Source organism: Triticum aestivum, chromosome 2A (genome assembly GCF_018294505.1).
Source record: "Triticum aestivum cultivar Chinese Spring chromosome 2A, IWGSC CS RefSeq v2.1, whole genome shotgun sequence".
NCBI lineage: Eukaryota > Viridiplantae > Streptophyta > Magnoliopsida > Poales > Poaceae > Triticum > Triticum aestivum.
The window spans coordinates 482,948,579-483,092,757 of NC_057797.1; positions in this window are offsets into that span (position 1 = coordinate 482,948,579).

Genomic DNA, 144,179 nt, shown 5'->3' on the forward strand with positions numbered 1-144,179 from the left:
TAAAATACTAAGCCACGATGAGTCCGGATGCTTAAACGTACTCGGATTTTATATACTTACGAGTTGACCAGGGGCTGGGCCCTGGGATCCCATGCCAGGCCACTGTCGGTGGCGGCAGTGGACTCCTCTGGAAGAGAAGCCCTTCCCCTTTTGGGCAGTTCGACCTCCAAGGGTGCGGAGGCCGTCCTCTTCCTCCTTCCCCCCGCAGGGGATTCATCTTCCTCCTCCTTTTTATCCTCTTCGGAGGCGGAACGGCATCAGAGCCTTCAGGTATTGTGTCCGAAGTGCCATGATGATGAAGGCCGCCCCGGGTCTTTTTGGCCTCCTTTTCGGCCGTCTTCTTCGGCACCTTGTAGGGCGCCGGGACCAGCATCTTTGTCAGAAGTGGGATGGCCGGGTCTTCGGGCAACAGGGCCGGACAATGGATCCGCTTCGCCTTCTTCACCCAGCTCTGGGGGAGTTGAATAAACATGCGTTAAGCGCTTCCTTTGGGTCATGCGGATAGAAAAGTTTGATAAACTCACTGAACTTGCAGGGCGGGACAGTTGGTACCCGCGGTCTTCGGTGGAGCCTGGCCATGATTTGCTGGACTTGAAAAGCACCTTCCAAATGTCCTCGTGCGAGGAGCCGAAGAACCTTCGCAAATTTTGGTGCCTGGCCGGATCGAAATCCCATAGATTGCAAGTCCGGTGTTGACAAGGCAGTATCCGGCAGACTAACATCACCTGGACTACGTTGACAAGTTCAATGTTCTTATCTCCCATATCTTTAACGCGTGTCTAAAGCACCGGCAGTTCATCGGACGAGGACCAGTCCAAGCCTTTCTTGACCCAGGATGTAAGCCACAGAGGGGCGCCGGATCGAAACTCGGGAGAGGCGGCCCATTCCTTCCGCACGGCTCAGTGATGTAAAACCACTGTTGTTGCCACTCCTTAACAGAATCATTAAAGGTTCCTGTTGGCCATACGACGTTGGGCATCTTGCTCACCATAGCGCCCCCGCACTCGGCGTGCTCGCCGCCCACCACCTTGGGATTCACATTAAAAACCTTCAGCCATAAACCGAAGTGCGGCGAAATACGGAGAAAAGCCTCGCACACGACAATGAATGTCGATATGTTGAGGAAGGAATTGGGGGACATATCATGAAGATCGATCCCATAATAATACATGATGCCATGGACGAACGGGTGGAGGGGAACCCTAGCCCGCAGACAAAGTGAGGGAGGAATACAACCCTCTCGTGGGGTTCCAGAGTTGGGACGATTTGTCCCGTCGTAGGGAGACGGTGGCTGATTTTCTTGACCAGATACCCGGCCTCCCGAAGCTTTTTGATATCCTTCTCTCGGATGGTAGAGGACATCCATTTGCCTCCTGCTCTGGATCCGGACATCTTTGGAAGACCTTTTGTGGGTAGAGAAGGTGAACGCTTGGGCGCTGGAGCCTGAGCAGAATGGAATGAATCGGGAAGAGGGCATGGGTGAAAAGAGTGAGTCCTAATCCCTTTATAAGGGCGGAAGAGGCGATGCGCCTCCCCACTCGCCTGGTAAAACCTCTTATTCCCCCAAGCGCCGTAATTGATGGCACAGTTGGGTTACCCGCATCCGTATTGATGAGAATCCCATGATAAGGGGACACGATCTCTGCTTCGACAAGACGTGCCAAGGAAACCACCTCCCGATGTGTGCAGTAGCTGGTTGAGAAAAATGGTTCGATTAATGACCGGGCCGTGGCGTGATGTCATGCCGTCAAACGTGTCAGCAGATTAGATTTGTGGAAATATTATTTTCTCTCTACGGTGGTATGTGGAACTTGTTTTGCAGAGCTGGACACTATCCTTGTGTTCAAAATCTTCTATGGAATATTCAGAGGAGGAACCGGCCTTGCAATGTCAAAGACAAAACTGCGTGCCGGACTCATCGTCATTGAAGCCTGGTTCAGGGGCTACTGAGGGAGTCCTAGATTAGGGGGTCTCCGGACAGCCGGACTGTTGGACTATGAAGATACAAGATTGAAGACTTCGTACCGTGTCTGGATGGGACTTTCCTTGGCGTAGAAGGCAAGCTTGGCAATACAGATATGTAGATCTCCTCCCTTGTAACCGACTCTGTGTAACCCTAGCCCCCTCCGTTGTCTATATAAACCAGAGGGTTTAGTCCGTAGGACAACAACAATCATACCATAGGCTAGCTTCTGGGGTTTAGCCTCTACAATCTCGTGGTAGATCAACTCTTGTAATACTCATATCATCAAGATCAATCAAGCAGGACGTAGGGTTTTACCTCCATCGAGAGGGCCCGAATCTGGGTAAACATCGTGTCCCCTGCCTCCTGTTACCATCCGCCTTAGACGCAAAGTTCGGGACCCCCTACCCGAGATCCACCGGTTTTGACACCGACAGCTGGTGTCTAATGTAAGGGTGCGGGGGCGCAAGTTCGCCGTGGAAGTAGTGCTTAGATGGCTATCTTAGAGTTGCGTGGGTTGAAGGTACTACCGCCGCTAGATCTCGATGACAGCGAGTCTTTGTGGATTGGCCCGGGGGCGGCGCAACCACGGCAGTGCGGTGGGGCGGGGAGCGGGGTTTTGGTCGGGGCCACGGATGGCGGAGGCAGGCTGCTCTGCCAGTGGTTGCTGGCTCTTCGAGGAAGATTCCGAACAGTGTCAGCCGGGAGGCGTAAGACGGCCATCAAGCCATTCGGCGTAGATCGGACAGTACCAAAATAAAATAAAATCGTCTGACCCCAATTTAGTCTTCAGTCAACAAACATGTGACCACTCTCGTACCTTGCTGTTGATATCTTAGGGTATTCTTCAGATCAGAGAGATGTGTTGTTCTTAACATTATGCATTTTCTGCATCTTCGGCCACACCGACTTCCGACTCACCGCAGCTAGTCCAACAATGGAAGCATGCACCAGAAGGGAGCTATAGTCCTCACTCAACAGTTCCCTGCATCGAATGCGCGTGCACGACATGGACATCCACAACAACTGCAGGACCATCGACAAGTCAGCACATGATGCTCACTCCTATGGATGGCGGCCAGATAGGTTGTACCCTCATCTTACTTGTGTGCAACATTTATGGCTTTGTTATTCATCTAAGCATTGAAAATAGATTATCACATTTCACTGTATATTCATGCTGATCTCGTACGGGTCTTGTTCAGGAGTTAACGTTGTTCCATAGTTCAGCTAAGAGACTTGTTCTTTAGGTAACAATGTTCCATAGTTATCATCCATCAGCCAATGCTATCCCACAGGCTGGTGATTATAGTATTATACCACTTCTAGTATAATTTATGTTGTTCCTTAATACTTTTGTGTGCCATCTAGTTAATCTCGAGTACAAATGATACATATTCTGTAGCTTTCACCTATGTTCTCCCTTTAGTTTTTGAGACATGTTGCTACTACTTAACCCCAGTCCTACTATTTATGTCGTCTCCTACATGCACTCATTACATAAATCTAACTACTAGTTGTCTTCCATGCATGTCAGATATAATTGCACACACTGATTTATCCACAAGAACCTCACAGAGCAATGTAACGGCCAACACACTTGACATCAATGATAGCCAATATGATGGAACATGTAAAGGAAGTTCTTCACAAGACTTGCAGAAAGATGATGAATCCTATTCACCCCATAAGGTCCTTGCTCTAACTTGGCTCTTGATATGGGTACAACATGCATATAATGTCCTGTAGTGCATCTACTCTGTTGCAATGCCTTGTGCTTCGCCTGCTGATCATGCATGTAAATATGGCATGCTTTCCTATTTTCAGTACCTATTCCATTAATGATAACATGTTTTCAAATTCAAGTACTGTCATTCTACTCTATCGCAATGCCATCTGCTTAGTTTGGACATCATGCGCTTAATATCTTATGAATTGTTATTCATCAGTATGTAGTTCATGTGTCTACCATACCATGTTCTATTTTTTACATTGAAGTGTTGTTCTAGTGGTCTCTTGCAATGCCATCTTAGTTTCCCAATCATACACGCATATGTTGCCTTAGTGTTTTTCTGCAATGTATTCCGCTAGCATACAATTTTACATTCAAGTAGTGTTTTTTACACTGTTGTCCCGTCGTATCCCTAGCTCTTACATCATACTCCCTCCGTCCGGATTACATGTCGGAGAAATGGATAAAACTGGATGTATCTAGAACTAAAATACGCCTAGACCCATCCATTTATTTCTGGATGGAGGGAATACATGTCAATATGTCATGCCTTTCTATTCTTCAGTACCTATTCCATCTCTGTTGTAGCATGTTTTATAATTGAAGCACCATTCTTCTATATAAGGAATGCAAGGGGGAAACGACTATGTTAGAATCTGAAGGGTTACAAACCAGGTCTTTGCAAAAGATCCAAACGCCAGGAGATAATAAACCAACTCCAGTTTTCGTAGATACTGCTCCAGCACAGAGAAACTCGTCTCCCACTGATAATAAGCAGATTCTAGTGGCCAAAGAACTAGTCCGCTCCAGTCCAGCAAAAATATGTCAACTCCTTTCTAAGAAGCGTGTGCGTATCCTCGCATCATGAAATTTTATAGCATTCTGATCATATTTTCTACATGTTTCTTACCCATCTCTCTTTTAGAAAATAACATTAAAGGATAGAAGACTTTCTGTACTGGGATCGTATTCGAGGAAAGTATCTTGCGGGAATTCTCTATGCTCCAATGCTGATGTAAGTACTTGTTGTATATCCCTATATTTTTACATCAACATGTATTTTGTTAATCGGTGTGAATCCAACCTTAATCTAATCTAAATCCAGTTGTAGCAAAATGTTAACGGTGACAATGTTGATTTTTGTAAGGAAAACTGCCTGGTAGTTTTGCATACTGAGCTGCATGAGTGTACTATCTCATATCATGCACATTACTGAATTGTAGTGCCGCTCTGGCAGCCCATTCATTCATTGTGTCAATGTTGCTTTCGTATTACCTCGCCTGGCTGATGATAGATGTGCCATATTGTGTTAACTAGATGATACCCCGCGCGTTGCTGCGACATTCATAGTGCAAGCCGACTGGATATTAATAAATATAATTCAAACATAATATCAATAATGGAATTACATGTAGATATACATTAGCATACCTTATAAGGTCTAATTTTACATAACATTAAAATGACTTACAAAGTTACAATTAGAGGCAAAAGGTGTACAGGTAGAATGTTCTTATTCGGAAAAAATAAAGCATTAAACTCTTATGGCACAAATACATGTGTATATTTCATGTCCAACTACTTATGCTGATCCACTAAATAATAGATAAACCAATATGTTGACACAATCGTCAGTCATTACAACCCGCTAAATAGTAATGGAGACAAAGCCTTTCGATCTGGTTTTGCTTCAGTAGCTTCACGATACATCACGCTATATCTTAGCCAAGTAACATGAATATGAAATAACAGGCGAATAAATGATATCTACGTATAGAACATCGATCGGTCATTGGGAATGACAAAAGGTAGTTAAAATCTCACATTTCTATCAAACTATCAGAAAAAACCAAAATTGGGTCAGAATGTCTGCTTTCAGCAAAATGTACCAACTTGCCAACTTGGTTGCTTGCTAAGAACATGTAGCTTCTCATGACCACATGACATGACTGTAAGTTGATTTAGCAGTATTGTCTGACTCCATGGATACCAAGAACATGTAGCTTCTTTCACCTACATCTTCACAATCAAATATCTTAGACCTCCCCTAAAGTGCATGTATAAAACAACCTATTATCTAAGAGAAATTACTTTACTGTGAAACAACTAAGAAAATGTGGATGCAAATACTAAGCAAGCAAGTAAGAGAGGTACCGATTATATAACCGGATCTTACTCAGGCATAGGGAAACTATGTGTACATTCCAACAAAGATGTGCACTAGAGAGGACACTACTCACCAATGAACCTGTTAACCAAAGTAGACTGAAACAATAGAGTTGCAGGAGAAAAATAAGATTAGTATGTAATACTACATGTGGAAATCTAATCAGTGTAGAATGCCTTGACATGACTATCTGCATAACAAATAAGCGATATTCATGATAATATACATAAGTTGGCGAACATAATTCTATGTTAAGATATATCTAGCAATCAGCTGACTTCCCTCTGTATAGTTTGTTGAAATGATGCAGAATTTGCCACTAACAAACTGCCATGTGCAGGAATAAAAAAGGCGACCTCAAGTCTAATAGATCTGTAGGAATAAAAATAGCCACCTCAAGTCTAAATTAGTTCTGCAAGAATCTTATAAAGTACATGTTTTGACTCAATCTAGTTAGGATTCAGATTTGAGTGCATGTGTTAGCTTAGTCCAAATAATGTTCCAATTTGGGTGTGCATTCACTTGAGCCAATAGAACTTAAGAGTAAGATGCTAAGGGAATGCAACAATTCTTTCTGCATGGTTCCATAAAAGTGGATGTATTCAGTCATTTGTGAACAAACCCATGAGACATGACATAAGTATTAACAACTCATCTACAGTTTATTGTGGCAGTAAAGCAGCAAGGCATTAGCAAGGGATTGTAATTAGGGGAAATCTGGACTAACCTCATGAGAGAACTGTAGGAGGCACAGGCGGAAAGCGAGGGCTCCAGATTCGTCCCATCCATCTTCATTGCGCTACCAGTAGGCGACCTACCAGCATGTTGACTGCAACTTACGAATCAAGATTCCATCTCATGTTGGAGACAAATATCATAGAGTAAATAGAGAAAACCAAAAGTATGGCTCACTGATGCGGTTCAGATTTCAATCAGGGCACAAGAGAGAGGAAAAACGAAGGTAAAGCAGCAGCACCGCAGCTGGTTCGACGACGGTATAGAGCACGAGATCGATTCCCACCATCAATGAAACTGCAGTTTGAGAGAGCCTAGAGATTGAAAGCACAAGTGCTGCCCGGGTGATTTTGGTAATTAATGTCAACATATCTCTTGTTGGACTAATACTTTCATCTAGCATATTTCAGATAAGTCCAACAGTGGAGTGGCATGGACTAGAGGATGTGGGACCCCTTCAAGATGATGAAGACAAATGAATTGGCTCAAGCTCAAAGCTCAGGTCTCTACATTTTTCATTTTAGTGATCCAAGATCACATTGAGTCCATAGGAAAGCCAATACTATTAAGAGGGGATGAGGTGTTGCTTAATGGCTTGCTTGCTCAAAATGCTTAGTGATATGCTCCAAAGCCCTCAACCACTTTCTCATATCCACATTTGTCCCAAACCAAAAGTCAAACTCTGCCCCACCAAAACTTTCTATCCGGCGCCACCGAGTTCTCTTGTCATAGCCATTGCCAGAAACCCTAATCAATTTTGTCTCACCGATGGGATCTCGGTCTCACCGAGATGGGCTTGTGAACTCTCTGTTGCCTATTGCATTAATTTCGGTCTCACTAAAACATGACATTGGTCCCACCGAGTTTGCTTGGCCAACTCTTTGTTTAGCTTATTACCAAAATCGGTCCCACCGAATTTGCGTAATCGGTCCAACCGAGATGAGGCTTTACCCTAACCCTAGCACATCGGTCCCACCGAGTTGATCAAGTCGGTCCCACTGAAAACCCTAACGGTCACATTATGAACTAAATCGGTCTGACCGAGTTGTATGATTCGTTCCCACCGACTTTGGTGATTTGTGTGTAACGGTTAGATTTTGTGTGGAGGCTATATATACCCCTCCACCCACTCTTCATTCGTGGAGAGAGCCATCAGAACATGCCTACACTTCCAACATACATTTTCTGAGAGAGAACCACCTACACTTGTGTTGAGGTCAAGATACTTCATTCCAACCACATAAATATTGATCTCTAGCCTTCCCCGAGTTGCTTTCCACTCAAATCATGTTTCCACCAAATCCTATCCTATGAGAGAGAGTTGAGTGTTGGGGAGGCTATCATTTGAAGCACAAGAGCAAGGAGTTCATCATCAACACACCATTTGTTACCTCTTGGAGAGTGGTGTCTCCTAGATTGGTTAGGTGTCACTTGGGAGCCTCCATCAAGATTGTGGAGTTGAACCAAGGAGTTTGTACGGGCAAGGAGATCGCCTACTTCGTGAAGATCTACCCTAGTGAGGCAAGTCCTTCATGGGCGATGGCCATGGTGGGATAGACAAGGTTTCTTCTTCGTGGACCCTTCATGGGTGGAGCCCTCCGTGGACTCGCGCAGCCATTACCCTTCGTGGGTTGAAGTATCCATCAACATGGATGTACGATAGCACCACCTATTGGGACCACGCCAAAAATCTCTAGGTCTCCAATTGCGTTTGCACACTCCAATCCCATCCCTTTACATTCTTGCAACTTGCATGATTTACTTTCTGCTGCTCATATACTCTTGTCATGCTTGCTTGATATGTATTGTGAATGTTCAAACTTGTGCCAAAACTCCACTTCAACTTAAAGAAATTAAAAACTGCAACTTTTGTTGCTAAGAGTCTATTTACCTCCCTCTAGACACCTCTTCTCGATCCTACAATTTGTATCAGAGCATTGGTCTCCATTGCTTTGGTTTAAACACCTTCGGAGGAAGATGGATGAGTCTACGTTGGGGAGTCTTAGACGTAGAGTGCCTATTCTTGATGGAGAGTATTTTCATGAGGGAAAAATGAGATGCTTGAGATCTTCAATGAATATCATTTGACCAAGTACATTACTACTCCTTGTGCTCGCATTGTTGATCCTTTAAATCCTACCCTTGATGAGTCTATTGACATGATCCGTAATCTTAGAACGGTCAATTTAATCACTAGAGGTTTGCCTAGAAACTTACTTGCTAGCTTGCCTACTTTTGATTGTGCCTACACCTTATGGAGATTTCTTGAGGAACGATTCCCAAATTATTCCTTGAAAATTCTAGATGAGATTCTTCATAAGTCTATTGCCTTGAGTAAGATGAGTTCTAATGATCCCAAGTTTGGTGATTGCTTATTTGAGCTTACTAATCTTACGAGTGCAAAAGGAGATGTTCGAATTATTAGCAATATCATTTCCGAAGTCATTAGAATCCATAGAGATGAACATTGTTACAGCCATACTTCTAATGAATTACCCTCTCTAGGAGTTGATCCTTCACATGACGATGTTGAACATGGATACTATGATGAGGATGATGATAATGACTATGATCTTGATGATGCGATGAGACACTTTGGTCTTATGGCTAATCTTCGCGGCTACATGGCTGGAGGAAAGGAATGGGTCCTTGATAGTGGATGTACTGATCATATGACCGGAGACAAAGATATGTTTCGTGAGCTTGCTGAAAACAACGACCCTCGAAAGTATGTCACTTTTGGTGATAACTCAAAGGGTAAGGTGGTTGGCCATGGTAAGGTGGCCATCTCACATGATAGCTCCATACAAAATGTTATGCTCGTTGATTCTCTTGGCTACAATTTACTTTCCGTATCTAGACTTGCTGACTTTGGTTTCAATGTCCTATTTACTGAAGTAGATTGCCAAGTGTTTCGTAGAGATAACCATAAAATGGATTTACCGGTATACGTAGAGGTGATCTTTACATTGTTGATTTCACTAAAAAGGCTCAACCTAGAACTTGCTTAATTGCTAAATCTTCTAAAGGCTAGTTGTGGCATAGAAGGCTAGGTCATGTGGGCATGCGAAACCTTGATAAGCTTATTAAAGGTGATCATATCCTTGGAGTAAAAGATGTTATATTTGACAAAGATAGACTTTGTAGTGCTTGTCAAGCAGGAAAACAAGTTGGAGGAAGTCACCCCGTGAAGAACATTATGACCACGAGAAGACCGCTCGAGCTACTTCATATGGATCTTTTTGGTCCCAATGCCTATAAAAGTCTCGATGGTAACTCATTCGGTCTAGTTATAGTTTATGATTTTTCAAGATTTACGTGGTTGTTCTTTCTTGATGATAAATCACAGGTCCAAAAGATTTTCAAGAACTTTGCTAGGAAGTCCCAAAATCAAGTTGAAGTGAAGATTAAGAAGGTTCGCAGCGACAACGGAATGGAGTTCAAGAACGCAAATGTGGATACCTTTCTTGACGAAGAAGGGATCTCACAGGAGTTATCGGCTACGTACACGCCTCAACAAAATGGAGTTGTTGAGAGGAAGAATCGAACTCTTATTGAAATGGCTAGAACGATGCTTGATGAGTACAAGACTCCAAAACACTTTTGGGCAGAAGCGGTTGAGACAGCTTGTCATGCAACAAATCACTTGTATCTTCACAAGCTACTCAGCAAGAGGGCATACGAGCTCCTCACCGTTAATAAACTCCAAGTTGGATACTTTCGAGTATTTGGCTCAAAGTGCTACATTCTTGATAAGCATCATCGTTCTAAATTTGCTCCTAAATCTCATGAAGGTTTCCTACTTGGTTATGGCTCAAATTCTCACACTTGCCGGGTCTACAACAATTTCACCCGAAAGGTTGAAGAGACGATAGATGTGAAGTTTGATGAATCTAACGGCTCGCAAGTAGAGCAATTGCCAATTGATGTAGGAGACAAAGACCCTTCGGAAGCAATTCAAGACTTGTCTATTGGCAAGATTCGTCCAACAGTGGTGAAGGAGAGTACCTCGTCCGTCCAAGTGGAAGCTTCCACCTCACGACAAGGTGAACCAAGAGTTGACTTGGAAGCATCCATGAGTGGGATACACCAAGATGAAGAAAACGAGGACGTACACCAAGATGAACCTCATCAACCTCCTTCTCCACCACGACAAGATAACGACAACGTCAACAATGAAGAAGGCCAAGAAGAAGAAGAACAAGATGAAGAAGATGTTCCACCCCGACCCAAGCAAAAGCTTCCATGACTTCGAGCAAGAGTCGCCAAAGACCATCCCGTCAAGCAAATCTACAATGATATCCAAACCGGGAGAATCACTCGCTCTAAAACTCGTTTGGCTAACTTTTGTGAACATTATTCTTTCATCTCTAGCATTGAACCTATGAAGGTTGAAGAAGCATTGGAAGATCCGGATTGGATAAATGCCATGCATGAAGAGCTACACAACTTTGAGAGAAATCAAGTGTGGACATTGGTCGAGAAGCCCGACAACAACCACAACATCATCGGTACCAAATGGGTGTTTCGCAACAAGCAAGATGAAGATGGTCAAGTCGTCCGCAACAAAGCTCGTATAGTCGCCCAAGGCTACACTCAAGTCGAAGGTATGGATCACGGTGAGACATATGCCCCCGTTGCTAGACTTGAGTCCATCCGCATATTACTTGCCTATGCTAATCACCATGATATCACTTTATACCAATTGGACATTAAAAGTGCTTTTCTAAACGGTGAAATTGAGGAGGAAGTTTATGTTAAACAACCTCACGGTTTTGTCAATCCTAAGAAACCCGATCATGTTTACAAACTTCACAAAGCCCTTTATGGTCTTAAACAAGCTCCTAGAGCGTGGTATAAATGCTTGACCAAGTTCCTTATTGAAAAAGGCTTTTAAATTGGAAAAATAGATTCTACTCTTTTTACTAAAAGGGTCAATGGTGAGTTATTTGTATGCCAAATTTATGTTGATGATATCATATTTGGCTCAACTAACCCTCATTTTAGTGAGAAGTTTGGAAAGCTAATGTCGTAGAAGTTTGAGATGTCTATGATGAGTGAACTCAAGTTCTTTCTTGGTTTGCAAATCAAGCAAACTAAGGAAGGCACCTTTGTCTCTCAAACAAAGTACACCAAGGACTTATTGAAGAAGTTCAACATGCAAGAAAGCAAAGGTATGAAAACTCCCATGCCTACTAGTGGACATCTTGACTTGACTAAGGATAGTGAACCGGTTGATCAAAAAGTTTGCCGCTCTATCATCGGTTCATTGTTATATCTATGTGCCTCTTGTCCCGATATTATGCTAAGTGTGTGCATGTGTGCACGATATCAAGCGGCCCCCAAAGAATGTCATCTTAAGGCTATGAAAAGGATTGTGAGATACTTAATACATACACCAAATTTTGGCATTTGGTATCCTAAGATGTCATCTTTTGATCTTGTTGGCTATTCCGACTCGGACTATGCCGGAGACAAGGTTGATAGAAAGTCCACTTCGGGTACTTGTCAATTTCTTGGTAGATATCTTGTGTCTTGGTCTTCCAAGAAACAAAACTCGATATCCTTATCCACTGCTGAAGCGAAATACATTGCCGCTGGTTCATGTTGTGCTCAATTACTTTGGATGACCCAAACTCTTAAAGATTATGGGATCAATGTGAAACATGTTCCATTGCTTTGTGACAATGAGAGTGCTATTAAGATTGCTCACAATCCCATGCAACATTCTCGAACTAAGCATATTGAAGTTTGTCATCATTTCATTCGAGATCATGTTGCTAAATGGGACATTTATCTTAAGCATGTTCGTACCGATAAGCAATTGGCGGATATATTTACCAAACCTCTTGATGAGAAACTCTTTTGCCATTTGAGAGGTGAATTGAACATCATTGATGCTTCAAACTTGGAGTAGGAACTCCATTTGGATACATGCAAGGCATGAATCTATGACAAATCCTTGATATTTCTCTTCTGATGATATTCATATGTCTTGGATATATTTGCACCCTTGCATGTTATCTAACCCTTGTAGGTACTGGGATGAATCTAAATCTATGAGATAGCAACCCACTCACATCTTGAGCGATCTCTACATCACCAAGTCTCTACAATACGGTGGTTGATGACAAGGAAGCACGAAACCCTTCAACATATCCTTTGACAAATTATATGTATCAAATTTCATGATTGTCATTTTGGATACACAAGTGCTCTTCCTTGCAAAACTAACCCATGTAGGTAGATGAACTCAACTCCAAGTAGTGCTCCCAACCATTCTTGTTCTACATCAACCTTGAGCACCCCATGCAAGTTCAACTACATGAGCAAGATCAACACCACCACCCAAGGTATGTCATTCCATCTTAGAGAAGCTTTACCTCAAGACATAGGTCAAAGCAACTCAACAAGATGTGAATACATCAAATGCTTAAACAAAAAATGGTAACCCCATTTTGAGCTTAAACGATGAGTATGACTTACGATCAAGTGTTCTTACTTGACTCATCAGTCAATATACTTTGTCACCACCCAATTCTAGATGAAGTTCTCTAGTGTTTCCTTGAGTTTTTGCAAACTTCATCTAGATTTTATTTTCTTTGTTTTATTCTGCATTCCCTACATCCAATTCCTTGCAAATCCTTGTGAGATCTTTCTTTTCTATTGAGTTGAGGTGACAAGTGTTTTCTTTGTGATAAACTCAGTCACACCGATTTGTTGTTTTTGTTCCAACCGAACTCTTTCGGTGCAACCGGAACACACCACTCGGTGCAACCGATTTCACTACAGGAAAGACAACTTGCCACTTGTTCCTGCATTCTTTTTTCTCCAGCTCCACTCAGTGATTCTTGTCCTCTACCATCATCACATTCGACTTGCTGCTTTGCTTTGTGACTCAAGGACCAAACCCATTTGTAACAAACATCCAAAAGAGCCCTTCTTGGAAATTGATGTCAAAGGGGGAGAGAGAGATCACATCAACGCTTAATCATTTCTATAGGGGGAGAGAGAATACTCAGGGGGAGAGAGTTCTTCAATGAGAAAGAAGTATCACATCAAAGACCCCGTATGCTTGGTGTTCAAGAGGAGATAAGTTACATGTCTTTAAGAGGGGAAAGACATGTTCATATTTGATTGTTTGCATTTGCTCTTTTTTTCTTTTGTTGCTCTGATTTTCTGTTCCCTATCTTCTCCCAGTATCCCAAGCAAGATTTAGGGGGAGCAAGTCATCTAAGGGAAGGAAATCCTTGAATTCATTGCATATCTTTACCTTTGGGGACATGTCTATATCCAATAGAGTACTTAGTACTCACTCTCTACATGTCATCCCAGTCTTGGTACTCTTGTAGTTTCTTTGTTTACTCTGGCTAGTAGATGTATATGTGTTATCTAACCTTGTTTACTCAGGTTAATTCCTCCTAATCCAACTCAAGACCACAAGGTAAGTATATGCATCACACTCATGTGCATGAGGACTTCTTGCTGATGTACATATTGTTTGCAAGAAAGACTCATGAGCATGTAGGTACATTTCCTATATTTACATCTTTTGTTCTGATGCATAGAGCCAAGATACATGTAACACATTGCTTACTCTATCATGCTATGCATTCACATGTTCTTATATTACATATTTACATGATTGCATACATATAGGGGGAGCCTATGCATGTTACATGTATTTCCAAAGCTTTACTTGTTATTCTCCATATCTTTATCTAAAGCTTTGATGTATGTTGTCATCAATTACCAAAAAGGGGGACATTGAAAGCACAAGTGCTCCCCGGTGATTTTGGTAATTAATGTCAACATATCTCTTGTTGGACTAATACTTTCATCTAGCATATTCCAGATAAGTCCAACAGTGGAGTGGCATGGACTAGAGGATGTGGGACCCCTTCAAGATGATGAAGACAAATGATTGGCTCAAGCTCAAAGCTCAGGACTCTACATTTTTCATTTTAGTGATCCAAGATCACATTGAGTCCATAGGAAAGCCAATACTATTAAGAGGGGATGAGGTGTTGCTTAATGGCTTGCTTGCTCAAAGTGCTTAGTGATATGCTCCAAAGCCCTCAACCACTTTCTCATAACCACATTTCTACCAAACCAAAAGTCAAACTCGGCCCCACCGAAACTTTCTATCTGGCGCCACCGAGTTCTCTTGTCATAGCCACTACCAGAAACCCTAATCAATTCGGTCTCACTGATGGGATCTCGGTCTCACCGAGATGGGCTTGCAAACTCTCTGTTGCCTATTGCATTAATTTCGGTCTCACCGAAACATGACATCGGTCCCACTGAGTTTGCTTGGACAACTCTTTGTTTAGATTATTACCAAAATCGGTCCCACTAAATTTGTGTAATCGGTCCAACCGAGATGAGGCTTTACCCTAACCCTAGCACATCGGTCCCACCGAGTTGATCAAGTCGGTCCCACCGAAAACCCTAACAGTCACATTATGGACTAAATCGGTCCAACCGAGTTGTATGATTCGGTCCCACCGAGTTTGGTGATTTGTGTGTAACGGTTAGATTTTGTGTGGAGGCTATATATACCCCTCCACCCTCTCTTCATTCATGGAGAGAGCCATCAGAACATGCCTACACTTCCAACATACATTTTCTGAGAGAGAACCACCTACACTTGTCTTGAGGTCAAGATACTTCATTCCAACCACATAAATCTTGATCTCTAGCCTTCCCCAAGTTGCTTTCCACTCAAATCATGTTTTCACCAAATCCTATCCTATGAGAGAGAGTTGAGTGTTGGGGAGACTATCATTTGAAGCACAAGAGCAAGGAGTTCATCATCAATACACCATTTGTACCTCTTGGAGAGTGGTGTCTCCTAGATTGGTTAAGTGTCACTTGGGAGCCTCCGTCAAGACTGTGGAGTTGAACCAAGGAGTTTGTACGGGCAAGGAGATCGCCTACTTCATGAAGATCTACCCTAGTGAGGCAAGTCCTTCGTGGGCGATGGCCATGGTGGGATAGACAAGGTTGCTTCTTCATGGACCCTTCGTGGGTGGAGCCCTCCGTGGACTCGCGCAACCGTTACCCTTTGTGGGTTGAAGTCTCCATCAACGTGGATGTACGATAACACCACCTATCGGAACCATGCCAAAAATCTCCGTGTTTCCAATTGCATTTGCACACTCCAATCCCATCCCTTTGCATTCTTGCAACTTGCATGATTTACTTTCCGCTGCTCATATACTCTTGTCATGCTTGCTTGATATGTATTGTGAATGTTCAAACTTGCGCCAAAACTCCACTTCAACTTAAAGAAATTAAAAACTGCAACTTTTCTTGCTAAGAGTCTATTCACCCCCCCCCCCCTCTAGACACCTCTTCTCGATCCTAAGAGATCCACCGGATGCGCCGTGGACCAGCGACCATGATAGAGGGCGCACGCATAGATCTTTTCCTATGTGTCTCACTGTATACTATTGTAGAGGAAAACGGTGAAGACTGATCCTTTATTTAAGGAGAGAATATGGGGAGGAGGATGAAACGGAAAGCATGGTTGTGGTGGGGCCAGGATGGCTGTTCTTCTTCTTAGCATGACATTTGGGCATTTTTCCTGCTACGAGTTAAGACCATTGGGCTTTGTGGTAACTTAAGTCTTAAAACATAGCGAGGAAATCTGTGAAATGGGAAATAATTGATGATGTGGCAGGAGTCTGCATGTTGAGATAGGATTAGATTCATGTGAACGCTGACGTGGCATCAAGCTGATGTGGATAGTTTGCATGTTGAGAGAATTGGTAGTAGTGGGGATCAACTTCTTAAGAATGTAAGATCTAGTGTAGGCTAGTGTTGTCTGGTTGCCCAAACATTCGTTGTGTCAATGTTGCTTTCCTATTATCTGACCTGGCCAATGATAGCAATGCTAGTGTGTTAATTTGGTACAGGCTGCTGAAGATAAGAAGAGAAACTCTGAAAACAGCAAGGCAATCCCATTGTTTCTTTCCAATAAATCTAGGCTGGGTAATATGGCAATAACGCATGATTAATCTGTTCGGTTCCCCTCCTAATTTATGTTATGATGCAGTGGTCGAGACACTCTCCACTATAAATAATACAAGCCTACCAAAATCGCCATATGAATCTATTCAGTTTCCTCTGTCTCGAATGCAACGGAAAAAATGTATGTTTGTGAACCAATTAATGGCTGAAGCAATGATGGAAATGGTGGAGGAATCAGAGCTGCACATTCGTGCGCAACAACAACTGATCAATGTCTCCAGAGACAGTGTAGCAAAGCAGCAAGAACTTGCCCACATGCTTATGGGCGTCATCCGCACTGAGGTTGCATATTGTGACGTTGTAGATCATTAGGTTCTGTTCATTTATTTGCACTGGCATCAATCTTTGATTTCCCAGTGGATGTAATTTCCTGTAATATATGCTGGATGTGCAACATTTTTCCCTGTATGCCGTACCATTGCTTGATCGGTTTTGGTCATGTGCATAATTGCTCATCGTAATGGGCTCAAATTATCTAATTGGGCCTAAAGACATGTACGAACTTTAGTAGGCCCATTAAGTTAATGGGACTTTACCAGGCCGAAAGTTAATGGTCGGCCCTCTTACCTCCTGGGTCGTTAACAGGCCGACATCGAAGCGGGCAACATGTGGGCCCATTTGATTTCACGGGCCGTTAACAGACCGTTACTAAGGTCGGGCTACATATGGCCCAACTATACCGTGGGCCTTTAGCAGGCCGAAAGAGACAACGGGCTCGTACTGGACCATGAAGAGCATGGGCTGCTAAGAGGCCGAAAGTCAGTTCATACTGTAAATGGCCTAACTGTGTTGTGGGCTTTTAGCAGGCCGAAAGAGAAACCGGGCTGATATTGAACCATGAAGAGCATGGGTCGTTAAAAGGCCAAAACTCAGGTCCGACTACAAATGGCCCAAATCATTTATGGGTCGTCAACAGGCTGAAAGACACATTGGGCCGGGAATTGGCCCGACACTTAAATGGGTCGCTAAAAGGCCAAAACTAAGACCCGACTACAAATGGCCCAACTCATTTATGGGCCGTCAACAGGCTGAAAGACACACCGGGCTAGAAATTGGCCCAACACTTAAATGGGTTGCCAAAAGGCCAGAAGATGTACATCCTGAAAATTGGCCCATCCCTTGAATGGGCGGTTAACAGGCCGAAATCACATCAGGCCGATATTGAGCCCAAATATATAGCGGGCTGTTAACGGGCTCGAACTAACGATGGGCTGCAATGGTGTCAAATCTTTAACGGGTCGTTGACGAGCCGAATTGGCACATCTCGTATGGGCCGTGGGCTTAAATGGACCTAACACAAGTAGGCCTTATATGGGTCGGCCTGCTAATTTTTACTTGGCTGACCTTTTTCACTAGAATGGGCCACTGTTGGGTCGTGCCACGTGTCGACCTATCATAGGCGTCTCCTGTCCAATGAATGGATGGCATCTGTCCCAACGGTGAGCCAACACGTGTTTCCTCCGGCCAATGAGAATTTTACACATGGAAAATCTTCATTGGGCCGGGTTGTGAGCAGGTTATCGGATCCAAAACCGGACCCGATAGCTTAATGACGTTCCGTTACGATGGATGCCATGTGTCGGTCACCCTTGATGAAAGCACTTCCATGACGATAAATCGCGCGTCATGGAAGTGGACACTTCCGTGATGATAATTTTGGTAATGCCATGGAACACTTCTACGACAGCACATGTATGACTATGTTGATTCTGTCATAAAATCGTCACGGATGTACATGCATGACAAAAAACGTGACCTACTATGACAAACACGTATCATCACGGAAGTGTATTTTTTTGTAGTGTGGAGAGCGCCGGGATGATGAAGATGGCCACCGGTGATGGATTCCCCCCTCCGACAGGGTGCCGGAACGGGTCAAGATTGGTTTTCGGTGGCTACGGAGGCTTGCGGTGGCGGAACTCCCAATCTAGGTTATTTTCTGGAAGTTTGGGGATATATAAGAGGCGTTGGCGTCGGGAACAAGTCAGGGGGTCCACGAGGCGTCCACGAGGTAGGGGGCGCGCCCAGGGGGGTAGGCGCTCCCCCACCCTCGTGGTGGCCTCGAGACTCTTCTAGTCCATCTCCGATGCTCCGTGGTCTTCTTCTGGTCCAAAAATGATCGCCGTAAATTTTCAGGTCAATTGCACTCCGTTTGATATTTCTTTTCTGCGATATTCAGAAAGAAGAAAAAAAACTGGCACTAGGCTCTAGGTTAATAGGTTAGTCCCAAAAATCATATAAAATAGCATATAACTGCATATAAAACATCCAAGATTGATAATATAATAGCATGGAACAATAAAAAAATATAGATACATTAGAGACGTATCAAGCATCCCCAAGCTTAATTCCTTCTCGTCCTCGAGTAGGTAAATGATAAAAAAACAGAATTTTTGATGTGGAATGCTACCTAACATAATTTTCAATGTAATTTTATTTATTGTGGCATGAATGTTTAGATCCGAAAGATTCAAGACAAAAGTTTAATATTGACATGAAAATAATAACACTTCAAGCATACTAACCAAGCAATTATGTCTTCTCAAAATAACATAGCCAAAGAAAGATCATCCCTACAAAATCATATAGTTTGGCCATGCTTCATTTTCGTCACACAAAATGGTCTCATCACGCACAACCCCGATGTCAAGCCAAGCAATTGTTTCATACTTTAGTATTCTCAAACTCTTTCAACGTTCACGCAATATATGAGCGCGAGCCATGGACATAGCACTATGGGTGGAATAGAATATGATGATGGAGGTTGTGTGGAGAAGACAAAAAAGGATAAAGTCTCACATCGACGTGGCTAATCAACAAGCTATGGAGATGCCCATCAATTGATGTCAATGTAAGGAGTAGGGATTGCCATGCAACGGATGCACTATAGCTATAAATGTATGAAAGCTCAACAAAAGAAACTAAGTGGGTGTGCATCCAACTTGCTTGCTCACGAAGATCTAGGGCATTTTGAGGAAGCTCATCATAGGAATATACAAGCCAAGTTCTATAATGAAAAATTCCCACTGGTATATGAAAGTTACAAAATAGGAGACTCTCTATTATGAAGATCATGGTGCTACTTTGAAGCACAAGTGTGGAAAAAGGATAGTAAGATTGTCCCTTCTCTCTTTTTCTCTTTTTTGGTGGGCTTCTTTGGCCTCTTTTATTTTTTTCGTCCAGAGTCTCATCCCTACCTATGGGGGAATCATAGTCTCCATCATCCTTTCCTCACATGGGACAATGCTCTAATAATGAAGATCATCACACTTTTATTTACTTACAACAGAAGAATTACAACTCCATACTGAGAATGAAATATGACTCTATGTGAATGCCTCCGACAGTGTACCGGGATGTACAATGGATCAAGAGTGACATGTATGAAAAGTTATGAATGGTGGCCATGCCACAAATACGATGTTAACTACATGATCATGCAAAGGAATATGACTATGATGAATGGTGTCATAATAAACGGAACGGTGGAAAGTTGCATGGAAATATATCTCGGAATGGCTATGGAAATGCCATAATAGATAGATATGGTGGATGTTTTGAGGAAGGTAAATTATGGGTTTATGGTACCGACGAAAGTTGTGCGACACAAGAGAGGATAGCAATGGTGGAAGGGTGAGAGTGCGTATAATTCATGGACTCAACATTAGTCATAAAGAACTCACATACTTATTGCAAAAATCTACAAGTCATCAAAACCAAGCACTACACGCATGCTCCTAGGGTGATGGATTGGTAGGAAAAGACCATCGCTCGTCCCCGGCCGCCACTCATAAGGAAGGTAGTCAAAGAAACACCTGATGCTTCAAATTTGTCACACAACGGTTACCATATGTGCATGCTACGGGACTTGCAAACCTCAACACAAGTATTTCTCAATTTCACAATTACTCAACTAGCACGACTCTAATATCACCATCTTCATATCTCAAAACAATCATCAAGTATCAAACTTCTCATAGTATTCAATGCACTCTATATGAAAGTTTTTATTATACCCATCTTGAATGCCCATCATATTAGGACTAATTTTATAACCAAAGAAAATTACCATGCTGTTCTAAAAGACTGTCAAAATAATATAAATGAAGCATGAGAGTTCAACAATTTCTATAAAATAAAACCACCACCGTGCTCTAGAAAGATATAAGTGAAGCACTAGAGCAAAATTATCTAGCTCAAAAGATATAAGTGAAGCACATAGAGTATTCTAATAAATTCCGATTCATGTGTGTCTCTCCCAAAAGGTGTGTACAGCAAGGATGATTGTGGTAAACTAAAAATCAAAGACTCAAATCATACAAGACGCTCCAAGAAAAACACATGTCATGTGGTGAATAAAAATATAGCCTCAAGTAAAGTTACCGATAGACGAAGACGAAAGAGGGGATGCCTTCCGGGGCATCCCCAAGCTTAGGATTTTGGTTGTCCTTGAATTTTACATTGGGGCGCCTTGGTCCTCCCCAAGCTTAGGCTCTTGCCACTTCTTGTTCCAAAATCCATCAAATCTTTACCCAAAAATTTGAAAACTTCACAACACAAAACTTAACAGAAAATCTCATGAGCTCCGTTAGTATAAGAAAATAAATCACCACTCAGGTACTATTGTGAACTCATTCTAAATTCATATTGGTGTAATATCTACTATATTCCAACTTCTCTATGGTTCATACCCTCCGATACTACTCATAGATTCATCAAAATAGGCAAACAACACAATGAAAACAGAATCTGTCAAAAACAGAACAGTCTAAAGTAATCTAGAGATTTTGAATACTTTTGTAACTCCAAAAATTCTGAAGAATTAGGAAGACCAGGAAAATTTGTATATTTATCTACTCCAGTTGGAATTGGTATTTTATCGCTCTCTGGTAAAAAATTAAAATTATTTTCGTGAGTGCATACTTGCTGATTTTATCAGCACGATCAAACAACAATCACCCAAGAAGATCCTAAAGGATTTACCTGGCACAAACACTAATTAAAACATAAAAATTACAATCATAACATAAGCTAGATGAATTATTTATTACTAAACAGGAACAAAAAGCAAAGAACAAAAATACAATTGGGTTGCCTCCCAACAAGCGCTATCGTTTAACGCCCCTAGCTAGGCATGATGATTTCAATATGCTCACATAAAAGGTAAGAATTGGAACATAAAGAGAGCATCATGAAGAATATGACTAGCACATTTAAGTCTAACCCACTTCCTATGCATAGGGATTTTGTGAGCAAACAATTTATGGGAACAAGAATCAACTAGCATAGGGAAGCAAAGCAAGCATAACTTCAAAACTTTGAGCACATAGAGAGGAAACTTGGTATTATTGCAATTCCTACAAGAATATATTCCTACCTCATAATAATTTTCAGTAGCATCATGAATGAATTAAACAATATAACTATCACATAAAGCATTCTTTTCATGAGCCACAAGCATAGAATTTTTATTACTTTCCACATAAGTAAAATTCTTCTCATTCGGAATAGTGCGAGTATCATAAGAAACATGAATACTATAAATTGTTTCCACATTAAAAGAGTAATGTTCAGAAAAAGGGTAATCATAATCATGACAACTTTTGTAAATATAATCATCACTACTTTTTATAACATAAGTATCATCACAATAATCATCATAAGTAGCAACTTTGTTCTCATCATAATCAATTGAAACCTCTTCCAAGATAGTGGAATCATTACTAAATAAAGTCATGACCTCTCCAAATCCACTTTCATAATTATCACAATAAGATTCAACACCCTCCAAAATAGTGGGATCATTACTTCCTAAAGTTGACACTGTTCCAAACCCACTTTCATCAATATAATCATCATAAATAGGAGGCATGCTATCATCGTAATATATTTTCTCATCAAAACTCAAGGGACTAAAAATATCATCTTCATCAAACATAGCATCCCCAAGATTATGGCTTTGCATATCATTAGCATCATGGATATTCAAGGAATTCATACTAATAACATTGCAAGCATGCTCATCATTCAAAGATCTAGTGCCAAACATTCTAATGCATTCTTCTTCTAGCACTTGAGCACAATTTTCCTTTCCATCATTTTCACGAAAGATATTAAAAAGATGATGCATATGAGGGACCCTCAATTCCATTTTTTGTAGTTTTCTTTTATATACTAAACTAGTGATAAAACAAGAAACTAAAAGATTCGATTGCAAGATCTAAAGATATACCTTCAAGCACTAACCTCCCTGGCAACAACGCCAGAAAATAGCTTGATGTCTACTACACAACCTTCTTCTTGTAGACATTGTTGGGCCTCCAAGTGCAGAGGTTTGTAGGACAGTAGCAAATTTCCCTCAAGTGGATGACCTAAGGTTTATCAATCCGTGGGTGGCGTAGGATGAAGATGGTCTCTCTCAAACAACCTTGCAACCAAATAACAAAGAGTCTCTTGTGTCCCCAACACACCTAATACAATGGTAAATTGTATAAGCGCACTATTTCGGCGAAGAGATGGTGATACAAGTGCAATATGGATGGTAGATATAGGTTTTTGTAATCTGAAAATATAAAAATAGCAAGGTAACTAATGATAAAAGTGAGCACAAATGGTATTGCAATGCTTCGAAACAAGGCCTAGGGTTCATACTTTCACTAGTGCAAGTTCTCTCAACAATAATAACATAATTGGATCATATAACTACCCCTCAACATGCAATAAAGAGTCACTCCAAAGTCACTAATAGCAGAGAACAAACGAAGAGATTATTGTAGGGTACAAAACCACCTCAAAGTTATCCTTTTTGATAGATCTATTCAAGAGTCCGTAGTAAAATAACACGAAGCTATTCTTTCCGTTCGATCTATCCTATAGTTTGTACTAGAATAACACCTTAAGACACAAATCAACCAAAACTCTAATGTCACCTAGATACTCCAATGTCACCTCAAGTATCCGTGGGTATGATTATACGATATGCATCACACAATCTCAGATTCATCTATTTAACGAACAGAAAGAACTTCAAAGAGTGCCCCAAAGTTTCTACCGGAGAGTCAAGATGAAAATGTGTGCCACCCCCTATGCATAAGTTCACGAGGTCACAGAACTCACAAGTTGATCACCAAAACATACATCAAGTGGATCACGTGAATATCCCATTATCACCACAAATAAGCACATGCAAGACATACATCAAGTGTTCACAAATCCTTAAAGACTCAATTCGATAAGATAACTTCAAAGGGAAAACTCAGTTCATCACAAGGAGATAGAGGGGGAGAAACATCATAAGATCCAACTATAATAGCAAAGCTCGCGGTATGTCAAGATCGTGCCAAATCAAGAACACGGGAGAGAGAGATAGATCAAACACATAGCTACTGGTACATACCCTCAGCCCTGAGGGTGAACTACTCCCTCCTCGTCATGGAGAGCGCGGGGATGATGAACATGGACACCGGTGATGGATTCCCCCCTCTGGCAGGGTGCCGGAACAGGTCTAGATTGGTTTTCGGTGGCTACGGAGGCTTGCGGCGGCGGAACTCCTGATCTAGGTTATTTTCTGGAAGTTTGGGGATATGTAAGAGGCATTGGCGTTGGGAACAAGTTAGGGGGTCCATGAGGCGGCCACGAGGTAGGGGGCACGCCCTGGGGCGTAGGGCGCGCCCCCACCCTCGTGGTGGCCTCGGGACTCTTCTAGTCCATCTTCGATGCTCCGTGGGCTTCTTCTGGTCCAAAAATGATCACCGTAAATTTTCAGGTCAATTGGACTTCGTTTGATATTCCTTTTCTGTGATACTCAAAAACAAGGAAAAAAACGGAAACTGGCACTGGGCTCTAGGTTAGTAGGTTAGTCCCAAAAATCATATAAAATAGCATATAAATGCATATAAAATATCCAAGATTGATAATATAATAGCATGGAACAATAAAAAATTATAGATACGTTGGAGACGTATCAGTACAGACCCTGGGTGGGGACACGCGCCCAGTGCCTCAGGCGAGTCGGGCCCTCCCTGTCGGAGGTGCATCGCGTCTACAGAACGAGCCTATACAGTCGGTGCAGCTGGATCGGGTGGTACCCATAGTGGGGTTGGCAATGGAGGATGATTCGGGAAGGGCTGCTGCTGAGGATCACGAGGACAGGTTGTTGGTGGTGGGGCTTGTGAGGGGCAATCCCAAGGCCGGGTGTGGGGGACCGAATGCAGCGCAGGAGATCGCTGGTAGGCTGGAGGAAAGCCATTTGGTTGTGGGGTCTATGCGCAGCAATCATGAGGTAGAAAGTGGGGGCCCGGCAGCCACGCAGGAGACAGCTGCAAGGCCACTTGCGGGGCTTGGCCCAGTTGGCTCGAGCCAGGTGGCGGATGGCCCTGAGCCAGTCGTGGTCGCGCGGTAGCTGAGTGGCCACTCGGAAGAGTTGGATGGAGCCCACACAGAAGGCGCGCTACTCGCGATGGATGCCCAGCCTACAGTGCATCTGCAGTCGGCCCCACTTATGATTGGGGCTAGTTCTCCTGCATGCGAGGAAGTGCTAATTGAGGATGACTCTCCTACATATGAGGAACCACTGATTACGCGACAAGTGGCGGCTGTTCAGGGAGTGAATGGGGAGCAGGGCAATCTGCATGATGAGTTGGGCATGCAAAGCTAGTTCCAGGCATGCATGAGTGGAATGACTCCCCAGGAGGCAGTGGCTTATGGGAAGCTCAAGTGGTTTTGCAACGAGCTCGTGCGCAAGCTGGCACCACCACTTCTAGTGGAGGTGCATTCCACCCTAAGGCCGGAGGCTGAGCCTTTTACACCGCGCCACATGACGAGGGGTTCTAAGCGAGCTTCAGTTAGCAAGTCATGTAAAGCTACCCAGGCAGAGAATGTGCTCATGAGGGCGCTTGGGATTGTCCCGGAGGACTTGGAAGGCAATGATGAAAACATTGCTGAGTTGGCCGAGATCTTCGAGTCGCCATTGAGGGAGCAGCACATCCGGGTGATTGCAGCCCTGTTTGGCAAGGAGGTGCCGCCGGTGAGTGACATGGTGACCGGTGTGTCAGTTGTGTTGGGGGCGCACTAGTACGCGTCGGTGCTATACAAACGGTTTTTAACCCCTTTCCGCGACGGCATTTGTAACCGTCGCCAAGTGAGTGTGGGCGATAGGGGGGTCCTTCCCACACGACTCAGATATCGTCGGGGATAGGCCCTCCTGGGACACAGGATGGGGTCATGTGCGATCGGGCGAGGCATCGAAACCCAATCATTTCTGTTCGTATGTACATCCCACACGGTGAATCCTAGAAAAACATTTCCGTCCGTATGTATATCACACACAATCAATCCAAGGAATACATTTCCATTCTTATGTACATCCCACATAGTCAATACAGGGAAGACGTTTTCGTTCATACGTACATCCCACACAGTTTTATGTATACGCTCGTGTGTGAAAGGTGTAACTATCACACATGCTCTGCCTTGGTTAACTGTTTGGCTTTATGAACTACATCACACATGATTTGATGTAGAAAACTGTGTGGCATTGGGCTATCCATCACAAGCGCCTTTACTACCAGAACCGTTTGCAAAGTTCCATGACCGTCTGTTCTCTTTTTATTTTTGCCGGTAATTTATTATTCAAATTGGAAATTTTGAAATATGAAACGTGCAATTCAAATTCTCAGCATAATAGTTCAACAACGAATCCATCAATAAAATTGCCAGTACAATATGTTCAGTAATTACAATATTAGGGAACAATTAACTATGATGAACCACAATATTTAAAGGTGGTAAAGGTGGAGAGACAAGTGTAAATCATTTTGACTTCCGACGGTGTTGAAGAAGCAGAATGCCCATAATGTGCCTTCCCGCATGCCATAGGCACGAACCACTTTTGTCCAACCCCTTGTGACGATCGCCCGTCCATCCCTCACCGCCTTCAGGAAGACTTCTAGAGCATTATCATGGTAGCATGAATTATATACTTTAACCTTAGTTGTGTCCACTCCGGTCATGTAGTTTGCAAGGTAATCATTAGTAAATAGCTTTGGAAACCACTGAAAAGAGGAAAATATATCAGATACTAAGGTCTAATAGAGTAACTTGTTGTGGGCAGGGGGAAAAGGCAACACATTACTTACCATCCTAAAGTTCACTGTTATCTTCGACAAAGTGTAAATAAAGAGCTTAATTTCAATCACCCGTTTCTTTCGCCTAACAATTTTTCTTAGTTTCCTCACTTGACGCTTGTTCATGAATATCTCATTGTCCCATATGCAAAAGGAATCAAAGCATGGATCAGTACCGCTCATATATGTACCTACAAGCAACTTGTAAATGTTAGAAGCTAAACTGAGATTGCACAAATGATGTAAAATACAACTACCTATGTTCCTAAGTACAAGTTTTTTTTTGAGATTTCAATATGAACTACATACGGATGTACATAGAATTATATATATAGTTTAGATTAGAATCTAGATTCACTCATTTTGCTCCTTATGTAGTCTATATTGGAATCTCTAAAAATACTTATATTTAGGAATAGATGGTGTATAAGACATGGGATGCAGCTAACCTCGACGACAAACAACAACATCACCCATTGTAGCCCTGTGTAAATACATGGAAAGCCAATGTTAACTACAACAGGGTTAACATTCATCAAAAATAGCAAATGGTAATAAAACGACAGCATCTGTAGTGATATCTTCATTGCAAAAGAGTAGCATGGTAGCAAAGGGATGAATAAAAAAATGGATACAACTATTAATTGCAATAGGCTTAACAACATCCTAATTCATGTTTTGTAAGTTTGTAGCCATTGAAATACAACTCTTTAAAAATGGATACAACTGTTAATTGCAACAGGCTTAATGGCCGTTGAAACCGATACTGATAAAAATGCAATTGGCAGAGTTAAACATCATAGGGCAGGTGCTGCCAGAGCAGATAATGGCCCAGTTGTATATAAAAAGGTAGGGAAAATAGCTAAAATGTGTTAGGCAAGTTTACTACAACATGCTTAATACATCGACCGTACAAAACATAGCCATTAATTGCAACTGGTATTGGTAAGATTGAACTGGTGAGTACATACTTGGTAAGTCCTGAGAGGTAGTTGCTGGTGAGGGAGTCCTGGACTAAGGGGTCCTCGAGCGTCCGGCCTGTTATCCATGAGCCGAACTGATGGGATGTGAAGACATGAAGGCCGAAGACCGTACCCGTGTCCGGATTGGACTCTACTTGGCGTGGAGGGAAATCTTGGCGACCGACTATGAAGATTCCTTCTTATGTAACCGACTCTATGTAAACCCTAGATCCTCCCGGTGTCTATATAAACCGGAGGAGTTAGTCTGGAAAGGATATACTCATTACCATAGTCATACAGGCTAGGCTTCTAGGGTTTAGCCATTGCGATCTCGAGGTAGATCAACTCTTGTAACGCTCATATTCATCAAGATCAATCAAGCGGGACGTAGGGTATTACCTCCATAGAGAGGGCCCGAACCTGGGTAAACGTCGTGTCCCCCGTCTCCTGTTACCATCGATCCTAGACGCATAGTTCGGGACCCCCTACCCGAGATCCACCGGTTTTGACACCGACATTGGTGCTTTCATTGAGAGTTCCACTGTGCCGTCGACGAAAGGCTCGATGGCTCGCTTTGTCCTTAAAGACAACATCACCTCTGGGGGAGCTTTGGCCCCAGGCCAAACCCTTCGGCTGGGCGGCTTTACTATGATCGCCCGTTCGGCCGTTGAGCCAACGATGACCTCTCGGGCCATCGAAACCCCCCCTTCACATTAACTCCGAGCACTCCAAGCAGATGGATCCGATAGAGTTTTCGTCTTTGAACGAACTCCTAGATCGCATCGTCGCTTTGGGAATCACCACAGACTACGATCGGATCGGGCCTAAAACCGATCAAGGAGAAATCAAGGCCCCACCGGTCACCCACCAGATTGCAGTGGTCGTGGAGTAGGACGGCGAGTCTTCTTCTATATAAAAAATGGACTATGTTCGGATCGTCGTTGAGGAAGAGCCGGATACTCACCCGCGAAAGGATGCGACCAGCCCTCCAAACATAGCATCGGACGGCGGTCCTAAACAATCAGAAGATATTCCGGAACCCGGACTGTTAGGCCCGGAAGGTCATCAGACTTCGAATAATCGGTCAGGTCGGGGTTCGGATTTAATTCCACCCACCCACCCGGACATAGACGCTCTCATAAGCATAAAACAACAGTCTCAGGAAACGGTCCACCACTTCTGGGCTAGATTCCTCCTTGTCAAGGACAAGGTACAAGATTGCCGTGACAAGGACGCAATATCAGCGTTCTGCAACAATTGCGCAGACGAAGGAATCCTCAACGCCATCAATCGCTGCCGCATACTGAAATTCATTGACTTAGAAACCATCGTACAAAAGTACAGCATGATGGAGAGCGCCTGGAAAACTCAGGCAGCTCGCTGGGAACCATCGGTCCCAACTCAACTCCCCCTACAGGCGAAAAGGGCGCACCCTCGTGGCATGCCCAGTCCAATAGTCAAGAAACACAAAACCGCTATGCGGCACGACACCGTTCTGGAGGGGTGGCTCGATGGCCCATGAAAAATACATACAACACCAGATACCGTGGCAACCCACAGCCTTAGAGCCTGTTGGATACTACGACAGGTAGCCAAGAGCGGCGAGGACATCCTTATCAAGGATGACCCAGAATGGCATCCCCTAGAAGACGATAACTCAAGAGTATTGACGGTCTTTGAGACATTCGCTTCAACCAACAAGCGCAAAAGGGCCCTTCGCGAGCTCGCCGAAGTCTGCCAAGTTGCTACAATAAACCCCTGGAACGACACGGCTATAACATCCAACGCCGATGACGAACCAAAGTACAAAACAGTACGAGCGTCAGCCGCGTTAGTCCTCAGTCCCATCGTGGATGGGTTTCGACTTACTATGGTCATCATGGACGGCGGCAGCGGACTAAACCTCATTTATGAGGACACACATAAAATGGAAATATACAAGAGCCGCATCAAGCAAAGTAACTCAACCTTTCGAGGAATTATTCCCAGTCGGGAGGCATAGTGCACGGGCAAAATCACACTTGACGTAGTATTCGGCACGCCGGAGAACTATCGGTCCAAACAAATAACTTTCCAAGTGGCCCCTTTCAGCAGCGGATATCACGCCCTTTTGGGGCGGGATGCTTTTACACGCTTCCAGGCCATACCCCATTACAGGTATATGAAGCTCAAAATGCCCGAACCAAACGGTATAATCACTCTCGTCAGTGATCCGGACATAACACTCCATGCTGAAAACAAAACCACATCCCTGGCTCTGGAGGCGCTATCCGAAGCCCTCGCGGCCGAAGAATTAACCGCACTACGCTCCATGGTGGACAGGGACGGCATGATCCTCGACAAACACCCTAAATCCACCTCCTTCAAACCAGTAGAAGAAATAGTCAAATTCCAGGTCCACCCAACGGACCCCAAGAAGACAACATCTATCGGAGCTCAACTGAACCCAATAGTTGACACCGCACTATGAGAATTCCTGCGGAAAACTGGGACATATTCGCCTGGCACCCTTCAGATATGTCGGGATACCACGCGAGTGTCACATCCCTAGTTCTGGCCTGACCTATGCTAGCTTCCATGTGTGCATCATGTTTAAATTCAAACGAAATTTGAATTGAGGAATTTTCAAAAGCCTCAGAAAACCTCTAAAAGTAACCAACATTTAAATCTCATCAAATGAGTCCAAGAAAATGTTCCTGTTATCCCGTAAAAATATTGGCATGAGGTAAAGTGCAAACCAATATTTTTGGAGTGACTGAAACATTTATTTTGGGCCTTTGAGTTAATTCAATAACTATTTGCATTGGATATATATATTATATATAAATAATATATGTCCAATAATTACTGGAACATTTTATGTGGTTTGGTATATTTTAACTCTAGCCACATAACTATTTTCAGGATTTTATAAAATGGTTTAGTATTTTACTAAACTAAAACAACACAGAACAAAATAGATAAATAAAAACAGAAATAGAAAGAGAGAAGGACTACCTGGCGCTCACCTGGTAGCCCACCTGGCCCAGCAGCACGGCCCAGCCCATCTCCACCTCCCCCCCTGTCGCCTTCCTCCTCGCGCCAGTAGGCACAGGCGCGTGGCCGACGCACGCCGGCGCACGCCCCGGCCACCTCCTGCTTGCCGCTCCACCTCGACACCCCGGACGCCTCCATGCGTGCCACGCCACCCCCCTGGAACTCCCTCACTCTCCCGAACTCTCAGTTCAGTTCCTACTACTTCCGTATGTTAATTATTGATCTCGGAACCTTGATATTGTGCTTCTGAGTGGTTATGCCACCATTTTGTAGTATGTCTCAAATCTTTTCTGAGCATTTACAGCCGTTATGCTGTCCGAGTCATCCCAGGTCTCTAAACAGTCTGATGCATTTGCAAATCCTTTCCTTCTGTCTCCGATGTCCCTTTTGGTCGGAATAAGCACACTAATCGGTAGGTTGAGGTACTTTGTTACCTCGGCGTAGATGTTGGAGCTATTATTATGACCTTAGGTGTTTAGGAAGTCACCTAGTAATCTAGCAACGTTTTGTGTTCCCAGTGTGAGATTCTGGCCTTTATTCTCGAAAGCATTCCGTGATGCTACTTAGTAGTAGGTATTCTATTCCTGGGTTTTGAACCCGAGATTCACTCTACTTACTTCATGTTGATAGTGTTGCTAGTTCCTTTAGTATATTAGTAACCTTTGCGATAGTCCTCGAGGTCCGTGGTATATCGTTCTTCCAAATACCATGAACCATTATGGCAGAAGTTTGTTGGATCAAAAGATCACAACAGGCCCTCTATGAGTTCTCCATGCTATATTGTGACTCTGCCAGCTCAACCTTTCTGCATGGGTTATCCGGAAGAATTATGTTGAACTTTGTTCGGCATACCAACCCATGTATCCACAACCCAGAAAGTTATATGTTCCTTGGAGTTGTCCCTTTTTAGTTGTCTACTGACCTTCGTCTATCAGTTGATAGTCAAGAGTATGCGTGCGTTCGTTTATCGATGCCTATTACTCTTGTGGTCCGTCAAGCCATTCTATCGCGGAATGACTAGGAGAAACAAACTCCAGTACCTCTTCCATATCCAGGATTGGGTCAAAGAAGTTGTGCTCCGCAGAACAAATTGCTAACCCAGCTTTTGCTCTGTTCTACCTTGGAGTATTACATATTTTATATCGAGATTGTTATAGGAATTGCACACCATCCTATGCACTCTTGGTACAATGATACTTCTTGCCATCATTGTTCATTCCTCGGTTCCTGTGTTATTGTAACCGGAATGCCGACAAATGAATCATGGCGTGTGAAATCAATACTCCTAGCAACCTTGTTGCTTGGTAGTTAAAGGATAATAATTTCATTCTTAGCATTTTGGTTAGTGAATCATCATTCTAAGATTGATCGTGCTACCTAGTCCATTCTCCTGGTTCACTCCTCGATCGATGAGTTAGGACTATTTCAAATCCTTGCCCTACTGATCATATCGTCTTGCCCTGGAAAGCAAGATTGTTCTCAAGCTTAGTAACATACCGGTGGTTCGTGATTTTCCGAAGATCTTCTCGGAAGTATTACCAGGTTGTCACCTGACCGCTGTGTTGAGCTTGTGATCAAGTTGGGTTCTTGTGAACCACCCTCTCTCCAAGATCGGTGTTAGATATCCCTGAGCTAGTTGGTTAAGCTAGACAACAACTTGGAGAGTTGGAAGATAAAATCTTGCCTGACTTAGTTCGTTCCAAAGGGATATTCTTGTGTAGTGTGTGTTGAAGAAAGATGATATCTTCATCGATTGGTCCCTGTGATCAGTTGTTGGACCTATTGTCTTATCAATCCTTTGATTTGAGTGTGGGCCATCGTCAAGTCAAATCAGTACCAACGATGCTCGTAATGTTGTCTTACTCGTGGTTTTTCCTCGAGCATACACCGTTATATTCCTGGGTCTGACCAATGCTATCACCGTGTTCACTTAACTATGTAATTCCTTTTAAAAGGAAACCTAGATGAATTGTTGTTGAGCCCATTGACAACATCCTTATCTCCTCCATGATTTTGTTGAACATTAAGCTAGTGTTGGAAACTTTTGAAAGCATTTCTTCATGCTAGCTCATGAAGCATGTCGGTTGTAAGGAGTGACTTCCTCTTATACACGTGCATTTGGTGAAAGTTGCCGCCGTGAATTTGAGAAAGTTAGTTTTGCTTCCTCTGGAATCATCCCAAATCAGTCATGCATACGTGCAAAGTATTCTGTGGTTCGGAGACTTGCAACCTCCATTCCATAGGTGTCCCGAGCACACCAAGCCACTGATTGATTTGTTCAAGGAGAAGGAGTTCCTTCATAAGAGCTAATCCGGACTTATGTAGGGATTTCGATACCCTCGTTGATGGTTCCCCCTCCTGAACTCGGTAGTGTTTTATTATAAGACTACTTTGTGGTCATGCTTGTCTTGGACAACGTGTTCACATGTTTGTAGTAGAACCAGCTCATGTTTTGGAGCTTGCTATCGTAGTTCATCTCCCGAGAATCCCGCAACGTCATCTCGTCGATTTGTGTTGCAAACTTCCATTTTTCTTCCTAGACTCGATGAGTCTGGAATATCCTGACACCAACCAGATCTGAATCTCAGGCAGATATGATGGTTGGAATATTTCCCAAGAATTATAATATTGGTCGCGCGATAACCGGTAAAGTGAATGTCGTGGCCAACACACCCAGCCGGAAGACCTGTTATTATAATATCTTGATTGATGAAGTTGGCCACCTCCCCATAGGGATTTCGTAGGGTTTACTCCCTAGTTGCCCCTATGGATTTTTGTGTTCCCGAAGTCCGACCTTTTACTTGATGTTTTAGATATCAAACCATATCTATGAATGGGTTTCACTAGCACATCAAGGAGAACATTAGAAGCGGAGTGCTAAATGTCTCTCGGTCGATCATCCAGATTTTATTTCCTTGGCCCCGCGAAGGGTGAAATCTGAGAAGGTGTTATCTTCCTTTGCATCTGCATCATCCATCATCATTCATCGTGGTAGCAAGTTGTGTTGCCAGGATCCTTGACAAGGATATTGGTAAAACCTTGATGAATGTGGAAATGCTCAAGTTCTTGAGAGCACGCACAAGTGCTACGTGTTATCATCGGCACTAACTGGGTTTGCTCTCAGTTTCCTCGGCAATGCTATGACCTATTCAAACAGTGAATGCACTCTCTGTTGTTGGGTTCTTCCCCAGTTACCAGAATCATTCCCAGTATTTGCATTTTGTTCCCAGCTTGCACCGCCAATGTGCCATTCTACCATGGGTCTCTTCCATTTCCGGTGGTAAGAAAATTCATCCATTATGTTGTCTTCAACAAGGTAATCCACATCATCCAAGTCCGAGTATGCCATTCTACCAACCCCCTCCAAACGATCGCTCGAGAATTGTCTTAGGCTGGTTTAAAGAGTTTCAATGATCTTTGAATCAAAGGTAATTCTTTTTGCCACTTACGGGGATATATCTACGAGTCACCTTCCCTAAGGTGCATCGTTATGGTATCATGGCAATTCAACTCCTCGCTACATTGACAACCGATTACCACCTTAAGCGTGAAGTTGTTGTCTACCTAGTGAACCCTCGTCATCTATCTCACTCCATTTCTTCAGATCTGTGATTCGTCTCTCAGCTCAAGAGATGTTGCTATGTCTCATCCCGAGAGTTACTCCTGAGTTGTTCGACCTCCGAGAAGAACGATTCTTTTAGGGTTTTTCCTTTCCTCTCGTTGTCCTGTTGGCTGGAGTTCTCAGAACAAGACGTCGAGACGATGATGGTGAACGAATCAATGTTCATTTGAAGTGCAACTGGATCGTGAAGATTGTACTAGTTGCGTTCCCCCTTCACCTTACCCTATGCTTGAATCTCGGGACGAGATTTTTGTTTAGTGGGGGTGAGTTGTCACATCCCTAGTTCTGGCCTGACCTATGCTAGCTTCCATGTGTGCATCATGTTTAAATTCAAACGAAATTTGAATTGAGGAATTTTCAAAAGCCTCAGAAAACCTCTAAAAGTAACCAACATTTAAATCTCATCAAATGAGTCCAAGAAAATGTTCCTGTTATCCCGTAAAAATATTGGCATGAGGTAAAGTGCAAACCAATATTTTTGGAGTGACTGAAACATTTATTTTGGGCCTTTGAGTTAATTCAATAACTATTTGCATTGGATATATATATTATATATAAATAATATATGTCCAATAATTACTGGAACATTTTATGTGGTTTGGTATATTTTAACTCTAGCCACATAACTATTTTCAGGATTTTATAAAATGGTTTAGTATTTTACTAAACTAAAACAACACAGAACAAAATAGATAAATAAAAACAGAAATAGAAAGAGAGAAGGACTACCTGGCGCTCACCTGGTAGCCCACCTGGCCCAGCAGCACGGCCCAGCCCATCTCCACCTCCCCCCCTGTCGCCTTCCTCCTCGCGCCAGTAGGCACAGGCGCGTGGCCGACGCACGCCGGCGCACGCCCCAGCCACCTCCTGCTTGCCGCTCCACCTCGACACCCCGGACGCCTCCATGCGTGCCACGCCACCCCCCTGGAACTCCCTCACTCTCCCGAACTCTCCCCCCTCCTCTGCTTCCTCTCTCCCTCACTCGCCCGAACGGACCCGTCGCCACCGACGCGTTCGCCGCGGCCACAACCACCGCCTCACCTCCCCGACGCCTCCCAAAGCTCCGCCGGTCCTCCCTCTTCCTCCTCACCAAGACGGAAGGCGCCGGAAGCCCTGGATGGGGCCAGCTTTGCCGTTCCCCTCCTCGGCCACCGCGGATCGCCGCCATCAAATTCGTCCCCGTCCGGCCTCCCTCAAGTTCGCCGTCCACCTCTACAGGGTCTACGTGAGCTCTCCGTCCGTTTCCCCCTCTCTGTTTCGTCGTTCGCGCGCCGTAGCTAGGTTATCCACCAAGACGGAAACCCCATCGCCGCCGGCCATGGCGCCGCCGTGGCCAGGGCCACCGCAGCCCGCACCTGAGCACGTCACCGTGCTCGGTGAACCCCCAGGAGCACGTAGCCCTCCTCATTTACTCCTCTAGTGCGCCGTAGCTTCGCCACCGTTCGCGCCCGAACTCCGGCCACCGCTGAAGTGCTCGCCGCCGTCGTCTCCGGCCACCCCGCGGCCCCTCGTGCAGCCAGCTAGGTGCGGTCGTGTACGGGCTACCTTCTGGTGGCCTTCGCGCGTCCAGCCGCCGCCCGTAGTGCAACCCCGGTGAACATCCGCCGCGTTTCGGGTCGCCGCCGGCCGAATTCCGGTGGCCAGTGACGTGGCGCTATCATTAGCCACTAATGACGCACTAACCAACCCCCTAGGCCACTGACTGTGGGCCCCACCCCTGGTCAAACCCCAGTCAGCGCTGGGTTTGACCGGGATTAGGTCCTATGTCACTGACGTGTGGACCCCACACGTCAGGTTTGACCCGAGCCAGCCCAGTTGACTCTGCTGACGTCACAGTGACGTGGTGCTGACGCTAGAAATCATTTTCTGGATTTATTATTATTCAGAAAATTCCAGAAAATTGTATAAACTTCTAAAATTCATAGAAATTCAACCGTAACTCCAAATTAAATAAATTATATATGAAAAATTATCAGAAAAATTCAAGGAATCCATCTGTACCATTTTCATGCATGTTAGAACAACTTATAGCTGCTGTTTAGCAAATCAATTAAAATGGCATTTGAATAATCACATATGGAGTTTGAATTTGAATCTTGTATTCAAACCAACTTCATTTAATCTGTTGCTAGTTGCATTAGCTCAAAACACATTCATATTGCCATGTCATGAGCATGCATCATATTGTGCATTGCATTGATTGTATTTCTTCTTTGTTGCCGGTATCTGTTCCCTCCCGATAGACGATGTTCCGACGTTGTGATCGTTGACACTGATGAAGACTCAATGTTATCTTCAGAAGTGCCAGGCAAGCAAAACCCCATTTTTCATTCCGATAAAATCCCACTCTCTCGCTCCTGCTCTCTTACTGCATTAGGACAACATCGATTCAACTGTTATTTGCTGCGGTAGTTGAACCCCTTTATCCTTTGCATGACCTGTCATTGCCACAGTAAATAGATGAAACCCACTAGCATGAGTAGGAGTTGTTTGAGCCCTGTTGTGCCTACTCATCCATGCTTGTTTGTCATGCCTGCTACTGCTTAGAGTTGAGTCAGGTCTGATTCATCGGGGATGAATCAGAGGTGTGTGAACATGTCCTACTGTGTGTGAGCTAAGTGTGTGAACACGATTTGGTAAAGGTAGCGGTGAGAGGCCATGTAGGAGTACATGGTGGGTTGTCTCATTGCAGCCGTCCTCAGGAACTGAGTTCTGTGTTTGTGATCCATGATTCAGTTACTACCACGCATTGGGCCCGAAACCAATGGACCCTCTCGGCTTCTTAATCACCCTTGTCCTCTGTCCAGGAGTTGCAAGTAGTTTCTGGTGTTTGTAGTATGCTGGAGGCCGTGCGCAGCGCTGACCGTAGGGGTGGGCTGTGATGCGGTAGGCACGTGGCCGGGTAAACCGGGCGCCCGTTTGGTGTCACGAAACCCTGTTCACATCGTTTGGGGCTGTGAGCGAAACTCCGGCCGGATCTCCTCATGGATGGAACCCGAATAGGCGATAAACCTGGACTAGAGACTTGAGTGTTTAGGCAGGCCGTGGCCGACACCCACGTTGGGCTTCCGCTTGAAGGTTGCCGAGTACATGTCGTGTAAACGGCGGTAAGTGGTGAGAGCGTGTGTGAAGAAGTACACCCCTGCAGGGTTAATATGATCTATTCGAATAGTCGTGTCCGCGGAAAAGGACTTCTGGGTTGCTTATATCAGTTCATAGACAAGTGAAAGTGGATACTCTAAAATACGCAAGATAAGCGTGAGTGCTATGGATGGCGTTCTCGTAGGGAGACGGGAGCGGATCCATAGTGGTGTATTGATATGGTGAATATGTGGACTCGTGTGCGCCACCTCAAAAGAGTTACATTGCAGTCGTAGTTCAGGATAGCCACCGAGTCAAAGCTGGCTTGCTGCAGTTAAACCCCACCATCCCCTTGTTGATAATGATGCATATGTAGTTAGTTCTGATGTAAGTCTTGCTGGGTACAATTGTACTCACGTTTGCCTATTTTATGTTTTTGCAGAGAGACTTCGGTCTCACTAGTAGTTCCACGTGGACTTCGACGTTTAGTTTGTTACCTCAGCTACGATCTTGTGCCCTCGGCAGGATCTGGTAGATAGTCAGGCTTCTCAGCCTTTTTCATTTATAGATGTCTGTACTCAGACATGATAGCTTCCGCTTGTGCTTTGACTTGTATGCTCTGATTGTTGGGTCATGAGACCCATGTTTGTAATATCTCGCTCCTCGGAGCCTATTGATTAAAATACTTGAGTTGTAGAGTCATGTTGTGATGCCATGTTGTATTTGCACATATCGAGCATATTGTGTGTATGTTATTGAAATGCTTGGTATGTGTGGGATCTGACAACCTAGTTGTTTATCCTTGGTAGCCTCTCTTACCGGGAAATGTCTCCTAGTGTTTCCACCGAGCCATGGTAGCTTGCTACTGCTCCGGAACACTTAGGCTGGCCGGCATGTGTCCTTCTTCGTTCCTGTGTCTGTCCCTTCGGGGAAATGTCATGCGATGGATACCGGAGTCCTGTTAGCCCGCTACAGCCCCGTTCACCGGAGTCCTGCTAGCCCAGTGCTACAGCCTGGATTCACTCGCTGATGACCGACACGTTCGATGCTGGGTCATGGATGCCTGTCCCTGTAAGTTTGTGCCACTTTGGGTTTACGACTAGCCATGTCAGCCCGGACTCCTTATCATATGGATGCTAGCGACACTGTCATATACGTGTGCCAAAAGGCGTAAACGGTCCCGGGCAAGGGTAAGGCGACACCCGTGGGAATACCGTGCGTGAGGCCGCAAAGTGATATGAGGTGTTACATGCTAGATCGATGTGGCATTGAGTCGGGGTCCTGACAGCGAGCTAGCCGAACATAGCCTCAATATATTAAAGGAGTTTAAACCGGTTAAGCAAACAATGCGGGGCTTTTCTGAACCCAAGTGACAAGCCATGGGGGAGGAGCTGGCCAAACTCATCGAGGCTGGATTCATTAGAGAAATCAAACATCTGGACTGGCTGGCAAACCTGGTGATGGTACCAAACAAGGACAAATCCTGGCGCCTGTGCGTCGATTTCAAAGACCTCAACAAGGCTTGCCCTAAGTGTAACGCCCCGAGACCGTTACGCCAGGTGTCTTCCAGTTATTCGCTGTTGTTGCATTGTCATTTGTTTGTGTGTCATGCATTTCATATCATGTCATCACGTGCATCTCATTTGCATACGTGTTCGTCTCATGCATCTGAGCATTTTCTCCGTTGTCCATTTTGCAATCTGGCGCTCCTACGTCCTCCAGCGCCCCCTTTTGCCTCTTTTCGTGAGCGGGTGTTAAACGTTCTCAGATTGGACCGAGATTTTCCAAGCGGCCTTGGTGAACTACTGGTAGACCACCTGTCATGTTTCATGCCATTTGGAGTTCATTTGATACTCCAACGGTTGACCGGGTAACAATAAAGGCCTCATGTGTGTTGCAGCCCAAAACCCCTCCAAAGTGGCCCAAAACCCATCCAAAACCCCTCCATCCTCTCGGTCGTTCGATCACGATCGTGTGGCCGAAAACCGCACCTCATTTGGACTCTCCTAGCTCCCTCTACCTATATATAGGTGCTCCCCTTCGAAATTCGCGGATGAAACCCTAGCCTTCCTCTTCCTCGCGCCGCAGACATGTCCACCCGGCGACCGGACGTGTCCGCCCTCGCCCTCCCCCAATCTGAAGCCGCCACCTGTTCTCCGCCGCCGTCCCCGCGCCGCCGGCCTGCGAAGCCCATCGCGGGCCCGCACGGGCCCGAGCCGCTCGTCGCCGAATCCCGCTCGCTCGCTGGCCTCGCCCCCTCACTCTGGATCGGGGAGGCCGATTCCCCGCTCGGCCTTGCCGCCACCCTGCACTGGCCGGCCACCGGAGCCCCACCGTCAGCGACCTCTTAGGCCAGATCGCTGCCCTGCCTCATCTTCTCTTCCTTCCCTTTCTCTCTCTTTGTCTTCTCATCTGATCTCTCTCCCCGCAGGAATCCCGCCAGGGTGCCGTACCACACCGCCAGCCCGATCCGCCGCTGGGAGGGCGGATCTGCCCGTACCCGCCATCCCTGACCTCCACCCTCGCCGGCCCTGCCGTACTACGCCGCCGCCGCCATGACCTTGCTCGGGAGCGAGCAGAGGAGCCGCTCGCTCCCCGTGCCCGTTGACCGCACCCCACTTTGGGTCGTGGCCCAGCAGCGCCCGGCCCGCCTTGTTGCTTTCCTTCCTAGGACAAGCCCATGGTGAGCCTTGCCTTATCTAGCGCCCTGTGCATCATTTAGTTATCTAGCGCTTACATCTTTTTTCTGGAAAACTGCTAAGTCCCAGATCTGTGACATTTTATAGCCCTGTTCATCATGCCATAACTTCATGCCCGTAGCTCCATTTTGCATGCATGATATATCAAATTGTTCACCAGGATGTCCTCTTCATTTCATTCCATTGTGCCATGCTTGTTTGAGTCCATCTTGATGCCCTAAATGTCGTTGCAAGAGTGCTATAAAATGTTAGTTCCTGATTCTTATCAGATTATGAGCATTTGTCATTTTTGCCATGATTATCGTGTGCCTCCTATGAACTTGAGCCCTACATGTGTTTTGGGCTATGCCATGCCATCTTTACAGGGGTGTATGCCATGAATTTTGTGATCAATATGGTGACTAGCACAAGCATGCAAAGTAGCTCTCATGATGTTGCTGATTTCAGGGACTTAGAATTTTTCTAAGTCATTTCCCTGATGTTATTTTTATGCCATGTATTCATGTTGCTACAGATTTATCCATGCCTCTTTTGAGCATGTTCAGTAAGGATGATTTTGAGATATTGTTATGTTCTATCAATCCGTGTCTTCGTTTGCAATTATGGAGTACCCTAGCATGACTCAATCTTGCTCTACTTTTGCTATAAAATGTTCCTGGCAGATTGTTTACGTGTTAATCAATTTTGCCAAGGTTGTTGTAGTTGATCCATGCATGCTATGAGTTGGTCCTTGCCATGGTTAGCTACTTGATCATGTCTTCTTGCTGGGTGTATGCTTAGTTTGTCATGCAATGCCTTGTGATGAGTGCATCGAGCTCGCAACCATGCCTACGTAACTCTGTTTATGCCGTGTCCAGTTTTCTGCTAAGTCTGAATCTGTTAACAAAACTTGCTATGTTTACATGGGTGCCATCATATTTTCTGATCCTTTTTGGCTTATGGTCATTAAGGGACTTTTGTTATATGCTTTGAGTAGTTTCATTCCATGCCTTGCTTTGCCATGATATGTTCCTGTAGCATGTTGTTATCTTGCTCTAAACATTGCTTCATGATGTTAAATCCTGACATGTTATTTTCACTAAGTCTGTGAACCTGATATCTTTTGCACTTTTGCCATGCTTGTTTGAACCTGCTATTGTGTGTTTTAGCCGTAGCTCAGTGTTCATATTTTGTCAAGCATCTTGAGTAGATCACTGCCATGTGCTTTGTTGCTACGTTGGAGTGCAGTAGCTTAGTTTCTTGTTGCATTCTAGATGGCATCGTGCTATTAATCGCAGAATTGTGTCATTATTGTTTTGCTTGCCATTTGCAAACCGTGCATCCAATTCCGGTGATCTTTATATCGATTTCGACCGAAATCATCTCATCTTTCCAGCGGCACACTTGGTTTGCCAAGTTGAGGCCTGGTTCAACCTTTTCCTTCCGGAGCTTGCATATGCATTGCATATCACATCCCGCATATCATACCATGTTTTGCATCATGTTGCTTGCACATTGCACCGTGGTTGATTGTGGTTTCCTTTTCTTGTGTTCTTGCCTTGGGTAGAGCTGGGAGACGAGTTCGTGTTTGAGGAACCCATTGAGTATGCTTACGAGGATCAAGCTTTCTCAACTCTGAGAACTTTGCAGGCAAGATGACCATACCCTCGAAATCACTTCTATCTTTGCTTGCTAGTTGCTCGCTCTATTGCTATGCCGCGATACCTACCACTTTCTATAACATGCCTCCCATATTGCCATGTCAAACCTCTAACCCACCTTGTCCTAGCAAACTGTTGTTTGGCTATGTTACCGCTTTGCTCAGCCCCTCTTATAGCGTTCCTAGTTGCAGGTGAAGTTTGGAGTTTGTTCCATGTTGGAACATGGATATTTTGTTGGGATATCACAATATCTCTTACTGTAATTAATGCACCTATATACTTGGTAAAGGGTGGAAGGCTCGGCCTTATGCCTGGTGTTTTGTTCCACTCTTGCCGCCCTAGTTTCCGTCATACCGGTGTTATGTTCCTTGATTTTGCATTCCTTACGCGGTTGTGTTATAATGGGAACCCCTTGACAGATCGCTTTGAATGAAACTCCTCCAGCAAGGCCCAACCTTGGTTTTACCATTTGCCACCTAGCCTTTTTCCCTTGGGTTCTGCAGACTCAAGGGTCATCTTTATTTTAACCCCGCGGGCCAGTGCTTGTCTAAGTGTTGGTCTGAACCTGTTAGCAGCCGGTGGCCACCAGGGGCAACTCTGGGCTGGCCTACCAGAATCTTGGACAATCCGGTGTTGCCCTGAGAACGAGATATGTGAAGCTCCTATCAGGATGTCGGTGCATCGGGCGGCTTTGCTGGTCTTGTTTTACCATTGTCGAAATGTCTTGTAACCGGGATTCCGAGTCTGATCGGGTCTTCCTGGGAGAAGGAATATCCTTCGTTGACTGTGAGAGCTTGTGATGGGCTAAGTTGGGACACCCCTGCAGGGTTGTGAACTTTCGAAAGCCATGCCCGCGGCTATGGGCAGATGGGAATTTGTTAATGTCCGGTTGTAGAGAACTTGACACTTAACTTAATTAAAATGCATCAACCGCGTGTGTAGCCGTGATGGTATCTTCTCGACGGAGTCCGGGAAGTCAACACGGTTTTGGAGTTATGTTTGAACGTAAGTAGTTTCAGGATCACTTCTTGATCACTTCTAGTTTGCGACTGTGCTTTGCTTCTCTTCTCGCTCTCATTTGCGTAAGTTAGCCACCATATATGCTAGTCCTTGCTGCACCTCCACCTCACTACCCTTTTCCTACCCATAAGCTTAAATAGTCTTGATCGCAAGGGTGTGAGATTGCTGAGTCCCCGTGACTCACAAATTCCTTCAAACACCAGTTTGCAGGTGCCGATGATACCGTGCAGGTGATACGTCTCCAACGTATCTATAATTTTTGATTGTTCCATGCTATATTATCTACTGTTTTAGACATTATTGGGCTTTATTATCCACTTTTATATTATTTTTGGGACTGACCTATTAACCGGAGGCCCAACCTAGAATTGCTATTTTTTGCCTGTTTTAGGATTTCGAAGAAAAGGAATATCAAACGGAGTCCAAACAGAATGATAACTTCGGAAACGTGATTTTCTCATCAGATAAGATCCAGGAGACTTGGACCCTCCGTCAAGAAAGCCATGAGGCAGCCACGAGGGTGGAGGGTGCGCCCCCTGCCTCGTGGGCCCCTCGAAGCTCCACCGACGTACTTCTTCCTCCTATATATATCCACGTACCCCCAAACGATTGGGGACGGATCCAAAAACCTAATTCCACCGCCGCAACTTTCTGTATCCACGAGATCCCATCTTGGGGCCTGTTCCGGAGCTCCGCCGGAGGGGGCATCGATCATGGAGGGCTTCTACATCATCATCCAAGCCTCTCCGATGAAGTGTGAGTAGTTTACTTCAGACCTACGGGTCCATAGTTAGTAGCTAGATGGCTTCTTCTCTCTTTTTGGATCTCAATACAATGTTCTCCCCCTCTCTCGTGGAGATCTATTCGATGTAATCTTCTTTTTTGCGGTGTGTTTGTTGAGACCGATGAATTGTCGGTTTATGATCAAGTCTATCTATGAATAATATTTGAATCTTCTCTGAATTCTTTTATGTATGATTGGTTATCTTTGCAAGTCTCTTCGAATTATCAGTTTGGTTTGGCCTACTAGATTGGTTTTTCTTGCCATGGGAGAAGTGCTTAGCTTTGGGTTCGATCTTGCGGTGTCCTTTACCAGTGACATAAGGGGCAGCAAGGCACGTATTCTATCGTTGCCATCGAGGATAACAAGATGGTTTTTTTATCATATTGCATGAAACTATCCCTCTACACCATGTCATCTTGCTTAAGGCGTTACTCTGTTTTTAACTTAATACTCTAGATGCATGCTGGATAGCGGTCGATGAGTGGAGTAATAGTAGTAGATGTAGAATCGTTTCGGTCTACTTGTCTCGGACGTGATGCCTATATACATGATCATACCTAGATATTCTCATAACTATGCTCAATTCTGTCAATTTCTCAACAGTAATTTGTTCACTCACCGTAGAATACTTATGCTCTTGAGAGAAGCCACTAGTGAAACCTATGGCCCCCGGGTCTCTTTCTCATCATATCAATCTCCATCACTTTATTATTGCTTTTCTTTTACTTTGCTTTTACTTTTTACTTTGCATCTCTATACCAAAAATATTATTTATCATCTCTACTAGATTTCACTTTCATAAATGACCGTGAAGGGATTGACAACCCCTAAGCGCGTTGGTTGCGTTGAGCTATTGTTTTTGTGTAGGTACGAGGGACTTGTGCGTGGCCTCCTATTGGATTGATACCTTGGTTCTCAAAAACTGAGGGAAATACTTAGGCTACTTTGCTGCATCATCCTCTCCTCTTCGAGGAAATCCAACGCAGTGCTCAAGAGGTAGCAAGAAGAATTTCTGGCGCCGTTGCCGGGGAGTCTGCGCAAAAGTCAACATACCAAGTACCCATCACAATCCCTATCTCCCGCATTACATTATTTGCCATTTGCCTCTCGTTTTCCTCTCCCCCAATTCACCCTTGCCGTTTTATTCGCCCTCTCTCTCTACCCTCCCTCTCTATTTGCCTCTTTTTGCCCGTTTTCTTTTTGTTTGCTCGTGTGTTGGATTGCTTGTTTGTCGCGATGGCTCAAGATAATACTAAATTGTGTGACTTCACCAATACCAACAAAATGATTTCCTTAGCACTCCGATTGCTCCTCTTATCGATGCTGAATCTTGTGAAATTAATACTGCTTTGCTGAATCTTGTCATGAAAGATCCGTTTTCCGGCCTTCCTAGTGAAGATGCCGTTACCCATCTTAATAGCTTTGTTGATTTGTGTGACATGCAAAAGAAGAAAGATGTCGATAATGATATTGTTAATTTGAAGCCATTTCCTTTTTCGCTTAGAGATCATGCTAAAGCTTGGTTTTCATCTTTGCCTAAAAATAGTATTGATTCATGGAACAAGTGCAAAGATGCTATTATCTCTAAGTATTTTCCTCCCGCTAAGATCATCTCTCTTAGAAACGATATTATGCATTTTAAGCAACTTGATCATGAACATGTTGCACAAGCTTGCGAGAGAATGAAATTAGTGATACGTAATTGCCCTACTCATGGTTTAAATTTGTGGATGGTTGTTCAGAATTTTTATGCCGGATTGAATTTTGCTTCAAGAAATCTTTTAGATTCGGCCGCGGGAGGCACTTTCATGGAAATCACTTTAGGATATGCTACTAAACTCCTAGATAATATTATGGTTAATTATTCTCAATGGCACACTGAAAGATCTACTAATAAAAAGGTGCGTGCGATAGAAGAAATTAATGTTTTGAGTGGAAAGATGGATGAACTTATGAAATTATTTGCTAATAAGAGTGTTTCTTCTGATCCTAATGATATGCCTTTGTCTACTTTGATTGAGAATAATAATGAATCTATGGATGTGAATTTTGTTGGTAGGAACAATTTTGGTAACAACGCGTATAGAGGAAATTTCAATCCTAGGACTTATCCTAGTAATCCCTCTAATAATTATGGTAATTCCTACAACAATTCTTATGGAAATTATAATAAGATGCCCTCTGATTTTGAATCTAATATTAAAGAATTTATTTCTTCGCAAAAGAATTTTAATGCTATGATTGAAGAAAAATTGCTTAAGATTGATGATTTGGCTAGGAACGTTGATACAATTACTCTTGATGTTGATTCTTTGGAACTTAGATCTATTCCACCTAAGCATGATATCAATGAGTCTCTCAAAGCCATGAGAATTTCCATTGACGAGTGCAAAGAAAGAACCGCTAGGATGCGTGCTAAGAAAGATGCCTTTATAAAAGCGTGTTCTTCTAGTTCCTATGAGAATAATGATGAAGATATAAAAGTTATTGATGTGTCCCCTATTAAATCTTTGTTTTGCAATATGAATCTTGATAATGATGGGACTGAATATGATCCACCTTTACCTAGAAGGCGTTCTAATAATTCTGAATCTTTTGATCTTGATGCTAAATTTGATAAAAGTGGGATTGAAGAAATTAAAACCCTAGATGTTGCTAAACCCACTATATTGGATTTCAAGGAATTTAACTATGAAAATTGCTCTTTGATTGATTGTATTTCCTTGTTGCAATCCGTGCTAAAATCTCCTCATGCTTATAGTCAAAATAAAGCATTTACTAAACATATTGTTGATGCCTTGATGCAATCTTATGAAGAAAAACTTGAATTGGAAGTTTCTATCCCTAGAAAACTTTATGATGAGTGGGAACCAACTATTAAAATTAAAATTAAAGATCATGAGTTTTATGCTTTGTGTGATTTGGGAGCTAGTGTCTCTACTATTCCCAAAACTTTGTGTGATTTGCTAGATTTCCGTAATTTTGATGATTGCTCTCTAAACTTGCATCTTGCGGATTCCACTATTAAGAAACCTATGGGAAGAATTAATGATGTTCTTATTGTTGCAAGTAGGAATTATGTGCCCATAGATTTTATTGTTCTTGATATAGATTGCAATCCTTCTTGCCCTATTATTCTCGGTAGACCTTTCCTTAGAACGGTTGGTGCAATTATTGATATGAAGGAAGGGAATATTAGATTTCAATTTCCATTAAAAAAAGGGCATGGAACACTTCCCTAGAAAGAAAATAAAATTACCATATGAATCTATCATGAGAGCCACTTATGGATTGCCAACCAAAGATGGCAATACCTAGATCTATTCTTGCTTGTTATGCCTAGCTAGGGGCGTTAAACGATAGCGCTTGTTGGGAGGCAACCCAATTTTATTTTTATTCCTTGCTTTTTGCTCCTGTTTAGTAATAAATAAATGATTTATCCTCTGTTTTGGTTGTGTTTTTTGTGTTTAATTAGTGTTTGTGCCAAGTAGAACCGTTGGGAAGACTTGGGGAAAGTCTTGTTGAATTTTCTGTAAAAAACAGAAACTTTAGCGCTCATGAGAACTGCTGTCATTTTTATTTGGAGAGCGCTATTTAGTTAATTATTTTTGCAGATGATTAATAGATAAATTCCTCACGTCCAGAAATTTATTTTAGAATTTTTGGGGTTCCTGATCTTGCGCTAGCTACAGATTACTACAGACTGTTCTGTTTTTGACAGATTCTGTTTTTTCGTGTGTTGTTTGCTTATTTTGATGAATCTATGGCTAGTAAAATAGTTTATAATCCATAGAGAAGTTCGAATACAGTAGGTATAACACCCATATAAATAAACAATGAGTTCATTACATTACCTTGAAGTGGTCTTTTGTTTTCTTTCGCTAACGGAGCTCACGAGTTTTCTACTTTAAGTTTTGTGTTGTGAAGTTTTCAAGTTTTGGGTAAAGATTTGATGGACTATGGAACAAGGAGTGGCAAGAGCCTAAGCTTGGGGATGCCCATGGCACCCCCAAGATAATATAAGGACACCTAAAAGCCAAAGCTTGGGGATGCCCCGGAAGGCATCCCCACTTTCGTCTACTTCTATCGATAACTTTAATTGGAGCTATATTTTTATTCACCACATGATATATGTTTTGCTTGGAGCGTCTTTTGTGATTTGAGTCTTTGCTTGCTATTTTAACACAATCATCCTTTCTGTACACACCTTTTGAGAGAGCCATACATAATTTGGAATTTGATAGAATACTCCATGTGCTTCACTTATATCTTTTGAGCTTTATAATTTTGCTCTAGTGCTTCACTTATATCTTTTAGAGTACGGTGGTGGATTTGTTTTATAGAAACTATTGATCTCTCATGCTTCACTTAGATTATTTTGAGAGTCTTAATAGCATGGTAATTTGCTTAAAATCCTAATATGCTTGGTATGCAAGATTAATAATAAAACTTTCGTATGAGTGTATTGAATACTAAGAAAAGTTTGATGCTTGATGATTGTTTTGAGATATGGAGGTAATAATATCAAAGTCATGCTAGTTGAGTAGTTGTAAAATTGAGAAATACTTGTGTTGAGGTTTGCAAGTCCTGTAGCATGCACGTATGGTAAACGTTATGCAACAAATTTGAAACATGAGGTGTTATTTGATTGTCTTCCTTATGAGTGGCGGTCGGGGACGAGCGATGGTCTTTTCCTACCAATCTATCCCCCTAGGAGCATGCGCGTAGTGCCGAGGTTTTTGATGACTTGTAGATTTTTGCAATAAGTATGTGAGTTCTTTATGACTAATGTTGAGTCCATGGATTATACGCACTCTCACCCTTCCTTTCTTGCTAGCCTCTATGGTACCGTGCATTGCCCTTTCTCACATTGAGAGTTGGCACAAACTTCGCCGGTGCATCCAAACCCCGTGATAGTAGTTGCAGATGCGATCTCCCGAACACTATCCGACGGCAGAGTTACGTCGTGCTCGTCGTGACTGTGCGGCGCACCTGACACGGGCTCGAATCCGTCGAAGATCAAGTCTCCGCGGACGTCGGCAGTGTAGTTTAAGTTTCCGAATCTGACCTGGTGGCCAGAGGCGTAGCTCTCGATCTGCTCTAGATGGCCAAGCGAATTGGCCCGCAGTGCGAAGCCGCCGAATACAAAGATCTGTCCGGGGAGGGAAACCTCACCCTGGACCGCATCGCTACCGATGATCGAAGGAGTCATCAAGCCTTATGGTGACGACATAGTGGAACTCTCAATGAAAGCACCAATGTCAGTGTCAAACCCGGCGGATCTAGGGTAGGGGGTGCCGAACTGTGCGTCTAAGGTGGATGGTAATAGGAAGCAGGGGACATGATGTTTTACCCAAGTTCGGGCACTCTTAATGGAGGTAATACCCTACGTCCTGCTTGATTGTTCTTGATGATATGAGTATTACAAGAGTTGATCTACCACGAGATCTAAGAGGCTAAACCCTAGAAGCTAGCCTATGGTATGATTGTCTGTTGTCCTACGGACGAAACCCTCCGGTTTATATAGACACCGGAGGGGGCTAGGGTTACACAAGGTCGGTTACAAGGGAGGAAATCTACATATCCGTATTGCCTAGCTTGCCTTCCACGCCAAGGAGAGTCCCATCCGGACATGGGACGAAGTCTTCAATCTTGTATCTTCATAGTCCAACAGTCCGACCAAAGGATATAGTCCGGCTGTCCGGAGACCCCCTAATCCAGGACTCCCTCACCCACAGTCAATTGACGAAGCTGCAGACGCAGGGATTTCCTCCCCCCGCAGATCTAATTTCTGTTCGAGCGGGGCTAGATTCCTTCGATGGTGAGACTCGGGCAGAGGACTTCCCCAATCCGTTTGGGGGAGAGCGAGTATGTTTCGTTCCCTACCTGCTAAGGGGCGTTGGGTTTCCATTCATCCGTTCCTTCGAGGGCTCTTGGAATACTATGGCCTCCAGCTGCACAACTTCACCCCTGCCTCCATTCTGCACATTGCGGGTTACGTTGCTTTATGCGAACTATTCCTGGGTATCGAGGCTTATTTCGAGCTGTGGAGGAAGTTGTTCTGTCTTGTCCTGCATAATCACGAGGGGTCAATATTTGAAGTGGGCGGAGCCGAAGTATGGCGTATCGCCGATACCGGATATCTGCCCGGCACACCAAGGAAGGCATCCGAAGAATGGCCTTCCAAATGGTTCTATATTGAGGACGTCGCGCTCCCTGACCTAGTTCGAAAGAGTCTTATTGAATTTGCGAGCGTTCCGCTAAAGAAACACCATAGTTGGCGTCCCCGGAGTCTTGAAGAGGATGACAGCGCAGAAGTTTGCCAACTTATGAGCAAGATAAAGATGCTCGCTCAGTCCGGACTCGCAATAATCGGGGTAATGGCGACCTCCATAGTGCGAGGGGTTCAGCCGCTACAATACGGAGGGCTGCCCATGTGGCACTACAATGGAGAGGATGACCCTCCCGCTATGGCCGGAAGGGTCCGGATACCCCCGTCGCTCTGGACAAAATATTGGCCAAGCTGTTTAAAGGGGAGGAAGAGGAGTTTCTTCGCATTAAGCACAGAGATGGGTATTCATTGTATGATCCTCCCGGTTGGGTAAGCTTCGACCCCTCTATTCCACTCATTCCCCTTCTGGATTACTTTTGATAAATTTCAAGTCTGTTTGTTATGACAGCACTGGCGGAAAGTCATCGAAGGACTTCATAGTCCTACCCCACAGCCGGAGATCCACAACCAGGAGCTAGATCCTGGGTTTGAAGAGGATCCGGATATATTCATGGCGCTTGCGGGGGAGTGTTTTACCAGACAAGCTATGACGGCACAGAAGTGGCCATCACCACCGACTACCCTGGCCTTCTTCCTGCTTCACATGTAAATAATTAAGAAACACTTTCTCTAAAAGAGTGCTCTTATTCTGCCTCACCCACCGCACTGTATCGTGCTTCACAGGGGAGACGTTCGGCGATTTCGAAGAGATCGGCTCCCGCGTCGGGCAAGCCTTCAAAGAGGAAGGCGGGTGAAGACACAGTCAGGCCTTCAACGAGGAGGTACGGATAAACATGCTTTTCAGCAGTCGCATCCGACTGTGACTCGTGTGTTTGTTTGGTTACAGGAAAAAGGTTCGTCGAATTGTGTCCGGGGATTTGGTCGGTGGTGTTCCCAACAATTTAGATCCAATCGGGGAGACTGGGGCTGGTGCAGGAACAACGTCGGACTGCCCTTCGGTCGAGGGTTGGGAAAATATGTCCGTCACCAACTCAGAGGTAGAGAGTTCCATGAACCATCGGCGTTGCAGGGCTGTCTTGCGAGACCCCAAGTACTCGGAGGAGGCTTTTAATGCCTTTAGCTCGGGCGACGCATACATCCGAGCTGCTCGAGATGGGCTTAGAAGAGCCACGAAGCAATATCTAACAAATGTGCAGGTAAGTTTTCTTTGTCAAAAAAGGATAACCATATGCCTGTAGCCCCCGAGACTAAAAGCAGTTGGCACAACTAATTTAAGGATCGTTGTACGACCAGGTCCTTATAGAGAAGAATTGCTTGCTAGCCCAGGAGCTGGAGCAGCACCGGGCGCAGCTAAATGCTGCTACTGCCGAACTGGAAAACGTCAAGAAGTCATCTTCTGGTAGTGTTCCCCTCTACCGAGGAACAATAATTATATACCAACTGTGCTAATTCTGCTGGTGATCGCATAATAGGGTCGTCTGATCAACTTGAAGAGAAGTTGAAGATCGTCCAAGAGGGAGAAAAAGAGGCGAAAAGGCAACACGTCGCAGGCGAGCATGTGTTGACCCGCGTCAGGGACGAGAAAAACAAGCTATAGGATTCCAACACTACCTTGGGTGAAGAATTGAAAGATGTTCGAGCCCAGCTAGTTGATTTCGTGAAGGAGAGCAAGAAGCTGGGGGGCGGCATATTCAGTATGTGTTTGAACTATTTTTAAAGTAGTTCAGAGATAAATGGGACTTATATAGTCATGTTTGCAGGTATATTGACAGGCCGTCCTGAAGAGGAGGTGTCTGGATCATCGAGTGATCTGCTGCAAAGACTGTCTCAAGTGCACGAGCATGCCCGGCTGGCCATGCGGAGTGTTGCCAAGGCTTTATGGCCATCCACCTCCCCTCTAGGAAGTATGGAGGAGCTTGTAGAGCTGTTAAAGGGAGCGCGGTGGCGTACCCGACTATGAAAGATATCGGCCTGCCGAGAGGGTGCGTGAGAGGCCCGGGCCATGGTGAAAACACGATATACCAAGCTGGATCCAAATCACATGGCCCGGGTTGGACCATTAGGGTCAAATGGGGAAGAAATTCTCGTTAGTTTAGTGTATGACCAAGTAGAGGTGGCCGCAAAATATTCCCAACGGGATTGTTAGTTAGACTGCCTGTTGGAAGGTGTAGAGGAAGAGGTGTTCGAGTCCAAGTGAGTGTGTACTTTCCTCATCTAGCTGAATTGTATATCATTTGTCATGGCAGACTTTTTTGCTTCAATCTCCGGACCCGAAGGTGCGGAGTGTTTCCGAATACTGTCGCGGCTGAATAGGCCGGGGTATGCCTAGAAAACTAGGCGTAGGGGTCATAGTTGCTTGAACAGACAAGTTGTATCCGGCTAGCTATGTTATATTACATTGATATCGTAAGAAACATCTTCCAGAGAGAATAGTTCCGTTAAGGTTTCCTTTCCATGGGTGTGCATGTATTTAATGCACATATCCGAATTGTGATGTGAGCATCACAACTTGTATAACTCCTGGGGTGCACAATGGAGTGAGTCTCAAAAACATCTTTAATTCACCGACCGAATATTCCCTTAAGAACGCTAGCTTTCGGCTTCACCCAGTCTGAGGTACACATCCGGATGACCCGGCAGTAACAATCGCAAAGGTGCTCCCTTTATGCCCTAGTCGAACTAACGGGAACGTAGGGCATAAGCACAGGAGCCAGGCAACCCAGCTTGGCCAAAACTTAAGTCATATCGATGCATATAGTGGCAAAGAAAAGGTACATATGGAAAAACTCATATGTGAGGATCTTGATGCTCAAGGAATGAAAAGAAACTCTGTCCAAGAAGCCCCCAGGTACCAGTGGCGTACATATTTAAAGATATATGTGTCAATGGTGTGCGGTCTAGCCGTACCAAAGTTTTAAAGCGAGAAAGAAGAAAGTAATTGGAAAAGAGAGAAAAAATAATGGAAACTACAGGGGAGGAGGAAACGAACAAGGGGTTTGGCGCTAGGCATAGAATCTTCAGAGTCTGGCCGCGTTCCAGGGGTTCGGCTCGAGGCGATTGTCTGATGCATCGCAAAGATGGTATGCTCCTCCGGTGAGAACTTCATCAATTATGAAGGGACCCTCCCATTTGGGCTTGAGTTTGTCCTTTTTCTTCTCCGGGAGGCGTAGAACGAGTTCGCCAACGTTGTAAGTCTTGGCCCGTACTTCTCTGCTTTGATATCTTCGAGCCTATTGTTGGTAAAATGCTGAACGGGCTTTTGTGACATCGCGTTCCTCCTCCAGGGCATCTAGGATGTCCTGCCGATCAAGCTCGGCTTCTCTCTCTTCGTACATACGCACTCGAGGTTTGTCGTGAATAATATCACAGGGCAATACAGCCTCTGCACCATACACCATGAAGAAAGATGTGTATCCGGTAGTACGGTTGGGCGTGGTCCGCAGCCCCCAGAGTACGGAGTCGAGCTGCTCAACACAATGCTTGTCTGATTCTTTCAAAGACCGCACTAGTCCGGGCTTGATGCCGCTCATAATAAGATCGTTGGCTCGTTCGACTAGACCATTGGTTTGTGGGTGGTAGACGGAGGTGTAATCGAGTTTAATACCCAGATTAGTACACCAGGATTTTACCTCGTCGGCTATGAAATTGGAGCCGTTGTCAGTGATGATGTTGTGTGGGACACCATAACGGTGCACAACACCGGATATGAAGTATATCATCGGGCCGGACTCAGCCGTTTTGACCGGCTTAGCCTCTATCTACTTAGTGAATTTGTCCACCATAACCAGTAGATATTTTTTCCTATGGATTCCCCCTTTAAGGGATCCAACCATATCGAGTCCCCAGACCGCAAAAGGCCAAGTGATGGGGATTGTTTGTAAGGCGGTGGGGGGCATATGGCTTTGATTGGCAAAGAGTTGGCATCCGACACAATGTTGGACAAGGTCCTATGCATCTGCTCGGGCCGTCGGCCAATAAAACCCTGTACGGAAGGCCTTGCTAACAAGGGCCCGAGCTGCAGCATGGTGATCGCCGAGTCCGGCATGAATTTCAGCCAAGAGCTGCCGCCCCTCTTCCTCGGATATACATCGTTGAAGGACTCCGATGGTGCTTTTATTGTAGAGCTCTCCATCATGAACCTTGTAGGCCTTTGAACGCCGGACAATGCAGCGGGCCTCATTCTGGTCCTCAGGAAGCTCTTTCCTATTGAGGTAGGACAGGAAGGGTTCGGTCCATGGGGCAATGACTGCCATGATGAGATGCGCCGATGATGTTATTTCGGTGGCTAAGCCCTCGACGACGTCGGTGTTTCCGGGATTTGGGATTATGTTTGGTTCCGGGCTAGTATTGTCGTTTTCCCCCTGCCACACCACGGATGGCTTAAAGAGCCTTTCCAGGAAGATACTAGGTGGGACAGGGTCGCGCTAAGCGCCGATACGAGCAAGAACATCCACCGCTTGATTACTTTCTTGAGCCACATCATGGAACTCGAGCCCCTTGAACCGGGCCGACATTTTTATGACCGCGTTACGATACGCTGCCATCTTCGGATCTTTAGCGTCGAAATCTCCATTTATTTGAGATATTGCAAGGTTGGAGTCCCCACGTACTTCTAGGCATTGTATGCCCATGGAGACAGCCATCCGGAGACCATGTAATAAGGCCTCATATTCGGCTGCGTTATTGGAGTCTGTGTATAGTATTTGGAGAACATACTGGACGATGTCTCTAGTAGGGGATGTTAAAACGACGCCCGCTCCTAACCCTGCCAATATTTTGGAGCCGTCGAAGTACATTACCCAATTGGAGTATGTGCCGTACTCTTTAGGGAGTTCGGCCTCTGTCCATTCGGTGACGAAGTCGGCCAGTACTTGGGATTTGATAGCTCGACATGGTTTATATGTAATGTCAAATGGGAGGAGTTCAATGGCCCATTTGGCAATCCGGCCCGTAGCATCGCGGTTGTTTATAATGTCATTGAGTGGTACTTCGGAGGCCACCGTGATCGAACACTCCTGGAAGTAGTGACGGAGCTTTCGGGATGCCATGAAGATCGCATATGCTATTTTTTGATAATGAGGGTACCAGGATTTGCATGGTGTAAGGACAATAGATATGTCGTATACTGGCTTCTGAAGCAGGAATTTATGTCCATCCTGTTCTCGTTCAACGATGAGTACGACGCTCACCACCTGGTGTGTTGCCGATATGTATAATAACATCGGTTCGCCAGCGATTGGTGCGGCCAGGATTGGATTGCTCGCAATAATGGTTTTTATTTACTCCAGTCTGGATGTTGCCGCGTCCGTCCACTCGAAGTGGTCGGTTCGCCGTAGAAGGCGATAGAGTGGCAGTGCCTTTTCTCCCAATCTGGAGATAAAGCAGCTTAGAGCTGCTACGCAACCCGTAAGCTTTTGAATTTGTTTAAGGTCTGTTGGCTTAGCCAATTGTGACAAAGCTCAGAATTTGGCTGGGTTTGCTTCGATTCCTCTATTGGAAACGATGAAGCCTAGCAGTTTTCCAGCGAGGATGCCAGAGACACTCTTTTCCAGGTTGACCTTAATGTCATATGCCCGGAGGTTGTTGAATGTAAGACGTAAGTCGTCCATTAGTATTTCGACATGCCTGGTTTTGATGACGACGTCATCGACGTAAGCTTCTACTGTTTTGCCGATCTATTTCTCCAGGCATGTTTGAATCATGCGTTGGTATGTGGCGCCGGCGTTCTTGAGCCCAAAGGGCATGGTGTTGAAGCAGAATGGCCCATATGGGGTGATAAATGTTGTTGCGTCTTGATCGGACTCCTTCATTTTGATTTGATGGTATCCGGAATATGCATCGAGGAAACACAGTGAGTCGTGTCCTGCGGTGGCGTCGATGATTTGATCAATGTGAGGGAGGGGGAAGGGATCCTTAGTGTAACACCCACAATGCGGCTATATCTCCCACATGTCGGTGCACGACTTAGAGGCATAACCGCATAGTAGGCATGCCGCAAGAGGGGTAATCTTTACACATCCCATGTACTGAATAGGAAAGGGATAAAGAGTTGGCTTACAATCGCCACTTCACACAATACATGAATATAGCATTACATCATCCAGAATACAATCAAGGTCCGACTACGGAACCAAAATAAAAGAAGACCCCCCCTAATGCAACAGATCCCCGATCACCCCGACTGGGCTCCACTACTGATCAACTGGAAACGAAACAACACAATGAACACGATATTCATCGAGCTCCTACTTGAGCTTGGTTGCGTCACCTGTTGAGCACTACGTTGGATTTCCCCGAAGAGGAGAGGATGATGCAGCAAAGTAGCGTAAGTATTTCCCTCAGTTTTTGAGAACCAAGGTATCAATCCAGTAGGAGGCCACGCACAAGTCCCTCGTACCTACACAAAAAAAATAGCTCAACGCAACCAACGCGCTTAGGGGTTGTCAATCCCTTCATGGTCACTTACGAAAGTGAGATCTGATAGAGATGATAAATAACATTTTTGGTATTTTTGGTATAGAGATGCAAAGTAAAAAGTAAAAGCAAAGCAATAATAAAGTGATGGAGATTGATATGATGACAAAGAGACCCAGGGGCCATATGTTTCACTAGTGGCTTCTCTCAAGAGCATAAGTATTCTACGGTGGGTGAACAAATTACTGTTGAGCAATTGATAGAATTGAGCATAGTTATGAGAATATCTAGGTATGATCATGTATATAGGCATCATGTCTGAGACAAGTAGACCGAAACGATTCTACATCTACTACTATTACTCCACTCATCGACCGCTATCCATCATGCATCTAGAGTATTAAGTTAAAAACAGAGTAACGCCTTAAGCAAGATGACATGGTGTAGAGGGATAGTTTCATGCAATATGATAAAAAACCCATCTCGTTATCCTCGATGGCAACGATACAATACGTGCCTTGCTGCCCCTTCTGTCACTGGGAAAGGACACCGCAAGATCGAACCCAAAGCTAAGCACTTCTCCCATGGCAAGAAAAACCAATCTAGTAGGCCAAACCAAACTGATAATTTGAAGAGACTTGCAAAGATAACCAATCATACATAAAAGAATTCAGAGAAGATTCAAATATTATTCATAGATAGACTTGGTCATAAACCCACAATTCATCGGTCTCAACAAACATACCGCAAAAAAGAAGATTACATCGAATAGATCTCCACGAGAAAGGGGGAGAACATTGCATTGAGATCCAAAAGGAGAGAAGAAGCCATCTAGCTACTAACTATGGTCCCGTAGGTCTGAAGTAAACTACTCACACTTCATCGGAGAGGCTTGGATGATGATGTAGAAGCCCTCCGTGATCCATGCCCCCTCCGGTGGAGCTCCGAAACAGGCCCCAAGATGGGATCTCGTGGATACAGAAAGTTGCGGCGGTGGAATTAGGTTTTTGGCTCCGTCCTCGATCGTTTGGGGGTACGTGGATATATTTAGGAGGAAGAAGTACGTTGGTGGAGCTTCGAGGGGCCCACGAGGCAGGGGGCGCGCCCTAGGGGGCGCGCCCTCCACCCTGGTGTCCGCCTCGTGGCTTTCTTGACGGAGGGTCCAAGTCTCCTGGTTCTTATCTGATGAGAAAATCACGTTTCCGAAGGTTTCATTCCATTTGGACTCCGTTTCATATTCCTTTTCTTCAAAACCCTAAAACAGGCAAAAACATCAATTCTGGACTGGGCCTCCGGTTAATAGGTGGGTCCCAAGAATAAAATAAAAGTGGATAATAAAGCCCAATAATGTCTAAAATAGTAGATAATATAGCACGGAGTAATCAAAAATTATAGATATGTTGGAGACGTATCAAGCATCCCCAAGCTTAATTCCTGCTCGTCCTCGAGTAGGTAAATGATAAAAAGAGATTTTTTGATGCGGAGTGCTACTTGGCATAGTTTTAATGTAATTCTTCTTAATTGTGGTATGAATATTCAGATCTGAAAGATTCAAGACAAAAGTCCATATTGACATAAAAATGATAATACTTCAAGCATACTAACTAAGTAATTATGTCTGCTCAAAATAACATGGCAAAGAAAGTTCATCCCTACAAAATCATATAGTTTAGTCATGTTTCATTTTCGTCACACAAGAATGCTCTCATCATGCACAACCCCGATGACAAGCCAAGCAATTGTTTCATACTTTAGTAATCTCAAACCTGTAAACTTTCACGCAATATATGAGCGCGAGCCATGGACATAGCACTATGGGTGGAATAGAATATAATGAGGGGGTCTATGTGGAGAAGACAAAAAAGGAGAAAGTCTCACATCAACGAGGCTAATCAATGGGCTATGGAGATTCCCACCGATTGATGTTAATGCAAGGAGTAGGGATTGCCATGCAACGGATGCACTAGAGCTATAAATGTATGAAAGCTCAACAAAAGAAACTAGTGTGTGTGCATCCAACTTGCTTGCTCATGAAGACCTATGGCACTTGAGGAGGCCCATTGTTGGAATATACAAGCCAAGTTCTATAATGAAAAATTCCCACTAGTATATGAAAGTGATAACATGAGAGACTCTCTACTATGAAGATCATGGTGCTACTTTGAAGCACAAGTGTGGTAAAAGGATAGTAACATTGTCCCTTCTCTCTTTTTCTCTCTTTTTTTGGGCCTTTTCTTTTTTTATGGCCTCCCTTTTTTTGGGCCTTCTCTTTTTTATGGCCTTTCTCCTTTTCTAATTCCTCACTTGGGACAATGCTCTAATAATGATGATCATCACACTTCTATTTATTTACAACTCAATGATTACAACTCGATACTAGAACAAAGATGACTCTATATGAATGCCTCCGGCGGTGTACCGGGATATGCAATGAACCAAGATTGACATGTATGAAAAAATTATGAACGGTGGCTTTGCCACAAATACTATGTCAACTACATGATCATGCTAAGCAATATGACAATGATGAATGTGTCATGATGAATGGAATGATGGAAAGTTGCATGGCAATATATCTCGGAATGGCTATGGAAATGCCATAATAGGTAGGTATGGTGGCTATTTTGAGGAAGATATAAGGAGGTTTATGTGTGAAAGAGCCGTTAATCCGGAGCAAATCACGACATCCAAGAGCGGAGGGATAGACCCATCCATGGAGACCGCACTCTCAGTGGTGATGGAGCCGGATACTGACTTCACCCCTTACGAGAGTCGTGTTGCCGAACCACTGGATTCACCTTCGGCCACGGACTCCGAGCCGCTTACATCCGTGCCCGTCAAATCCGACTAGGCGCCGATCATGGAGTTCACCTCTCCAGATATCTTTCAGCACTCACCCTTCGGCGATGTGCTAAATTCATTGAGGTCCCTCTCCCTGTCAGGAGAACCTTGGCCGAACTATGTTCGGCTAGAACGGGATGCGGACGATGAAGAAATTTGCTGCCCACCCACCACCCACTTAGTAGCCACTGTCGATGATTTAACCGACATGCTCGACTTCGACTCTAAAGACATCGACGGTATGGATGACGATGCATGAGACAAGCAGAAACCACCGCCCACGGGGCGGTGGACACCCCTAAAGAAGGCAATGGCAATGAGACAGCGGAGGATGACCCCTCCAAGAAGCAACCCAAGCGCCAACATCAGCTGCGCCGCTCTAAGTCCCGCCATAGCAAAAGTAGTGATACCGGCACAGGAGATAATAACACTCCGGATAGTGCCGAGGACAACCACAATCCCCTCTAGCACGATGTAGAGCCGGATGATGAACAAGCCAGCCCTCCAGAGAAGGCAACAGATGGAGAACCGGAGGAGGACAACTTCATGCCTCTCTCCGAAGATGAGGCGAGCCTCGGTGACGAATAATTTATCATGCCTGAGGACCCCGTCGAGCAGGAGCGCTTCAAGCGCCGGCTTATGGCCACAACAAATAGCCTGAAGAAAAAGCAACAACAGCTTCAAGCTAATCAAGACTTGCTAGCAGACAGATGGACCGAAGTCCTTGCGGCTGAGGAATACGAACTCGAGCGCCCCTCCAAGAGTTACCCAAAACGTAGGTTGCTACCTCACCTCGAGGAGGAAGCATTGAAACCTCATTCACCAGTGTACGATGCGGCTGACCGGCCACTGTGTGGCCGAGCCAGAGAGGCGTTTCAGCCTAAAGTTCAGCCTGCACCCCGCCGCCACTCATTCAAAAATACCAAGGCCCGGGGCAACACACGGGACCTGCAAGACATATTGGATAGTAAGGCAAAACTTGCAAGGTCAATATATGGGCCACGGGCATGCGCGCCAACACGGGACGATGATCGTCGCACCGGATACACCAAAAGCAAATCCGAACAGGCCGAATACAGCAGACAAGACTCACATGAATTGTATCGGGATATAGCCCGGCACAGAGGCGCCACACCCCCCCCTATGCTTCACTGATGAAGTTATGGATCATGAATTCCCTAAGGGTTTCAAACCCGTAAATATCGAATCATATGATGGTACAATAGATCCCGCTGTATGGATTGAGGATTTCCTCCTTCACATCCACATGGCTCGCAGTGATTATCTACATGCCATCAAATACCTCCCACTAAAACTCAAAGGACCAGCTCGACATTGGCTGAATAGCTTGCCAGCAGACTCCGTCGGCAGTTGGGAGGATCTGGAAGACGCATTCCTTGACAACTTCCCGGGCACTTATGTGTGACCACCAGATGCTGATGACTTGAGCCATATAACTCAGCAGCCAGGGGAATCGGCCAGACAATTCTGGACACGATTCCTGACTAAGAAAAACCAAATTGTTGACTGCCGGATGCAGAGGCCTTAGCGGCATTCAAGCATAACATCCGCGACGAGTGGCTTGCCCGGCACCTCGGCCAAGAAAAGCCGAAGTCTATGGCAGCCTTCACGACACTCATGACCCGCTTCTGCTCGGGTGAGGATAGCTGGCTGGCTCGCAGCAATAACACATCGAGGAATCCGGGCACTTCAGATACCAAAGATGCCAACAGTAGACAACGTCATAACAGACCAAAGCACCGCAATAACGGTGATAACACTGAGGATACGACAGTCAATGCCGGATTCAGAGGCTCTAGATCCAGTCAGCGGAAAAAGCCATTTAAAAGAAGTACTCCGACTCCGTCCAGTTTGGATCGCATACTGGATCGCTCGTGTCAAATCCATGGCACCCCCGACAAGCCAGCCAATCACACCAACAGAGAATGTTGGGTCTTCAAGTAGGCCGGCAAGTTAAATGCCGAAAACAAGGACAAGGGCTGCATAGTGATGACGAGGAAGAGCCCCGGCCGCCGAACACGGGAGGACAGAAAGGGTTCCCCCCCCCACAAGTGAAGACGGTGAACATGATATACGCAACCCACATTCCCAAGAGGGAGCGGAAGCATGCACTAAGGGACGTCTATGCGATGGAGCTCGTCGCCCCAAAGTTCAACCCATGGTCTGCTTGGCCAATCACCTTTGATCGGAGGGATCACCCCACTAGCATCCGTCATGGCAGATCCGCCGCACTGGTCCTAGATCCCATCATCGACGGATTTCATCTCACTCGAGTCCTTATGGACGGCGGTAGTAGCCTGAACCTGCTCTATCAGGATACATTGTGAAAAATGGGTATCGATCCATCCAGGATCAAACCCAGAAAAACCACATTTAAAGGCGTCATCCCAGGTGTAGAGGCCCATTGCACATGCTCAATCACACTGGAAGTGGTCTTCGGATCACCGGACAACTTCCGAAGCGAGGAGTTAATCTTCGACATCGTCCCATTTCGAAGTGGCTATCATGCACTGCTCGGACGAACTGCATTTGCAAAATTCAATGCAGTACCACATTACGCATACCTCAAGCTCAAGATGCCAGGACCTCGGGGGGTCATAACAGTGAATGGAAACACATAACGCTCGCTCCGCACGGAAGAGCACACTGCAGCCCTCGCAGCAGAAGCACAAAGCAGTCTTTTAAGGCAAACCACTAATTCGGCGATACAGCCCCCTAACACCTTCAAGCGTGTTTGGAGTAAACTGCAACAGGATCGCCTGGCACGTTCAGAGCTCGCCTAGCAATTCGGCCCCCGTCCCAGTCCCAGTCAAGCGACGAAATCCGTGCCGCGCGTACATAATTACGCACTGAAAATACCATGGACATAGGCGGGGGCACGATCAGGGCACGTCCCGCAATGCGGCTTAACCGCCCTAGGGGTTGTATACCTTTATCATCTCTTTTCTCTTTCAGGACCTAACCCCCTAGAAGCCCTTTCTGGCAGTACGATTGCCGGACAGGTTACGGGAAGCAATAACCAAGGCGGCAAGAAGCTAAGATAAACACGGGAACCCCCAGGTGGTCTCTAATAATAATACCCGCTTTCTACTATCCATACGCAGCTTGCCCTTGGATAGGACATTTTGAATAGTCCTACTTTCTGCTTATTGCACTACCTATACCAATACGCCTCCACGTATTATTTAAATAACAATGCATAGTAATGGTCTATTATTGCATTATTCATTCCTTTTTTCCCTTTATGTCCATTCACGACAATCCGCACCCATACATTCGGGTACGCTCAGTACGCCAGGGGCTTTTGTTTACCCCATAATACGGCGCAAGAAGTCCGAACACTTTCGACAGTGCGGCACCCCGAACTTATAGCATTATATGCATCGGCTCCGAATCATGTCTTTGGTCAAATGTTGGGTTTGCCCGGCTCCCATGCTTTGGTACCTTACGTTCCGCTATATCGGCTAAGGTAGCGGTGGGAGAACTACTGCGATTGCGTCCTAGTTCTTCCGGACAAGCGCCTCAGTAGAGAAAGCTGAAAACTGACTGTCATGATAAGGCGAGAGACTGGTCGCTGTTCGAGAGTTCTCAAGTCCTTAAAGACTTTTCCCGCTTCGGGCGAGGAGTCGGACTTGTCCGGCTTAGGCAAGTATAGCGCCCCAAATTCGGCCTTTTGAACACTAGGGGCATCGCCAAAGTTTAAAATTGTAGACTTCTATGGCTAAGTGAGAGTGATAAAGCCTTATAGTCCGATTGCCTGGTTCGTTCCGCTGAACACCTCCCTTGAAGGACCCAAAATTGGGGTAAAGAGTGCTCAGGTTTATCCTGAACACCGCAGTACTAGCTACATGGGGGCAGAAGCTGACGACTGGCCAACTCTTAGATATTATAAACGGCCGCACAGAAGGTAATATTTTAAAGTAAAAAAGCATTGAATAGCGCAGATGAACTTGTTTCACATTACAGGATCACATGAGCATGTTCATTCAAAAATTACATCCCTGGCACATTCATCCGCCAAAAGGCGGGTACCCTTCAGGACACTCTCATAGTACATCTCGGGGTGGCGATGCTCCTTGCCCTCTGGCGGCCCCTCCTTCACCAGCTTCATGGCGTCCAGCTTCGCCCAGTGCACCTTCGCCCGGGCAAAAGCCCCGCGCGCACCCTCGATGCAGGCTGACCGCTTTATGACTTCAAGCCGTGGGCAGACCTCCACAAGCCGCCTCACCAGACTGAAGTAGCTGCCAGACTGGGGCTCGCCAGGCCACATCTGGACTACAAGGCCCCTCATGGCCTGTTCGGCCGCCTTGTGAAGCTCGACCAATTGCTTCAGCTGGTCGCTCAAGGGCATCGGGTGTTCAGTCCCAGTATACTGAGACCAGAACAACTTCTCCATCGAGCTCCTCTCCTCAGCTCGGTAAAACTCTGCGGCATCCAGTACACTGCGGGGAAGATCTGCAAACGCTCCTAGAGAGCTCCGAACTCGGGTAAGAAAAAGGAAAGTTTCCTTCACATGCTTGCTTTGCATAATGAATGCCTTACCCCTTGCAATCTTCTTCACCGCTTCAATTTCCTGGAGGGCCTTGTGGGCTTCAGCCTTGGCGCTCTGGGCGCTTTCAAGTGCCTGTGCAAGCTCGGACTCTCACATCTTAGAGTCGAGCTCCAAGGACTCGTGTTTTTTGGCGAGAGCCTCGAGCTCTTGCTACACCTAGCCCACTCGGGCTTCTTGCTTCTCCCAGTTGATGCGTTCCTTGGCCGCTTTGTCTTCGGCCTCGGACAGCGCCTTCTTCAGGGTCGCCACCTCGGTCGCGGCCCCTGACAAAATCATGGTGATCCTATTATTTTACAAACGAACTTCTTTTCAAAAGCGTAGACAAGGTATTGCTTACCTTTGCTCTCCTCGAGCTGCCTCTTGATAAGTCCAAGCTCGTTCTCGGACCGCTCCAGGTCCTGCTTCAGTGCAGAGACCTCCGTGGTACGTGCATCAGCGGCCAATAGGGAAGCCTGCAATTACACATAGACATATTCTTATTAGACTACTGACTCATCATTTGATCCTCTATTCGGCCTTTCTTCTCGAACATCGAACAGAGCATCAGGGGCTACTATCTATGCTGTAATATTTTATTATATATATTTTAATTGCTTACCTCAAAGCCTGTTAGGAGGCTGGCGCAAGCCTTGGTCAGCCCGTTTTTGGCGGACTGAACCTTCTCGATCACTGCACTCATGATAGTGTGGTGCTCTTCATCGATGGAAGCGCTGTGAAGCGCTTCCAGCAAGTTGTCCGGTGCCTCTGGATGGACATAGGACACCGGCACGGGTGGTTGGCCCCCCTTAACAAGGGACCGCCTACCAGAGTCCGGAACCATCGAAGGTTCTGGCGTAGTGTTCAGCTGGGGGTCGAACTCGGAGCCCGTAGGAGCCTCGCTCCCTTGCTACCCAGGTCCGGGAGGTCGCCTCGAGACGCCTCCAGGACCACCTCCCCTTAGCTCGGTGCCTTTTGAGACAACACCTCACCGTTGTCCGTAGGGCGAGGGGTGGAGGCGGTCGGAAGAGAACCGCTGTTCATATTCGATGACTCCAACGAACCGCTCGACGAAGATATGTCGAGATGAGCTCAGGATAGACTGCATAATCATGTTCGGCATGAGGAGAAGCAGTGCAGTAAAACATACCATGAATTACTATGGTGTCCGGATACTTACAACTTTGCCAGGGGCTTGACCCTGGGTAACCACTCGTCGCCGCTATAGGCGGCCGTCGTGGAGCAGTTCGGAGGGAGGGTCCTGCCCTTCTTGGACCCTTCTGCCTCCCCGGTTGGATCGGCCTTCCTTTTCTTGTCTCCCCCGGCTGGGGGGAGAACTTTCCTCTTCCTCCTCCTCGTTTTCGTGGGAGGAGGGCGCGTCGGAGTTATCGAACGATGAGTCTGATACAACCTTGCGCCGGAGACCCTTTCGGGTCCCCGCGGCCTTCTTCACCGGCACCTCGTAAGGTGCCGGAACCAACATCTCCGCCAGGAGAGCATCGGCAGGATCTTCCAGCAGTGGGGCGAGGCTATCTTCACCCAGTCCTGTTAAAGGCATGGAAGGCTTAGATCCCGCACATGATTAAACTGGGGCAAATAGATACCCTGTGAAATATAAAAACTTACCAGATTGGCACGGCGCTTTCGCTGAGTCCACGGTCCTCGATGAGGGAAGGAGGTACCTCAGCGCCCTTAAACAGCACCCTCCAGACGTCCTCGTGCGTCGTGCCATAGAGCTCTCGTAGCGTCTGGTGCTTGGCCGGGTCGAACTCCCACAAGTTGAATGCCCGTTGTTGACACGGGAGAATCCGGCGGAAGAGCATGACTTGGACCATGTTGACGAGCTTAATTTTCTTGCTCATCATGTTCTTGATGCAGGTCTGGAGTCCGGTCATCTCTACTGAGGAAGCCCAGGACAGGCCCTTCTCTTTCTAGGAGGTGAGCTGTGTGGGGATTCTGGATCGAAATTTGGGGACCGCCACCCACTTGGTGTCGCGCGACTCAGTGATGTAGAACCACCCCGATTGCCACCCCTTTATGGTCTCCACATAGGAGCCTTCAAGCCAGGTGACATTAGGCATTTTTCCCACCATGGCGCCTCCGCACTCCGCTTGATGTCCGATCAACACCTTCGGTTTGACATTGAAGGTCCTCGGCCACAGGCCGAAATGGGGCTTGATGCGTTGGAAGGCCTCGCACACGACGATAAACGCCGAGATGTTGATGATGAAATTGAGGGCCAGATCATGAAAATCCATCCCGTAGTAGAACATGAGCCTGTGGACAAATGGGTGGAGGGGAAATCCCAGTCCGCGGACAAAATGAGTAAGAAAAGCTACCCTCTCATGGGGTTCGGGCGTTGGGATGATCTGCCCCGCATCTGGCAGCCGGTGCGCGATATCCGCGGCCAGATATCCGGCTTCCCGTAACTTTTTGATGTTCTCCTCCATGATGGAGGAGACCATCCACTTGCCTCCTACTCCCTTGGAGTGGTTTGAGAAGAAGAACGTGAGCTTGGGCACTAGTGCTCGAGTGTGCGGGAATGGGTATGCAAGGAAGAAGAAGGCGTTGGTGAAAAGAGTAAATCCTTGTCCCTTTGTAAGGGTGGAAGAGGTGATGCGTCTCCCCACTTGCCTGGTAAAACCTCTTATTCCCCAGGCGCCGTAATTGATGGCGCGGATGGGTTACCCATGTCCGTATTGATGAGAATCCCGTAATAAGGGGGACATGATCTCTGCTTTGACAAGATGTGACAGAAAAACCACCTCGCAATATGCGCAGTGCTGGTTGAGAAAAATGGTTCAGATAAGGACCGGGCCGTGTCGTGATGTTGTGCTGCCAAAACGTGTCAGCATATTAGATTTATGGAAACATTATTCTCTCTACAGTGGGGTGTGTAACTTGTTTTGCAGAACCGGACACTATCCTCATGTTCAAAAATCTCCCATGAAGTATTTGGAGAAGAACCCGCCTTGCAATGCCGAAGACAACACTGCGCGCCGGACTCGTCATCATTGAAGCCTGGTTTAGGGGCTACTGAGGGAGTCCTGGATTAGGGGGTCTCTGGACAGCCGGACTATATCCTTTGGCCGGACTGTTGGACAATGAAGATACAAGATTGAAGACTTCGTCCCGTGTCCGGATGAGACTCTCCTTGGCGTGGAAGGCAAGCTAGGCAATACGGATATGTAGATCTCCTCCCTTGTAACCGACTTTGTGTAACCCTAGCCCCCTCCGGTGTCTATATAAACCGGAGGGTTTAGTCCGTAGGACAACAGACAATCATACCATAGGCTAGCTTCTAGGGTTTAGCCTCTATGATCTCGTGGTAGATCAACTCTTGTAATACTCATATCATCAGGAACAATCAAGCAAGACGTAGGGTATTACCTCCATCAAGAGGGCCCGAACCTGGGTAAAACATCGTGTCCCCTACTTCTTGTTACCATCCGCCTTAGACGCACAGTTCGGGACCCCCTACTCGAGATCCGCCGGTTTTGACACTGACAGTGGGACACTGAACACCTCTCCCACTGGCCTTTCTTTGGCCCGGAACAGGTGGAGGAGCTGGGGGCACTAGCCATGCTGGAATGGTTTCTCCTAAGCAGTTTCCGGGGATTTCCTTTGTGTGGTGCCGAATGGATCTAGGATCCAATCTCTTTAATAGGTGCTCTTCCTTGCATGGACAGGGTGTTATCTGTAAAAATACCCTGACCTTCCACCTTTGCATGACACGTGGAAGGCAAAGTTATTTAACGCGCAGAAGATGAGGGGAGCGACATTGAACTGATGGCTGAATACATCACTTGGAGATCATTAAAGGAGGAACCCTCCTTGCAATGCTGAAGACAATTTGTGTGCCGAACACCTTGCTATTGAAGACTAGTTCGGGGGCTACTGAGGGAGTCCTGGACTAAGGGGTCCTCGGGCGTCCGGCCTTTTATCCATGGGCCGGACTGATGGGCTATGAAGACATGAAGGCCGAAGACTGTACCAGTGTCCAGATTGGACTCTACTTGGCGTGGAGGGCAAGCTTGGCAACCGACTATGAAGATTCCTTCTTATGTAACCGACTCTATGTAAACCCTAGATCCTCCCGGTGTCTATATAAGCCGGAGGAGTTAGTCTGGAAAGGATATACTCATTACCATAGTCATACATGCTAGGCTTCTAGGGTTTAGCCATTACGATCTCGAGGTAGATCAACTCTTGTAACACTCATATTCATCAAGATCAATCAAGTAGGACGTAGGGTATTACCTCCATAGAGAGGGCCCGAACTTGGGTAAACATCATGTCCCACGTCTCCTGTTACCATCGATCCTAGATGCACAGTTCGGGACCCCCTACCCGAGATCCGCCGGTTTTGACACCAACATCTGGGGCACTTCATCTTGGCCAAAGCCTGCCCAAAGTCAGTGGCGGCAGAGGGGAGCTGTTCTTCCGGGCCGAAGCGTGGATCAGTGCCACTGACATGTGTACCTACTGGCAACTAGTAAATGGTAGAAGTTAAACTACATTTGCACAAATGATGTGAAATACTGTAAGACTCTGGATGCAGCTAACCTCGACGGCAAACAACAACGAAGGCCATTATGACCGTGCGTAAGTACATGGACATGCATGTTAAGTAGAACAGTGTTAGCATCCACCAAAAATAGCAAATAGGCAGCATCTCTATTATATCTTCATTGTGGAGAGTAGCATGGTAGCAAATGGACAGATTAAAAAATGTATACAACTGTTAAGTGCAACAGGCTTAACAGCATACTAAGTCATGTTTTGTATGTTTGTAGCCATTCAAATACAACTGTTTAAAAATGGATTCAACTGTTAATTGCAACAGGCTTAATGGACATTGAAACCGGTACTGATAAAAATGCAATTGGCATAGTTAAAGATCACAAGGCAGGTGCTGCCAGAGCAGAGAATGGCCCGGATGTCTATAAAAAGGTAGGGAAAATAGCAAAAATGTGTTAGGCATGTTTACTAGAACATGCTTAATACATCGACCGTACAGAACATAGCCATTAATTGCAATTGGTATTGGTAAGATTGAACTGGTGAGTACATACTTGGTAAGTCCTGAGAGGTAGTTTTTGGGACACTTCATCTTGGCCAGAGCCCGCCCAAAGTCAGCAACGGCGGAGGCGAGTTGTTCCTCTGGGTCGAAGCGTGGATCAGTGCCACTGACATGTGTATCTATAGGCAACTAGTAAATGGTAGAAGTTAAACTGCATTTGCACAAATGATGTGAAATACTGTAAGACACGGGATGCAGCTAACCTCGACGGAAAACAACAACGTTGGCCGTTAGGACCTTGCCTAAGTACATGGACATGCATGTTAAGTACAACATGGTTAGCATCCACTAAAAATAGCAAATGGGCGGTATCTCTAGTGATATCCTGAGTCATGTATTGTAAGTTTGTTGCTGGTATTGGTGAAATTAAGCTGGACACGGTAATATTTGAACATCACACAGTGTGTAGTACTGAAATAAACAAGGCATGGACATGCTTAATACATGAACCATACAAATCATAGCCGTTGCAAGTGGTATTGGTAAGATCTAGCTGGTCAGATCTTACCTGTTAAGTCCTGGGGGGTAGTCGTTGGGGGACTTCATCTGGGTCAGAGCCTGCACCATGTCGTCGGCGGCGGCGGAGGCGAGGTGTTCCTCCGGGTCAACACGCACAACGGCCATCACTCCATGGAACGCCATCAGCTCTTGGCGGTGGGGATTTGGAGGCATGAGGATGTTTCGTAGGTGCCATTTAAGCAATCAGGCCAGGGCCGTGATAGAGATCGGTTGGATACCTGACTAGATCTGAGCAGAACATAGATGTGGTTGAAGCTGTGGTTGCAGCGGCGACGGTTTGAGATGCTGGTAGGGGGAGGCACGAGGGGGGGGGATACTGCGGGTGGGGATGTGGTTGGAGGAATAAATTCTGAAATCGTGCGCCTAATGAAAATTTCGCTGCGAATGAAACTTGGGCGGGGGAAACATACAACACAGACGAAGCGCGTAAAATACTCGTGTGCGGGAAAAAAGAAAGTTGGCAGATCCCGTCTCCGAACAAATGTACACGTGTACTTGATTTTTTCGGTCAATGATACGCCTGGTTTATTAGGAAACATCGCGCAGGTAACTGACTTATGGATCATTAACGCAAAAAAACACAGACGGGTACGGCATAGAAACCGTGTGTTTTGTGATCTTCTAATGATTAAGGCAAAAAACGCACACGGGCACACATGCTAATCAACGCTCAAAGCCCTCAAAGGATGCTTGTAACGCCCCGGATGTAACTTTCCATAATTGTAACTCCAACTCTTGCCATTTCCGGCTATGTGATATGATATTTCCCTCTGTCGTTGGGTTTTGTCTTCCGTTTTGCTTTTTGTTCATGTCATGCATTTTATCTCATGTCATCATGTGCATCTCATTTGCATTTGTGTTCGTCTCATGCATCCCGTAATTTTCCCCGTTGTTCGTTTCGCGATCCGACACTCCCGCATGCACCCATTGCACCCCTCAAATCTTGTTTCGTGAGTAGGAGAAAAATTTTCTTGGAATGGGTTGAGATTTGTCGAGTGGCCTTGGTACATCACTGGTAGGCCACCTGTCAAATTTCGTTTCATTTGGAGGTCGTTTGATGCCCCAACGGTTAACCGGGTAATCGCAAAAGCCCCTCTCTTGTTGCAGCCCAACACCCCTCCAAAACAGCCCACTAGCCCATCTAAACCCCCTCCATGCCCTCCGTTGTTGGATCACGATCGTGTGGGTGAAAACCGCATCTTATTTGGACACTTCTAGCTCCTCCTACCTGTAAATATGTGCCCCCCTTCCAAATCATGGGTCCAAACCCTAGCCTCGCTCCTCCCGCGCTACCGGACATAACCGCGCTGCCATCCCGCGCCAATCAGAGCGCACCACCTGTCCAACCGCCGCCCACCGCCCGAGCCCGGGACGGCCCTCCCGGCCCACATTGCCCACACCGCCGCCTCCCGTGCGCCGCCCGCTCCACCTCGCTGCGCCGCATGTCCCCGCCGGAGTTCACCGCCCACCTCCACCGAGTGCCGCCCTCCGCCGCACCTCGCCACGCCGCCCTCAGCCGCCCATCGCCTCCACCGTACGCGCCGGCCACCACCTCGACGGCGACGCCCAACGTCGGATCCGACCACCACGCTGCCGCCGGCGAGCTCTCCTCCAACTCCGGCCGCCGTCTCTTCATGAAATCTTCACATTATGTGCCCATGTTCATCGTGTCATATCTCCATGCTCATAACTCTGTTTGGCGTGCATTATATATCAAACTATTCATCTCGTGATGCTCTCCATGTTAGTGTCACTTGCATGCATGTTACTGCCCATATTGATGCCCTAACCTTCATTGCAAAAGTGCTATATGATGTTGTCTGCTGGAATTCAACATAACTTGCTGATTTGTCATTTTCGTTGCATTTTATGTGTGCATCCTATGAGCATGATGTCTACATGTTTTAGGAGCTCCTTCAAGCCATCTTTACAGTGGTGCAAGCCCTGTATTTTGTGAGCTCTGTGGTGACTAGCACAAGCATGCAAAGTAGGCTTCATGATGTTGTTGTTTTCAGATAGTTATTTTGCCAAGTCATTTCCGGTTACATTTTGATGCTATGTAAACTTGTTGCTACCAGTAGATCCATGCACATTTTGAGGTAGTTCAATAAAAGTGTTTTTTGAAGATGTGGTATTGCTCTATCCATTAATGCCTCTGGTTGTAATTATGGAGTAGTGTAGCATGTCATTTCCATGCTCTACTTTTGCTAAATATCGTTGTTGGTAGATTGTTAACATGAGATTCAGGTTTGCCATGTGTTTTGCTAGTGACCCATGCACCCTATGAACTTGCTATTGCCATGCTTAGCTTCATGAATATGTCTACTTACTGTTGGTTACCTTGTGATGCCATGAAATGCATTGTGGTGAGTGGTGTGAGCTTGCAAAGTTGCTATCATGAATCTGTTTCTGCCATGTCATGTTTTTCTTCAAAGTCTGAAACTGATCATATAACTTGTCATGTTTGCATGGGAGCTACCATATTTTCCATGCATCTTTGGTTTAAGTTCAGAAAGGGAGTTTTGTTCTTTGGTTTTAGTACTAGCATGCCATGCCTTTGATTGCCATGATATGTTCCTGTAGCATGTTTTTTGCTAGCTCTAAACATTGATACCTGATGATGTTTGGACATGTTTAGTATTTTCTCTAAGTCTGTGAAGCTGATATCATTTGCATTTTTTCCATGCTATTTTAGGATTGTTCTAGTGAGTTATAGCAAGAGCTCATTGTTCATGATTGGTAGAGCTTCATTTGTAATTTCATGCGATGTGCTTTGTTGCCTTGTTGGTGTGATGTAGCATAGTTTCTTGTTGCATCTGAAGTGTTGTGATGCTGTTAAGCGCAGTTTTGCATCGTTCTTGTTTTGCTTGTCAATTGCAAATCGTGCATCCATTTCCGGTGATCCTTATATCGTTTTCGACCAAAATCACCCCATCTTTCTAGCGGCATACTTGGTTTGCCAAGTTGATGCCTTGATCATTCTTTCCCTTCCGGAGTACCCATATGCATTGCACATCATATCTTGCATTCCATGCCATGTCTTGCATCATGTTACTTGTGCATTGCACCATGATTGATTGTTGTTCGGTTGCTTGTGTTCTTGCTTTGGGTAGAGACGGGAGACGAGTTCATGAATAGGTAACCTGTTGAGTATGTTATGAAGAGCAAGCTTTCGACAACTCTGAGAACTTTGTAGGCAATATGATCATTACCCTCGATATCACTTCTATCTTTGCTTGCTAGTTGTTTGTTCTATTGCTATGTCGCGCTACCTACCACTTGTTTATCATGCCTCCCATATTGCCATAACAAGCCCCTAACCCACCTTCCTAGCAAATCTTTGTTGGCTAAGTTTCCGCTTTTGCTCAGCCCCTCTTATAGCGTTGCTAGTTGCAGGTGCCTTGTAGGTTGTTCCATGTTTATGTTGGGATATCACAATATCTCTTATTTAATTAATGCATCTATATACTTGGCAAAGGGTGGAAGGCTTGGCCTTTTGCTCGGTGTATTGTTCCACTCTTGTCGCCCTAGTTTCCGTCATACCGGTGTTATGTTCCTTGTTTTTGCGTCCCTTACGCGGTTGGGGTTATGGGACCCCCTTGACAGTTCGCTTTGAATAAAACTCCTCCAGCAAGGCCCAACCTTGGTTTTAACATTTGGCTAACAACAACCTAAACATTTCCCCAGGGAGTTGCAAACCCGTGGTCATCTTTATTTAACCCCCCAGGCCAGTGTTCCTCTGAGTGCTGGTCCAACCTGGGCGATGTCCGGCGCCCCCTGGGCAACCAGGGTCTCAACCAACCCGACGTCTTGCCCATCCGGTGTGCCCTGAGAGCGAGATACGTGCGACTCCTATCAGGATTTATCGGCACACTGGGCGGTCTTGCTGGTCTTGTTTTACCATTGTCGAAATGTGTTGTAACCAGGATTCCGAGACTGATCGGGTCTTTCCGGGAGAAGAAATATCCTTTGTTGATCGTGAGAGCTTGTGATGGGCTAAGTTGGGACACCCCTGTAGGGTATAAACTTTCGAGAGACGTGCCTGCGGTTATGTGGTAGATGGGAATTTGTTAATATCCGGTTGTAGAGAACTTGACACTTGACTTAATTAAAATGCATCAACCGCGTGTGTAGCCGTGATAGTCTCTTTTCGGCGGAGTTCGGGAAGTGAACATGGTTGGGTTATGTTTGAACGTAAGTAGTTCAGGATCACTTCTTGATCACTTCTAGTTGCACGACGGTGGCGTAGTTTCTCATCTTACTCTTGTACTCGTATGTTAGCCACCATATTTGCTTAGTGCTTGCTGCAACTCCACCTCATTACCACATCCTACCCGTAAGCTTAAATAGTCTTGATCTCATGGGTTTTGAGATTGCTGAGTCCTCGTGACTCACAGATACTACCAAAACAGTTGCAGGTGCCGATCATACCAGTGTAGGAGATACTACCGAACTCAAGTGGGAGTTCGACGAGGACCTTGGCCGTTACTACGTGTCTTTTCCTGATGATCAGTAGTGGTGCCCATTTGGGACGATCGGGGATCTAGCAATTGGGTTTATCTTATTTTCTTTTGGATTTGTCCGTAGTTGGACTATGTGTGTACTCTAAATGATGTATGGATTATTTTGAATATTGTGTGATGTGGCGATTGTAAGACAACTATCTATTTATCCCTTTCTTGTTCATTACATGGAATTGTGTGAAGATGACCCTTCTTGCAACAAAACCACAATGTGGTTATGCCTCTAAGTTGTGCCTCGACACGTGGGAGATATAGCCGCATCGTGGGCGTTACAATGCTCTTACTAACATTGTACGTTAATACTACAAACTAAAAGTATTACTGGTAATTTGCTCTAATACTACAAACTTAAACTACTCTCACATGCTTCCATTGGGGAATGCTGGCCAGACGCGGGCGTTCTCCTTTCCGACCTTGTAGGCGGTAGCCCACCGTGCTTCGATCTTCGCCAAGCTCTCCTCACCATGACGTGCGGCCTCTTTTTTCTTGTGATGGCGGGACTCTCTTTTCGACTGCTTTCTGCCTTTTCAGCTCCTTTTGTGTGGCTTTGGCCGCCTCTAGATCCACCACCCATTCGGCCATGGCAGCCTCAAAGTTCGCCCATGTAACTGTCTAGCCGCCGGCGGCGATGAACTCGGCACGGCGAGATGCCATTGCTTCCTTACCATGTGTGCGGTTGCGGGCGGCGAGGAAGGCGGCGCGGCGGGATGCCATTGCTTCCTTACTAGTTATTGTGCGCCGTGGTGCCATGGACGACACCTGGAGAGAGCTCTAGGACGGAGGGGCCGAGCAGCCGCACAGTGCGGTGGTATTCAATAGCTCAACGACAAACGACAACAGAAATTTGGCTTCCCTTACAATTTTGCTCGTTCATTATCGCACACGGTTCATCTCCGTCGCTTCCACAAACAATGTGCTATAAGCCTATTGTGTGTTGCGTTATGATTGGCCGGAACCCTAGCCATGCAGATCACGCTTGTGCACCGTGGGATGAGCCGCAATCGAACGACAATCCACGTCCCTCACATCAATGAAGGAAATATGCCCTAGAGGCAATAATAAAGTTATTATTTATTTCCTTATATCATGATAAATGTTTATTATTCATGCTAGAATTGTATTAACCGGAAACATAATACTTGTGTGAATACATAGACAAACAGAGTATCACTACTATGCCTCTACTTGACTAGCTCGTTGATCAAAGATGGTTATGTTTCCTAGCCATAGACATGAGTTGTCATTTGATTAACGGGATCACATCATTAGGAGAATGATGTGATTGACTTGACCCATTCCGTTAGCTTAGCACTTGATCGTTTAGTTTGTTGCTATTGCTTTCTTCATGACTTATACATGTTCCTATGACTATGAGATTATGCAACTCCCGTTTACCGGAGGAACACTTTGTGTGCTACCAAATGTCACAACGTAACTGGGTGATTATAAAGGTGCTCTACAGGTGTCTCCAAAGGTACTTGTTGGGTTGGCGTATTTCGAGATTAGGATTTGTCACTCCGATTGTCGAAGAGGTATCTCTGGGCCCACTCGGTAATGCACATCACTTAAGCCTTGCAAGCATTGCAACTAACGAGTTAGTTGCGGAAGAGACTTGCCGGTAACGAGATTGAACTAGGTATTGAGATACCGACGATCGAATCTCGGGCAAGTAACATACCGATGACAAAGGGAACAACGTATATTGTTACGCGGTTTAAACGATAAAGATCTTCGTAGAATATGTGGGAGCCAATATGAGCATCCAGGTTCCGCTATTGGTTATTGACCGGAGGCGGGTCTCGGTCATGTCTACATAGTTCTTGAACCCGTAGGGTCTGCACGCTTAAAGTTTCGATGACAGTTATATTATGAGTTTATATGTTTTGATGTACCAAAGATTGTTCGGAGTCCCGGATGTGATCACAGACATAACGAGGAGTCTCGAAATGGTCGAGACATGAAGATTGATATATTGGAAGACTATATTCGGACACCGGAATGGTTCCGGGGGTTATCGAATATATACCGGAGTAGCAGGGGGTTACCGGAACCCCCAGGAGGTTATTGGGCCTCATGGGCCCAATAGGTGGAAGAGGAGAGGCGGCCAAGGGGCAGCTGCACGCCCCTGCCCCCCCCCCAAGTCCGAATTGGACAAGGAGGGGGGGCGGCGCCCCCTTTTCCTTTTCCCCTCTCTCTCCTTCCCTCTCCTCTCCTAATCCAACAAGGAAAAGGGAGGGAGTCCTACTCCTGGTGGGAGTAGGACTCCTCCTGGCGCGCCCCTCCTGGCCGGCCGCCTCTCCCCTCCTTGATCCTTTATATACGGGGGTAGGGGCACCCTAGACACACATCAATTGATTTGTTGATCTTTTAGCCGCGCGCGGTGCCCCCCTCCACCATAGTCCACCTCGATGATACTTAGCGGTGCTTAGGCGAAGCCCTGCATCGGTAGAACATCATCATCGTCACCACGCCATCATGCTAACGAAACTCTCCCTCAACAATCGGCTGGATCGGAGTTCGAGGTACATCATTGGGCTGAACGTGTGCTGAACTCGGAGGTGCCGTGCACTACTAGGAAAAGGGCTATAGATAGGATTGACACTAATGGCGCACCAGGGAAGTAGTGCGCCACTACTATATACTAATGGCGCACCAGTTGGTGATGCGCCATTAGTGTGGAAGACACTAATGGCGCACCAGAAAACAGGTGCGCCACTAGTGATAATTTTTTTTCATTTTTACATACATACTAATGGCGCATCCTACCGAAGTGCGCCATTACTAGTTCTAACTAGTAATGGCGCACCAGACAGGGAGTGCGCCAGTACTGAATTTTTTTTATTCTTTTTTTGCAAAACTACTAATGGCGCACCGCCTCACAGTGCGCCATTACTAGTTTAAACTACTAATGGCGCACCCTGTAGAAGTGCGCCATTAGTATATATTTTGATATCATGAATATTTTTAAATTTCATGGGCACTTTTTGAATTCATGAATATTTTTTCAAATTTGATGATATTTTTTCATATTCAATATGATAAAATATTGAATATTCATGAGGACACTCGATCTCGATCCCCCTCCATCTCGATCTCGATCCCACCCGCGCCTCCTCTCCCCTCTTCATTTTTTAAAAAATAATAATAATAAAGTGTAGACTACAATTGTTGTTAAACAACAACTATTACTATTTTTATAAAAAAATATTACTGTTTCATATTCATATTCATTTTCTAAAAAATTATTACATGCAACAAAAAAAATTACTTATGGCGCACCTCTGGCTGGTGCGCCATTGCTATATATAAAAAAAGATTACTAATGGCGCACATCTGCCTGGTGCGCCATTGCTATGTAAAAAAAGATTACTAATGGCGCACCTCTGCCTGGGGCGCCATTGCTATGTAAAAAATATTACTAATGGTGCACGGACCGCAGGTGCGCCATTAGTAAGATTCCCCCTAGTTAATTCCCTTCATCCCTCTCCCTCGCCCCCCTAGCTAATTCCCCCCGCTGCCCCGACCCACGCCGCCGCCGATGACCCCCCGCACCCTCCCCCGCTCCATCGCCGCCGACGACCCACCGCACCCTCCCCCGCTCCACCGCCGCCGACGACCACCCGCACCCTCCCCCGCCGCCGCCGACCCCCCGCACCCTCCCCCGCTCCACTATCACAAATGAATGCAACTAAAAATCCAAAAAAACAAATTTGTTTATATTTTCAAATAAAAAATTTGATGATATTTTCAAATAATAAATTTGATGATATTTTTTCGATTCATAAATATTTTCATATAACAAATTTGATGATATTTTTAAAAAATATTACTGTTTTTATAAAAATTTATTACTGTTTCATATTCATATTCATTTCATATTCATATTCATTTCATATTCATATTCATTTTCATATTCATATTCATATTCATATTAATTTTCTATTAAATTATTAGATGCAACAAAATAATAATAATAAAAATCTTACTTATGGCGCACGGCTGGCTGGTGTGCCATTGCTATCTAAAAAAAGAATACTAATGGCGCACCTTCTCGGGGGTGCACCATTGCTATAAAAAAACATACTAATGGCGCACCGCCAAGGGGTGCGCCATTAGTAATCTTCCCCCCTAGTCGCCCGATCCCTTCGTCCCTCCCGCTCGCCAGATTCACTCCCCCCTCGCCAGATTCATTCCCCCCTCGCCCGACGACCCCCGCGCCCCGCCTCGCCGTCTCGGTCCTCGCCGCCGACGGCCTGCCCCGCTACTTCCCTCCACTCCTCAATCGCCCTCTCGGTCCTCGCCGCTGACGGCCTGCCCCGCTCCTTCCCTCCACCCCGAGCGCCGCTGCTGCGCGTCACCGCGGCCACCGACCGCCCCGTCCTCCGTCGTCGTGCCTAGGAGCTGCGCCAGGAGCAACACCATCACCACCTTCATCGCCTACGTCCACGGATTGGAGCCGGGTCATCAAGGATCGAGCGCATCGACCTCTTCTTCCTCATCACCGACCACTGCTTCTCGGCGTCGATCCGCGCTGCCCCGACCACCCTCGGCCTCGCCGTCTCCTTCCCCAGCTCCGCGGTGAGCGTCTCCATCGATTCCCCTGTTTTTCTCCTTGTTTAGTCACCGTTTGTGCATGCGGGCTCGTGCTCACCGCGCCGGCCGCCCCTTGCTGTAGATTCTCTGATATCCTTACCTGAAACTGAATATAAAGTCAGTTTAAAAGTCAGTCTCCTGATCTGAATATAAACTTTATCTGAAACTGAAATTGAAACAGATGCAGTCATAAAAATTCAGTTAAAAATTCAATTTTAGAGCTTGGCTCCTGATCTAAATATAAAGTGTACGGCAAGCTTATATTGCAAGAAAGTTTAAAATTCAATCTAAAACTCAATGTAAAATTCAGTTAAAGTGATCTGAATATAAAAACTCTTGGAGTAAAAATTCAGTCTAAAAGTCAGTTAAAGTTTCAGTTTTAGAGTAATTTTCAGTTTGTAAAATTGAGAAGTGTATTTTTTATTTTGAAACTTAGTGTAACTATTTTCAATTTTGATGGAAAATCAGTCTAAAAGTCAGGAGGGGGATCTCTATAGATTGCATATACAGATTTCTTGAACAGTGCTATTAATTACAAATAGAGCAATGTTGAAAATGAAACAAAAGGAATTGGAAAACCCGAAAGATAGGCATTCTGTTGTAAGTAAGCTAAGATAAAAAAAAGTGTTTACTTTAAGTAATTATTTACAACAAGCATTGTGTAGGAAAATGTCATGCAGGCTGTAACTTGAACTTGAAGAACTCCTTAGATAGTTTTTTGTCTCCTTATACAAAGCAAGCTGAAGTTTGAAACCTATTTCTCCTAAGTAGACACTGAAAAATTGCAGATAAGTAGACACTAAAAATTGCAGCCATGTCAGAGTGTCATTTCATTTGGGAGCAGTAACGAAAATTGTATGTGTTGTCATAGGTGTTGTGCTGTCAAAAACTGTATGTGCAATCTCCAGAACAATTATGCTTATGTGAAAACTGTATGTGCAATCTCCAGAATAGCTATGCTTATGTGAAAACTGTATGTGCAATCTCCAAATGTATCATCATAATGTAGGTGCTGTGTTGTGTGATTCTTCATGCTGAGAACTTCAGCTTTTTCAACTTTGCTGGACTATATGTTCATTGGTACTACTTGTGATGCTGCTGCTGTACTACTTGGGAATTTTGTCAACTTGTGATGCTGCTGCTGTACCTCGAGAGGCCCTTAAGTTTGCCGGAATGTCGATTAACTTCCGTTTCGGCAAATTCGGGTACTCCATATGTCCTATTTTCAGCAAAGGTCATGCTGAAATTTTCCGTGAATTTTAGCATGACTTTGCTAAAAATAGGACATATGGGGTACTTGCGACTAATGCATGGGCCGGGGTATCTTAGTACTTAGTTAAGTAGGATCAACTGCCCCGCCATTCTTGCTGCATTAAACCATAGGTGGCAATAGAGCCAAGTGATTAGGCCCAACTTAGAATTCTCGTTAGCATCGATAAACCCTAGATGGTAAACCCAACATAGGTGGCAATAGAGCCAAGTGATTAGTGCCAAGTGATTAGGCCCAACCTAGGGTGCCTCGGCATCGATAAACCCTAAATGATGAAAACTTAACTTCGCTTCTATAGGGTGCCTCGGTGTCGATGAGAACCTAAATGATGTATGCTTAGGCTTTTAGGGTGCCTCGGCGTCGACAAAACCTAAATGATGAAAGCTTAGGCTTTTAGGGTGCCTCGACGTCGACAAACCCTAAATGATAAAACCTTGGCTTTTAGGGTGCCTCGGTGTCGATAAGAACCTAAATGATGAAAGCTTAGGCTTTTAGGGTGCCTCAGCGTCGACAAACCCTAAATGATAAAAGCTTAGCTTTTAGGATGCCTCGGTGTCGACAAACCCTAAATGATGTAGTTTTGAATTATGAACGTAGGATATGTCGTCATCATCATCGGACGACGAAAGTCTCCCGGCGGAGTGCGACTGGTGCCACGACGATCGAGGTCTGTGCGACATGCCTCACCTGGACGATGATCGGCGCTTCAGCATTAAGCTCGAGGAGACCTTCGAAGTTGAAACGGTACACAACGACGACAAGTGTTATTTTCATAATTAAGCATGACTTCAACTATTTCAACGTGTAATTTTCATCTTTTACAATTCGAGTATAGCTTATCCCATGCCATGCAAGACGCTATGTCTTGGAGAGGATGGATTTTGAAGACCATGAAATTTCTGAAACAAAGAAAATTCACCTAAGGACTCATCACGATGTGGACTTTGAAGTAAATCTATATAATTCTGAGAGCGTAACCCATTTTGGTTGCAAAAATTGGGAAGCATTTTGCAAGATGTATGGTTTTGATGAGGGTATGCTTATCACCATGGATCTTGGTAATCCTGACATCAACCAAGACAATATGGACATTTGGGTCCTTGTTGATACGCCTCCAGTTCTACCGCTATGTGAGTTTCTCAAACATAGTTATTAGCTAATTTATATTGTTTATTTCAAAATAGTTGACAGCTTATTTCCATTGACAGCTTATTTTTATTGTTCAAAGAATGTGCGGGAGATGGTAGACAAAACCCACTACACCGATGGCTCCGAATTAACAACTTACAAGGAGAAAAATCATCTGGTCGGATTTTGTACTGACATTGAGAATTACATTATCCACAATCAAACTCCTCAACATTATGGTAAATACGTGCCACTAGTGCATGTGTTCAACTACGGTAACTACCATGGAGATACCCTGGTAAGATTTTTACTATTACGACATTCGTGCATCTTTTGCATACTTCTAAAACTAGTACATCATTGCTAACTATGAAGTTATTACTATGTTTTTCAACAGATAATCCCAGAGAATTGTGTGCCTCATATGATGTATCAGAAAGGTAGTGTTAATGTTTTGAACATACAGCCAGGTCGTCCTACGAATCTCAACTGTCCATACGAGATTTCTAAAAGAAGTGGAGACATGAAAATCAAAGGATGGAAAAAATGTATGGACAGTCGTAAGGAGCTTCTTGGAAGCAAAAGGAAGCGAAGCGCAAGAATTGGAGACAGGATGTTCTCCATTCTCCATAATGGAGAGTCAGGGTCTATATTGTTTTATGCTATTTTAGCTTAAATAGGGTATTTAGGTCCTGCCTAATACTGATGATCATGTGCTAAGAACAATTAAGTAGGGTTGGTTCGATGACTATCAAGATGATGATCGTATGACTTGTTATGAATAACGAGTAGAAGTTGTATGATGATGATTAGTAGGACTTGTTAGGATTAGTATTACTTCCGACAAACTCGATACTCGCGGTCTCGAGACTTGTAATGTTTTATCTTTGTTCGGTCTTTTGAATTTGGAGACTAATATGATGAATTGTATTCAGAGACTAATCTTCTATTGTATTCGATGAATCTGCTGTTGTTGTGTGCTACTGTCTATATTCTGTCAAATAATATATTTTGTAACATGTGCAAAAATCAGAAAAGTGAAAAAAATTAAAACCTAATATTCATACTAATGGCGCATCACTACAGAGTGCGCCATTAGTATGCCAAGTATACTAATGGCGCATCCATCCGTAGTGCGCCATTAGTGTGCCAAAGCACATGGTTAAATATGGCCCCTGGGAGGCATACTAATGGCGCATGATGTTATATACTAATGGCGCACTGTGTGGTGCACCATTAGTATACCAGATACTAATGGCGCACCCGTGGTGCGCCATTAGTAAAAAATACTAGTGGTGTGATACTAATGGCGCACCAGTGATGCGCCATTAGTAGGCAAAACTGGTGCACCATTAGTAGGCCTTTTCCTAGTAGTGGTGTGTTTGGTACTTGATCAGTCGGATCGTGAAGACGTACGACTACATTAACCGCGTTGTGCTAATGCTTCCGCTTTCGGTCTACGAGGGTACGTGGAAAACACTCTCCCCTCTCGTTGCTATGCATCACCATGATCTTGCTTGTGCGTAGGATTTTTTTTGAAATTACTACGTTCCCCAACCGTGGTATCAGAGCCTGGTTTTATGCGTAGATGTCATATGCACGAGTAGAACACAAGTGAGTTGTTGGCGATAGAAGTCATACTGCTTACCAGCATGTCATACTTTGATTCGGCGGTATTGTTGGATGAAGCGGCCCGGACCGACATTACGCGCACGCTTACGCGAGACTAGTTCTACCAACATGCTTTGCACACAGGTGGCTGGCAGGTGTCAGTTTCTCCAACTTTAGTTGAACCGAGTGTGGCTATGCCCGGTCCTTGCGAAGGTTAAAACAGCATCAACTTGACAAAATATCGTTGTGGTTTTGATGCGTAGGTAAGAACGGTTCTTGCTAAGCCCGTAGGAGCCACGTAAAATTTGCAACAACAAAGTAGAGGACGTCTAACTTGTTTTTGCAGGGCATGTTGTGATGTGATATGGTCAAGACATGATGCTAACTTTTATTGTATGAGATGATCATGTTTTGTAACCGAGTTATCGGCAAGTGGCAGGAGCCATATGGTTGTTGCTTTATTGTATGCAATGCAGTTGCCCTGTAATGCTTTACTTTATCACTAAGCGGTAGCGATAGTCATAGAAGCATAAGATTGGCGAGACGACAATGATGCTACGATGGAGATCAAGGTGTCGCACAGGTGACAATGGTGATCATGATGGTGCTTCAGAGATGGAGATCACAAGCATAAGATGATGATGGCCATATCATATCACCTATATTGATTGCATGTGATGTTTATCTTTTTATGCATCTTATCTTGCTTTGATTGACGGTAGCATTATAAGATGATCCCTCACTAAATTATCAAAGTATAAGCGTTCTCCCTGAGTATGCACCATTGTGAAAGTTCTTCGTGCTGAGACACCACGTGATGATTGGGTGTGATAGGCTCTACGTTCAAATAGAACAGATGCAAAACATTTGCACACGCGGAATACTCATGTTAAACTTGACAAGCCTAGCATATAACAGATATGGCCTCGGAACACGAAGACCGAAAGGTCGAGGGTGAATCATATTGTAGATATGATCAACATAGTGATGTTCACCATTGAAACTATTCCATCTCACGTGATGATCAGACATGGTTTAGTTGATTTGGATCACGTGATCACTTAGAGGATTAGAGGGATGTCTATCTAAGTGGGAGTTATTTAATAATATTATTAATTGAACTTAAATTTATCATGAACTTAGTACCTGATAGTATTTTGCTTGTCTATGTTGATTGTAGATAGATGGCCCGTGCTGTTGTTCCGTTGAATTTTAATGCGTTCCTTGAGAAAGCAAAGTTGAAAGGTGATGGTAGCAATTACATAGACTGGATCCTCAACTTGAGGATTATCCTCATTGCTGCATAGAAGAATTACGTCCTGGAAGCACCGCTGGGTGCTAGGCCTGCTGCAGATGCTGCTGACAATGTTAAGAACATTTTGTAGAGTAAAGCTGATGACTACTCGATAGTTCAATGTGCCATGCTTTACGTCTTAGAACCGGGACTTCAACGACATTTTGAACGTCATGGAGCATATGGGATGTTCCAGGAATTGAAGTTAATATTTCAAGCAAATGCCCGGATTGAGAGATAGGAAGTCTCCAATAAGTTCTATAGCTGCAATATGGAGGAGAATAGTTCTGTCAGTGAACATATACTCAAAATCTCTGGGTATCATAATCACTTGACTCAACTGGGAGTTAATCTTCCTGTTGATAGTGTCATTGACAGAGTTCTTCAATCACTGCCACCAAGCTACAAAAGCTTCGTGATGAACTATAATATGCAAGGGATGAATAAGATAATTCCCGAGCTCTTCACGATGCTAAAGGCTGCGGAGGTAGAAATCAAGAAGGAGCATCAAGTGTTGATGGTCAATAAGACCACCAGTTTCAAGAAAAAGGGCAAAGGGAAGAAGAAGGGAAACTTCAAGAAGAACGGCAAACAAGTTGTTACTCAAGAGAAGAAACCCAAGTATGGACCAAAGCCTGATACTGAGTGCTTCTACTGCAAGCAGACTGGTCACTGGAAGCGGAACAGCCCCAAGTATTTGGCGGATAAGAAGGATGGCAAGGTGAACAAACGTATATGTGATATTGATGTGTACCTTACTAATGCTCGCAATAGCACCTGGGTATTTGATACTGGTTCTGTTGCTAATATTTGCAACTCAAAACAGGGGCTACGGATTAAGCGAATATTGGCTAAGGACGAGGTGACTATGCGCGTGGGAAATGGTTCCAAAGTCGATGTGATCGCAGTCGGCATGCTACCTCTACATCTACCTTCGGGGTTAGTTTTAGACATGAATAATTGTTATTTGGTGCCAAAATTGAGCATGAACATTATATCTGGATCTTGTTTGATGTGAGACGGTTATTCATTTAAACAGAGAATAATTGTTGTTCTATTTATATGAGTAATATCTTTTATGGTCATGCACCCTTGAAGAGTGGTCTATTTCTATTGAATCTCGATAGTAGTAATACACATATTCATAATATTGAAGCCAAAAGATGCAGAGTTGATAATGATAGTGCAACTTATTTGTGGCACTGCCGTTTAGGTCATATCATATAAAGCGCATGAAGAAACTCCATACTGATGGACTTTTGGAACCACTTGATTATGAATCACTTGGTACTTGCGAACCGTGCATCATGGTCAAGATGACTAAAACACCGTTCTCCGGTACTATGGAGCGAGCAACAGATTTGTTGGAAATCATACATACAGATGTATGTGGTCCGATGAATATTGAGGCTCGTGGTGGATATCGTTATTTTCTCACCTTCACAGATGATTTGAACAGATATGGGTATACCTACTTAATGAAACATAAGTCTGAGACATTTGAAAAGTTCAAAGAATTTCAGAGTGAAGTTGAAAATCATCGTAACAAGAAAATAAAGTTTCTACGATCTGATCGTGGAGTAGAATATTTGAGTTACGAGTTTGGTCTTCATTTGAAACAATGTGGAATAGTTTCACAACTCACGCCACCCGGAACACCACAGAGTAATGGTGTGTCCAAATGTCACAATCATACTTTACTTGATATGGTGCGATCTATGATGTCTCTTACTGATTTACCACTATTGTTTTGGGGTTATGCTTTAGAGACGGATGCATTCATGTTAAATAGGACACCATCGAAATCCGTTGAGACGACGCCTTATGAACTGTGGTTTGGCAAGAAACCAAAGTTGTCGTTTCTTAAAGTTTGGGGCTGCGATGCTTATGTGAAAAAGCTTCAACCTGATAAGCTCGAACCCGAATCGGAAAAATGTGTCTTCATAGGATACCCAAAAGAGACAGTTGGGTACACCTTCTATGACAGATCCGAAGGAAAGACTTTTGTTGCTAAATTCAGAATCTTTCTAGAGAAGGAGTTTCTCTCGAAAGAAGTGAGTGGGAGGAAAGTAGAACTTGATGAGGTAACTGTACCCACTCCCTTATTAGAGAGTAGTTCATCACAGAAACCAGTTTCTGCGACACCTACACCAATTAGTGAGGAAGTTAATGATGATGATCATGAAACTTCAGATCAAGTTGTTACTGAACCTCGTAGGTCAACCAGAGTAAGATCCGCACCAAAGTGGTACGGTAATCCTGTTCTGGAAGTTATGTTGCTAGACCATGACGAACCTACGAACTATGAAGAAGCGATGGTGAGCCCAGATTCCGCAAAATGGCTTGAGGCCATGAAATCTGAGATGGGATCCATGTATGAGAAGAAAGTGTGGACTTTGGTTGACTTGCTCATTGATCGGCAAGCCATTGAGAATAAACGGATCTTCAAGAAGAAGACTTACGTTGACGGTAATGCTACTGTTTATAAAGCTTGACTTATTGCAAAAGGTTTTCAACAAGTTCAAGGGGTTGACTATGATGAGAAGTTCTGACCCGTAGCGATGCTTAAGTCTGTCCGAATCATGTTAGAAATTGCCGCATTTTATGATTATGAAATTTGACAAATGGATGTCAAAACTGCATTCCTGAATGGATTTCTGGAAGAAGAGTTGTATATGATGCAACCGAAAGGTTTTGTCAATCCAAAAGGAGCTAACAAAGTGTGCAAGCTCCAGCGATCCATTTATGGACTAGTGCAAGCTTCTCGGAGTTGGAATAAGCGCTTTGATAATGTGATGAAAGCATTTGGTTTTATACAGACTTTTGGATAAGCCTGTATTTACAAATAAGTGAGTGGGAGCTCTGTAGCATTTCTGATATTATATGCGGATGACATATTGCTGATTGAAAATGATATAGAATTTCTGGATAGCATAAAGGGATACTTGAATAAGAGTTTTTCAATGAAAGACCTCTATGAAGCTGCTTATATATTGGGCATCAAGATCTATAGAGATAGATCAAGACGCTTAATTGGACTTTCACAAAGCACATACCTTGACAAAGTTTTGAAGAAGTTCAAAATGGATCAAGCAAAGAAAGGGTTCTTGCCTGTGTTACAAGGTGTGAAGTTGAGTAAGACTCAATGCCCGACCACTGCAGAAGATAGAGAGAAAATGAAAGATGTTCCCTATGCTTCAACCATAGGCTCTATCATGTATGCAATGCTGTGTACCAGACCTGATGTGTGCCTTGCTATTAGTTTAGCAGGGAGGTACCAAAGTAATCCAGGAGTGGATCATTGGACAGCGGTCAAGAACATCCTGAAATACCTGAAAAGGACGAAGGATATGTTTCTCGTTTATGGAGGTGACAAAGAGCTCATCATAAATGGTTACGTTGATGCAATCTTTGACACTGATCCAGACGATTCTAAATCACAAACCGGATACGTGTTTACATTGAACGGTGGAGTTGTCAGTTGGTGCAGTTCTAAACAAAGTGTCGTGGCGGGATCTACGTGTGAAGCGGAGTACATAGCTGCTTCGGAAGCAGCAAATGAAGGAGTCTGGATGAAGGAGTTCATATCCAATCTAGGTGTCATACCTATTGCATCGGGTCCGATGAAAATCTTTTGTGACAATACTGGTGCAATTGCCTTGGCGAAGGAATCCAGATTTCACAAGAGAACCAAGCACATCAAGAGACGCTTCAATTCGATCCGGGATTTAGTCCAGGTGGGAGACATAGAAATTTGCAAGATACATACGGATCTAAATGTTGCAGACCCGTTGACTAAGCCTCTTCCATGAGCAAAACATGATCAGCACGATGGCTCTATAGGTGTTAGAATCATAACTGTGTAATCTAGATTATTTTCTCTAGTGCAAGTGGGAGACTGAAGGAAATATGCCCTAGCGGCAATAATAAAGTTATTATTTATTTCCTTATATCATGATAAATGTTTATTATTCATGCTAGAATTGTATTAACCGGAAATATAATACTTGTGTGAATACATAGACAAACAGAGTGTCACTAGTATGCATCTACTTGACTAGCTCGTTTGTCAAAGATGGTTATGTTTCCTAGCCATAGACATGAGTTGTTATTTGATTAACGGGATCACATCATTAGGAGAATGATGTGATTGACTTGACCCATTCAGTTAGCTTAGCACTTGATCGTTTAGTTTGTTGCTATTGCTTTCTTCATGACTTATACATGTTCCTATGACTATGAGATTATGCAACTCCCGTTTACCGAAGGAACACTTTGTGTGCTACCAAACGTCACAACGTAACTAGGTGATTATAAAGGTGCTCTACAGGTGTCTCCAAAGGTACTTGTTGGGTTGGCATATTTGGAGATTAGGATTTGTCACTCCGATTGTCAGAGAGGTATCCCTGGGCCCACTCGGTAATGCACATCACTTAAGCCTTGCAAGCATTGCAACTAATGAGTTAGTTGCGAGATGATGTATTACGGAACGAGTAAAGAGACTTGCCGGTAATGATATTGAACTAGGTATTGAGATACCGACGATCGAATCTCGGGCAAGTAACATACCGATGACAAAGGAAACAACATATGTTGTTATGCGGTTTGACCGATGAAGATCTTCGTAGAATATGTAGGAGCCAATATGAGCATTCAGGTTCCGCTATTGGTTATTGACCGGAGACGTGTCTCGGTCATGTCTACATAGTTCTCGAACCCATAGGGTCCGCACGCTTAAAGTTTCAATGATAGTTATATTATGAGTTTATATGTTTTGATGTACCAAAGATTGTTCGGAGTCCCGGATGTGATCACAAACATAACGAGGAGTCTCGAAATGGTCGAGACATGATGATTGATATATTGGAAGACTATATTCGGACACCAGAATGGTTCTAGGGGTTATCGGATATATACCAAAGTACCGGGGGGTTACCGGAACCCCCCGGAGGTTATTGGGCCTCATGGGCCCAATAGGTGGAAGAGGAGAGGCGGCCAAGGGGCAGCCGCACACCCCTCCCCCCAAGTCCGAATTGGACAAGGAGGGGGGGCGGCGCCCCCCTTTCCTTTTCCCCTCTCTCTCCTTCCCTCTCCTCTCCTAATCCAACAAGGAAAAGGGAGGGAGTCCTACTCCCGGTGGGAGTAGGACTCCTCCTGGCGCGCCCCTCCTGGCCGGCCGCCTCTCCCCCTTGCTCCTTTATATACGGGGGTAGGGGGCACCCTAGAGACACATCAATTGATCTGTTGATCTTTTATCCATGTGCGGTGCCCCCTCCACCATAGTCCACCTCGATAATACTGTAGTGGTGCTTAGGTGAAGCCTTGCATCGGTAGAACATCATCATCGTCACCACGACGTCGTGCTGACGAAACTCTCCCTCAACACTCGGCTGGATCAAAGTTCGAGGGATGTCATCGGGCTGAACGTGTGCTGAACTCGGAGGTGCCGTGTGTTTGGTACTTGATCGGTCGGATCGTGAAGATGTACAACTACATCAACCGCGTTGTGCTAATGCTTTCGCTTTCGGTCTACGAGGGTACGTGGACAACACTCTCCCCTCTCGTTGCTATGCATCACCATGATCTTACGTTTGCATAGGATTTTTTTTTGAAATTACTACGTTCCCCAACAATCACACCCGTGCACTTGTAGCTGGATTGGATTTATATGCGCTAAATGCCTTGAAAATGCACATAATTCTCTGAATATGTTAAATGAGCCCGGAAAAATGCCAAATTTGAACACAGTGATTTGCAGGGTGTATGTTCGTCATAGAAAAAAACTCCAGGGCAAAGAACAAAGAAAATTTGGATTCCCCTTCAATCTTGGTGATTTCCGTCTCGAAAGCATGGGACTTCTTTGGTGATGGTTCAATTTTTGAAGGGCGTGCATGATGACATAAGCCAAACCTTCTCTAATTTTGACGAGTGCATGGTGAGGTCATACCATGGCACACCATGCCAGGCGTCATGTTTTTCAAGCATTTATTTCATTTTTCGGTAGTTGAAAACCCAATAAACAAATGTTTTCTGGCTGACTATTGCCACACATTTCATTGAAATATCCGTCCCTTCCTTGTAAAAAGCATGATAAGTTACTAAATGGCACGAGCATGGTTTTCCAGGCCGTTCTAGTGCACCCTTTCATGCACTAATTGTTTGAACTTGGATTATGTTCATTAATGCCTAGGAAATGCACATAATCCCCTAAATATGGCAAATGAACCTGAAAAGGTGCCAAATTTGAACACGGTGCTTTGCAGGTTGTATGTTCATCATAGAAAAAAACTCGTGGACAAAGGACAAAGGAAATTTGGATCCCCCTTCAATCTTGGTGATTTCCCTCTGAAACCAAGAAACTTCCTCGGTGATGGTTCGATTTATGAAAGGCGTGCATCACGACATAAGGAAAACATTCTCCAATTTTTACCAGGGCATGGTGAGGCCATACCATGGCACCATGCCAAGCGTCATGTTTTCCAACCATGTGTTTCATTTTTTGTATAGTTGTTAACCCAGTAAACGACGCGTTTATGGTTGACTACTGCCACACATTTCCTTGAAATATCTGCCCATTCCATGTAAAAGGCATGAGAATGTACTAAATAACACGAGCATGGTTGTCCAGACCGTTCTTGTGCACCTTTTTATGCACTGATTGTTTGAATTTGAATTATGTCCATTAATGCCAAGAAAATGCACATAATCCCATAAATATGGTAAATGAGCCCGGAAAAATGTCAAAATTGAACATGTTGCATTTGAGCGGTATGTTGATCATTGGAAAAAAACTGAATGCCAAACTAGGAGGGATATTTTGATTCCCCTTCAATTTTGGGGATTTCCCTCTCGAAAGCATGGAACTTCCTCGGTGATGGTTCGATTTATGAAGGGCATGCATGACGACATAAGCCAAACCTTTTCAAATTTTTACCAGGGCATGGTGAGGTCATACCATGGCACCATGCCAGGCATCATGTTTTTAGGCATTTATTTCATTTTTTCTATAGTTGAAAACCCAACAAACAAACATTTGTGGTTGACTATTGCCACACATTTCATCAAAATATCTGTCCATTCCTTGTAAAATGCATGAGAATTTACTAAATGGCACGAGCATGGTTTTCCAGGCCATTCTTGTGGACCCTTTCATGCACCGATTTTTTGAACTTGAATTATGTGCATTAATGCCTAGGAAACACACATAATCCCTTAAATATGGCAAATGAACCCGGAAAAGTGCCAAATTTGAACACAATGATTTGCAGGTTGTATGTTCATCACCGAGAAAAACTCGTGGACAAAGGACAAAGGAAATTTGGATCCCCCTTCAATCTTGGTGATTTCCCCCTCGAAACCATGAAACTTCCTCGGTGATGGTTCGTTTTATGAAAGGCGTGCATGGCGACATTTTACCAGGGCACGGTGAGGCCATACCATGGCACCGCACCAGGCGTCATGTTTTCCAAGCATGTATTTCATTTTTGTATAGTTGTTAACCTAGTAAACGACACGATTATGGTTGACTATTGCCACACATTTCCTTGAAATATCTTCCCATTCCTTGTAAGAGGCATGAGAATGTACTAAATAGCACAAGCATGGTTTTCCAGACCATTCTTGTGCACCTTTTCATGCACCAGTTGTTCGAATTTGAATTATGTGCATAATTAATGCCTAAAAATGAACATGATCCCCTAAATATGGTAAATGAGTTCGGAAAAATGTCAAATTTGAACACGTTGCATTTGAGGCGGTATGTTGATGTTGGAAAAAAACTGAATGACAAACTAGGATGGAAATTTGGATTCCCCTTCAATCTTGGTGATTTACCTCTCGAAAGCATTGAACTTCCACGGTGATGGTTCAATTTATGAAGGGTGTGCATGACGACATAAATCAAACCTTCTCAGCTTTTAACCAGGGCACGGTGAGGCCATTCCATGGCACCATGCCAGGCGTCATGTTTTTCAAGCACATATTTCATTGTTCTATAGGTGATAACCCAGTAAATGACGCGTTTGTGGTTGACTATTGCCACACATTCCATTGAAATCTCAGCCCATTCGTTGTAAAAGGCTTGAGAAATTACTAAATACCACGAGTATGGTTTTTCCAGACCGTCCTTGTGCACCTTTTCAAGCACCAATTGTTTGAATTTGAATTATGTGCATTAATGCCTACAAAAGCACATAATCCCCTAAATATTGTAAATGAACCCTGAAAAGTGTCAAATTTGAAAATGGTGATCAGCAAGGTTTATGTTCATCGTAGAAAAAAACTCATGGATGAAGGACAAAGGAAATTTGGACTCCCATTCAATCTCAGTGATTTACTATCGCACATGAGTCATCTCCGTCGCCTCTGCAAACCATGTGTGTTCACTCACACATGCAAAAGGAAAAAAGAAAACCCTCGCCCACTTTGTCCCCACTCACTCGCCGTGGAATCCTCCGCAAATTTGCACCCTAAGCTCGACGACTGTTGGCGGAGGGCGTAGGTCGTGCTCCAAACGGCACAGGATTTCGCCCCTACCGCTTTCCGCCGCCTATCTGCACCGACATTGTAGACTCTGGTCGACTATGGGTTTCTACGGGATTGGGCCGGGGATTTTTCTCATGGAGAAGGTAATCAACTTAATTAGCGAAATATTCACATCTCTTATCGCAGTCTGACCGTCGCTGTTAATCAACCATCGGAAATCTCCGTGGAATCATTTTTGTTCTAGCTGATTCGTGGGTGTTCATTCATGTGTCCACACTGCGAGCACAAATCGGGCAACTGTGGTTGTGGCCAGTCGGAAACGAAGTTCTATCTCACCATTCCAGATGACTTCAGGGAGCACTTGATATGTTCAATCTCAATCTACCACGGTCGGCATGGCCTAAATTTGTGAACATATACCGTCTGTTGCTACATTATCTATATATTTGCATCAAATCTTTGTTACATTATCTTTTTTTAATTCTATATTTTTGTACTTTGCTTTCATCTATATATTGATCTGTTCTATCAGTTACTCCCATATTTGCCTCTTGCTCTGTTATTTCAATATATCTAATTTATGATCTTAATTTTCATTTCAAGCAGTACATCCCTTGCTTTGCAAGAACAGGAGTAGAAGGAAATCTTGGGCTTTGATACGTCTCCATCGTATCTATAATTTTTGATTGTTTCATGCCAATATTATACAACTTCCACATATTTTTGGCAAATTTTTATATGATTTATTGGACTAAGCTGTTGATCCAGTGCCTAGTGCCAGTTCCTGTTTTCTGCATGTTTTTTGTATCGTAGAGTATCCATATCAAACGAAGTTCAAATGCAATAAAATTTCACGGAGAATTATTTTGGAATATATGTGATTTTTGGGAGTTGCAATCACTACAAACGGAGGCCCACACAGGGCACAAGACACCAGTGCACCACCCTTGAGCCTGGCGCGCGGTGGTGGGTTGTGCCCACCTCGTACATCGGTTGGAGCTATACTTCGGGCGTAAGGAAGCTTATGTCCGGAAAAAATCGTGTTAAAATCTCAGCGCAATCAGAGTTACAGATCTTTGGAAATGTAAGAAACGGTTTTTGGCCAGATCTGGGGAACGCGAAACAGAAGAGAACAGAGAGGAAAATCCAATCTCGGAGGGGCTCCCAACCCTCCGCGGCCATGTAGACCAAGGACCAAAGGGGGAACTCTCCTCCCATCTAGGGGGGACGCCAAGGAAGAAGAAGAAGGAGGGGGGCTCTCTCCCCCTCGCTTTCGATGGCGCCGAAGTGCCGCCCGGGGTAACAATCAAGATGGCGATCTACATCAAAAATCTTGCTACCATCAACACCAACTTTCTCCCCCTCTATGCAGCGGTGTGACACCTCTTCTCCCTGGTGTAATCTCTACTTAAACATGGTGCTCAACTCCATATATTATTTCCCAATGATCTATGGTTATCCTATGATGTTTGAGTAGATCCGTTTTGTCCTGTGGGTTAATCATGATCTTGGCTGGTATGATTGTATATTTTATTTATGGTGCTATCCTACCCTGCCCTTCGTTCTCGCGCAAATGTGAGGGGCCCCCTCTGTAGGGTGTTGCAATATGTTCATGATTTGCTTACGGTGGGTTGCGAGAGTGACAAAAACTTAAACCCAAGTAGGTGGGTTGTGGCGTATGGGAGTAAAGAGGACTTGATACTTAATGCTATGGTTGGGTTTCACGACCTTAATGATCTTTAGTAGTTGCGGATGCTTGCTAGAGTTACAATCATAAGTGCATATGATCCAAGTAGAGAAAGTATGTTAGCTCATGCCTCTCCCTCATATAAAATTACAAGAATGATTACCGGTACTTATTATCAATTGCCTAGGGACAAATAACATTTTTGTTGACAAAAGCTCTCTACTAAAACTAACTTCGTTGTGTCTTTATCTAAACAGTCCCTAGATTTTATTTACATGCTCTTTATTATCTTGCAAACCTACCCTATCACACCTACAAATTACTTCTAGTTTCATACTTGTTTTCGGTAAAGAAAACGTCAAGTGTGCGTAGAGTTGTATCGGTGGTCGATAGAACTTGAGGGAATATTTGTTCTACCTTTAGCTCATCATTGGGTTCGACACTCTTATTTATCAAAAAAGGCTACAAACGATCCCCTATACTTGTGGGTTATCAAGACCTTTTTCTAGCGCCGTTGCTGGGGAGTTATAGCGTGGGGTGAATATTCTCGTGTGTGCTTGTTTGCTTTATCACTAAGTAGTTTTCATTTCTTGTTCTAAGTTGTTCTCTATCTTTAGTTATGGATATGGAACACGAAACACCAAAAAAATTAGTTGTACTTGCTACTCATGGAGATGGGGAACCTCCTAAAACCCTCGATGCTCGTTATGTGAAAGATATTATGCACTACTTTGATAATCCTGTGAGAACCCCATTTAACTATATAATGGGAGTAACATTGGATCAACGTGAATACTCTAGGGATTATCGCTTGACTCATAAAGGGAAATTGTTATGGGATCAAATTCATATGTTGCGCTGGTATGCTTGGAATTTATGCCAGAGATATGATTATACTTGTTGCTCTAGGATGAACACTCCACATCTCCCCTTTTCATGTGAATTTAATGATAATGAAACCTTGGCTTCATATGCTAGAGGTATATATGATTATTATGATGTGGAACGAATAGAAGAATTTGTTGCTTTTAAGGGTGCATATGAAATTGAATCTTTGTTTGAAAAGTTTGAAGATTTTGACGATTCAGTTTATAGACCTAAAAATCTTGCTATCCTTAAATATTGCTATGATAATTATAAATACAATTATGATATTGATGTATTTATTGAGAATAAATCCGCTGTCCAAGAAAAGACTAATATTTTGCAGGAGTTTATGGAGGAAGAAATTGATGAAACTGCAAGCTCATTGCATGAAAAATATGATGAGGAGAGCGAAGAACAAACAGAGGAAGAACGATTAGCTACATGTTCCCACCTTCTAATGAGAGTAACTCTCCAACTGATACATTATTTAATTCTCCTTCGTTCTTACCAAAGGATGAATGCCATGATAATTGCTATGATCCCGTTGATTCTTTTGAAATATCCCCTTTTGATGAATTTGATGCTTGCTATGCTTGTGGCCAAGATGCCAACATGAATGATGCTTATGGAGATGAACTTGCTATAGTTCCTTATGTTAAGAATGAAATTGTTGCTATTGCACCCACACATGATAGTCCTATTATCTTTTTGAATTCTCTGAACTACACTATAGCGGAGAAGTTTGCACTTATTAAGGATTACATTGATGGGTTGCATTCTACCATTACACATGATGATTTTGATAAGTATAATATGCATGTGCTTGCTGCTCCTACTTGCAATTATTATGAAATAGGAACTATATCTCCACCTCTTTGTGTTTCCAACACGATAGAATTGCAAGAAATTGCTTGTACTATGCATTGGCCTTTACTTAATGTGCATGAATTGTTCTTGTATGACATGCCGATGCATAGGAAGAGAGTTAGACTTCGTCATTGCTTGATATATGTTGATTTGTGCTCCCTGCTAAATGCCAAATCATTGTTAATTAAAATTGGCTTTGATATACCTTGGGATCCGGGTGGATTCATTAGACGAGCACTTTATGCCTAGCTTAATGGCTTTAAAGAAAGCGCTGCCAGGGAGACAACCTAGAATTTTTAGAGAGTCATTTATTTCTGTTGAGTGCTTTTATAAAAGTTTAAAAACAAAAAATATAGAGGGGAATTTTAAAACTTTTTCACAAAAGAGAAGCGATTGGAAGTTATGCATTGGAGAAGTGAGGGTCGACCTTGAACACTTGTGTTCATGCTCATGGAAAAAATGTTGAATTTTCATGAATATTCTCACAAAAATAATTATCTCCTTGTACAATTCCATTGTATTATAAAAATAGTGTGCCAAGATTTGCCTTTAGGATGATTAGATTGCTTGTTGGTTTGTGCGGTGCAAAACAGAAACTTTGGCTGTAGTGCTCGATTTTACATTTTTTACTGGAAAGTCAAATGGTTCTGAAACTTTTTTGCACTGTCTTTCTATACAATTTTTTTAGTTTTTTCCTAATTGTTTCAGAATTTTTGGAGTAACAGAAGTATGATGAATGTTCAGATTACTACAAACTGTCCTGTTTAAGACAGATTCTGTTTTTGATGCATTGTTTTGCTCGTTTTGATGAAACTATTAATTTTTTCAGTGGTATAAGCCATGAAAAAGTTATATTACAGTAGCTACAATGAAAAAACAAAATATGAATTAGTTTGCAACAGTACTTAGAGTAGTGATTTGCTTTATTATACTAACGGATCTTACCGAACTTTCTGTTGAGTTTTGTGTGGATGAAGTGATCAAAGATCGAGGAGGTTTCGATATGAGGAGAAGGAGGAGAGGAAAGAACTCAAGCTTGGGGATTCCCAAGGCACCCCAAGTAAATATTCAAGGAGACTAAAGCATCTAAGCTTGGGGATGCCCCAGAAGGTATCCCATCTTTCTTCAACAAGTATGGGTATGTTTTCGGTTTCGTTTCGTTCATGTGATATGTGCAAATCTTGGAGCATCTTTTGCATTTAGTTTTCACTTCTTTTATCCACCATGCTGGTATGAGATAGTCCATGGTTGATTTATAGAATGCTCATTGCACTTCACTTATATCTTTTGATTGTGGCTTTATAGAATGCTTCATGTGCTTCACTTATATCATTTGAAGTTTGGATTGCCTGTTTATCTTCACATAGAAAACCGTTATTTGAAGAATGCTCTTTTGCTTCACTTATATTTATTATAGCATGGTATTTTGTAGAAAGAATGAAAACTCTCATGATTCACTTATACCTATTTAGAGAGTCAACAGGAATTGGTCAATTGCATGGTTAGTCATAAAATCCTACATAAAACTTATGGATCACTGAATATGATATGTTTGATTCCTTGCAATAGTTTTGTTATATAGAGATGGAATATGTGGGAGGTACTAGTAAACGTTTGTATTTAGTAAGAATATTGGTTTTAAGGTTTGTGATTCCCGAAGCATGCATGTATAGTCTCTCGTTATGCTATGATGTTGGAGCATGATTTATTATTGATTGTCTACCTTATGAGTGGCGGTCGGGGACGAGCGATGGTCTTTTCCTACCAAGCTATCCCCCTAGGGGCATGCGTAGTAGTACTTTGCTTCAAGGGCTAATAAAATTTTGCAATAAGTATATGAGTTCTTTATGACTAATTCGAGTCCATGGATTATACGCACTCTTACCTTTCCGCAATCTGCTAGCATCTACGGTACCGTGCATTTGCCCTTTCTCACATTGAGACGTGGTGCAAACTTTGTAGGTGCATCCAAGCTCCATGATATGATACGCTCTATCACACATAAGCCTTATTATATCTTCCTCAAAACAGCCACCATACCTACCTATTATGGCTTTTCCATGGCCATTCTGAGATATATTGCCATGCAACTTCCACCACTTCTGTTTGATGACTTGAGCATTCATTGTCATATTGCTTTGCATGATCGTATAACTGGCATAGTAGTTGTGGCTCAGCCACCGTTCATCATTTTTCATACATGTTACGCTAGATCATTGCCAGAGGCATTCATATAGAGTCATACTTTGTCATAGGTATCGAGTTGTAATTTTTGTTTCTTTTGAGTTATAAGTAAATAGAACTGTGATGATTATTATTCATTTTTAGAGCAGTGCCCCAGTGAGGAAAGGATGATGGAGACTATGATTCCCCCACAAGTCGGGATGAGACTCCGAACAATGAGAGAAAAAGAAAAATAAAAAAGAAAGAAAAAAGAAACAAAGAGAGATGTGGCATTGTTAGTATCCTTTACCACACTTGTGCTTCAAAGTAGCACCATGTTTTTCATATGGAGAGTCTCCTATGTTGTCACTTTCATATACTAGTGGGAATTTTTCATTATAGGATTAGATGCACACCCACTTAGTTTTCATAATGAGCTTTCATACACTTATAGCTCTTAGTGCATTCGTTGCATGGCAATCCCTACTCCTCACGTTGATATCGATTGATGGGCATCTCCATAGCCCGTCGGTTAGCTGCATCGATGTGAGACTTTCTACTTTTTTGTCTTCTCTATATTTACCCCTATCATTATACTCTATTCCACCCATAGTGCTATATCCATGGCTTGTGCTCATGTATTGCGTGAGAGTTGAAAAAGCCGAAGCGCGTTAAAAAGTAAGAACCAATTTATCGGCTTGTCATCGGGGTTATGCATGATAAATACTTTGTGTTAAGAAGACAGAGCATGACAAGACTATATGCTTTTGTAGGGATAACTTTCTTTAGCGTTGATATTTTGAAAGACATGATTGTTTGTTGGGATGCCTGAGTATTCATGTCTTTATGTCAAATTATAGACTATTGCTTTGAATCACTTATGTCTTAATATTCATGCCATGCCTAGACATATGATCAAGTCTAAGTTAGGTAGCATTCCACATCAAAATTATCTTTTTTATCATTTACCTGCTCGAGGACGAGCAAGAATTAAGCTTGGGGATACTGATACGTCTCTGTCGTATCTATAATTTTAGATTTTTTCAAGCCAATATTATACAACTTTCACATATTTTGGCACATTTTTATATGATTTATTGGACGAACCTATTGATCCAGTGCCCAGTGCCAGTTCTTATTTTCTGCATCTTTTTTGTATCGCAGAGTATCCATATCAAACGAAGTCCAAATGCAATAAAATTTCACAGAGAATTATTTTGGGATATATGTGATTTTTGGGAGTTGGAATCACCGCAAACGGAGGCCCACACAGGGCACAAGACACTGGCCCACCACCCTTGAGCCTAGCACGGTGGTGGGTTGTGCCCACCTTGTATGCCGGTTGGAGCTATACTTCGGGCGCAAGGAAGCTTATATCCGAAAAAATCGTGTTAAAATCTTAGCACAATCAGAGTTACGGATCTCCGGGAATATTAGAAACGGTTTTCGGCCAGATCTGGGGGACGCGAAACGGAAGAGAACAGAGAGGGAGATCCAATCTCAGAGGGGCTCCCGCCTCTCCGCGGCCATGGAGACCAAGGACCAGAGGGGGAACTCTCCTCCCATCTAGGCGGACACCAAGGAAGAAGAAGAAGGAGGGGGGCTATAGGGACCCGACCCGAATGGATCAAGTCTCTGTGCTTAAGTGTCATCCCTGGATCGGTATGCTGACACACACAGTACTCGAGGATTTATAACAGAGGTAAATCACATGTAAAAAGTAACGTAAATAATATTACCTCAATCCAAAATAGCGGAAGTAACAAGGTTGTGGATTCCCATCAACACCAACGACAAATTTGAGTGTAGAAAATCGTAACCCTAACGTATCACTTACTCGTCGTAAGATTCCTGCAACATGAGACGTTGCAGCCACAAAGGGTCAGTACATTGAATGTACTGGCAAATTCACACCATAGGGAGAAATGATGAACAATGGCTATCACTACATGCATATTTGGCTGGTGGAAAAGCTCTATGGTTATAAGGTTTTTGCGAAAAGCCAATTTTTCCCTACTGCAAAGGAATAAATTTTATTTAACTATCATGGTGGTTGTTGAACATTGAGAATGGTTGACAGCATTCTCAATCCCAATTAAGTAACATCATTAAAACCCAACAATATTCATTTAAAGTAACGTGATGAGATCAATATGATAATCCAAGTACCAGATACTCAAGATGTCCATAACCGGGGACACGGCTAATCATGATTAGTTTATACACTCTGCAGAGGTTTGCGCACTTTTCCCCACAAGACTTGATCTCCTCCGTTGGATTTCTCGCACTACATGGTGTTTGAGAAACGGATGACCGAGACATAGTCTTCCAGAAGTGTTTGCACCTTACGATGGGGAGACCGTACCACCTACAACCCCTACATCTTCTAGTCTACCACTGTAAGAGTTCACACGACTTAGTCAACTATGCTAGAGCCCATAATAGCTTGTGGCTGCACACGGAAGTTTCTAGCATGAATAATCTCACGATCCCTTTGAGCCTGGGTGGCGGTCCAAAAGAAAACAGGCAATCCTGGTCTACCCAGGTGCCTAGACAGGCAATCCTGGAATAACCCGGTGCCTCAATCCATCCAGATGTGTGTTTAAGTTGCCACCTTAAGTAAACCATTAATTAACAATCTCACATCTATCATGAATACCCTCAAAACCCAATCCACGTCTATGAGCATAGCATGGCACTATAAGCATAACGTAATAGTAACTCCCAAGGTTTGAATGCAGGGCAATAGGTTCCTACCTCATCAACTACGTCCCAATACCCATAATTTAATTAGATCCTAATCATGCAATGTTTGAGGTTTGATCTAATGCAATAAAAACTGGGTATGAAAGAGGTATGATCAAAGTATGAACTTGCCTGCAATGTTGATGAAGATGATTCGCACTCAAAACTCTTGATAGTTCTACTCGTCACACTCCGGTCAATCTATCGTAAGCAAGCAATAGTAACCACACATAAGCAATCACTCAAAAGACCAGAAAGATCGAAGAAGTCGATTCGGAAAACATCAAAACCAAGCAAATAGCTCTTGCAACATAAAACAATTTCTAACAGTACCAAAATTATGTGAATTTGGCCTTATCAGAAGGTTTAGGTCAAGGGCTTCGATTTGCAAAAAGAATCAACTCAAACGGAGTTACGAAACTCAAGTTATGATCAAACGAAGCTTGAATTCAAGTCTGATCTAATTCAAATTTTAAACTTTTCAAAAACATGTTTGAGTTGGATTACTGGATAGAGGAGATCATAACGAAGAAGTGGGCGTTGGTTTCGTTGGATTTGGACAAACGAGCAAAAAGTAGTGATCGTTTGAAAATTAGGGACTAATCTGTAAATAAAATATTCATGGATAGGTCCCTGGCCGAAATTAAAAAGAAAAAGAAAAATCTACCGAACGAACGTTCGCTACAGAAGCATATGCGATGAAAACCGTTCGCTCCAAAGGTTTAAACTACGGACGTTTGCTAAATAAAGAATACCTATTCGAAAATAAAAAAACAAAGCCGATCTAATCCCAGCCATCTATTCTAGATCGGACGAACGAGAGGATTCCGGTGGCTCACCGCGGCGGTGGAGGTCGCCGGTGACGACGAAGAAGAAGGCAGCGGCGTCGGGGTCGTGGGGGTGGCTGCTTCGGCGGTCCTCCGGCGTGGCCGCGAGGTCGGGGAGGAGCGGCGCGCGGCGCTGAAGCCGATGGTGGTGGCGGTGCTCGTCTTCAGCGACGAAACGGTGCAGCAACGGCGAGCGGATCTCGCCGGCGGCGTCGGTTTCCGGCGAGTGCGAAGGCGGCTGCGACACGAGCAGAGAGAGAGGGCGGCGGGGCCGGTGCATTTATAGGAGGCGGGGCCTCGGGTGCATGGAGGAGGGGGCAAGGGAGGAGGAGGCCGCAAAGAGGACGGCGGCGGCGGCGGCCGGCGTGCTCGGGCGGGATTCCGCCCGGGGTCGGTGGCGATGGCGCGCTGGGCTGGGCCGCGGCCTGCTGGGCCGACCCAGTTCGGCCGCGGAGAAAAGTATTTTTTTTTGTAAACATTTTCGAGACAACCGAAAATAAATAAAAATAAAAATAACTAAATAGGCATATAATATATCAAAGAATTCAGAAAAAGATTCTCTACGACATGAACATTTTTATAATGCCAAATAAAATCCACCCAAATTCATATAAATCGAAGAGTGCTACTAGTCTATTAAAATCCAACAAAAATCATTTTAAAAATACCAAAATGATTTCAAATTAATTTTTCTCCAATTTTCTAATGTAGGGAATCATGTTACCCTAATTTCCATATATTTTATTTTTGGAGAAAAAATAATTTGTATAAAACTCAAATAACTCCAAATTGAAAATAAATTCAAAAGATCTTTGAATTTAATTCTTTGAAACTCCCAACTCATATTTCATATAATTTGAAGAAGTCATTTTATCTTCTCTCATGAAAATCATTGAGCTGCATGAAGTTTATGAATTGAAATATTTCCAAATGAAATTCAATTATTTTCAAATACCCTTTCATTTAATTTAAATGGAAGAAGTCATATCATCTTCGCTCAAGGGTTTTGTATTTGAAAATAATTTGAATTCATGGAGATCAGAAAGCAAATATGAAAGTTTGGGAAAGTCCTTTTATTCCCTCTCATTTAACTTTCAAAAAGTTTCGAATTTCACTCACTTTTAGTCAATCAATCAAACCATTAATCAAATCTATCTATTTATTATAACATTCCAAAATTTAGAATTTTGGGATGTTAAAAACCTACCACCCTTAAAATGAATCTCGTCCTCGAGATTCGGAGAGGCTAGCAAGAAAGGTTAGGGTTTGGGGGTCTCCTCAAAATCCATCGATCATCACAGGGGTCTGGGGTGCTACCACCCTTAGGAGCATGGTTACTGTTCCATCAAAACTCATATACTCCATCCTTATTCTTGATAGTGTCGGTCTTCTCAGATCCTCGAGAAAATTCCTCCTCTGAGATCTTCCGGTAACGACATAACCTTTTTCCTCAATTCTTTTGTCCTTTCCTCTTGGTAAGGTTATTCCGAGATTTGGTCTCCTTAGCTGACGGGTCCGGCGCCAATTCTAAATAACTATCGATATCTCATGGTGGTTAACAATTTATGGTTTCTCTTGCAGGAAATGGGTCTGGGTTGATCCTCACCGTATAACCTACGGTGGGCAAAGCTACCTTGTACAAGGGAAAATACATATACCATTCTAAGGCTTATACAAGGTTTTGATCGTCGGCGCTCTACTATAGGTAAGTCACTCAGATTTACCATCCCATATATCAAGGCAAACAATAAGAGTAAGCCGGTATGGTGATCAATCCATCCCGCACCCAAATCATTACCATGTATACAGTTTAGCGAATCTCGCATACTAACACTCGGTCATCCTCACAAGCATTGCAGAATTTCTCTTGTCCACGAACTGCGTTCGGATAATTCCATGGATTCTGCAAGCCAAACAAACATCTATCGTTCCTTCACAACTCTCAGGTTTTGCGTTACTCCTATAAAATTGTCTATTGATAAAGGCATATCCTCTTCCGGGGTCAAGCATCCTTACAGGGAAATATTGGCCATCTCTGCATGGCACTCTTCAACTGAGAAACGTGAAACACATCATGAACTCCTGACAGTCCTTCGGGTGACTCCAACTTGTTGGCCACTTCTCCCATACACTCCAAAACTCGGTATGGTCCTACAAATCTCGGGGCTAACTTTCACTTAACTCCAAATCGTTTAACTCCTCGCAGAGGGGGCACATGAAGACATGCTCTGTCTCCAATTTCATAGAATACCTCCTTGCGTTTTTGAGTCTGTATAACTCTTCTGCTTGGACTGAGCTACCTTCAGTCGATCTCGAATAAACTTAACATTCTCTTCTGACTCCTTGATCACATTTGGTCCAAACAACTGACGGTCTCCAACTTTATCCTACATACTCTTGGGGCATCACACATATCGAGACAAAACTCGTATTCATTTTCTCCGAAATCCACTCAATGGAGCATCCTTATCTTTTCCAGGGGTCAACGGTTCTTACAGGGTGCTACCACCCTTAAAATGCACAAATCTTCCATAGACTATATTTCTCATATACTCAGAATGGCCAAAATTCTTCTTCATAGAGTAACAACTCATAAAACCCATATCAATACCAACGATGCTAACTTTATTTACTCTCAGTTAATTACAATCTCTCGCTTTTCCATTACATGTCTCAACTCAACACCTCAATATAAAAGAAAATGTTCTCACTTCTACTACTCCATTTCTTTTGTTGCAAACTCAACTATCTAGCACAAGTTTCCTTCTCCTTGGGGCATTCTCTGGCAAAGTGCCCTGCTCCATTACAACTAAAACATATTACTTCTGACAAGTATTGAGGTTTCCTTTTTGGGCAATTGTTGAGGTAGTGCCCTGACTCCTTGCACGTGTAACAGGTGATATGACTCAGGTCCTTCCTGGAATCCAATCTGCTTCTCTTCCTGGACCTTTCCATGCCAATCATGACTTCTATTTCTTATGGGTCATATTCTACTTCCTCTGTCGGGAATTCTACTAGATCCCCATTCAAACAATTTTGGGAGATGTGTCCTTCTTCTCCACATGAATAGCAAGACTTAGTGAAGGGTTTACTCGGGTCTTCTTTAGGTGTGTCCTCCACATCTTCCTTCATCACGGGTTCTTCTAAAATTTCCATAAGGGCTCCTTTCTTTACTTCTTTCTTCCGCTGGATAGTTCTTTGTACCATAGGGTAGATGTGATGCTGAGCAGGGTAGTGGGTAGTCCCTTCACACAAGAAACAAGTAATCTACCTAATTGGGCATTCTTCAACTGGGTGACTTCCTTCACAATTAGGGCATTCATCCTTGTGTTCTTTATGGGTGTGTCCTATTTCTCCACAAATCTTGCATGCACAAGGTTTCTTCATATCCTTTCCACAAGGCTTTAATTCTGGGACACAAACCGAGACTTTGGCAAAGTCAACTTAAATTCTTTCCAAGTGGTTACTCCTTACCATCCATTGATGGTTTGGTACATCCTCCACCAAGTAGCAGCACCTCTTTCAAAGCACTGAAGAGCATGCTGGGTCATATCCTTTTTGGCTATAGTGTTATTCTTCATGTGATCCTCCATGTTCTGAATCCATCGGTCCGTCTCCAATTGACTCATCGATCCAGAAAATGTAAGCTCGTCTCCATTCATCCTCTATTGGGTCCAATGGTTTTGGGGTGGGATAAGAGAGATAGAGAGAGATACACATAATACAAAAGTTTTGAAAAGACATATTTTTGTTGTGGCTGTCGAAAAACATCAAACAAATGACAGCTCACAATCGTCGCATCTAACGTAGGTATAGGACAGGGGTTTGGTCTTCTAAAGGTCAATAAATCTTCAACATCTCCAAACTCTTCAAGCCTTGTTCATGTCTTCGATGGTTTCTTCTGATCATGCACTACAAGAAATATGTCAACTTATGACCTTCTGTCAGTGACCCTCGAAGAATTGGTCATAAATTTATGACCACTTTAGACCAATTGGTCGAAAGCTGTTCAGGGGGCTCCAAACCCTAAACCATTGCGACCATTTTGGTCAGAAAGGTCGTAATTTCCTTACACGAAATGGTCACAAAGCAAACAGTGCTAGTCCGCTGCCTTATTTCTAGTTGTTAATGACCAATATAGATGGCCATAGCCTTGTAGATTGTGGTGGGTTGTGATGACTAGGCGCCATCTCATCAGTTTTTCCTATGTGTCATGTCCATGTGGCAGTTTTTGCCCTAGGTTGTGAAGCAACCTATATTTCTATCATTCCCAAAATTCCCAAAAAAATCTCATAAATTCTTTGGGGCATATCTTCATCAAATATGTAAAAATCCTTCCTTGCCTAGTTCAAAACTAATTCAACAATATTCATTTTCCTATTCTATTCACAACAACACTTTATGAAGGAAGTGCTATTTATATATTCTTGATTGCCCTCGGAATTTTTGGGCACTCTTTCCTATCCAAATCATTACCGCATGACAAAATTCAGCTCCATTTGCCTAGCAAATCTTCCTCGGCAAATTTTCAAAGTTTTTGTCCACCTAGAAGCATTATGAAGGAAGTACCTTTTTTATATCTCTAAATGACATGAAATGTATACAGTTCCTTCATATGCCCAAATTATCACCCTCCTCCAAATTGCAGCTCAGTCAAATCATCTATGTGAGCCCAGGTTCAATTTATATTTTATGGCCAAATTGGCACGTTGCAAAGCAAGTGTTATATAGACCCCTCCTATTACCCTCAAACTTTTCGGGCACTCTTCCATACCCAAATCATTGCCACATGGTAATATTCAGCTCAATTTTCCTAGTAAATCTTTCTCGGGAAATTTCCAAAGTTTCTACCTCGAGAGAAGCTTTGTGAAGTAAGTACTAGCTAGGCTTACCCAAATGATCTGAAAATTGACCAGCGCATGACCATACCAAAGTAACTTACCTACACCAATTTTGAGCTCATTTCATTCATCCAATCTCTCTCACTAGTTTTCCCAAGTTTCTGTCCATAGAAGAGCATTGTGAAGGAACTACTACTTTGGCATGTCCAAATGGTATCAATCTACAATGCTTTCTTATGCCCAAATAAGCATCCTTCACAAAATTTCAGCTCACTCCATTCATTATTTTGAGCCCAGCTTCAACATTCATATTTTTGTCCAGCGTGGTACTTTGCGAAGCAAGTACCACCTAGGATCCTCCTTTTGAGCTAAAACTTTGTGAAGACATTCTCCTTAGTAGATGATCATCCTCAGCCAAAACTCACGCCCATTGGCCATGTGCATTTCCCGTACCGCAAATCAAACACTTGGCTGCTAATTCATGTTTGAGCATCGATCGGTCTCCTCGTGAGAATCTTATGTTGTAATTTTCTTCCTAGCACCAACCTAGGGAGTGCCCAACCCACTATACATGCCTAGGCCGCCCAGAACACATGGCAACATTACGGTCACGCGGTGACCACGCGATGGGCATGCGAGTTTACGCGCTCTAGAGTTGGTGCCCTCGGCCACTGCCCAAACCTCGACGTATCGCCACCAAACCATGTATTTATGATTAAATAGGTCCTTATGTAACTAGAAATGATTTTTTTGGAAAAGATAAATAGCAAACTATGAGGCAGCTGCAGTTCAAACTTGACCCGCTTCCAACTGAATCGGCGGAAATTTGTCTTTTTCACGAGAGGTGGATCAAATTTTTTTACACCCAACCATTTTGTCAATTGTGCATTAAATATGGCCTAGTATTTTATAAAAATAATTTGGTCCAATTTTGCAACAATTATTTGGTAGTTCCTTCACAAAAAACCTCCTTTCGGGCACTAAAAAAATGGAAAATGGTTTTTTCGTCCAACGAAAATGAAAACTTCCTTAGGCAACATTGCTTGCCATTCCAATATGCACCCTTGTGCACAATATGAGATCATTTGAACAAACTATGCCATGAATGTGGCCATAAGATTGATCATTTGGCTTGAAAGCCATTGATCTCCACACGTGATAGCTCGTTTTTGAGAACACTTTTTTAAAATAATTGCCATATTACAAGTTTGTTATTTTTCCTAGGAACTTGGCCACAAATAATGACACAATGCGAAGGTTTCCCAATTTTTTGATTTTTTTAAATTTTTTATGCCCGTTTCAAAATGCGGTCAAAACGGCGGGCTTGACCGTTCCTAGCTAGTGGTTGAATCTTGAATTTTTTTTGATGTTTCTCTGGTTAAATATATACTTATGTACCTAGAAATGATTTTTGTAAAAAATAAATAGCAAACTACGAGGCAGCTATAGTTCAAATTTGACCCGCTTCCACCTGAATCGGCGGGAATTTGTCTTTTTCACCAGAGGTGGATCAAAACTTCTGACACCCAACCATTTTGGTCAATTGTGCATTAAATATGTCCTAGTATTTTACAAAATTGACTTGGTACAATTTTGCAACAAATATATGGTAGGCCCTTCACAAAAAAATCTCTTTTCGGGCACTCAAAAAATGGAAAATGAATTTTTCGTCCAAAGAAAATGAAAACTTCCTTAAGCAACATTGTTTGTCATTCCAATATGCACCCTTGTGCACAATATGAGATCATTTGAACAAACTATGCCATGTATGTGGCCATAAGATTGAGCATTTGGGTTGAAAGCCATTCATCTTCACACTTGATAGCTCGTTTCCGAGAACACTTTTTTTAAATATTTGCCGTATTACAAGTTTATAATTTTTCCTGGTAACTTGGTCACATATAATGATGCAATGCGAAGGTTTTCCAATTTTTTGAATTTTTTTGAATTTTTTATGCCCGTTTCAAAATGCGGTCAAAATGGCGGGAATGTCCATTCCTAGCTAGTGGTTGAATCTTGGAATTTTTTTGGTGTTTCTCTGATTAAATAGATACTTATGTACCTAGAAATGATTTTTGGAAAAAATAAATAGCAAACTATGAGGCACCTGCAGTTCAAATTTGACCCGCTTCCAACTAAATCGGCGACAATTTGTCTTTTTCACCAGAGGTGGATCAAGGCTTTTGATAGCCAACCATTTTGTCAATTGTGCATTAAATATGTCCTATTATTTTATAAAAATGATTTGGCCCAATTTTGCAACATTTATTTGGGAGGTCCTTCACAAAAAACCTCCTTTTGGGCACTCGAAAAATGGAAAATGGTTTTTTCATCCAAAGAAAATGAAAACTTCCTTAGGCAACATTGTTTGCCATTCCAATATGCACCCTTGTGCACAATATGAGATGATTTAAACAAACTATGCCATGAATGTGGCCATAAGATTGATCATTTGGCTTGAAAGCAATTGATCTCCACACGTGATAGCTCGTTTCTGCGAACACTTTTTTAAAATAATTGCCGTATTACAAGTTTGTTATTTTTGCTGCTAACTTGGCCACATATAATGACACAATGAGAAGGTTTCCCAATTTTTTGATTTTTTTTGAATTTTTTATGCCTGTTTCAAAATGCGGTCAAAACGGCGGGAATGACCGTTCCTAGCTAGTGGTTGAATCTTGGAATTTTTTTGGTGTTTCTCTGATTAAATAGATACTTATGTACCTATAAATGATTCTTGGTAAAAATAAATAGCAAACTATGAGGCACCTGCAGTTCAAATTTGACCCGCTTCAAGCTGAATCGGCGGTGATTTGTCTTTTTCACCAGAGGTGGATCAAGGCTTTTGACACCCAACCATTTTGTCAATTGTGCACTAAATATGTCCTAGTATTTGAGAAAATTGATTTGGTCCAATTTTGCAACAAATATATGGTAGGTCCTTCACAAAAAAAAACTCATTTCGGGCACTCGAAAAATGGAAAATGTTTTTTTTGCCAAAAAACTCATTTCTCATGACATATTTTTAAAGATATTTATCTTATTTCATGTTTGTTACTTTTCCTGAAAACTTATTCACATTTGGTGACACAATGAGAATGTTTTTCATTTTCTTTTTGAATTTTCTCAGGTCATAAAATAGCTGATATGATTTTTAACATGCTATTTTTAGTCAACTATGACCAATTTAAATGGTCATAACGTGGTACTGCATTTTGATTGGTCCGTGGACATCACACGCGGATCGTGTCTGGAACACCGTCGGATGCTCGCGGATCCAACGGCAGTCCTCGGCCCACCACACCAACCCCAAGCCCACCTAAGCCGAAACCCTAGCTCTACTCGTGGACGTTTTCCATCCACCCCCCCCCCCCGCCTTCTTTCTTTCTCTGCCTCCTTTCTTTCTCTGCTCCTCGTTCCCTCATGCAACCACAATCTCTCCCCCGAAACCCTTGCTGCCGCCACCTACGCCTCTTGTTCCGGCATGTTCCGGCGGGCCTTACCGGTGTGCAGCCCAGATCCGAGCTCCCCTGCCTCCGCTCTTCCCTCCCCTCCGGCCAGATCCGCCTCTTGTGTCCCGGGTAGCTCATCCCCAACCCCTTCCCACGGCTAGTATTTCGAGGGTGGCGTTCCCACCAATTCCGGCGCGGCGGCGGTGACTGTGCTCTGCCCTCTTCGACGCCCACCAATCTAGCCGCACGGCACGACCATGGCCATGGCGGCGGCCAGATCCACCCCCTCCCTCATCTCCTCGCTGCCGCCACCTCCTCCCTGTCCTGCAGCGGCGCGTCCCGCCACCACCTCCTTCCTCGATGCGTCCCGCAGCGACGCCCATCGCGTCCCGGAGCTGGACGACGGCGCGGTGGAGAGGGAGCCGGCGGCAGCGTCGCGCGATGGCAGGTGACGAGTCCTCATCTTTCCCTTGGTCCTCTCTGCTCCCTCCCTTGTTCCATCTGATTCGATTCGCTGAATCGGTTGCCTGCCACTGACAGGTGCGTCGAGCGGGCCGTCGCCGCGTCGAGCTCCACCGCCCAAGTCCGGCGTCCCGCCGCCCGCCGAACCTCCCTGGCTGTCTTCCTCCACTGCATCCCGTCGCTCCTCAAACGCATCAAGTCCCCCTGCATCAAGCGTCGCCCTCGCCAAGACGCATCGAGCGCACTCACGTGCGTGGGGTCAAGGGCGTTGACCGCGCCCCTGCCTGGCCAGATCGCCAGCGCCTCCCCGCTCGATCCCTTGCTCGACCGCTCGCATGGTTGGGCCACCACTAAATTTCAGTCATGATTTATATAGATCCTCTCTTTCTCTTTTTACGAATCAATCAAACAAATAGCTGACAGTCTTAATTCACTACACAACTAGCCAGGCTTGTGTCGCTATCTTATTATTATCAAATCAACTGGCCTCTATCTTCAGTTCAGATGACAAATACGTACTACTAGTAGGACTACTTTGTTCAGATGACTGCTCTACTCTAGGCCCAGCACCAGCGATTCTTATCACATCCTAAAAATGAACAGCACCCAAACAAATGCATGGTAGTAATCTGAGGCTTTTAATGGATGCCTGGACTATTTTACAAGGATTCCTTTTTGCGCACCTGTACTGAACTGCCTGATTGCTTTCAATTCAGTACCAATTTGTCTTACCACTTGTAATCTATGTTGCACATTGCACTGCTGTATGAGATAAACAAACTATGCATCTAACAGATGCTTGTACTGGATACTCTAATACTAGTATTTAGCGATCCACTTCGCTGTCGAAATTGTCTTATGATTCTTACAGCCCTACTCAGGATTGGGCTCCAAACTGAATTCGATGCGACTGTTCAATACAATTTGATTTTGATTTTATGGCAGAATTTAGTAATGGTTATGTATACTTGATCAGGGTAGTCCTATTTCCTGTGATCTTTCCTATCATTTGCTAGTGTGATGCTTCAAGATGACAAATTTTAAAACCCAAACTATTGTAAACAAGCTTTATGCATCTTGAGAATTAATTGTTCATGATAGCCGAATAGTGTAGTTGATCATCACTATTGCTAAATGCTATTGCCTGCTATAATATAAGATGAGCACTCAACCATTGTACAACTATTTGCATATTTGTTTTTTATATTTTATAAATGATGATAGTTTGTATAAGATGTTCACATGTTTTTTTACTAAAATCTCTTATGCCCTTGACTTAGCTTAACCCAGAATAGCAGCATCCTTGATGCATACTGACCTTCACCCCGTTCTTTCTCTCGCAGACTCGAAGGAGACCATATGCAAGGCACCTCCTCTTCGGCTGTGAGAGTGTCCAGGGGTCGTGGGTGCGGCTAATGCCTATGTCTGTGGCCGCACTTGACACTGCCCTCTCTTTAAGGGCACGTATCATTTTTTATAACTCTGCTATCTTTTCCCAAGTCTTTATTATCTTGCCTAGCCTTGTACTGATATGTATTGTTTGATGTTAATTACCCAAGCTAGTGCATGATGTTAGGGATAACCTGAGAGCACTTGCCTAAGTTTATAAGATATGACATGTGTTAGTCCAAGCCTGCTGCTCTTTCAATGCTTTTGCTGCTGTACTGTGTTTCTCTAGTTGTTCGAATGTTTCTTCTTCTTTTGGACCTGATGATAAGGACCTTTCTTTTCTCCCGTGGGTTAAAACAATGGGAGTTTGCATGGAAGGTTCTCTCGCTGTATGTGAACAGCAGTATGATGTTACTTGGCAAATGTTTTTTCTATGACATGAGGGAAGAGCTACTATCATGTGCATGGAAGGTTTTCAAGTGAGCACTTGTTAGTTTGTTTAGTACTTATGTAGTATGGGAAATATGCATAGGTATGTCCATGTGATTTTTAAGCATGCTTACTACCTACCTGATACAGAGTTCTATAACTGATGTTCTTTATTTGATAGTCTATAGTCTCTTATAGTTGAAAACTTGAATAGTTACATTATGTGTGCTGCTATGTCTCTTATAGTTTCAGAAAAACATTAATTTATCTGTCCTGTTCTATTAATCCTAAAGATGAAACTCATGCATATGTTGCTTAACCTGACTGGCTTGAGTATTGTTCTGAACGAATTATACTACAGATTCCCTTCACTGTTTTTCTTCTAGTTATCTCATAGGATTACTCATGAGGAACATCTATTCTCTCCATTTTTTAGAACAAAAATGTGATTAATTCAGCATGCTTATGAGTATCATGCTTCTGAATATCTCCAAGCTGGATATTTCCATTAAACTTGTTTCTGAATACCTCCCATATATATTTCCGTTAGTCTGCTTAGTGCATCATTAAGATTATAAGCATCATTTTCATTGAATCCTGGTTACATATTTGTGTGTACTCAAGTTGAAAATGGGACTTGGAATAATATGCAAGTTTCATCTTTTCTATTGCAGCGAGTGGGTCGGTTATGCACTGGCAGCATCCTTGCTACTAGCGGTGGGCGCGATGGTCCGGGCCAAGCAGAGAAAGATAGGTGAGATATGCTCAGAGGTGATCATCAACAAGTCCTCGGACAAGATGACAATGGAGAGTATAGTGGAGGCACAACACATCATGAAGAAGGTGCACGAGTACGTCAAGACGACGAACGCCGTGATCCTCAGGCTATGGTCCATTATTCTAGCCCGGTCACCAAAGGTATATATCATTGCACACTAGTCTTGATCATTGACCATCCTTTGTGTAATGTTGGGGTACTGTCCGTTACATATGGTTCTGGACTATAATGTTTTGTGTACTGTTCATTGTCCTGATCATTGTTTCAGTTAAATTCAGTCCAAATTCAGTCCAGGAGTACTCCAAATTTAGTCCAAACACAGTCCAAATATTGTTTTGGTTTCCTTGTACTCCAAATTCATTCCAAACACAGTCCAGGAGTATAAACAAGTTTACAGATCCAGTCCAATTTCACTTGTGCAGGAAATTCACCTGTGCGGCGGCGGCGGGGAAGGAGCAGCATCGGCAGCCCTGACAGAGGAAGCCATGTTGCCGTTTTGTTTGTTCCCAGCCTTGACTATGGTTGTCCAGCAAGTCCGGCATGTCGTCATTTTCTTGTAAAGCAGTATTGTATCACACTTGTAAAGCTCGTTACACATGTAGATCTTGTAAAGTACTGTATTGCACATGGTCATATGTATTGGCAACGTGATCTGGTTGCTCTTATTTGAAGTATCATGTGTGCTTTTGTCTGCCAAGTTAAATACTAGTTGAAATATGAAGAATATGAGCCTGATAGATGGGACTCACTTACCAGACCCAAACCTGACAACTGGGACCCATTTGACTGGTGGACCCATTTAATAAAAAAGGAAATTATAATTATTTAGACGAAAAGGCCAAGGCCCGATAATAAAAAAGGCTGCAATGTTGGGCCAGGCCCATGAAGTTGACCAAAAATTGATAGAAAAAAATATAGAAAGGCTGAATTAATGGGCTAGGCCCATGTAGAAAACTGAATTGGACCGGGCTGAATCTTGTGCCAGATCAGCTTGCCACGCTGGATGCCTACGTGTCCTGGAGAGGTTGCTAGTGACCAAAACGCCACAGTGGACATATTTTGGTCGTAAACGTCTTGCGACCATTCCAGAAGAAAGGTCGCTATAGTCAGTTTACGACGCCAGCTTTTGACCTTCTGTTTTTGGTCACAAAAAGGTCATAAATGGAAATTTGTGACCATTCAGTGACCAATAGTGGTGGTCATAAGTTGACATATTTCTTGTAGTGATGCCTGTCTTTCTCCGGTTCTTTTCCCAGATCATCTCTACCTCGTGACATCCTTTAATATTTTTGGAGTTGCGTTCCAAACTTTCGGGTTTCAACATCCTTGACATGAACCATGGAACTATGGTCCTTCTGTTCCTGACGAATCTCCTGTATCTCGAGGTTTTGCTCCTCCAGCTTGGCTACTTTCAGCTTCTGGTCCTGTTTTCTTCACGAAACGCTTCCTTATCAAATACTGCTTCCTGCAGGTCCATCTTAACTTCTTGATGTAACACTACAGATCCTGGTGATACACCAGCTAAGGTTAAAACTTCGTCTTGCTGATAGGTGCTCCATCAGCCTTCTACCATCCAATCCTTCCATGCATATACATGCTTAACTCAACACGGTGACAATAGCATAAGCGGGTGATGACATCATGGATAACCATGTTTCTGCTCTTGTCATTCCCATGAGCTATCTCTCCATAGTTGATATCTCCTGCCTAAGAGTTCTCTTTGACAAAACTTCGAGTTCTCATACTCCTTGTTTCAGTCTTTCTCCGATACACCTTGATCTCAGGTATTGACGACTTCCTTAGTCTGCCAAGTTCCATAAGGGGTGCCTTCCTAGTTCATACAAATCTGGAAAATTCTTGAGTCTTCAAATTCTCCTAGTCTTCGGAGTCTTCAACCGTTGTAGTTTCCATTATTCAAATGCACGGAAAATACTCTTCATTCCGAAGTGGTCTTAGTTGTCCGATATCTAGTACTTCTTGGAGTGGTCTCATCAGTCGAATCTTCATGTGGCCAAAAGGGGAAAGGGGTATGGTCTCACTAAAGGGAATTTTTGAATAAGCTCAGAAGAGAAGAGAGGTAAAAGATCTTTTTGAAAGGGAAATTTGTAGAGAAAAATCTTTGCTATGGGCTTGCCCGTTTCTAGGGTCACATCCTACAATCAACATGTGCTCTGATACCATCTTGTAGCGACCTGACCCGAATGGATCAAGTCTCTGTGCTTAAGTGTCATCCCTGGATCGGTATGCTGACACACACAATACTCGAGGATTTATAACAGAGGTAAATCACATGTAAAAAGTAACGTAAATAATATTACCTCAATCCAAAATAGCGGAAGTAACAAGGTTGTGGATTCCCATCAACACCAACGGCAAAGTTGAGTGTAGAAAATCGTAACCCTAACGTATCACTTACTCGTCGTAAGATTCCTGCAACATGAGACGTTGCAGCCACAAAGGGTCAGTACATTGAATGTACTGGCAAATTCACACCATAGGGAGAAATGATTAACAATGGCTATCACTACATGCATATTTGGCTGGTGGAAAAGCTCTATGGTTATAAGGTTTTTGTGAAAAGCCAATTTTTCCCTACTGCAAAGGAATAAATTTTATTTAACTATCATGGTGGTTGTTGAACATTGAGAATGGTTGACAGCATTCTCAATCCCAATTAAGTAACATCATTAAAACCCAACAATATTCATTTAAAGTAACGTGATGAGATAAATATGATGATCCAAGTACCAGATACTCAAGATGTCCATAACCGGGGACACGGCTAATCATGATTAGTTTATACACTCTGCAGAGGTTTGTGCACTTTTCCGCACAAGACTCGATCTCCTCCGTTGGATTTCTCGCACTACATGGTGTTTGAGAAACGGATGACCAAGACATAGTCTTTCAGAATCGTTTGCACCTTACGATGGGTAGACCGTACCACCTACAACCCCTACATCTGCTAGTCTACCACTGTAAGAGTTCACACGACTTAGTCAACTATGCTAGAGCCCATAATAGCTTATGGCTGCACATGGAAGTTTCTAGCATGAATAATCTCACGATCCCTTTGAGCCTGGGTGGCGGCCCAAAAGAAAACAGGCAATCCTGGTCTACCCAGGTGCCTAGACAGGCAATCCTGGAATAACCCAGTGCCTCAATCCACCCAGATGTGTGTTCAAGTTGCCACCTTGAGTAAACCATTAATTAACAATCTCACATCTGTCATGAATACTCTCAAAACCCAATCCACGTCTACGAGCATAGCATGGCACTATAAGCATAACGTAATAGTAACTCCCAAGGTTTGAATGCAGGGCAATAGGTTCCTACCTCATCAACTACTTCCCAATACCCACAATTTAATTAGATCCTAATCATGCAATGTTTGAGGTTTGATCTAATGCAATAAAAACTGGGTATGAAAGAGGTAAGATCAAAGTGTGAACTTGCCTGCAATGTTGATGAAGATGATTCGCACTCAAAACTCTTGATAGTTCTACTCGTCACACTTCGGTCAATCTATGTAAGCAAGCAATAGTAACCACACATAAGCAATCACTCAAAAGACCAGAAAGATCGAAGAAGTCGATTCGGGAACCATTAAAACCAAACAAATAGCTCTTGCAACATAAAACAATTTCTAATAGTACCAAAATTATGTGAATTTGGCCTTATCAAAAGGTTTAGGTCAAGAGCTTCGATTTGCAAAAAGAATCAACTCAAACGGAGTTACGAAACTCAAGTTATGATCAAACGAAGCTTGAATTCAAATCTGATCTAATTCAAATTTTAAACTTTTCAAAAACATGTTTGAGTTGGATTACTGGATAGAGGAGATCATAAAGAAGAAGTGGGCGTTGGTTTCGTTGGATTTCGACAAACGAGCAAAAAGTAGTGATCGTTTGAAAATTAGGGACTAATCTGTAAATAAAATATTCATGGATAGGTCCTTGGCCGAAATTAAAAAGAAAAAGAAAAATCTACTGAACGAACGTTCGCTACAGAAGCATATGCGATGAAAACCGTTCGCTCCAGAGGTTTAAACTACGGACGTTTGCTAAATAGAGAATACCTATTAAAAAAACAAAGTCGATCTAATCCCAGCCTTCTATTCTAGATCGGACGAATGAGAGGATTCCGGTGGCTCACCGCGGCGGTGGAGGTCACCGGTGACGAAGAAGAAGACGGCAACAGCGTCGGGGTCATGGGGGTGGCTGCTCCGGCGGTCTTTCGGCGTGGCCGCGGGGTCGGGGAGGAGCGGCGCGCGGCGCTGAAGCCGATGGTGGCGGCGGCGCTCGTCTTCAGCGATGAAACGGTGCGGCAACGGCGAGCGGATCTCGCCGGCGGCGGCGGTTTCCGGCGAGTGCAGAGGCGGCTGCGACACGAGCAGAGAGAGGGCGGCGGGGCCGGTGCATTTATAGGAGGCGGGGCCTCGGGTGCGTGGAGGAGGGGGCAAGGGAGGAGGAGGTCGGGCAGAGTACGACGGCAGCGATGGCCGGCGTGCTCGGGCGGGACTCCGCCTGGGGTCGGTGGCGATGGCGCGCTGGGCTGGGCCGCGGCCTGTTGGGCCGGCCCAGTTCGGCCGCGGAGAAAAGGATTTTTTTTTGTAAACATTTTCGAGACAACCGAAAATAAATAAAAATAAAGAAAAACTAAATAGGCATATAATATATCAAAATTTTCAGAAAAAGATTCTCTACGACATGAACATTTTTATAATGCCAAATAAAATCCACCCAAATTCATATAAATCAAAGAGTGCTACTGATCTATTAAAATCCAACAAAAATCATTTTAAAAATACCAAAATAATTTCAAATTAATTTTTCTCCAATTTTCTAATGTAGGGAATCATGTTACCCTAATTTCCATATATTTTATTTTTGGAGAAAAAATAATTTGTATAAAACTCAAATAACTCCAAATTGAAAATAAATTCAAAATATCTTTGAATTTAATTCTTTGAAACTCACAACTCATATTTGATATAATTTGAAGAAGTCATTTTATCTTCTCTCATGAAAATCATTGAGCTGCATGAAGTTTATGAATTGAAATATTTCCAAATGAAATTCAATTATTTTCAAATACCCTTTCATTTAATTTAAATGGAAGAAGTCATATCATGTTCGCTCAAGGGTTTTGTATTTGAAAATAATTTGAATTCATGGAGATCAGAAAGCAAATATGAAAGTTTGGGAAAGTCCTTTTATTCCCTCTCATTTAACTTTCAAAAAGTTTTGAATTTCACTCACTTTCAGTCAATCAATCAAATAGTCAATCAAATCTATCTACTTATTATAACATTCCAAAATTTAGAATTTTGGGATGTTACAGGGGCTCTATCCCCCTCGCTTTCGGTGGCGCCGGAGTGCCGCCGGGGGCAATGATCGAGACGGCGATCTACATCAACAATCTTGCTACCATCAACACCAACTTTCTCCCCCTCTATGGAGAGGTGTAACACTTCTTCTCCCCGTTGTAATCTATACTTAAACATGGTGCTCAACTCCATATATTTTTTTCGAATGATTTATGGTTATCCTATCATGTTTGAGTAGATCCGTTTGTCTTGTGTGTTAATCGTGATCTTGGTTGGTATAATTGTATATTTTATTTATGGTGTTGTTCTACCGTGCCCTTCATTCTCGCGCAAACATGAGGGGCCCCTGCTGTAGGGTGTTGCAATATGTTCATGATTTGCTTACAGTGGGTTGCGAGAGTGACAGAAACGTAAACCCGAGTAGGTGGGTTATTGCGTATGGGAGTGAAGAGGACTTGATACTTAATGCTATGGTTGGGTTTCATGACCTTAATGATCTTTAGTAGTTGCGGATGCTTGCTAGAGTTCCAATCGTAAGTGCATATGATCCAAGTAGAGAAAGTATGTTAGCTCATGCCTCTCCCTCATATAGAATTACAAGAATGATTACCGGTACTTGTTATCGATTTCCTAGGGACAAACAACTTTGTTGTTAACAAAAGCTCTCTACTAAAACTAACTTAGTTGTGTATTTATCTAAACAACCCCTAGATTTTATTTACGTGCTCTTTCTTATCTTCCAAACCTAACCTATCACACCTACAAAGTACTTCTAGTTTCATACTTGTTTCCGGTAAAGCCATCAAGTGTGCGTAGAGTTGTATCGGTGGTCGATAGAACTTGAGGGAATATTTGCTCTACCTTTAGCTCCTCGTTGGGTTTGACACTCTTATTTATCGAAAAAGGTTGCAAACGATCCCCTATACTTGTGGGTTATCAGGCTTTACTTTGCTGATGACTCCCAGGATGTCATATTGACAAAGCAACATGGATTTACAATGACGGTTAGCATAAAACTTGATAAAGATGGTCACTCCTATTTTAATGCAGACCTTTGGAGGAAAATGTCTAAGTGTTAAGAACTGAAAGCTGGCAATAAAATTCTAGTGCATGCACCATAGCCTGGTCTAATTAACATGGATGTTTACTTCCCCAACGTCATCAGCCGATCAAAGTCTGATCGAGGTTAGTGTCTTTTCAACTTTCTCCATGCTGTCTTATTGCTATTTAAGCAATCAATTGATCACTATTTAAGCAACCAATTGTGATATCATATTCTGACTCCATTCGTAGGGAGTAACAAATTCTATTTACCAATTTATGCGCACTATATATTCTTCTGCCATGTTCTGAATAAATAATACCTTTCCACCTTTTAAGCAGGATATGTTGGATGCATAGTGAACGATCTGTATGTTACTAAGCATACCAAATTTCACTGGAAGGACTTGAAGAATGTCATAAAATTTGTTGATAATCTGACATAGATAGCACAACGTATGAACGCTGGATTTTGGATGGGATTAATTAGACCTATGGTGCACACATTGAACAAGACCAATCGTGTGCACAAAACGCTGGTAAAAGTCTTATTTTAATGTTGATGCTCATAAACTATATATATATATCTTCAACGATATGTTACAATTGTTTCTTATTCTACATGTCAACAGAAATTGCCCCCTGTAGCAGTTCCTGGATCGATTTCCCGGTGTGGTGGAATTACACTTGTGCTTGCTAATAACGCCAAAGTGATTGCAAGGTACTGCATTTCCCGCAGAAATGGAACCATTCAAATTAACAAGTTCTCGTTTCTCGTGGCAATGCATCCATATTGGAAAATTGGAGACACTGTTCTACTCATGCTCTACCAAGGCACAGGAGGGCTCTTCCTTTTCATTGACGAGATGCCGAGTCGCCAAGATCAACCTGCTTCCAATGGATAGTTGTGCTTGTTGGCCTTCAGCCTCTTGTAATGCGCTAGCTGTTACTATATATGTTAAGTATGTAGATATGGACCATATGGTTGTTGGACATAGCCTCTTAAAATATGATAGTTGTTACTATGTTAAGTATGTAGATATGGACCGTATGGTTGTCAACACTGTGTTACGAAGATCCTCCTTTTATCGAATAGTGTAACCACTATATATATGTTACTCAAATGCTGTTACCCAAGTTCAGAAATTTTCATGGAAAGTATTAGTATCGTACACAGTTCATTGAGTTTAAGCGTGTGCCCGATGTCCAGAAGGCATTTGCATATTAACTGTCCATATTGCAAATTACATAAGGAAATGTATGTGTAACATACTAATCATCGCACAAGAGTACTCGCAGACGCATCGTGTGCAATACTCCTAGCCGCCGCAAGCAACTAGTTTGCAGTTTTCAAAGTTTTTTGTACACACAGAACCACACATGAAGTAACTATATTGACTGCCTATGTTGTAATTTCTCATCGCAAACAATTCATCCGAGTCGGCTATTTGCCACGTATCACACACATCTTGTTTACATGACTCATTTGTGTTCTTTTGGCTCATCGCAAACAGTTCATCCATGTGAACTGTATGTCACATGTCACACACATCTTGTTAAGTTGAACCATTTCTGTTGTGTTCCCTAATCGAAAACAGTTCATCCGAGTGAACCGTATGCCGTATATCGCACACACACTGACACTACTAGGGAAAACCTTATACATAGAATCTTAGCAACATCGCGGCATAAAAAGAGGCGTTTCCGCTAATTAGTAGCAGCGCGGTTACGGAAAGCGCGTTACTGGTGCAAATTTAGCAGTAATGTGTGATGTTTAAACCGCGCTGCTACAAAAATCCACCGACAGTACACAACGACCTAAGTTTACCAGTAGAGCGGCATCAGGAAGCGCGCTGCTGCTAATGCCATAGTAGTAGCGCTCTTTTTAGTCACGTCGCTGCTGCTAATTTTGAAATTGTCCACACGGTTGGCCCGTTTAGCAGTAGCGTGTGATAGGAAAGCGCGCTGCTGCTACACTCTTAGCAGTAGCGCACTTTTGCTCCCGCGCTACTGCTAAGACGTAGCACCCACCACCTTTTTCCACCTACACCTCCCCATCTCCTCTCCTCCCTTTCCCCTACCTCCCACATCCTTCCTCTCTCACTCTTCTTCTTCCTCAATACTTCTCCCCCTATTACTCTCCCTCTTCTACCTACCTTTCTCTCTCTTCATTACTCCTAGCTATAACTACACCACCTCCATTAATGCATCTCCTTTCTCTTTTTCCTTCCCCCTCCACTAGTTGAAGTTGTCTCCTCCCAAATTAGGTAGCTAGGTAGATGTAGCATTTAGTTAAGTGACCTATTTGCCACTAACTAGATCTATCTTTGCTCGCAACACTGATGAACATGCCGGATAAGACCAAGGATGGGCCGAAGGCAAGAAAAGACTTGAAAGATTTGAAAATCAGGGAAGATCTGCACATGCCACCCCGTAAAATCTCAGACGAGACAGAGACGGAGACAGAGGCACGGGAGAAGAAGGGCAAAAAAATAAAGAAAGATGATTATTGCCCCCCTTCTTGCTTCACCTTAAGTCAGACTGAGATCCATCAATTCTTTAAGTGCCTTACCGGAGTCAAAGTTAGTTCCGGTTACTGTGGCAAGATAAGCAGATATCTAGACACGGACAAGAAAAGGTTCAGCGGGATGAAGTCCCATGACTGTCATGTGATGATGATGCAGATACTACCTGTTGCCCTTAGAGGGATAATGGACAAGCACGTCCGTGACACGCTTATTGGTCTCTGCAACTTTTTCGACATCATCTCTCGAAAGTCGATTAGTGTGAAGCAACTCCGAAGGCTACAGGAAGAGATCGTTGTGATACTGAATGAGCTTGAGATGTACTTCCCGCCCGCGTTCTTTGACGTTATGGTGCATCTGTGTGTCCATATTGTGGATGACATAATAGACCTGGGGCCATCATTCCTGCACAACATGATGTCGTTTGAGAGGATGAATGGGATCATCAAAGGATTCGTTCGTAACATGTCTCGTCCGGATGGAAGCATCGTCTAGGGCTATTTGACACAAGAGTGCATCTCTTTCTGTGAGAATTTTCTATATGGCACAGACCAGCCGCCTGGTGTTAGTGTTGGTTTGCCCGTTAACAAGCACGATGGGAGGCTCGAAGGAGAAGGTCACTGCAACGGTCGCAGGGAATTGCACGTGGCATACTCAGATCGACGCAGCGACTTTGACAGAGCAAACTTGGTAGTGCTACAACATCTAGCCGAGGTAGATCCTTTCTTGGCACTGCACAAAGAAATTATCGCAAAGAAGTATCGTTCCGGGGGGTATGCAAGACAGATGCCGAAGTTACTAGAGAGCACAACTCCACTTTCCTGCATTGGTTCAAAGAGCATATTATTGCTAATCCCCCGGAGGAGGGCTCTAAGGATGGATTGCTCATATACGCCTTAGCACATGGCCCCTCGCCCAACCTCGTAACCTATCAGGCATATGATATCAACGGATACACGTTCTACACGGAGGCCAAAGATAAGGACAGTGATGATCAGAACTCAAGGGTGACAATGGAATGCATGACCGGCAGCGACAACGGTGCAACTAAACGATTTTATGGAAGGGTCGAGGAGATCTAGGAGCTTGACTACTCTGGACTGCATAACACGACGATGTTCCGTGTCATATGGGCTAAGAATGTCGAAAGAGAAAACCGGATTTTCACTACCATGACTATACCCGGCGCCAAGAGCGCTACCGTGAACGCTATCGCAAAAAACGAGCCATGGGTACACACTAAGCACGTGACACAATGCTTCTTCATAACCGACCCATGCAATCCCAGTCGTATTGTCGTGAGGAGAGGCAAAAGGAACATCATTGGAATGGATGGAGTCGCCAATGAGGAAGACTATGATCAGTACGGCAACCCAATGAAGGAAGATGACGATGATGATGAAGTATACGTCAAAAGAAGAATCAATACTACGTTACCTAAGAAAAATCGTACTCCATGGAAAAGGCAAAGTCACAATGAGGGGCTCAATTATTCTTCAACAAACAAGAAGGGAAAGAAGCTGACTCAAAAACGAAAACGTCAGCGCTGAGGAATCGGTCATAATATATATATGTTCCTATTTTGTATACACACTTAGCCATTATTATGCATGGGTCCAATGATGTAATATATATGTTCCTATTTTGCATACATACTTAACCATGAAATGATGCAATATATATCGCCTTCCCTTCGTTCACTGCTCTCGGAAAAAAAGAAAAGTGAGAAAAATAAAGGAAAAGAAAAAGGGAAACTGGTTATAGCAGTAGCGCATTACTGAAAAAGAGCTACAGCTAGTCAAGGTAGAAGTAGCAGTTTCTGTATAAAACCGCTATAGCTGCCTTTAATAGTAGTAGCGTGTTTTGTCTAAATGATCTACTGCTACGTCCACTTAACCCAAAATTCTCACTCTCCCTGCTTCATCCCGCCTCTTTTCCCCCAAATCCCCACTCTCTTCGCCCCATCGCACCGCCGCGCCCGACCCGGCCCCGGCGCTCGCCCCCGACCCACGCGCTCGCCCCCGGCGCCGGCGCTCGCCCCCGACCCCGGCGCGCTCGCCCCCGACCCGTCGGCCCTCGCCTTCCTCCTCTGCTTCCTCCCCTCCCAACCTCGGTCGTCGTCGGGCCTGCCTTCTCACCCCTGCACCCTCTATAAACCACCCCCCTCTCTCTCTGCTAGCTAGGGTTCTTCGATTAATTTACTTAGGTTTTAGTTATGTTAATTAGGTTATCTATTTAGTTATGAATTTAGATAGGTTTCAAAATTAGCTGAATTTATATGCAAATTTGAACTAGACATGTGATATGTGGATATGTCATGTTTTGGACATGTCATGTCTTGGTAAATGATCCGAGTGGCCTATGTTACGCTGGAATGTTGATTCATGTTTTGGTAAATGATTTCGCTACTAACTTGGTTCCATTTATCATCAACTGGATGAAGGAAAATCCAGACAAGACGGTACATGATTTCCCGTTGCCCAGTTTCGTCGGGAGCAACTCCATGAACAACAACACCATCGCACCATCACTTGCCCACGCAACCGGGCCTCCTCTCGCAGCCGCTCCCGCTCATAGCAGCCCGTCCTCAGTCTCTGGCGTGCTCAGTGGGCCTTCGTCTTTGGCTGAGCTCGACACCATCACGGTAATTACATGTCACACCAACATATATATATATAATATTCCATTTCTGTTGCCTATCGGATGTTTTACGCCACAGACATATGTGTTTGCAGGCGAAAGAAACCCCGTGCACCATACTCTACTTGATCAAAGGCCAGAAGGTGGACGTGGGAAAGGGGATGATAATGGACCCCTTGCAACCCACGTTCCACAACCAGCCGATCCCCGCTGGGCACTTCAGGGTTAGCTTGTCCAGTGTGAAATCGGGGCACGAGGATTTGCCTCCTCCAGTACAACATGTGGGAGTGGACGACGAGACCCCACCGCGGATTGGAAGCTGCAAGGGTTGGGTGCTACTATGGCCGAAGAATCTTATTCGTCTGGAGCCGGCCGAGAGCACACCAATAACCACACATCAACAAGCATGTGCGGAGACCACCACCCCACCTACGCAATTACCAGCTCCTGTAGTGCCGGGTGAGAGCGGTGGACGACATGATGAAGGGGGTGCAATAGTACTGACTGATGTAATTTGTCCTGTAGAACAGAGAATGGATGATGAGACGGAGGTCGACCCTATGGATTTCCTCAATACAAACGCGTATGACTGTGACATAGAATTGATGAGTCAACCATATGACGAATCAGGCTATCAGCTTGCTAATGAGGATATGGATGATATGTCCGGGCAGGAAGGTCGTAGCAGGGATTGCAAAAAGTCCGTCTTCATGAAATCCTCACAGGACACACCTGAAGATGTCGCCTCAACACATGCTCAACTAGACGGGCGTGAGGGTCGTACAGTACTTAGCCCGGGAACACTGGGGCAGGGGTTAAGGAAGGGTCTAGAATGTGTGCCCAAGAAAAAGGAGAGAAAGAGATCAGGGAAGATAGCTGCCTCCAAACAAGCCAAAGCACATAGCAGCCAGACGATGCATTCTGAAGAGCGTGTACCCGTGAAAGGTGCGGCCATGTTCCATCTCATGGGCGAGCCGATGCTACCGCCGAAACTGCTGGAGGCACTATCAGGGGATCTCAGGAGACTGCATGACCATGTGCTGTCGACTGAGAAAAGCCTACTAGCCTCAAAGGATCCAGGATATCCGACATACCCGGCTCGTGTGCCTGAGAGGAAGTGCTACATCGAGACACGGCCCGCGGAGGTGTTCTTCCTGCGGTTTGACCATATCTTTGAGATGTTTCTGACAAGGCGGCTCGATTTTACAATCGTCCGCCTTTTTGCGCTACATATGAGCTCCGTCATGAAGAGTGAAGAAGTCTCGCAAATCTGTGTGGCGGATCCGTACTACATACACGAGTCTTTCTTGAGTCTCGGTGACTTTGAGCGTGAAACCGCTAGGGAGTACCTCCAAAACTTCATGGTACAGAATAAGGACCGGGAAATTGTCCTCGTGCCTTATCATCCAAAGTAAGTCAGTTCCGGACAACCCTTTCATACATTTCAATCATTCCTTCTCTCTTTATGGGGAATAATTTGAGGTGTCTTTTCCCCGCAGCAACGGGCGTGCCGTCCTTATCGTTCTTTACCCGCAAGTCTCCCATGCCGTGTATTTTGACCCTTCCAGAGACTATGAGAAAAAAGACTACATCCACATAACGAATATTCTAGATGATGCTCTCCAAGGCTTCAGCATTAGAGGTGGCCACATGCAGATTAGGAAACAAAGGAACAAGAAGATGGGTTTCGCGCATAAAACTAACTTCTCCTGCATCCATGTCCCAAAACCAAGCAAGAAGGATGGATTCTACATCGTCCATCTCATGATTCAGTTCAACACGGATCACCAAAAGCTTCGCATGAGAAGCAGAAATGATGATCATATGCACAAGTGGCTAGAATCGCATGGAGAAGCGGATTATAAACTTAGAGATGACTTCTTTCGCATCCAAAGCGACATTGCAACGATCATCATGAAAGAAGTCGTCGATGAGAAGGGGATGTTCCACCACGGCCCTATATCGCGAGCTGACGTCCGAACTCGCATAGGCATGCAACGTCTAGACCTCACGATGTTCAAGAAGCTAGGGTCCATCCTCGATGATATGGAAGGATGGAACCTCTAGTGATTTATGATGCCGATGATGATGATATGTGTCGGTTGAACTCGTATACTTTTTGTAGCAATGAAACTTTGTGATGTCCACGGTCCCTGCCGAACTTGCGTAACGCTACTTTGTTAGTTTGTGTATGATGACATGCGTACCTCTAGTTAATTAATTTGCGTACTGTATGATGCATCTAGTTGCTAACCCTTTCTTTTTCGGTGTTGCTCTAGTATATTTTGTTGCATATATATGATTGTACATCCTCTTCATGAACATGCATCTCTAACAGGTACCTAGTTTCTTGATGGCGAGATGGAAGTGCTATGTCGTGTACAAAGGGAAGGTTCCGGGGGTGTACAACGAGTGGCATCAGTGTCAGGCGCAAGTGAATGGGTTCTCGGGCGCCAGCCATAAAGGCTTCAAAAGCAGACAAGAAGGAGAAGCTAGTTACTTGAGGTTCACGCTAGCGTGAGAGAGGACTCGTAACCGCCACCTCATGTACTGCATAGTTCCTCTCTCACTCATAGTGATAGCTCTTCTCGCGTATACCTTTGTTTAGATGGATGACGTTGTAGTTGCAAGTATTCGAGACTTGCATGTATCGTTATTTTCAAGATGATGACAAGATACCACTTTGTGTTGGATGATGATTATGATGAGACTATTTGTATGTATATGCTATGATTACATTTGTGGTCTCGCAGGCATTTGTATGTGTATCATGATGACATTTGTATGTGCTATAGATTCTTCTATAAAGCCTGTTCAAATACAAAACAAATATGCCAGATTTTTTTACTAAAATTAGCAGTAGCGAGTGGAGAAAAGTTAGCAGCAACGTGGTAGTAGCAGTAGCGCGTACAGGAGAAGGACGCTATAGCTATTAGCAGTAGCGAGCTTCCACTAGGAGCGCTGCTGCTACACTTGTGTAGCAGTAGCGCTTATGAGCACGCGCTACTGCTACGTGTTAGCTGTAGCGCCTTATTAGTAGCGCCTGTACCCGCGCTACTGATACACCTAAAACCCGCGCTGTTGCTAGCCTTTTCCCTAGTAGTGTGATATGGCTGCCCATTTCTGTTGTTCTACCTCATCGCAAACAGTTCGAATGGATTAACCGTGTGTCCTGCATCCCACGCACATTGATGTGGCTGCACATTTCTGTTGTTCTGCCTTGTCGCCAACAATTTGAATGGATTAACCATGGGCCCTACATCGAACACACAACTAAAATCTGAACCGTGTTTGATGGCTCCGCCATCGCAAACGTTTTGCACCTTTTTGATGGTTTTTACACCACCGTTTGCGATTTTTGCGTCGCACATAGTTTCGGCAAAGGGTCTCTGATCATAGTGTCGCGTTAGCAGTATCCTGCAGTAGTGGCGGCATAAGTGCCCGCATTGGAGGTGGGTGGGGGAGGTCTTTTGGTAACTATGGATTGGAATCCAAAGGTGCTATGTTGGAACGTGAGGGGGTTGAATAACCCAGCGAAGAGGAATGCGGTAAGGGAGTTTGTGGTGGAAGCCAAAGTGAACCTAGTGTGCTTGCAAGAAATGAAACTTGATGTAATTGATCCTTTTATTGCCCTGCAATGTTTGGGGTCATCTTATGATGGCTTCGCCTACTTACCGGCATCTGACACATGTGGTGGGATTCTTTTGGGGTGGGATACGATAGTGTTGGAGGTGGATAACATGGCCATGGATACTCATTCCCTTACGGGGCTGCTGCACATTAAGGAAGGGTCGACATGGTGGGTGACAGTGGTTTATGGACCGCAAGGGGATGATGCGAAGATGCAGTTTCTAGTTGAGTTACACAATAGGCGTGCCATTTGCTCGGGGCCTTGGATGCTGCTCAGGGACTTTAATATGATCATACGGGTGGATGAGAAGAGAAATAACAATCTGAACCGGAGGATTATGAGAAGATTCAAAGATTTTGTGGATGATTGCGAGTTGAAGGAACCTTACATGCATGGGAGGCATTTTACGTGGTCGAACAAAAGGGAGCAGCCGATGCTAACAAAAATTGATCGTGTGCTTTTTTCGGTGGATTGGGATCTAACTTACCCGGATGTGTTGTTGCAAGCTCTCTCTACAAACATTTCGAACCATACCCTCCTACACTTAACCAACTCCGCCCCTTTTTGCGTGAAGAAAAAGTTTCGCTTTGAGATGTATTGGCTAAAGCTGGATGGGTTTGAGTAGACGATCTGCGATGCTTGTGTGCGTGATGACCACATTGTTGACCCCTTCAAGAGGCTAGACACCTTACTACGTAACACTGCGACCGCCCTTCAGACTTGGGGTCAGAAGAATACTTGCAACATTAAGACGCAGATGGCCATTGCTAATTACATTATTATGAGGATGGGTCGAGCCATGGAGTTCCGCGTCCTTTCAACTGAAGAAAGATGGCTCAGGAGCACCATCAAGCATACTTTGCTAGGCTTTGCTTCGTTGTAGTGCACTGATACGTCTCCAATGTATCTACATTTCATAATGCTTTTCCTCTTGTTTTGGACTCTAATTTGCATGATTTGAGTGAAACTAACCCCATACTGACACTGTTTTCGGCAGAACTACCATGGTGTTGTTTTTGTGCAAAAATAAAAGTTCTCGGAATGGAACAAAACTTTGCAAGGAATTTTTATACAATAAAAGAGAATTTCTGGAGCCAAGACCAACCAGAGAGGGGCACCTAGGTGGGCACAACCCACCAGGGCGCGCCCCTCTCCTGGCGTGCCCAGGTGGGTTGTCCCCACCTGGTGGCCTCGCAGATCCTGATTCCGACGCTATAAATCCTATTTTTGGAGAAAAAAATCAGGGAGAAAGAATTATCGCGATCCACGAGACGGAGCCCAAGCCCTGTTCTTCCTCAGGAGGGCCGATCCGGAGTCCGTTTGGGGCTCCGGAGAGGGGGATCTTCGTTCTTCGTCATCACCAACCCTTCTCCATTGCCAATTCCATGATGCTCCCCATCGGGAGTGAGTAATTCCTTCCTAGGCTCACTGGTCGGTGAGTAGTTGGATGAGATTCATCATGTAATCGAGTTAGTTTTGTTAGGGCTTGATCCCTAGTATCCACTATGTTCTTAGATTGATGTTGTTATGACCTTGCCATGCTTAATGCTTGCCACTTTAGGCCTGTGTGCCATGATTTCAGATCTGGACTGTTTATGTTATCATCATTATATCCATGTTATAGAGCCGATCTTGCAAGCTATAGTCACCTACTACGTGTTATGATTCGGCAACCCCGGAGTGATAACAACTAGGCCCACTCCCAGTGATGACCATAGTTTGAGGAGTTCATGTATTCACTATGTGTTAATGCTTTGTTCGAGTTCTCTATTAAAAGGAGGCCTTAATATCCCTTAGTTTCCATTATGGAACCCGCTGCCACGGTGTCACACCCTAGCTAGTCATGCATTAGAGTGTTGCATCATGTTTATTCTTTCACCAGAAACCTGAAATGGGGATGACAGAACCCCCAGTCCTCTCTGAAACCAACTAGGGTTTATTAAAAACTTTTTCAATGAACCTGAAATGCCCTTCTAAAATGCCCATCATTTTTGTCTTGGTTCAGAACCTCTGCCAAAAGTGGTGCACATTTTCCTAGGCCATCCTAGGGTTTTTGAATTAAATCATAAGTATTTGAATTTGGGCATTTAAAATTATATAAAATATTTAAATGCTCAAATAACTCCAAACTAAAATGTTTCATGTTGGAAATAATCCAACTATGGACCAGGAGTAGTTTGGTGATTTTTGGAGTTGCCTAAGTATTTTATTTAATTCAACAAAGTTGCAGAAGTATTAAAAAAACAGAAACAGAAAGATATGGGAAAGCCTTACCTGTCGCCCAGCACCCGGCCCACCTGCCGGCCCAGCCCAGCACCGCGCCAGCGAGCTACTTGCCAGCCAGCCAGGCAGGCAGGTGCTCGACGGCGAGCACCGCATGGGTGCCACGCACCTGCTCGCCGCCTCGCCGCCTCCCTCGCCCGGCTAACGCCGTGAATCGGCCTCCCTCTCTCCCCCGAACCCCCCAGACACCCCCTCTCCTCTCCAGCTCCTCTCCCTCGCTCTCCCACGCCATGGCCGACGCCATCGCCGCCACCCCCTCGCCGTAGCCACGCCCTCCGTCAACCCCACGCCGTGCCGCCGTGTCTAGGAGCTTCGCCGCCGTCCACTTCATCGAGCTAGCCGAGCCCCGTGTGCTCGAGCGGCCCGAGACCACCGCACCGACCTCGCCCGAGCTCGCCGTCGCCGGAGATCCCCTTCAACGCCGTCGCCGCCTCAGCTCGTCCCCGACCCCGCCGGTGGCCTCTACGGGAGCGCTGTGAGCCTAGCTACCCCTCCGACCCTCTCTCTCTCATTCCCGAGCCGTGTAGCCACCGCACGAAGATCACACGCACGCACCGCCGCGGATCTCGTCGCCGACGTGCTTCCGGCCATCCTCCGGCCAACCCGCGGTGTCCAACGCACTCACCACGCTGCGTTGGGCCCAACCGTGCACTCCCCGCACCTCACCAATCCCCCTAGCGACAAGTTCGACTTTGGCCGAACTCCGGTGGCCGCCAAAGTCGTCGCCGGCGCCAACTCCGGCCACCCCGACCCCAACGGACTCCACCAAGAGCCGCGGCTCGACCTCAGCTCCGCTCCGGTGCCCTCCGCGGCTCGTTTGGTTGCCGGAACGGCAAAAATCACTTCCGCCGCCGCGTCGGGCTCGCCGGCGGCTAAACGCCGGTGCAGCCAACCCGGGTTTGACCACGGGTGGGCCCTGGTTGACTCCCCTGAGTCAATGACAGGTGGGGCCCAGCCCTGTTAATTAAACAGGTTTAGTTTTAATTAAACTTTAATTAAAATAATCACCCTGACATGCGGGACCCACTGTCAGGTTTGACCCGGACGTGTTCCGTTGACCTGCTGACATCACACTGACGTCAGGCTGATGCAATAATTGATTTTCTGAAATTATTCTAATATAGGAAATTCCAGAATATAATTTAAACTTCAAAAATTCATAACTTTTATTCTGTAACTCCAAATCAGACAAATTATATATGAAAAATGATCAGAAAAATCCAATCTATCCATCTGTACTGTTTTCATGCATGATTAAACAAGTTAACTTGATGTTTAATGCAGAACAAGGAAAAGCACTTTAAAAGGCCATGTTTGAGTTTGAAATTTGAATCTTTGATTCAAATTGGTGCAAACCCTTCTGGTCTTAGTTGCATTAGCCCAACACACTCATATTGCTATGTTTCATGCATGCATCATATTGTTGCACATTGTTTGGTTATGGTTGTATATCGGTGTTCTTGCGGCAGGATCTGCCCCCGAGGAGTACCGTGATTACCCTAACGAAGAACCGTATCAGTGCATCGAACCATCAGGCAAGCAACCAACCATTTGATCATATCGATACAATCCCATGTTCTCGCTCCTGCTCTCTTTTACTGCATTAAGACAACGCTTTTCAAACTGCTGTGTGCTACGGTAGTTGTACCCACTTCCTCTGCATGACCTGTCATTGCCACAGTAACTAGATGAAACCCACTAGCATGTGTAGGAGTTGATTGAGCCATATGTATGTATTGTTCCTACCTTGCTATGCCTGCTATGCTTAGAGTCGTGTCAGGTCTGGTTCATCTGGGTGATGGGCTAGAGTGAAATGATTATGTCGGTAATGAGAGTGGTGTGGTGAACACGATTTGGTAAAGGTATCGATGAGAGGCCATGTAGGAGTACATGGTGGGTTGTTTCATTGAAGCCGACCTTAAGCACTGAGATCTGTATGTGTGATTTAAGATACAGCTACTACCATGCATTGGGCCCTGAAATATGACCCCGCTCGACTTCTTATTCACCCTAGCTCTCTGTCCAGGAGTTGCAAGTAGTTTCTGGTGTTTGTAGCCTACTGGAGGCCGCGGACAGCGCTGACCGTAGGGGTGGGCTGTGATGCGGTAGGTACGTGGCCGGGTGTACCGAATACCCGTTAGGTATTTCGGGAACCCTGTTCACATTGTTCGGGGCCATATGGGAAACCTCGGCCGGACTCCCTGCGGATGGAACCTGGATAGGCGATAAACCTGGACTAGAGGCTTAGGTGTTTAGGTAGGTCGTGGTCTACACCCACGTCGGCTTTCGCTTGAAGTCTGCCGAGCACATGTCGTGTGCAGACGCTAAGTGGTGGAAACATGTATGAAGAAGTACACCCCTGCAGGGTTATCATGATCTATTTGAATAGCCGCGTCCGCGGTAAAGGACTACTTGGTTGCCTATACAGTTCATCGACAAGTAAATGGAAACTACTAAAAGCCTCAAGATAAGTGTGAGTGCCGAGGATGGCTTTTCCGTAGGAAGACGGAGGTGGATCCTCGGTAGTGTATTGAAGTGGTGATTAGTGGACTCGTGTGCGCAAAACCATTTCAAGTTGGAGTCTCGTAGGTTAGCCTAGCCAAGAGTCAAAGCTGGCTTGCTGCAATAACTCCACCAACCCTTCTTGATAATATGCATGTATGTAGGATCTGATGTAAGTCTTGCTGAGTACCTTTGTACTCATGTTGCTATAATTTACATTTTACAGAAGACGCTGCAACCCCTTCTGATGGGTTCTACGTAGACGTTGACATCAACGAGTAGGCTAAAGGCCCAGGTGGTGATCCTGAGCTTGTGAAGGACCACGTAGTATAGCTAGGCTTTCCAAGCCTCTTTTATCTTTCTAGTTGTCTGTACTCAGACAAGTTACTTCCGCTGCTGGTTTGTATGACTGTATGACTTGAATGCTGGGTCGTGAGACCCGTACCTTTGTGTATGTTATGCATGGCTCTCCTAGCCTTAAATAAAGTACTTGTGTCGTAGAGTCATGTTGTGATGCCTTGTTGTATTTGCACATATCGAGCATATTGTGTGTATGATTGAAATGCTTGGTATGTGTGGGATCTGACTATCTAGTTGTTTATCTTTAGTAGCCTCTCTTACCAGGAAATGTCTCCTAGTGTTACCGCTGAGCCATGGTAGCTTGCTACTGCTCTGGAACACTTAGGCTGGCCGGCATGTGTCCTTCTTCGTTCCGGTGTCTGTCCCTTCGGGGAAATGTCACGCATTGAGTACCGGAGTCCTGTTAGCTTACCGGAGTCCTGCTAGCCCAGTGCTATAGCCCGGACCCACTTGCTGATGATCGACACGTTCGAAGCTGGGTCATGGATGCCTGTCCCTGTAAGTCTGTGCCACTTTGGGTTTACGACTAGTCATGTCAGCCCGGGCTCCTTATCATATGGATGCTAGCGACACTATCATATACGTGAGCCAAAAGGCGCAAACGGTCCCGGGCAAAGGTAAGGCGACACCCGTGGGGATACCGTGCGTGAGGCCGCAAAGTGATATGAGGTGTTACCGGCTAGATCGATGTGACATCGAGTCGGGGTCCTGACAGCGTTGGCATCAGAGCCGGACTGCCTGTAGGTTCTCCAAGCCAAACTGGTCGATGTTGAGTCTAGAAATTCTTTAGTTATATGTAGGGGAATTGTTTGTGGGTTGGAACGTAAGGCTCTTTTTACTCCTTTATCTTATAACATTCTGATCTGAGTCAGTCTATTCTTCCACCGGGGGTTAAGGAATTAGGATCTATTCTCTCTATCAGGATCACGTGTTACTAATCAGTAGTACCTTATAAGTTTGATGAATACAAGCCTAGTTCAATTCTACTACCACATTATGTTGCTAGGATGGACTCAGAACTTGATATGATGATGATGAGTGTGTATGTAATCCTTTGTCAAATGTCTCAAAATCCTTCTTGAGCATTTACAGCTGTTATGCTGCCGAAATTTTGCTAGAAATTCTAATGCCTTTGCATTATGATTGTGCTTTCAGATGGCCACTCGCGACCTCAATCAAGTGGTTCGCCTGACTCGATGCCTAGATGTACCCGGCCATACTGCCATGTTGGTCAGGGTAATGACTGAGGCTGGATACCGTTGGTATCCTGAGTACACGGTCGAAGAGCAATTCCGAGACTTTAATCAAAGCCAGTATCTCTGCACTGTCAGGATATTTCCATCTTATCCTGGGTCCACCGAGCCCCTTCACTGCTCCTATGGACTCGGGGTTACTATTGAGATGGCTGTGCAGGACGCCGCCTACTCTATGATGACCATCATGCGAGTCAGATCTGGTCTATTTCGGGACTCTGATTTCCGGTATATGCCAGGATCACTTCCAGGAGCACAAGGGTATCTTCAGGCTATCTATGCTGACCCCACTCAGGAGGATTCACGGGCTCGCACCACTGCTGAGATGCTCGAGGATAAGGACCGTGAAAATCGGGCCTTGAGGTTAGAGCTCTTCAATACCCGTGCTGACCATTGGGCCACATTGACTCGGTTTGCACCGGCGGTGCAAGCCGGATATTCGGATATGCGCGATCTCTATCCTGTGAGATCTGCTCTGCCAGACGTGATGGGTTGGCGTGATGTAGGAGGCATCACCCCACCTCGCGGTCCCCGCAGGCCACCGTCTGTTGGTCCAAGACCTCATCCTAGTCCCTATGGTCCACAAGCTCCGCGAGATCGTCTGTTTCCGGATGATCATGTTGAGCTTCCAGGCTATGGAGGTGACTTCTACGAGGACTACTACGGATCGGTCTGAGTTAGTGGTAGTATCACTAGTTCGCACTATCTGTGTCGTCTATCGTCCCGCGTGACTCGTGGGATATGACCTAGTTTGTACTCTTTCCGGAGGTGTAGAAAAATAATGTATAGGAGCTTGGAATGCCTCCGATGAGATGTAATCCTCTTTTCACCGTAATAGTACTTTGTTTGGTCTTGTACTAAACCCTGTATGGTGTGTATGATGATGGAATAAAGAAGCAGTCTCTGTATCTACCATGTCATACGGATGATCATCTTGCATTTCGAGTTATTCCTTACATGTTGTATCCTATGTCGGAATTTTATCATTCTGACTAAATCATTGTCGTGTTTACCTAGGATGGTCAACACGCGCACTAACCCTGCTCCTCAGGAGCAGGCCGAAAGCAGCGAAGTCAGGAATGCAAATCTGCCTCATCCTCCTTCCCTAGCCGAGGTTATGATGGAAGCCGAAAGAAACAAGCGGGAGACCAACCGTTTGTTGGAGCGTATTGAACAGAACACAGCACACCATCAGAGGACTAACGTGGTGTCACTCAGTGATTTTATCAAATTACATCCACCCACGTTCCACCACTCCGTCGAGCCTCTCGACGCTGATGACTGGCTTCGCAGTATCTCTCACAAGCTGCGTTCCGCGCTAGTACCTGAGGCTGACAAGGTCACCTTTGCTGCATACCATCTTGAAGGCCCCGCCAGTCTATGGTGGGAGAATTATGGAGCTATGCGCCCAGCGGGCCATGTCACTACTTGGGCTGAATTCAGTGAGGCTTTCCGTGAACATCACATTCCGGAGGGTCTCATGGACCGTAAACGTGAGGAATTTTGCAATTTCACCCAAGGCCGACTCTCTGTGGATGCTTACAGCAGAGAGTTTGGTAACCTCGCACGATATGCAACTGAGGAAGTTTCTACTGATGCCAAGAAGCAAGCAAGGTTCCGTAAGGGACTTAGTCCTGAGCTTCACCGCGACCTCCATCTGCATGAGTGCACATCTTTTCAGAAGCTTGTAAACAAGGCCATCAGTGATGAAACTGGTCAGACTGATTATGACGCAACACGCAAGCATGGCCGTGACATGGGTTCCTCATCCGATGCTGGTCCTCAGAAGCGCCACGTGTGGGTGCCTAACACTGCCCTGCCACCTAGGTTCACACCGAGGCCATCCTTCCAGGCGCCTCGCCCCGTTCAACAGTCTGCACCAACCAAGCCCTATGGGGGTCCAACCAACAATGCTCCTCCACGTACCAGTTCCGTGACTTGTTTCAAGTGTGGGGAATCTGGTCACTATATGTGTGAGTGTCCCCAGACCAACCCCAACCAATCTGCTAAAGCTGTTGGCCGTGGCAAGCCGACAGGGAAAGTGTTCCACGCCAAGCCGGCCACCGCCTCACGTGGCCATGTCAACTATATCTCTGCCGAAGAAGCTCAAGAAGATCCCAACGTCGTTCTCGGTACGCTCCTTGTTAATTGCCACCCGGCATCTGTTCTTTTCGATACAGGAGCCTCTCATTCATTTATATCCGAGAACTATGCTCGTTTGCATAACACCGCATTCTGTGACATGCCATCCACTATGGAAATTTCTACTCCCGGTTCTAGATGGCAGACCCCCAGGGTAAGTTATGGAAATGAAATCCAAGTCGACAGACTTGTTTTCCTTGCATCTTTGATAGCTCTCAAATTTTCAGATATTAATATCATTTTGGGTATGGACTGGATGTCAGCTCATCATGCCAAAATTGATTGCTTCTCTAGGACTGTTCAACTCACTCACCCTTCGGGCAAGATAGTCAATGTCTTGACCCGATTAGCCAAGCGACAATTATATTCTCTTAACGCCAACCCTTTACCAGACCTTGAGGACGTTCCGGTAGTCCGTGACTTCCCGGATGTCTTCCCAGAGGAATTGCCAGGTGTTCCACCTGACAGGGATGTTGAGTTCGTAATAGACCTCATTCCAGGAACCGTTCCGATTGCTAGAAGACCCTATAAGATGGCACCACTAGAACTAGCCGAGCTTAAGAAACTTCTCGATGAGTCCTTGAAAAAGGGTTTCATCCGACCTAGTTCATCTCCGTGGGCTTGCCCCGTCCTCTTCGTCAAGAAGAAGGATGGTACGGACCGGATGGTTGTAGATTACCGACCTGTCAATTTGGTCACAATCAAGAACAAATATCCGCTCCCCAGGATCAACGACCTGTATGATCAGCTCGCTGGATCCTCAGTCTTCTCCAAGATGGATTTGAGGTTGGGCTACCATCAAATCAAAATCAGAAACGGGGACATTCCTAAAACGGCCTTTGTTACTCGTTATGGCCAATACGAGTACACCGTCATGTCCTTCGGTTTAACCAACGCTCCAGCCACCTTTTCTCGGTTAATGAACTCAATCTTCATGGAGTATTTGGATAAATTCGTCATGGTTTACCTCGATGATATACTCATCTACTCCAAGAACGAGGAAGAACATGCCGAACATCTAAGGCTAGTGTTGAAGAAACTTCGAGAGCATCGCCTTTATGCCAAATTTTCTAAATGTGAATTCTGGTTGTCAAAAGTGACCTATCTGGGTCATGTAATATCTGGTAAAGGTATTGCTGTTAACCCTGAGCGAGTTCAAGCCGTCCTTAATTGGACTCCACCTGAATCGGTCAAGCAAGTTCGGAGTTTTCTGGGCTTAGCTAGCTATTGTCGTCGCTTTGTCGAGAACTTCTCCAAAGTTGCTAAACCCCTAACCGAACTCCTCAAGAAAGATAAAAAGTTCGAACGGACTCCACAATGTGAGCACAGCTTTCAGGAACTGAAAAGACGCCTGACTTCTGCTCCCATACTGGTACCGCCAGACTTCTCCAAGGACTTTGTTATCTACTGCGACGCCTCGCGACAAGGACTAGGTTGCATTCTCATGCAAGATCGACATGTAATTGCTTACGCTTCACGGCAATTGCACCCACATGAGGAGAATTATCCTACTCATGATTTAGAGCTTGCAGCTGTAGTCTATGCACTTAAAACCTGGCGACATTACCTCCTCGGTAATCGTTGCGAAATATTCACTGATCACCAAAGTCTGAAGTACATCTTCACCCAACCGGATTTGAATCTCAGGCAAAGACGTTGGGTCGAGTTGATCACAGATTTCGACTTAGGAATAACTTACACCCCAGGGAAAGCCAACGTCATGGCTGATGCGCTAAGTCGTAAATCTTACTGTAACAACCTAATGCTACAACAAAGTCAACCGCTTCTCCATGAGGAATTTCGGAAGCTTAACCTTCACATTGTTCCTCAAGGTTTTCTTTCCACCTTGGTGGCAAAACCTACCCTTACGGATCAGATCATCAAAGCACAGAAGGTAGATCCGGGAATTTCCCGCATCAAGAGAAACATCAAGAAAGGAATTGTGAATTGTTTCTCCATTACTGATCAAGGGGTCGTATACTTCGGGAATCGATTAGTGGTTCCCAAGGTGCGAAACCTGAGGCGATTGATCCTTAAGGAGGCTCATGAATCTCCTCTCACCATTCATCCCGGTAGTACTAAGATGTATCAGGACCTACGCCAGAGGTTCTGGTGGACTAGGATGAAGAGAGAAATTGCTTAGTATATTGCTAATTGTGACGTTTGTCGTCGTATAAAAAGAGAGCATCAACAGCCTGCTGGCACCCTTCAACCCTTAGCTATTCCTGAATGGAAATGGGATAAAATTGGTATGGATTTCATTACCGGTTTTCCCAGGACCAAGAGAGGGAATAATGCTATCTTCGTCGCTGTCGATCGTCTTTCCAAAGTAGCCCATTTCCTACCTATTCGTGAGAGTATAACCGCTAGTCAATTGGCGGACTTATACATCTCCCGGATAGTGTCTCTCCATGGTGTTCCTATGGAAATTAATTCGGATCGAGGAAGTCTTTTCACCTCTAGATTTTGGGAAAGTTTCCAAAATGCTATGGGAACCCGTCTCTCCTTTAGCACCGCTTTCCACCCTCAGTCGAGTGGTCAAGTGGAACGCGTCAACCAGATTCTAGAAGACATGCTTCGAGCCTCTGTTATCTCATTCGGAATGGATTGGGAGAAGTGCCTTCCATTTGCCGAATTCGCTTACAACAACAGCTATCAATCTAGCTTAGGTAAAGCCCCTTTTGAAGTTCTCTATGGACGACGGTGTCGAACACCCCTTAACTGGTCAGAGACCAGGGAAAGACAATTCTTTGGCCCAGATATGATTCAGGAAGCAGAAGAACAAGTTCGCATCGTCCGTGAAAAGTTGAAAACAGCCCAATCTCGTCAAAAGAGTCAATATGACCGAAAACATAAGGCTATGACTTTCAAGGTTGACGAGAAGGCTTATCTTCGGGTCACCCCTCTGAAGGGAACCCATCGTTTCGGTATTAAAGGCAAATTGGCTCCTCGTTACATTGGACCTTTTCGCATTCTCGCCAAACGAGGAGAAGTTGCCTACCAGTTGGAACTACCTCCGCACCTCTCCAGAGTCCATGATGTCTTCCACGTTTCTCAACTCAGGCGTTGCTTCTCGGATCCTATCCGTGGAGTGGACTACGAAACGCTTGATCTCCAAGATAATCTTACATATCGGGAGTACCCCATTCGTATCCTCGATCGGGCCGAGCGTACCACTCGACGTCATAATATCAAGTTTCTCAAAGTTCAATGGTCGCACCATTCTGAGGATGAAGCAACTTGGGAAAGGGAGGATCGTCTTCGACTCGAGTATCCCGCCTTCTTCCCGGAGGAACCCAAATCTCGGGACGAGATTCTTTTGAGTGGGGGTGAGTTGTCACACCCTAGCTAGTCATGCATTAGAGTGTTGCATCATGTTTATTCTTTCACCAGAAACCTGAAATGGGGATGACAGAACCCCCAGTCCCCTCTGAAACCAACTAGGGTTTATTAAAAACTTTTTCAATGAACCTGAAATGCCCTTCTAAAATGCCCATCATTTTTGTCTTGGTTCAGAACCTCTGCCAAAAGTGGTGCACATTTTCCTAGGCCATCCTAGGGTTTTTGAATTAAATCATAAGTATTTGAATTTGGGCATTTAAAATTATATAAAATATTTAAATGATCAAATAACTCCAAACTAAAATGTTTCATGTTGGAAATAATCCAACTATGGACCAGGAGTAGTTTGGTGATTTTTGGAGTTGCCTAAGTATTTTATTTAATTCAACAAAGTTGCAGAAGTATTAAAAAAACAGAAACAGAAAGATATGGGAAAGGCTTACCTGTCGCCCAGCACCCGGCCCACCTGCCGGCCCAGCCCAGCACCGCGCCAGCGAGCTGCTTGCCGGCCAGGCAGGCAGGCAGGTGCTCGACGGCGAGCACCGCATGGGTGCCACGCACCTGCTCGCCGCCTCGCCGCTTCCCTCGCCCGGCTAACGCCGTGAATCGGCCTCCCTCTCTCCCCCGAACCCCCAGACACCCCCTCTCCTCTCCAGCTCCTCTCCCTCGCTCTCCCACGCCATGGCCGACGCCATCGCCGCCACCCCCTCGCCGTAGCCACGCCCTCCGTTAACCCCACGCCGTGCCGCCGTGTCCAGGAGCTTCGCCGCCGTCCACTTCATCGAGCTAGCCGAGCCCCGTGTGCTTGAGCGGCCCGAGACCACCGCACCGACCTCGCCCGAGCTCGCCGTCGCCGGAGATCCCCTTCAACGCCGTCGCCGCCTCAGCTCGTCCCTGACCCCGCCGGTGGCCTCTACGGGAGCGCTGTGAGCCTAGCTACCCCTCCGACCCTCTCTCTCTCATTCCCGAGCCGTGTAGCCACCGCACGAAGATCACACGCACGCATCGCCGCGGATCTCGTCGCCGACGTGCTTCCGGCCATCCTCCGGCCAACCCGCGGTGTCCAACGCACTCACCACGCTGCGTTGGGCCCAACCGTGCACTCCCCGCACCTCACCGATCTCCCTAGCGACAAGTTCGACTTTGGCCGAACTCCGGTGGCCGCCAAAGTCGTCGCCGGCGCCAACTCCGGCCACCCCGACCCCAACGGACTCCACCAAGAGCCGCGGCTCGACCTCAGCTCCGCTCCGGTGCCCTCCGCGGCTCGTTTGGTTGCCGGAACGGCAAAAATCACTTCCGCCGCCGCGTCGGGCTCGCCGGCGGCTAAACGCCGGTGCAGCCGACCCGGGTTTGACCACGGGTGGGCCCTGGTTGACTCCCCTGAGTCAATGACAGGTGGGGCCCAGCCCTGTTAATTAAACAGGTTTAGTTTTAATTAAACTTTAATTAAAATAATCACCCTGACATGCGGGACCCACTGTCAGGTTTGACCCGGACGTGTTCCGTTGACCTGCTGACGTCACACTGACATCAGGCTGACGCATTAATTGATTTTCTGGAATTATTCTAATATAGGAAATTCCAGAATATAATTTAAACTTCAAAAATTCATAACTTTTATTCTGTAACTCCAAATCAGACAAATTATATATGAAAAATGATCAGAAAAATCCAATCTATCCATCTGTACTATTTTCATGCATGATTAAACAAGTTAAATTGATGTTTAATGCAGAACAAGGAAAAGCACTTTAAAAGGCCATGTTTGAGTTTGAAATTTGAATCTTTGATTCAAATTGGTGCAAACCCTTCTGGTCTTAGTTGCATTAGCCCAACACACTCATATTGCTATGTTTCATGCATGCATCATATTGTTGCACATTGTTTGGTGATGGTTGTATATCGGTGTTCTTGCGGCAGGATCTGCCCCCGAGGAGTACCGTGATTACCCTAACGAAGAACCGTATCTGTGCATGGAACCATCAGGCAAGCAACCAACCATTTGATCATATCGATACAATCCCATGTTCTCGCTCCTGCTCTCTTTTACTGCATTAAGACAACGCTTTTCAAACTGCTGTGTGCTACGGTAGTTGAACCCACTTCCTCTGCATGACCTGTCATTGCCACAGTAACTAGATGAAACCCACTAGCATGTGTAGGAGTTGATTGAGCCATATGTATGTGTTGTTCCTACCTTGCTATGCCTGCTATGCTTAGAGTCGTGTCAGGTCTGGTTCATCTGGGTGATGGGCTAGAGTGAAATGATTATGTCGGTAATGAGAGTGGTGTGGTGAACACGATTTGGTAAAGGTATCGATGAGAGGCCATGTAGGAGTACATGGTGGGTTGTTTCATTGAAGCCGACCTTAAGCACTGAGATCTATATGTGTGATTTAAGATACAGCTACTACCATGCATTGGGCCCTGAAATATAACCCCGCTCGACTTCTTATTCATCCTAGCTCTCTGTCCAGGAGTTGCAAGTAGTTTCTGCTGTTTGTAGCCTACTGGAGGCCGCGGACAGCGCTGACCGTAGGGGTGGGCTGTGATGCGGTAGGTACGTGGCCGGGTGTACCGAATACCAGTTAGGTATTTCGGGAACCTTGTTCACATCGTTCGGGGCCGTATGGGAAACCTCGGCCGGACTCCCTGCGGATGGAACCTGGATAGGCGATAAACCTGGACTAGAGGCTTAGGTGTTTAGGTAGGTCGTGGTCTACACCCACGTCGGCTTTCGCTTGAAGTCTGCCGAGCACATGTCGTGTGCAGACGCTAAGTGGTGGAAACATGTATGAAGAAGTACACCCCTGCAGGGTTATCATGATCTATTCGAATAGCCGCGTCCGCGGTAAAGGACTACTTGGTTGCCTATACAGTTCATAGACAAGTAAATGGAAACTACTAAAAGCCTCAAGATAAGTGTGAGTGCCGAGGATGGCTTTTCCGTAGGAAGACGGAGGTGGATCCTCGGTAGTGTATTGAAGTGGTGATTAGTGGACTCGTGTGCGCAAAACCATTTCAAGTTGGAGTCTCGTAGGTTAGCCTAGCCAAGAGTCAAAGCTGGCTTGCTGCAATAACTCCACCAACCCTTCTTGATAATATGCATGTATGTAGGATCTGATGTAAGTCTTGCTGAGTACCTTTGTACTCATGTTGCTATAATTTACATTTTACAGAAGACGCTGCAACCCCTTCTGATGGGTTCTACGTAGACGTTGACATCAACGAGTAGGCTAAAGGCCCAGGTGGTGATCCTGAGCTTGTGAAGGACCACGTAGTATAGCTAGGCTTTCCAAGCCTCTTTTATCTTTCTAGTTGTCTGTACTCAGACAAGTTACTTCCGCTGCTGGTTTGTATGACTGTATGACTTGAATGCTGGGTCGTGAGACCCGTACCTTTGTGTATGTTATGCATGGCTCTCTGAGCCTTAAATAAAGTACTTGTGTCGTAGAGTCATGTTGTGATGCCTTGTTGTATTTGCACATATCGAGCATATTGTGTGTATGATTGAAATGCTTGGTATGTGTGGGATCTGACTATCTAGTTGTTTATCTTTAGTAGCCTCTCTTACCGGGAAATGTCTCCTAGTGTTACCGCTGAGCCATGGTAGCTTGCTACTGCTCTGGAACACTTAGGCTGGCCGGCATGTGTCCTTCTTCGTTCCGGTGTCTGTCCCTTCGGGGAAATGTCACGCATTGAGTACCGGAGTCCTGTTAGCCCGCTACAGCCCGGTTTACCGGAGTCCTGCTAGCCCAGTGCTACAGCCCGGACCCACTTGCTGATGACCGACACGTTCGAAGCTGGGTCATGGATGCCTGTCCCTGTAAGTCTGTGCCACTTTGGGTTTACGACTAGTCATGTCAGCCCGGGCTCCTTATCATATGGATGCTAGCGACACTATCATATACGTGAGCCAAAAGGCGCAAACGGTCCCGGGCAAAGGTAAGGCGACACCCGTGGGGATACCGTGCATGAGGCCGCAAAGTGATATGAGGTGTTACCGGCTAGATCGATGTGACATCGAGTCGGGGTCCTGACACACGGGAGGGTAGGACAAAAGATGTCATGCAAGTTTTTTTAATAAAGCATGTATGACTATATATGGAATACATGCCTACATTATATCGATGAACTGGAGCTAGTGCTGAATCGCCTAGGTTATAACTGTCACATGATGAATATCATCCAACAAGTCACCGATCCAATGCCTACGAATTTTCCCATATTGTTTCTGCTAAGTTACTACTGCTATCATCACTATTACACTTGCTACAAAAATACTGCTATCACTGTCACTGATACTATTGTTGCTGTCACTACTATCAAAACTACCAAACTACTTTGCTACTGATCACTTTGCTGCAGATATTTAATCTCCAGGTGCGGTTGAATTGACAACTCAACTGCTGATACCTTCAAATATTCTTTGGCTCCCCTTGTGTCGAATCTATAAATTTGGGTTGAATACTCTACCCTCGAA